The following is a 140,801-nucleotide window of genomic DNA, read 5'->3' on the forward strand; positions in this document are numbered from 1 at the left end:
TGCAGATGCCTCCACTCAGGGGAAGTCCTTCAAGCTGGAAGGAGAAGTCAGCTGGGAAGATCCTGGCTTTGCTGGGAGAGCAAGGCTGGAGACGACAGAGCTGTCATGGAGGGGGCAGCGATGTCTGGGGGAGGCTGCAGAGCAGCCCTGGCTCTGTTATTTCCTTTGACTTTGAGCAGAAAATTACAGAGGAAGCCCTGGGAGGAGAGGAAGGGTAGTTTTAATGGAGGCACAGTTCAGCTCAGCGGGAAGGAGGCACGGCTGGCTGGAAGGGCAGAGTTTATGGAGCGGCGGAGTCAGAGGTGTGGCCCGGCAGTGGCAGCTGAGTGCCGAGGCACGGTCCTCTCCCTGACCTCCCCATGACCATCTGTAATTTAGTCCCTGTCTCAAGAGGGTAACTCATCCATCTGCTGGCACTTGGAGTGCAAACTTACCTTTTTTTTTTTCTTTTTTTTTTTTTAAATCTGTATTGTTAGCTAAAACCTTTTGTAGCACGTATTAGGTTTGACAGAAAGGGGAAGACTCCTTGCTCCACATTATATTAAAAGCTGAATTATTTAATTTCATAGTGAATCAGAAAAGGCAGGGGTAGGAGATTGCTGGTTTGAAAGGTGCTGTCATTGCCAGTACCACTTCAGCAGTAGGGATGTCTGCAATCAGAAGCTTGTGAAGAGTGAAAAATGCTACATTTCTTGGAGGGCTTCTGTAGACTGTAGACTGCCTGGTGGTCTCAAGAGGTTGGAGGACAGCACTGGCTGCCTTCTTTTGGACGCTTAAACTAGTCTTTTTATCTTTGCTGTCTTTAATATGGAACACTTCTCATCTGCCTATCTTGTCCATTGATTCTTTAGCAAAGCCACTGTCAGAGCAAGTTAGCAAACACTAATACTGCTCTTTGGGTTACTTTTCAGCAGGATTACCAGTGAACAAGCTGACATTTGCAGTTTGCTTTGCTTGACAGTAGAACTGCTTTCCATGCAAGGGTGATTTACTGTTACATTTTATTCCTGGGATGTCACGACAGTGTCTCATTGGTTCATTTGGCTTTGGCAGAAGAGAGAGTGCACTTATTTGTGTGGGGAGGAGAGAGAGGCTGCTATAATCTAAACATGAGAGCCTTGATAACTGTCTTTTCATGTACTCAAGAGTTACCTGGATAGGAAAGAATGAGAGATCCAAGAATTGCAGATATTTCTTTGTGATGTGGCACAACAGGCTGGAATGCCATGGAAAGTCTGGCTAGTGCTGGATCCTGTGGTTTGTCTCTTATTCCTCGTTTGCTGAATCCATTCTGCTCTTCATTTTCCCATATCATTATAAATAATTGTGGGGGAGAAATGAAAACTGTTGATGCCTCTGTTTCTCTGTAATCCCCAGTCGTCATTCTGCTCTAATTTAATCCAGTTGTCTCGGCAGCAGGAGGCTGAGGGGAGGCTTGCACACAGCCCTGCTCCCTTTCTCACTCACCCCCAGCCCCACAGAGTGCCTCAGACACCCACCCCCATGGAACAGCATCCAGCTTTTCCTGTCATTTATTCCAAAACTTTCTGTGCAGTTTGATTTACATCAGCCCTGTCAAACAAGATCTCAGTGTGGCGTCCTGGCAGCAGCTCTCTCCCCTGTCCATCACATGCTGACAGAGGTGCTGGGACCTGCAGCCTGGTGGGGGCTGTGTGTCCATCCAGAGGCCCATGGCTGTGGCTACATCTGCAGGACAGATTCCAGCCTTGAGTGTTTTAGTGCCAAATTGCATAAACTCTCTGTCAGAAGGGGCTTAGGCAGAGATCTCTTGCTCCCAGCAAGGTCTCTCTGCTCCTTGTCCTTGGGTTGTTAGAAGTGGAGGTGAAATACATTGGACCATTGGCCCTTGAAAGAGTTCCTTCTTCCATCCATCCTCGCTAGCACTGTGGAAAAAATAAAAATAATAAGGAAAAAAAAATAAAATTGGCTGATGTTCAGCTGTCCTCCTGCAGAAAAATAAACCCTTTTCTTGGAGAAAGCTGGAGGGAGTTGAGGTCTACTATCTTGTACCCTTGTATATCTTGTACTTGTGCACACAGCACATGGCTCTAAACCCTCTGACATGTGTCTTAATGCTATTTGTGAGTGATAAGATTTCTTTTTAGCTGTGTTGATAATACTCATATGAAAATCCCGTCCTAGTCAAAAGCTATTGAAGCTTTCAGAACATCAGCAGAAATATGTTTATTTGCCCTAAGGGGTTAACACGTGGCCCTGTGCCCAGCACCCCATAGTCACAGAGTCATTGTGTTGGGAAAAACCTCCAAGATCACCAAGTCCAACCAGCAACCCGCCAGCAGGACCATGTTTGCTACTGAACCATGCCCTCAAGTGCCATATCTGCACATTTTTTGAGGTGTTCTGAGAGATTCCAAGACTTTGTTCAAATTATCATTTTATTATTTTTCCCCTCGTGCTGTCACACAGTGGGGGGTGTCCCCTTAAAATTCACCTGTGCTCCTGTTCCTGTTGTTGCCATGTGCATGCCCAGCCAAGGGAGTGCTGGGTGACATTCTGCCTCCAAGAGCTGTGAGTTCAGGAAAGGCAAACTCGCTGCCTCTGGCTCTTAGGATGGGCGTTGAGACGGACTGGAGAGGCGCTAACAATAAATGACTTTACGCCCACCTTTACCACTAACTGCTTTTACTCCGCCGGCTTTTAGGCTAAACCCAGCCCGCACCTCCCGCTGTTAGAACCGCAGGGCCGTGTGAGGCTCGCAGCCCCGGGACATTTGTCGGGAAACAAACGCAGCGCTGGGGGCTCGGGGCCCGGCAGCGACCCCCGGTCCCGGGGGAGCGGCGGGGGCCGGGCCGGGGCGGGGCGGCGGCGGCGGCGGCGCCAATGGGAGCGGGCGGGCGGCGCCGGGCGCGGGCGGCGGAGCCTCTGGGCGAACAAAGAGGGAGCGGGAGCGGGCGGAGGGACGGCGAGCGGGCGGGGGGACAGCCGGCCATGCGGGGCCGGCGGCCGCGGTGCGGGTGAGGCGGGCGGCGCTCCATGGCCGGCGGCTCGGGGTGAGGCAGGCGCGGGCATGGCGGGCGTGAGCTACTCGCCGCCCTGGTGGGTGAGCCTGCTGCACCGCCTGCCGCACCTCAGCCTGCGCTGGGAGCTCACCGCCGCCGACTTCCGACCGCACGACGCCGAGTACCAGCAGGTGGGTCTGCCGGGGCCGTGCGGGGTGCGCGCCCCCGGCCGTGCGGGGCGGCGGGAGCGGGGGCTCGGCCCGCCCGAGGGGCGGAGGAGGAGGAGGAGGAGGAGGAGGAGGAGGAGAAGGGGGCGTGCGGCCCCCGCTGGGGCTGCCCGGGTGGGTGGCCGAGGGTGCCGTGTCCCCCCTGCTCCGGGAGCAGGTGCCCCCGCAGGGCCGGGCCAGGCGGGGCTGGGGCAGGAGGTCACCACCCCGAGCTGCCCCCAGCCTGCCCGGAGCGCGAGTTCTTCTTGGCAGAAGCTGAAATTATAGACCGATAAAATCACTGAGGTTGGAAAAGCCCTTCAGGATCAGTGAGCTCAACCTTCGACCCAATGCCACCGTGTGCCCGCTGACCCGCATCGCCAAGCGACCCCTGCAGCGGGGCAGGAGCCAGGGCTGGCCCGGCCGGCTCCCAGCGCTGCCCGGCCGAGGGCACCGTCCCGGCCTGGAGCCCCTGGGCTGCCCGCAGCCGCCGTGGGCTGTGCCAGTCCTGTGCGGGCTCTGCTGACCATCCATCCCCTTTGATTGTGCCAGTCCTGTGCGGGCTCTGCTGACCATCCATCCCCTTTGATTGTGCCAGTCCTGTGCGGGCTCCCCTGACCATCCCCTTTGATGCTGCCAGCCCCGCAGCGAGGCCAGCAGTGCCTTTCCAAACCGGCTGCCTGCCTGCTGGAAAACAGATGACTTAATGCACGAGAGAGAGTGGCGTTAGCATCAAGTGCACAGGAGGATGCTCGCAGAATACTTGTGTGCAGCTTTTTTTTTTTTTTTTTTTTTAATGCTGCTTAGCCTGTATCCTGTGCTTGGTTGGCTGGGCATGTAATTAAAATGATTGTGGAGTGAATCTGTGTGCTCCAACATCTGTGTTCTCTGCTGTCATCTTGGAACAGAGCTGCAGTGACTCTGCTGCCTCGTTTTGCCACGGTCTCTGGTTTTGAAAACACCATTTTGCTTTTCTGAACATACTTGCAGTGTCCTATATACACAGCCTGCTATCATGCACACAGGCATCAAGGCTAAAGCATCTAAGCAGTTCTTGTTTATCCTAGGAGTGGAAGGTCTTAGAAATACTTTAGGAGGCAGTATGTTTTGGCTTTTTGTTCTAAACAGATGAACAGATCTGAGGACTGAAGCTAGAGCAAAACGTGAGAGATGTATTTAAGGAGCCATGGGTAGATACAAAGAAACATCTTTATACCAGCAAATCAAAGGGACTTTTGAGCTAACTTTGTATTTTGAGGCTTCAATTTGTTAATTTGTTTTAGTTCCCTTGGCTTAGCAGAGTTCAAGATGGCCACATGCAGATGTAACGCTGCACGGCAGCTGAACTGTATTTCCATGACCTCAGAGGGTAGCTGCCCTTAAAACAAGGGATATGCAATCCCGGAGATCAGAAGTTAAGAGTTCATTGAAAGATCTTCTTGGGAGTGTGTTATCATGAAATAAGCACTCAGTGACCTTTTGAATAGACAGCAGATGTACCAGTTTTCACTTAAATTGCTTAAAAGCATTCCTACCAATAATCTGGGGTTGTGTTTGTTTGTCAGATAATTTTTCTACAGTAATCATATTCCCACTTAAAGCCTTCTGCTGTTCTCCTCCTGTGTAGCTCCCTCCCCTCCCTTGATGACATTAAGGACTTCTTGCACAGCAGTCGATGGCCTTTTAAGTCTTAACATCAGCTCTCAAGAAAACATTTTATCAAATCCAAACTCCAATGTCTGGATTACTGAGGCGTCTGTCATCAAGAGAATGGTTTGAGCAGCAGCAGCTTTGCTGGTTTTGGTGCTGGTGAGGGGTGGCAAGCAGGCTCCAGCAGCACTGCAGCCTGTGCTATCAGTGCTGTGGTTATATAACCACGCTGCTGTGGCTCTGCAAGTTGGCTCTGGAGTTCGTAGGCACATAGATTAATTCTAATGCAGTGAACCAGGGAAACTTAATCCAGCACTGGGAACTGTAATGATAAATGCTCTCTTGTGCTTTAAATGCTTCTGAAGGCCTTTTGGTTTGAATTCTAGATTTTTTTAAATGGATTTGCACCTCTTGCTCTGTGTGCAGCCTGTGCTGGCATTGTCTTCCCTTTTCCTTAGGAACCTTTAATATTTAGCAGGTGAGATCATATACAAACTCAAAATTAGGAAGTCCATTTTTTAATTTTAACTTTGGCTTATTTTTCTTTGTTGGTCTGACTGGTGCAAATTGTGTATGTTTTTGTTTGCTATTCCATTAGTGATTGATACTCTGATTCTCAAGTATGAGCTGTTAAACTGCACACTGCATTTGATTTCCCCAGGGGCCGAGGAGAGGTCAGTGGGGGGATGCTAGAGGAAGTTTATGGGCACAGGTAAGGGCAGGGTGTCCCTACCTGTGAGGAAGGATTATCTTTGCTAAGCTACATGACTCCAATTCATCTGGGAGCTGGAGTGTTGTCATAAATAGCCATACAGCTGGGCTCAGTGTCCAGTCCCATTCTGACGTGTTTTGAGGAAGGAAGCAATGTACCCTTTCTGATTCTTCACTGCTTCTCTAGAAAAGATTTCCCAACCCGTGACCACAGGAAAGCAGCACTTTCCTTATAAAACTCGTTTCTTTAGTCACCTTTTAGGAAAAAAACCCACCTGTTTGTTGTACTCCTGTTTTGTGAAGGGCTTTGAAATTGTGCATCAGCTGAACATCCCACTCCAGCCAGAAGTGGAATGCAGTGGCTTGGGTTTGCATGTTGTCCTGTCACTTGTTGCAGTGCCACGTGCTGCTGCAGGTGAGGAGGCTGCTGCCTGGAGAGGCTTTGCACCTCTGCCTAGCAGGATTAGTGTAATGCCAAGCTGCTCTTCCCCTGGAGCAGCAGCCCAGCCATTGTGCCCTGAAACCTCTCTGAAGGAGGGCAGATAAGCACATGCTGCCACTCTTTGAAGTCTAGGTCTTTGTTAAGTCTTCTGGGACCCTGGGTGATGGGGGATGTCTAGCAGGATGTGGATGCAATGGCTGCTTCTGCTGTTCTGTCCCAAAGAGTGCCTTGGCCAGGGCAGCAGGGACGCCTGCTGTGTGCTGGGCTGTCTCAAGGCTGCAGCCATTGTGTACCAACCTACTGGGGCTTCCTCCTTTTGTCTGAGAGCATGAGAAATGCTCATGGCAGTGCTGCTGCCAAGGGCTGAGATCAGTGCAGCTGCAGGTTTTGGCTGCATACCTTCTTCACCTGAGTCAGGCTCTAAAACACTCTCTCTCGGTATTACTTTACTCTTTATCTTCTTCCACAGCATATCTTGTTGCATTAGGTTAGACCAGTGTGTGTGAGTGTGGAGGAGCAGAACAGATCCCTCCCCTCTGGACTAGATTGTTTAAAAATGTATGTGTATCCTGATGTCCTTCAGATGCTCTGCTTCTGCCACAACAAGCAGTGCAACCAGTTGTTTTCTTTTTCTGGAACTGAGGTGAATCTCCATGTAGAATGAGCTGGGGTTGTGGTCCTTCTTCTGCAGGGCTTTGGCATGCTGGTGAGTCCTATCAGAGCTGCCTTCATGTGCCACTTGCAGGACTTGCTCCATAGTCCTCCCTACAGAGGATCTTATCAGACCAGTTCTTTTCCTAATCCTCCCATGAATCATTGGGGTTGAAAATATCTTGATATGAACAGCTTTGTTCTGGCTGTATTCTCATCTGAGTCATACTGCAGTGCTCTGCAAAGCCTTTTCATTGTGTAGTGAGTCACAAATTCTAGAGTGAAGGGAATGTAAAAATGGAGCAGAGCTCCTGTTCCTTCTGACAGCATCATGCTAACACCAGTTCAGGTCTCCCTGCCTTTTGCTGCTGATCAAATCATGATGATCTTGCCAGTGCTGTCCACTTACTTTCCAGTTCAGCTGATTGGCCCAGTGAGATGGTCCTGAGACTGCTGCTGTCACTAGTTCAATTTATTTAGCAATGTAAGTGACTGACTTAGCTGCGTGGCATTGAATTCACTTTCTTTCTCAGGGTAGAGTTAGTTAAGAGCCTTGAAGTAGTGTGGAGGTCACGTGCTGGAAAGAAATAGAAAAGCTGAATAGCTTTGTAATACAGCACGACAACAGGTAATGGGATAGCTGCTCCAGTCAGGGTGTCTGTACACTGACAGAAAAGGAGACTATGGCACTTTATCTCTGGAGTCTGACTGTGGGCTCAGAAGTGCCCTGTGAACAGTGAAGGAGAAAAGAAGCTGTAAAAGCCAAACCACGGAGCCCTTTGGAGTTTCTGCTTTTTCTTCATTGCTGGAAACTGACGGTGTTGACACAAACCTGTGTAAACACAAAGGTTATGTGTGAGTCAGGCTAGAATAAAGAAAAATTCTCCAGCATCTTTGAAACTCATCCCTTGCACCACTTCGTGCCTTCTCAGTACAGTCAGAGCTGCAGATGCATGGTTAGTAGGTGTAATGGCAGCTGTTTGTGCTTTGGAAGATGACTGATGATTGATTCACACCAATTAAGATGCAGAGTCGTGCTGAAGGAAGCAGTGACAAGAGCAGGGACATGCTCTAGTCCTTGGCTTTGAGATGCTCTCTTCAGTGTTGTCACCCAGGAGTTTCCTATCATGCCTCTGTCAGTGCTTTCGTGTTGTAATGTTCTTTTTCTCCCTCTGTACGTGTGCTGAGAAGGGATCCAGCAGGGAAAGGTGCTGTGTAAACCCAACACAGTCTCTAATCCAAGGCATGTGTGTTTGAACCCATAGCCAAAGGTTCAGCAAGGAATTAATTCTGTCAGGTACTTTCTGGCTCTGTGAGGCTGTTTCCCCACACATAACAGCTAACGGCGTCTTTGGAAGTGTTTCTTGGCTGGAGAAACATGATGGAGCCCAAACTGCCAAAAAACTTGGATTATAGAGATTGTTTTAGAACTTCCTCTACTGTACTGGCATCTTATTTCAATTTTGAAACCAGGAGTCTTTCTGTAAATTGGAAACATGTGTATTAGTCAAGCTGGATGACGTGTTTGTGTCTAGTTGGCTCAAAGTCAGAGGGTAATGTGCCTTTTTTAAAGGGGTTGGACTGAAGGTTTCTTTCTTTCAAGAACAGATGGACCCCTTCCAAGGTCTGATCAGCTATCCTGCTGTAGCACCAGTTTGCTCATATTTCCAGAAAGGTTAAGTGACCCCTGTTAGTAGAATCCAATGTTTTCTGATGAAATTGAAGTTGTTTTTATTTTTTTAAGAGCTGCTGGTAAATTCCCTCTTCCCTTTGCTCATCAGTGTCGGCTGCATGAGTAACCATGCAGTAATGCCTCCCATCAGCAAACTGGTGCTGTGTCTGACTCTTCTCTCTTTGATCTGGAAGAGCTTTTACTGATGAGCAGCACCACAGTGAATAACCAAAAAGTAGAACCAAGGCTATTTTTGGCTGATTTTTACCAAAGGTAGACATAAAATGTGTTCTGTTGACCATTCATCCAGTCATGCAGCAGCATATGGTGTGCAGAGAGGAAAAAATTCCACCTTTGCCAGCTTTCTGCCTGCAGCCTTGCTTTGTTTTGCTGACCCATGCTGTGCTGCCACGTTTTCAGATGCTCTCCTGAGATCTGGCAGTTTCTGGAAACACTGGCTGTAATTACCCTACTCTAGTCAAAAAAAGCCCAGCTGTTCTAAAGGTGTGGTTTTAGCAGAGTACACAGGGGTAAAAGGTGTCTTGGAGAAATGTGAAACACCTTGTGGTGCATGGAGGAAAGGAGATGCAGGTGAGTGTGCAAAGATGTAAACCATGCTCGCTTCCTCTGGGTGGGATCCCAAAACTATTCATCCTGCACAGAGAAGATGCTGGTGCCAACCTGGTGAGCTTCCCAGCCTCAAGACACATTTATGGAGCATGTGGTGCCCTGAAGGCACCATGCTGGTCTCAGCTGGGAGGGCAGAACCAGAGCTGAAAACGTGTCTGGTTGTGGTGGCCAGCCACTGGCACCCTGGTGCTGCTGCACCTACACAACATTTGTCTTCCTGAGGATGCTCCATTTTTATCCCCATGAGTGTAACACCATCTGACTCCTGGTCTGCAAAACCCGATCTCTAGCTGTCTGGAGAAAGGAGTAAGCAAATTCAGTTCAGTCTTAGTGTGTCTTGCCTCTTTTTGTTCTTTTCCCCTTCACGCCTTCTTGAGCAGAGGGACATCTGTGGTCTCCAGGTTAACAAAGTGCCTTTGTTTAAATGTTGATCCAGTGAAGCAAGCAGTGCTTAAAGCAGATGTTGATGTGGATTTTTAGTGTTCTTTATTTTTTGTTATTAGGAAAAGTGAGAAATTCTCACCCAGAAGAACATATCCCATTAGGCATGGCTCTGGAGATTAAGGGCACCAAGTCAGGTGCTTTCTCTGACTTAATCCCAAGGCTCTGAATGTGGATTAAGGGGCTGTGCCACAAGTCTTCTTGACCTCTTACTTGTACTTTGGGATTATATTTATTTTGGAACCTGTAAACAAAAACCTGTCCATTTAGTACAAGAGAGAGGAAAGTTATGGGCCTGTGTCTCATCAGCTTTCTTGCCCTGTGTCTGCAGAGCAGTCAGAGGAATGAGCACTCTACAACCCCTTGGAATTTCTGTCTTTTTTTCTGTTCTTTCTGTTTCATTTTGTTTGTTTTTTTTTCCTTTCCTTTTTCTTCCAGGACAAGGCTAATTGTACACCATTTCTCCTGCTCCCCTGCCCCCAGCAGCACCCACTGATGGAAGCGTGAAGTCCAGAGCTGATGGTGTTTGTGTTGTAGGGCTGTGCTGTGGCAGAGCTTCCACGGTCACCCTGGTGTGACCCTCCTGTACCTGTGAGGATGGCTGTGCTGAAGGGCCAGTGATGATGGCCAAAGCTTCTCCTGGAGTCATTCTTTCACAGGCTTTGATGTCAGGTGAATTTGCTTGGGTGGCTGCAAGCAAGCAGTGAGTAAGGTGATGCTCACTCTTAATTTTCTTGGGATGGAGGGGAGTCAGCATCTCGTTTGCATTAACCTCTTGGTGACTGTCAGTTCTCTTCTTGTTCCTGTTTTAATTTTCAGTAGTAACTTTTCCACCAGTTATGGTGAGATTTCCCATTCCCCTTGAGTGAGTAGGAGAACTTGGCTTGTTTTCAGCCGAATGTGATTCCCATAGCTGGGGGAAGGGATGTGATGTCTGGGAATATATTTGCTCCAAGATTCAAATGAGACCTGAGAAACTTTGGAATATATCAGGATTACCTACTGCACTGAACCTCAATTCTCACTTTTAAGACATGAATAAGACTCATAATACTCAGGAGGTGATAATAATAACAATAACAACAATAGCAACAACAACAACAACAACAATAATAATAATAATAATACTGTCCAAGGCCAGTAACTTTGCTCCTCTCTTGGCAGAGCTGCACTTTCTGGATATGTCATCCTACCAGTTTTTGTTTTAGCTGATGACAATGATTAACAAGACAGATGAGCTAAAATCAAGGAGGATCAAGTTCATGCAAGGCTTCTAGTCCTGGGGATGCATTCATATGACAGTCTGAAAAAACAAAAAAGTCATCACTGTTAGAAATCCTCTCCTCCACTTCAAGGAGTGACTGATGTGTTGCAGCAGTGAAAAACTGGGAATTGGTTACATTTATTCACAAACCAGAAATTATTTTTGCTGCATGGCAAAGGGGTCTCCAGGTGAATAGTGGCTGTGGGGCAGAGCCATGCTGATGCTATTTTTTTTTTTTGGTATTAAATAAACTAGGAAAGAACAAAACACAAAGCACTTTCATGTTGCAAAAGCTTTCATTTCAAACTTCTTTTTTTTTAGATTTCGGCGTAATGAGCCACTTATAGTATTTGAGTCTGATCTTGTAATTGTGAGCTTTAGGGTTTGGTAAGCTGCAAATGTGCACGTTTTTGCAAAGTAGTCATTTGTGTGCTAAGGCTGCAAGGCTATTCTCTTGCAAGAAAAAAGAAAAGTAGGTTAGCGTGCAATCCATGGCCACAGCAGTTGGTGTAACTCAGTCAGATGCTTTTCTATTCCCTTCTCCAAGCACTGGGGAACATAAGGGTAACATTTGCAATAATGTGTGCTTTCACATGCTTATCAGGTTGCTTGCTTCAGCAGATGTAATGAGTGCCAGCCCTCTTTTTAGTTATTATTTTAACAAATGAGCGGTTTTTGGTCAGTGGTGAGAGCAGCATTGAAACCATCCAGGGAAAGAGCTGACACTCCCCTTCACCTTCACTTAAACTGGAGCTGCACCCTCGGATTTTGATTTCCTCTGTCACCACTAAATGCTTTTTCTGGCTGATATGGCTCAGAATGGTGCCACACGTGCATATGCATGAAAGCCCTTTGTAGTGTGAAATTAGGGATGAAAGATATTGCTAATCAGCCCTAACAATGCAGGACTTATTCCTGGACGAGGGGAAAAGGGAATGTGGGGAATGGATGTTTCACAAATGTGTAACACATTCAGACACGTTGTTATGCCAGTGTTGGTGTCTGTGCACGGACGCCCTTTTCAGGCTGTAAAATGCTGCTGTTCATGCAGGGAATTTAAACAAGCCTTCTATTCAAGGCCGAAATTCAAAATAACGCCAAAATCCAAATGGAGGCACTTCAGTTGCATAATAGTGTCTGTTACAAGGAGGCCTTGGTGCAGGAGATGATGTAATGCTCCTTAAGATACGGCCCGGGCTGGGGACGGGGAGAAAGGGAAGATGGTGTCAGTGGCAGAGCCATTAAAAGTATTGCTAATGGTATCAAAGCTTTCCATAGGGTGTTAATTAGCACACCTGAATAATTCCAAAGGTGGTTGTGTTACAACTGTACATGTGGAAAAAACTGCTCGGTGCTACCTGTTTTCTCTGATCATAATCGCTTTTTCCCTGGGGTGAGCTTTCTTGAAGTTCAACAGTGTGCTCGAGTTCCTGCAGCTGATAAACTGGTAATTTTGACACTTGCTCTGGGAGCTAAGAATGCCTCAGTCTGCCAAAGAGATGCTTTCTGCTCCTTGCTGAAATTGTGATGCTTCTCACAGGGCTGTGCCTGGAGCTGTTACTGTTCCGAGGCCTCCGGCAGCTTGTTACTTTACTTCCTCCTTAACTTTGTGGTTCATCCATATTAATTTTCTTTATTTTAGGAATAATCTATGTTGCATCCTTGCTGCAAGTGCCTCTGGTCCGTTTTTGGGCTGGTGTGGTCAGAGCGGGCACCCAGGATTGCTGCCCTACCTATGGCCTGCCCCATCCCCTTTCTCCCTGCCTTTACAGTATTCACTCCAGGAAATGCTGAGAAAGTCGGGAGTAATGGAATTCATGAAATTCAAGCTGTGCTTCAATGAAAACGTGTTTTCAATTTCTGCCTCCTCGGGAGCCTGGGACTGAGCTGTGATTGTGGGGGCTGGGGCCGGATGAATGGAAGTGCCGGAGTCAGCGCTCTGCGGAGCCTCTCCCGCATCTCGCCGCTCTCCCTCGGCATTCAAAGGCTGCTGAGAGCTTTGTGGCAGCTTCAGGAAGCGTTTTTGTATTCAGCTGTCCAAAAAGCCCAGGCGTTTTCCTGCTGGGTTTGATCTGGCAGTCGGGGTCTGAATGACAGTGACATGTTGGAGAGGAACGTGATGGGGGAAGCATCAGCTGCGGGTGGTTCATCCCCCCTCTCTGCTCTTGATCCTGCTCACCGTGTCCTTTGAGTGTCCTGCAGCCGATTAAGGGTGAGAATTATAATGGTGACTCAAAAGCCTTTGGTAAAACTCATTAATTCATTCCTCCTTTAATTAGACACCCAGCCATGGGCTTATAATTATCAGAGCCCAGGAAGGTTTGCAGCTGTAATAAGCTGTGCTGCATCAATTGCAGAAATCGTGGATTTTTGGCAAATGCAGATGTGGTGAACTCTTCTCAAGTCTGGTTTTTGATGAGGAACATGCAAAGACATAGAAATGAAAGAAGCAGCTGAGTGTGTGCTGTGACTGACCTCTGGCTGAATCTTGCCTTGTGGTGTTGAACTGAGAGGAAAGGGTGAAGTTGTCCTGCTTATAAATATTTTCTTTTTCCTTGGGAGGTGTAATAATGTAACTTTCAAAGAGAGAAAAGAGGAAGGAGAATCAAATGAAAATATTATCTTAATATGGAATATTGTATAAAGCCTTTAGCACCCAGTGGAGTTACACTTTTGGAATCAGTGTAACAAGAACAGCTACAAGCATTGCACACAGCACCCATTTTGCTTTTTGGATGTTAGGGAATAGCCGGGTGTTCTACAGTGAAAAGTACCAGGTACTTTTTTTCAGTCTTCTGGGGGAAGAAAATCAATAGTGAACTTCTATTATTTTGTAATGTCTTCTTGTTTCTGAAATGGGAAGCAAGGTAATTTTCAGAACTAATTTGTGCAGCTCACCCCCAGCAACAGATGATTGGGATCTTCTGAGAGAAGCTTGTGCTGCTTCTGGTACCTTTGAAATGCTCATGGGTTCTTTTGCAGAACAACAACTAGAGGGAAGGCTGAAAGGATTTCAGGGAAGAACTTATTTCTACTCCGTTGCATCTCTGCTTGTAGTTCTGATCCTTGTGAATGCCATGGTAGACCCTGATAATATGATCTCCTTTTGGCATTGGACTGACAGGCTGTCAAGTGCAAGCAATCCAAAAAGGCACAGACCTAGGAAGAGGCTAGGGATGGAGATAGCTGGCAGCCACTGGGCTTAAACAGAGATGATTGAAGAGATGGGTTTCATTTTTTTAATATTTTTTTCCTTGGACTTTTTAACTTGAGTAAGGTTAGAATGAACATTTTGGAACATTTGGAAAAAATGGGAGCTGTTGCACAAGAGTAGAACAGAGGTACTGCTAGGCAATGGCAAGTATTAATGTTCATGTTCCCTCAAGAGGGAAACTGTTTCAATTGGAGTAGGTGGCAGGAAAAAATGGATCAGCTGTGTTTTGGGTCTTTTTCTGTCTGGATTCAGTGGAAAGCACAGATAGTACATCCAGTGAGGATGGAATGATTTGTTTGACACTTCTGTAGCTAAACAGAAGTCTTTACTTCTGATGAGGGTGCTATTTTAAAACCACTGTACAACACTTCTTGTGTGCCTTTTTGTATTACAGTATGTGGCTGTTGTCTTCTGTTTGTCCCTCCCATCCCCTCCCCACACAGCCTGAGTTATTGTTGGTTTATGAGACTGAGTAGTGCCTGGAACTGGGCTTCATCCCTGGCCTCTGAGGTCAACTATGCTGGGTCAAATACACTGGCCTTTCCTTATTTCTGTATATATTTAAAATTCCTACAGGTTGGACAACAAACATTGGATCAACCTGAGCAGACAAATTAACTGGAGCAGCAAATTTACAAGGTTAACAATTGCCTTTCAATCTCATAAGTAAAATTTGGTAAATATCCTGCCGAGGTTCCTGGCTGCTCTTGGAGCCCATGTTCTGGGGCAGGTTTTGTACTCTAGCAGTGAACCTCTTGATCACTGCAGAGGTTCTTTTTTTTTTTTTTTTGAGCTTTTTCAGCCTGACCCGCTGCAAACTAAAAAAAATCTCTTTGAGCACAAGCTCTTCAGCATTTTAAATGCTCCAATATGAAATGGCAAAGTGCAGATGATGAATATGAAATAGGTCAGGTGCTGTTGACAGAATTCTCCGTGTGGACAAGCGGTGCTCTGGGAGCTGCTTCCAAGGTCTTGGAGGAGCTGTGTAAATGATCATGGATGCTGGGAGCGTTCTGCTGAGGTGTAAATAACAAGGTTGGACAGTTTAGGCTGGCTCTGCTGTTTTTATTAGTGCAGCTTGGCTTTCGCCTCGGGTGATGTGGAGGTTATGGGAGAAGGAGGAAGGGACAAGCTGTGAATTTGCCTCCTCTCCCAGCAGAGCATGATGAGAAGGTTTGGGGATCTGGTTACCCTAATCCCCCCTTGGCATGTTAATTCTTCTTGTCTCTCTACTTGTATCTTATGTCTGAAATTCCTACTGAGGCAACTGCTTGCTGGGTCACGTGTGTCTCACTGCAGTGCCCTTTCAACCTTTTTTGTGTGCATTTTGTTGCAGCTATTAGAAATCAGTTGCCTGCTATAGTGTTTCATTGCCGTTAATTTTTTTTTCTCAAGAAAATGTTGCTCTGAGATATGGCTGCTTGTCTTGTTCCTGTCCTAAATACATTTACTGGCTATTTGCTAGATGTGACATCTTCTGCCTGTGGTTGACCCACCTCTTAATGTCCTCTGCAGATCCAAGTTCATTTTTGTGGCTAGATTTGAATCACCTTCTGCTGACTTCTTGGACCACAGCAGTGACAAATACCACTGGTGAAATGCAGTTCTGCAGGTGTAACCTATGGGCTAGACTCTCATCACTAAATTAATTATCAGGTTTGGTTTACATGTGCTGGCTCCAGCAAGGGTGGTCTTGGTTGTGTGATGCAATAAATTAAACACAAGGTTCTTAAGAGAGAACCAATTTCTAGGATAGGCTGTGAATGCTCTTCAGGGTTCAAGTTCAAACCAGGTGTGTCTGTTTTTTCTCTGCCAAAGTGAAATTTGCTGCTTTGTCAGTTGTAGTGAACGTTGAGCTTCCTTTCTAACATCTGTGCCTTCAGCTGGGATTCACCAGCAGTTTAGTTCTTTACTTCCTACTCACAAACACATCATCAGCATTTCTTTGATACTAAAGCTAGTCCAACAAGGCTGTCATCCTTGAGGATGTGATCTACTAGGCTTTTGTCCCAGAGTTGTGTTCAACTAGCCTTTGACATGCTGCTGCCTTCCAACAAGTCACAGGTCATGTCTCCTGGGAAAATAGAGATCCTGAGTGTTTTCTGTGTAGCTGCACTCAGACCTTGGGCAGTGTGTGGTCATGGCCTTGTGTTATGAATGTGGCTCACTGTAAACAGGGCTGAGAGCTCCTGGAAACCGCTGCTGTCCTCAGCTTTATTCTCAGTGAGGATTTTTTTTTCCTGTTAAGAGCAGGACATGTGAAATGGAACCACAGCTCTGCTCTAGTGCTGCAGTAAGGAAATAGTACATAGTGAAAAGTTTGATGTTAACTGCAAGTGATGTATTCTTTTTGTAGTCAAAACATTAGCTATGCTGAGATAAGAATCTTTTTCTTGGTACACCTGTGGCTTGGCCTGTGTGGCTCTTTGTGTTCCAGGACAGTATTTCTGCTGATGTAGATGAAGAGCTGATGGCTGGAGGAAGAGTTCATGTGTGTGTGCACATACCATCAATTGGGGAAATGGTGCTGGCCACCGCATGTGGCCATCAGTGCTGCACTTGGGGGTGCTGGTTCTTGCACAATCCTGGCTGTGAACATCTAAAGCTCCTCCAGTGCTGCTGAGTGGGGTCTCAGTAGGTAGGGAAGCATCCCGTGTGATTCCCAGCTGCTTAAGGAGCAGGGTCTTTAGGCTGTTTATGTTGCACTCCTTGCTAGCCTGCATTTACCATCCAGGCAGCAGCCAGATAACCCCCCAAGCTTGTGCCCCTGGGAAAAAGGCTTCCAAGCGGGGTTGCACATTCCAGGCACGTCCTGGCTCAAGCTGAGTTAGTCATGCGTCTCCCCGAGCGTGTCAGAGCTCAGATCTCTCCTGCTGCTGTTCTCCACATCCATGCTCTGGAAAAGGCAGTCATCAACAAAAGGGCGCTTGGAGTTGTGGAGCCTGGTTACATGATCTTGTCACTTCTTTCACCCTGATCTTCAGAGACAGTGTTTGGAGTGCAGAAGTATTTTCAGGAGCCTGGGAAAGTGGCTGGGACTGTAGGGCACTGTCTCAAATTAAATAGTGGCAGCCAGTGATAGGAAAGTGAAAAATGTCTCATTTTTTAGGAGAAAACCACATGAAAACTTGATGCCATGCTATCCCTCATGATCATATTCTGTGTCTGGAAGCTACTGCTAAAGCTGCTAGTCACTACATGTGGGATTGCACTATCATGTCTTCAAATGTATGCAAAAACCTGTTCATGTGCCTTCCCTTACATGCTTTCCACCTGAGGGCATAATCCAGTGGCAATAGAATCACTTCCATAGCAACCAGCCTGTCATAAACAGGATTATGGCACCTAGACAGGATGGAATACAAAGAATTCAGGAAAGAACTGCCCCCTCCTTACCATGGAGCAAAGCAGGGTAAATGGTGACCTGTGTGTGTCACCCTGGGAACGGGGGAGGAGGAAGGGCACAGGTTCACGTGTGTGCTGTGTCCTTAAACTGGTGTGACAAAGCCTTGAGAAGGTGAATCTGTGTCGTTAGCAGGGCAAGGTAAAGCCTGCAGAGAGCCTGTCACTGATCTCTGGGTGCAAGTGCACCAGGCTGCATTGGCTCAGCTAATGAGATTAAACCCCTGAAGGCACCAGGGACACATTCTAGCCATCCCTTGCCTTCCTTTTTATCACTTCCCAGTCACGGAGACTCTTGTCCTCCAGTCTGTAGAGGGTAAGGTTTGTCTGCATTAAGTACTGCATTTTTTCCCACTAATGCTGTCTGCAGAGTTAAATTAAAATACTTTCTCAATACACATTCAAGCTTGCACTCTCTTTTAGTATAAACTTGAGCTGTTTTATTGTCAGAGATGATGGGAAGAAGCTGCAAAATCAAAAGCTTCTGTCTTTAGCTCCTTCTGCGGAGAAGACAAACAGTGTCACGTAATGTTCTTCTGCAGACCCATAAAGGAAAGAGAACTACTTCACTTGCACACAGTTACTGCCAGTGGTATTGTAGTTGGTTTTATGCTGCATAGATTTAAGTGAGAACAGTTACTGAGTGCTTTGTAGGAGTGTTTGAGCAGCTGCTCTGCTCTACTTTGTTCTGCAGTTTATGCACCACTTGCTTTTGCTCAATAAAAGGCAGCGTGAAAACACGGGAGTTATTGCAGATATTTGGTCTGTGGCTTCAGGGTATCTTATCATGGGGCTGGTCAAAACGTCTTTCTAGTGAATTGCTCTCAGTCTTTGCAGCCTTTGGGTGATGTAACCAATGACTCCATTGCTTCAGTCAGTCAGAAGCACTGCTTGGCTCTCTCCCAGGAGCTTTCACACCTGCTCAAAGGGTGAAGAATTCTGGCCAACTGCTGCCAGCCCTTAAGTGCTGTGAAAAGTCTCTTGTCAAAGATCCAGCTTTCTGTCCAGGTTGGGAATCAAGATAATGCTCCCCACAAATCAAATGGGCTTGGTCAGAGCAGCTCCAGCTCTCTGTTGTTGCCTGAGCTACTTTTTGTAGTGATGGTGTTGTTAGAGAGCTGTTTGTGGAAAGGGAATACAAAATTGCTGAGGAGGACATGACTCTCTTCTTTTTATTGTGTTTTTACTGCTGGTCCTGCAATCAGTGAGGTCTGACAGCCCCACCTGATTAGAGAATCAGCTTCAGTAAGAGATGCTGTGAGTCCTGCACTGGGGCAAGTGGGGTTTTTTGTTCCTGATTAGGATTTTCACCCAAAATATATTCACAAATGAGGCTTTAAATATCTGTCTATAAAGAATAGGAAGAAAAATTTCCTGTAGGGAAGGGAGGATCTCAAGCCTGAGGTATTTCAAGTGCAAGTTGAATGTATGGTGTGGCCTGGCTTAAAAATATGTATAAAACTACTCATGCAGAGTGATACACCTGGTTCCCTTTTGTGGCAACCTTTATGGGAGAGTTCATACATAGCCTGGGGTTTTTCTGCTTTACACACTGGTGAATCCCACTTTGGGATAATGTTCCAAACAGGCAAATTGCAGATCTGCACATGTAACAAGGTATTTGGTGCTTCAGAAAAACTCTTTTTGCAAATGCAAAGTTAGCCATGAGGGTAACTGTAGGTATCAGTGCTGAAGGTTGCTGTAAAGCCAGGGAATGTGGTTCACTGGTCAAGATAAGGTGGCTAAAAGTCCATCCAGCTGCAGCAGTGAACTGAAAGACACTGAAATAAAAGTAAACACAGCAGGCAAATAGCAAATAAGTAACTAAGCACCAGTTCCTGGTGTAGATTTGATGAAAATGTGTTTCAGGAACCACAGCGGCAAGAAAGGGTGATATAATGTATTTCTGCATTTCTTATTCTGGAACCTCTCACTGAGAATGCTGATCTGGCACTAACAGCTGTTTATAAGTAGCCAAATTTAATTTTTAAGTTTGTGTAAGTACCCCCTGCAGGACTCATAAATGCTCTTTGTCTTGTTGTTAGTGGAAGTGGCCAACCTTGGTGATGTTGCAAACATACAAAAGTCATTTTAAGGCACCACAAGGTGAGTGTTGAATGATAGGCCAAAAATCAGAGCAACCACAGGGATGGCTCATAGCAGGGATGACCCATTGCTCAAATATCAGTGGTTGTATGGGAGGCTGGATTAAATAATCCTTCCCAGGAATTTTCTGGCCAGGACTCTCTCCTGACTCCCTGTTGCTTCAAAGAGCTGCAGTAGATGAGTGCAGACCAGTAAGTGGAGGAGGCAGCTGGCTGTTGTCCATTGGATTTCTCCTTCCTTTGCTGGATCCCTCCTCATAATTCCAGTTGGAATGCAGCGGGCTGTGTTTCTAACCTGAGATGTGAGGCTTAAAACAGCTGAGTGAGGAGTCTGTGCTCCTGGGCTTTCATTCTGAAAGGCACTGTAACCCAAAATCTGCCAGTCAGTAGCTGTGAACAGATTAGGGACAGGAAAGGGGCCTGGTTTGTGGCTGCAAGTCCCTCCCAAGGCCAAGTGAGGACCTGGTGAGCAGGAGCACTGGAGCCTGTTCATTCAGATGAATCCTTCCTTGGGGTTTGTCTGGTGAATCCTGCCCTGGTGGCTGTGCTGTGTCAGGGCTCTGACCACAGCAGCTGTTTTGGCTGAAGAAGCTTTTCCCTTGAGGTTTGTTGGGTGGTTGTGCAACACCTTGAGATTGGCCTTGTCAAGGTCTTCTGCTGTAGCACTTCTCTCTTGTTGTGATTCTTCATGGATAGAAAGCATTGGTGGCAGAAATACACAGAAATACACAATAGATGCAGTAATCTCAGCATCCCTAAGTAGGGACAAGAGAAAAAGGAGTTGGTGGGAAGAATAGCTCAGGATTACACTGTGAGGGGGGAGCTATCAGCCAGTTTGGGATGTGAAAGAAAATCTGCTTCCTCTGACTTCTATAGTTTTGGCCTCAGTGAGCAGTGTTGTGGGCTCTCTGAAGGAAGGCTGCAGTCTGTTTAAGGTTTCAAGCTCAAAGGCCAGGACTGCTGGCTGCTGAGGCCGTGTGTTGGTGGGAGGATGTGATGCTTTCAGGATGCTGAGCTGCAGTTGTGAGATGAATTGTCTTTTAGTGGGTGGAGAAGTGGGGGAAGTCTCCATTATCAACAGCAAGTGTCCAAAGTGGCTGAAATTTCCCAGTGAAAAGTTGCAAAGGGTAAGTTTATCGCAAGTAGAGAAATCAAATTGCGGTCAGTGCTTTCTATAAAAGGCACAACTTTTGGTTTTAGCTTGTGGGCCTCACTTTTTTCCTGGATAAAAGTTAGTGTTTAGTGCAGCTCATGGCATTATGTAAGTTGTGCATCTCACAGAGCAGCTGGAGGCATTTCAGGATGAAGGCTTTCCTTGGTGGTCAGGGCGACAGGAGCAGGGGAGCTGCTGCCTGTGCTAACTCTGGTTTGCAGTCCCAAGTAAGGAATCTGCTCAGAAGACAGAAGTCAGCCAGAAACCTTTTATTTGGTTCCTGATTTCTGCTTCTTCATTGAGCACTCCAAGATATTCCAAAAGGGAGGTTCAACACAAAGTCTGCCATGTCCCACACTTCTCCACCCAACTCTTGGTGCTGCAGGCACAGGGACTTTGTGTGACACACCTGTGTCCAAGTGACACATGGCTCAGTGCACAGGGCTGGGCTGCACTTTTTGACAAGCTGTGGGTCTGTGAAGCAGCTAAAGCTTCCACAGGGGATGTGGACTTGGCATTTCTGCCTCTCAAACTGATCCAAGCAGTGTTCTGCTGAGAGGTAGAAGCTTTGCAGTAATTTCTTCCCCAGATGTAGCTGCTGTGCAAACAAATGTTGAAGGACTATTTTCTCACAATGGTCCTCTATCAAGGGTGCTTCAGCCTTCACCAGTTACTGGATTAGCATAACAAGGGTGGTTTGAAGCAATGCTGATAAGAGCGGAGTGTTTCCTGCTAGAGTTATGATCAAGCAACTTATAATTCTGCTGTCTTGCACTTTTTTCAATCCTGGACTTAAAAGGAAAGCTTTGTCTGCCTGAAGTGTCACCACTTCCTCTCCTGCATCTCTGAAGTGCAGAAGGGTTTGGTGCTGTCCAAGTCTGCAGTGCACAGCCTGGGGCTGGTGCTAGAAGAGGTCACACTTCTGGGAACTGTGGAGCATTGCAAAAAAATTTCCTCCCTCGTGCTGTGTTTGGAAAGATTGTTTTTTCTAATAACCCAGATAAACTGCATGTTCTCAAGTCCTGCGTGGTTTGAGTGTTTTGTTGTTGCTGGTGGTTTTTTATTTAGATTCTTTTTGCAACATGCAGGTGCTTAGATATGCTCAAAGAGCCCAGGAGAAAACTTTAGTGTTGTCACTTTCCTTTACAAATTAGATGAGAGTTTTGAAGTTGTTTTTAAAACCCCCAAACAATCAAACCCAAACATCTTTATGTTGTAGAAATCCATGCAAACAAATTGACTTTAGGTTTGTCTGTGTGTACACTGAAACCCCAGGAATTCCCATGGTTGTATGGAGCCCAAACTTTGCTGCAAGGTTTGTGCTTATGATCTGAATCTCTGGAAAATGAGTCTGTTTCTCTACAGAGTTGCAAATCTCTTTTTTAAACATTATAGGGAGGGAGATTCTGACCATTGTCTGTAACTGTGTGCTCAAAGTCTCCTTTACTTTTTAATGACATTAAAGACTTTTTTTTTGTCCTGATTTCCCATGGAATGGCATTGCTGTATCAGTGCTGCAGTGCCAAGACCTGTGTGTAGTGGTGAAACTGCATCCAGCACCCATTTGGAATAAATACATTTATACTGCTTGTTGAACAAGATCAAGAAATGTATAGTACTGTAATTTAACATACACAGCACAATTTAAAATTAGATTTGGGCTGTGAACATGGATGTTTGTCTATGATAGGCACCTCCAGGCAGGACCTCAGCAGAGAAATAGTGCAAAATTGTGGTTTCAACACTGAGTCTTTGTGTAAATGGCACCTAAATCTGAGGTCCTACATGGGCAATTCTGACACTGATGTGACTCTCCCATGCCCAATAAAGTTTCCAGCTTTAGCCCTTTTAATCACACCTGTGTAAAGTGGAAATTTGTGGTTCCTGAGGTCATGGCTCAGGAGAGTGGCTGGAACATTTTGCACTCTGGGGCTGCTCAGTGATAAAATCAGGGGACTGCCCAGGCTGGAAACAGGTTTTCACAGCAGCTCAGAGGTAGCTCTGGTTCCAGTTATAGTGTAACCAGGCCTGGAATGCACAGGAGCAGCCCTGCCAGCCTGGACCAGGGTGTTTGAACAGCTGCCCAGTGAACCAGACTGAACATCTGAACCAGGCATGAAACACTGCATATTTGTGGCTGATGAATTGTTATAACCCTGGCCTGGCATAAACCTGGCATGGAAACAAAGTCCCTGGGCCTTCCTGGTGCTGCAGCACCAAGAGTTGGGTGGAAAAGTGTGGGACATGGCAGGCTTTGTGTTGAACCTCCCTTTTGGAATATCTTGGAGTGCTCAATGAAGAAGCAGAAATCAGGAACCAAATAAAAGGTTTCTGGCTGACTTCTGTCTTCATGGGACCCCATAGGCTTTCCTAGACCATATATTTTTTTATTTTTAACCATCATGGAAAAAAACACACTTCTGGTTTTGGCATGTAGATGAGTTGTTTCCTGCCCTTTATGGCTTCTTTCTGGTTTGGAGTTGGAAACAATGCTGAGAGCAAACAGAACAACCCACTGGACTGCTGGGGAAAGGGTCTGTAATAGCATTTTATTTCTGGTTCATTTGTGACCTGTGGAATTGTAGCTGAGCTGGGAATATTCCTCCTAAAGTGCTAACATCAACCCATCCCTTTTCAGAGCTGATTCTCCCTTTGCTTCCCTCTGCCCTTAAGACCACACTCTCCATCACTTTCACAGTCTGGAGCAGCTCTTGTTGCCACGGGAGCAGGTGATCAATTTTCCCTTTCCAGCAGTGCATTATGTGTGGTGTGATGCTCTCCTTGGTGCTGTGTGTGCCTCTGCTCCTCCCCAAGTGCAGGAGAGCTCTGGATGTGGCAGGGCCTGAGTTGGGGTGCAGTGCCACTCCACAGCTGGACAGGCAGTGGCACAGGTGACACTTCACTGGAGCCCTGGGACTCAGCTGGTGTCTGTGATGTAGCTCCAGTCCCCACCTTCCCTGCAAGCTCCCCTCCTGCAAAGCCCATCTGCATTTTGAAGCCCTCTCCAGAGTTGTCCCTCTTTAGAAGAGTGATGAGAAGTGAGACCCAGGGCTGTGCAGCTCAGTTCAGGCCCATCCATTTGTCAGGGAAATGGTTTTCCAGGGCTGCATTCCCATAGGAAATGTCAGGCCTGATAAATAGGCTCGAGCTTCCTCACTTCTTCATTTTCCCTAGAGTTTAGTTTCTAGGAAGAGATAGTGTTATGTAAAATACAGGAGATGGTCACCAGGGACCAACCTGGATTGGAGACAGGGCAGAAATATTTTAATTTTGAAGCTGGCTGGATAAACAACAACAGTTAAATGAACAACAACAGTTAAATGAACAAACACTTTCTTTTATTTTATAGAGACCTTAAAAAAAAAAGAAAGGAAGGGAAGCAAGATTGATACACTGAAGTGTCTGGGAGGGAACATCCTTTTAGATGTTTGGTGTGTTGGAGATAAAGGCAGCCTCCCTTTAATCAGTGGCCTTTTTTCCTAGTGCTTTTTAATGCAGTGCAGCCAGTGAGTCTGGGTTTCTGAATTTCTTATTTCTGGGCACTGGCTGAAATAGCTCTTCCTGCTGGGATCAAAATGGGAAATGACCTGAGCTACACATGCTGAACAAGAGGAAGAAGGGGAGTGGCTTGCTGGCTGGAAACTTGGTAGTTCTGTTTATCTGTTCAGTAGCTGAGAAATAATTACCTTCCAAGTGTTCAGAGTTTGGCTAGTGGGACCACTCATTGTCTTGTTATCCATGGAAGCATGATGATGGGAAAAAGGGGTGTTCTCCTCTTAAGATTTTAGTTATAATAAAGTTTGTGACTGATATTGTTATGAAAGCATTTTTTTTCATCAACACCACTTTCATAGAGAGAGTTGCCTTGAATCTGCATCAGATGTGTTAGTCTGAATCAGGATTCTTAGTGCTTGGTGAGCAGAAGGAAGGCAGGGAGGTGACAGCCACATGTGGGATATGGCTGCACGTGCTTTAACCTGGTCACACTGGTTTGCAATGTCACACTGTCATGGAAGGTATTTAAGTGTTATCCAGTTTTTCCTGGGCTCCATAGGCAGAATTTAAAGTTGACTTTAGAACCAAGAACCACTTGAGGAATTATTTTCTTACAATATCAACGTGCATTCAAAAGAGTTAAGAGTTTTATTTTCAAGATAATATGTTATGTTCATGCTTCATGAATCTTTTTCTCTGGATTGAATCATTATAAAAAGGCTTCTTCTCTCATTTAAATTTTGTGGGAGTAAATTTTTCCTAGTGCCTGTTTGCTGGGGAGTAGCCAAAGGATCTAAATCTTGGCTATGGCTTGAATTTTGTTTTTTCAGTTGAGGGGAAAAGGAAAAGGGTGTCGCCAGAGGGCAGACCAAAGTGACCAGCATGCCTTGAGTGTGAATGATGAGGTCTTCCTTAATGCTTTGCCCTGGCAGTCTGGGTGCTTTTATGTCTGCTTTGGAATGGTCAGTGTCTCCAGACTAGCAGTAGTTCTCAGGGATGGTGATGTTTTCCAGAGGGACAAACTTCAGTTGAAGAACAATTATAATAATGAAGTTTTGTGAATAGCTGTTCTTTCCTGCACCTGAGAGAGCCACTTTTGTGCCTGGAGAAATCACTGAGGGTTTGAGCAAAAAAGACTGAAGACTGAACCTAGCTTGTCTAGAGATCAAATGCTCCACTAGAGTGAGTATTAAAAATAGTTTGGGGAGCTAAAATGATCTTTGGTGCCTACAGCAATGAACTACATGAAATAATCCTGCTCAAGTCCTGGGACATCAGAGGCTTACTTTGAGCTGACCTCCTGTTAAAGGACTTGAAACGACAGCCCTTGCAATTCAGCTTGTCCAACTTGATTAGATTTTATCTGGAGCTTGATTGAATTTGTGAACAAGATTATGAAAAGCAACATGACTGTCAATGAGGTGAACAGTCTTTGAGGGGAAATTCTCGGGTATCCCAGAGGGTAGTGCTTTTAAGTTCAGTTATGAATATTAGAATTCCTTGATTAAGTTAGTTGCAGGTTTTAATAAGGCTGCTGTGCATCAGTTTGACACAAAGCTTAACACAAAGCTTGTGTGGTGTTTGCTTCCTGAAAGAGAAGGGTCTTCTTCCCATCTCAGCTGCTACCAAACTGGTCTTGGAGACCCTGGGATCTTATTATTTTAGGGAGAAACTTTGATCATCAAGCAGAGCAGCAGAAATAGCCTTGCTTGTTAGTGTGGAGCTGTGTCTGCTGTGCTTCACTGCTCCAGCAGGTCAGCTGGGAGATGGTGACCTCTGGGTAGTTCACCTAAACAACACATCTTGGTATTTGTGTAGTGGATATCAAAGTCAGTCTCCCTTGAGGATATAGGGATTTATAGGATTTTTTTTTTTTTTGTAAAAGGAGGAGAAAATAGAGGGAAACCTGGCTATCTTCCCTCTGTGGATGGGTAAATGACAGGTTTTGGAAGCTGCTGTGCTACCTACTGTTTCATTTTCCTGGCTGCTCTAGCAATGTCTCCAGCCCAGAGACCACAGCAGTGGGGAGTGATTGCTTGAGCCCAGGGAGAGCCACACTGCCCATCACAGGCTCAATTGTCACAACTTCTCATGATGGCTTTCTTGTTTTTCTTCTGTTGCTAAATGTTCAGCTGTGATGTTGGAGAAGAAAAAAAAAGTCTGACACCTTCATATGTAGCAGCAGCTGTTAATGAGGAAAGTAGTGCTTTGTCAAAACTGGAGAGATCTCACTTATTAAAACTATGCTTTTTACCTCTTTTTTTTCTTGTTGAAGTAAAAGTAAGTTGATTCAGAAATAACACTAATTTATAAGCTTGAGAACTGTGCCCATATAAATGATTACAGACCTCTTTGGCTACTGCCAAAGTAATAAAGAAATCTAATATTTAGCTGTCTGCTTGTCAAATGTCTTTACAAGTAGTTTTGCTCAAAGCAACCAACAGTGGGTGTGACAGATTTTCAAATGAATTTGTACCCTTAGTCCCTAAAAACTTTTAAATTGTTTTAGTGCTTAGTAGGGTAGCAGGATCTACTCCTCTCTGACAAGAAAGTCTATGAAGGTGCTGTATTTCTTGGAGCTTTTTCCTGTTTGAGGCAACCATAGCAGCAACGGGTGTGTGTATGTTTGCATGCAGGAAACCCGTGGGTTTTGTCTTTAAGATATTAAATGTGCTCTTTGTTCTATCCCCAGCAGAGCTGGCAGCATGGATTGCTCCAGGGCCTCCTGTTTCAGTGCAGAGTTGGGTGTTCAGGAGCCAAACTCATCTATTTGACTTCATGCTGGTGCTTCTCATCTGCCTCAGTGCTGTTTGATCAGCTGAGGGTAGGCAATTCAGGGCAGGCAGTGACACAAAACTCAGTTGTTGCTGCAGTGGTTTATAAATAGTGGGAGGCAGGTAGGTGTTCCTGGCTGCATAAACAATTGCTGTGAGTGCAGTTGTGTAATGGCAAACAGGGAGAGGTGCTGCTGCTTTCCCCTCCCTGAGTGAACCCTGTGGGACTTCACTGCCTGGGCAGAGGCACTTGATCAATAAATTGTGACTGCTCAGGGGATGAGCTGCTCCTGCACACACTGGGAAATAGGGCAGAGGAGTTCATTCTTTCCTTAGCTCTAAGTGCTCCTGGAAGATAATGACTTGGGGTCTGGATGGAGAGAATTCAAGATATTTTTGTGCTGCAGCCTGCAAATCATTGCATTTGAGTTCTGTGTCTTAGATTCATTTTTGTTTGGATCTGTTGGGGATTTGGTTTAGGTTGTTGTGCAAGAGGGAAGCTGTAAGCAGCTCTCCTGCTCAGGCACTAGAACCAGCTTTGCTCCCCCTCATCCCTAGCAGCCTTCCTGACCTGCTCTGTGGCTGTGCTGGGGTGAGCCCAACAGCTGGATCAGCTGCTTTCCCACCTGACGCCACTTTCTGTGCTCTCTCCTGCTTGCTCTTTGAGAATTCTGATCCTCTGTTGTAAACTTTGGTGAGGTCTGGAAGCCTGGGATTGGAGCCCTTTCGTAGGGAAGCTGAGGCTGGGCAGCTTTCTCTGTAGAGACCACTTCCTCCCTCACTTTCCTGAATTAATGGAGTGAAACACCTACAGAAGCAGCACTTGTGCTGTGTGGTGCTGCCTTTGAGGAGCATTAATCCCTTTTGGGTGTCAGCATTTCTCTGAGCTGTGTCAGGCACAAGCACAGCTGCACATCTTACCCCTTCCCCTCCACCCCCTCCTTATTTCTGCAGTTCTGCCTTCCTGCTTGTCAAGGAAAACCTGAGCTGAGGACCAAGATAAAACATGTGATTATCCCATGTTCTTGGACACAGGCAAGAGTCCTTACTTTGGCATCCCAGAAATCTCCAAATTTTGGGAGAATATAGATCAACAGAAAAATGATTATTGGAAAGCTCCAGATGGTTTATTTTGGATATGTGGAAAAAGGGCACACCCAAGCCTTCCCTCTCAGTGGAAAGGGAGCTGCACTCTGGGAATCATACAGCCAGCATTTTTGCTTTTACCAGGACCTGATGGAGATCAATTAGGGATGCCAGTTCATGAGGACCTAAAGAGAAATAAAAGAGATTTTGTATTGGAAGGTTCCAAAAAGTGGCTGCTGATTTGTTTAACTGAGCTCCTGCCTCCTTTAGCTGCCTCCCTGCCTGACCCCAGACTGGGACAGGGATCAATGCTGGGGTGAGCTGGGCAGGGTGAGCTGGGCAGGCGCTGGGGATGACAGGAGGGGTTGAGCTGGGAGCTCCCATGTGAGCTGGCAGCCTCCAGCTCCAACTCGTTGCTGTGCAGCTCTGGGAGGCAGCAGCCAATGGGATGCAGGAGCATCCCTGCAGTTGGGATCCCAAATACCTCCCCAGGTGCCTTGTTTTCAGTCTGAAGCATGTAACTTCTCTCTTGCTGCTTTTTGCCTTGCCCTGCCTTTCCTCTTCTCTGCCCTCAGCTGCCTCACTGTGTTGTTGTGAGCAATAACATGAATGCTGTTGAGTCTCTGACTCTGATGGTGCTTGCTGTGTTTCTCACAGCCAGTGTGGGGCAAAGCTGTCACCTCTTGGTGCTTGGTGACCCTGTCAGGTGAGATGGGACGTGCAGCTGGAGGCAGACCTGAGCTCTGAAGGGTTGTGCTTTGGCCAGCCCTGTAAGCAAACTGAAAGTAGCCCTAAAACGGGGCCATCAGCCATTTCACATGCATGGACTCTCTTCCAGTTGTGTGGCAGCATAAATGCCATGTAATGCCTCATTCCTTGGGGCCCTGGTGCAGGAGAGGTGCTGGTGAGCTGGAGCATGTGTAGGGAAAGGCCCAGAGATGGTCAGAGGCTGGCCTGGGAAGGGAGGCTGGGACATTTGGGACCCCTTCAGCCTGGAGAGGAGAAGGAGAAAGGACAGATCTGTAAGCAGCCTTTGCATAACTGAAGGAGAAGATGGTTCCAGGCTCTTCTCAGAGGTGCCCAGCAAAAGGACAAGTGACAACAACCTCAAACTGAAATGGGAAACGGAACATGGGTGGTGCCACTCATGAGCAATTTTTATATAGTGCTGGAGCAGCGTGAGGGAAGCTGTGGGAACTAGAGCATTAGAGACACTCAAAACTTGCCCAGGCAGGACTCTGAGCAGCCCCATCCATTAATTTAGCCCTGCTTTAAGCAGCAGGTTGCACTACAGTGACCTCCAGAGGTCTTTTCCAGCCTATTGTTTTCCATTGTTGTATGGAATGTGTGGAATGGAGGTTTGTCTCTGAAATCTCAGCGATATGTTGACACAGTGGAGTGAGTGCTCTAAAGCTGGAGCTTTAAACGTGGACATTTAACATTTATGGGAATTAACCTTTCAGGACTCTGTGGTGCCTATTTTTGAGTTAGTGGGAAAGGAAATGAAATAACCATGAATGCTGCTTTCCCCCTCTCTGTGGGGTGCTGAGTTAAGGCTGAATGGTGCTTTGTTTTGCCAGGTACCCCCTCCTGCCCTGTTAGTGTGATCTCTATTTTAAAAGTATGCTTCACATTCATGTATTGTCCATACAGTGCTTTCAGAAGAGCCAAGGCTGACATTAAAGACACAGTCATTCTTATTTTCTCTTTAATAAGGTCCAGCAGTGTGCAAGTGGGTTACAATCTTAGCTGTAATGAAAAGCTAATCACCAGCCTTCTCCACCCTCTGGGATCCCAGGAGGTTACTGGAACAGCACACTGCCCCAGTTTCTCTTCCCCATGTGTGTGATGATTGCATTTTGCAGTTTTGTCTGGTGTTTTAAGCATGGCTCTTGATAAGCCAGTTTGATAGCTGGCTGCTATGTCTAGGAGCAGCATTTGACAGATGACTTCAGAGGGAGAAAGCAACTTAAGTAGCTTAATAGGATTTAGCTCTGTCTACACTGTCCTGCCAGAGCACGTTATAAACCACTTTAGTGGGATTCCTTCTTTAAATATAGCCATGACATAAGTGCAGGCAGAACCTCTAAGAGAACTCTGGGAACTTTCCTGAAAAATCAATCTCTGTGGTTCAGAAGAATTGCTGAATGAATGAATATCAGTGCAGGAACTCGAGGAATCCCACCAGCACTGATCCCATGAGCAGGATAAAAGGATCTCTTGAAGGCAGGCTGTGTGTGTGTATTAAATTACCTATAAAATGCATTGATTTCTAGTGAATATGATGTGTGTGTCGTGGGAAAGCAAAGCAACTAATGAAAAATCCTATTGGGACACTGTGGGGCGAACACCTCCTCCTTTTAACTGATGTAACCTCTATTACAGGCAAATAGCCCTGTGTCCCATGTATTCCCAAACTTGGGTGTGTAAAGGAAGTAACTTGTTGGGTAAGGAAGTAAAGTTGTGTACACTGTAAAAGTGGAGTGTGTTTGTCTTTAAATAGTTGATATAAACCAAATGCTTTAAATCTTTTTAGGCCAGTGGTCCATGACAGCTTTCAGCTTTGCAGGCAAACCCTAAGAGAGTTAAACAGCTTTGAAACAGTTGAAAGGAGACAGATTCCCCTCTTCCCCCAACCCCGTGGGGAAATGAGGAAACTGCAAGAGGAGCTGCTGAAGCAGAGCCACAGGGTGAGATTGATGCCTCTGTGGATGTGTGTTGGGGCACCAGATTTGCCTTGTAATTGCAAGGGGTTTAATCTATGAGAACATCTGCTGTTGGCTGTGCCCCTGTTCGCTCAGGAATGGCATTCGGGAGGGGAATTTAAAAAGTGTGTGCTCCCCTTTGGTCAGGAGGATGCTGGGGAGCAGAAGCAGAGGGTGAGGCGGTGACCTCTCACCAGAAGCTGCTCTTGAGGGAGAACTTGACTCTGGTTACTGAGAGGAGCATCTGCAGCTCTGCTCTGCTGCTGGGAAGAGCTGCAGAGAAAACTCCCTATTCAGATTGCATTTCCCTCCAGGGCAGCAGCCTGAGGAGGCCCTAATCCCTTCTCACATTTGGCCAGGAGCCTGCAGGAGGCATTTCTGAGCTCCCCAGCCTCCCTTGCACAGCCTGAGGAGAAGTGGTTAATGACACTCCCAGTGCTGTCGGTGGTGCAGAAACACGGGCTCCAGCTGTGACTGTGGTGGGTCTTGGCTAGCTTGGATGGGTTTTTTTAATCTGCTTCCTCTGTTAGTCCCTCTATGGTGTTTTTTTTTCATGGGTTTGAAGGTTCTCAATAGTGAGTATTGGTAGTCTTTGTCCTTGAGGGGTTTTTTGGTTTTTTTGAGAGCTTTTTTTCTTCTTGAAAGAAAGAAAAGGAAAAAAGGCAACTCAACCCCAAAATAAAACTAAAGAAGACTTAAAATTGAAATGTTTCCTGCACATGAAGGAGCCTCTTTCGTGGGAAGGAAAGGTGCAGTTTTAAGTTGAAGGAAGAGATTTCCTCCCTTTCTTTCCCCTGTTTTTTAAAAAACATATTTCTTTTTTTGATCTCTGACTATAGCACTCTTGAAAGAGGCAGTTTGGAGTGAATTTGTGGTGAGAAGCGTGGCACCTGTTTGTCTCTGCAGTTAAAAGGCACGTTTGCATTGTTTGTGCAAGGAGGTCAGTGGGCACACAGTCAATAGATGGGTCAGAGGTCTCTGTTCTCCCTTCCCCAGCTCCCAGAAGCTGTCCCTATGGGATATTGTCCCTTCCCAGCTCTTCACAGGTTCTCCACATGACCCACATACTGCATTGAAGCTGACTTCAAATACAAATTATTTTAAGGAAGATGCCATGTGGGCTGCTGGCTGTAGCACAGTGGGCCATGGCTTTCTGAAGATGTAGGGCAGTGTGCCTTTGATTTTGTTCTTTGTCCCTCCCAGAGGTCACTGCTTGGGGCAGCCACACCAGGCTGGTTGCTAATGCAATCAGGAGTGCTGTTTCTCTCACTGCTTACAGTGCATTATCAGCTGCACTCAGTTTTTGCTGTGTAAACAGCCTTTTGACCTGCTTCATTTGTGTAGACAAATGCCAGTGAAGCTGGACAGGGTAAATAATATGGAAACTCAGTGCTCTGTTGTTTTCCTGGTGGTTATTTTCATGTTGTTCCAAAACTTCTCGCTCCTTATGCTGAGGATTGACTTCAGGTTGCAAACTGAGTACAAACTGGGTGTGGATCTCCCTGTCAGAGACACCTGGGTACACTAAAATGACCCATTGCCATCACTGACACATAAATGCAGAAGCCCAATTATTGCTGCTTACCTTCCTGTCCATTCAGTGCTAATAAAAGCAGTTTATGAAGCCATTTGCAGTGGATTTGTAATCTTGGCTAGAAAGTTCCTCTTTTCCTTCTAATTAATTTTAATTTTTTTTTAAACTCTGGTGCCTTCAAATGCCAAAGTGTGTGCTAGAGCTTCTCACTTAGACATTTTCCTAATAGCTGCAGTTTAGAAAAAGACCTCTTCATTGTGCTAATGGTATGGAACAAGTTGTATACATTAAAAAAAAGGCAACATTAAGTTGCCTTTCAAGTCTAACATTAGAAACAATGTGATGTTAAGAGTTTCCATTCCAATTTGGATTCTCTCTCTGTTATTCTGTATAACTTCTGTGGCTCAGTGCAGCAAATGTTCTGCTTGAGTTTATAGTGTGCAGCTGGAGATGCTCAGCGCCAAAACTCTCAAGACATAAATGGGATTAAAATAGTGCCTGAAGAGAAACCAGCACGTCCAAAATAATGCAAAATAATGGCAGAAGGGAGCAGAACCACATTGGTGGTTCACTCTACAGTGGTCATGCTCATGGAAACACTGCCATTCCTGCTGAGGGCATGGCCTAACCCTGTTGATGGATTGGGCAAAGTTTCCACCACTGGGACAAGGATTTGTTTTCTGTTCCACTTTGGGGTGGCTCTGCTCATTTCCATGCTCTTTCCTCTCCCTCCCCAGTGCCTTGTTTATCTTCTCCCTGATAGAAATGGCAAAATACTGGTGACAGCTTGCAGTGACCTCCCTGCCAGGACATCAGAGCCGAGGATTGGGCTCAGTGTCTTCAAACTCCATAGTGGCTGATCAGTTCAGATTTGGTTGTCTGGTTTAAGAAGAGATGATTAAGAAGATCAAGAAGTTGCTGTGAGCCTAAATACTGCATTTAATCTGAACTGGTGCCATGTCTCCTGGAAAGGACAGGGTTTGAGCTCTGCAGAGGAATGGGAGACTTGTAGCTGATGCCTGTAATTACCTCTAGTGGAAGGCCCAAGTGGAGCCTTGTGGAGAATTCTTAAAATTCACAGGGTCAGGAGGAACACTTGGGTTTGAAACCCAAATCTAATAAGGAACAGCAATAGCTGAAGAACAGCTAACGTGGAGTAAAGCACAAACTCTGTACAGCTGGGGCCTTGGAAGAAAATCCTTGAGGCTGCTGTCTGTGCCAAAGCATGAATGGCCATCATAGATTGAAAAAAAAGCAGTGTCCCAGCACTTGGCTTGATAGAGTGTAAGGACAGGCACTTAGGAGAGATCATGTTTTTCCCCTCTAAATGAAGTGTATTGTCTCTGAGAGTGCACATTGTAGGAGGGGGAAGGGAAAAAAGGATGGAAATTGGATTAAATCACTGGGCTTCAGGCCTAAGCATTTCCTGCTCTTTTTTTTTTCTTTTTCCTTTTTTTTTTTTTTTAAAGACACCAGTGCTGCCTCACTCACGTGCTGGGCTCTGCAACTGTGCCCAGCTCCCTGCCTGCAGGCATTGCCACGTTTTTCCTTCAGGGAGTTCCAGGCCTGCAGGAGCAAAGCTGAGCTCCTGCTGGAGGGCTGGGGCTGGGGAATTCTCTTGGTGTGGGGATTTATACAGCACTTGAGCCCCAGCCAGGTTATACAGGCAGTGCTTGCTTAGCCCTGAGCTGTAGGAGCATTAAATTCATACTTCCTTTATAGCATGGGGTTTCTTTCCATTATCCAGTTTGCTGGAAAATTGCCTTGTGAGGAGCCTGTGGTTTAAGGCATTAATGGGTGATAGAGTTTTCTAAGCAAGGAAGTCAAGTGGCTTCTAAAAGACCTCGAGGAGAGGAGCTGCTGTTGGGTGGGAATGTGTGAGCTAATCTGCTGTGGGAAAGGAATGTCTGGTGGCATTGTGTGGGTCTGCCATGGGTGAGCTGAGTGGTGCAGGATCCCTGCCAAATTCCTCCAGCTACCTTTCTGGTGCCCTTCACCTCAATATCCCAAAAATTATCTGATTCTTGCCTTTTAACAAAATGAACTAATGGCTGTAACTTTGTCTAGCTGGGAGTACTAAGAAGAAATAACCTTCTGAAGCTGAAGACCTGTTCCCATGAGTATTCTTACACGTTTTGCTGGTCTGGGATTTGGGGCAAAGACCTGCAGGAGCACTGATGCATCCATGGTGGTGTGTTTTTTTAGAGTCCTGCAAGGGAATTTGCAGAATCCCCAGAAAGGAAATCCGCCTTTTCAGCGAGAATGCTCATTTGACAAGCTGCCAGTTCTGAGCTAAGCCTCATTTAATAAAGATTTAGTCTGTGGGGACCTGTCAGTGGAAACTGGGTTTGGTGAGAGTGTCTCATTCTTTTCATTGCTGTAGTGCACAGAGGCTTTCAGCCAGCACTGTGGAGAAACTAGGGATAAGAACATCCAATTTTGGGGACCCTCTTACCTCTGGGAACATTTCCTTGCTGTGTAAGATGGAGATTGCTGACTTGGTAACAACTAAGGGAATAAATGCATTGTTATTTGACTTCAGCCCAATAGGACCTCAGTGTTTGCTGCTGATTAGCACAGCTTAGATCTGCCTTCATAGGCAGGGAAAAATATCCAACACAATTGTTGAGCAAATCCTTTCTAGTCCGTGCTTTCCATCTCTCGTGTGTGTGATGTGAGCTGCTCTGACGAATTCCAGCACCTGCCCATGTGTAACCTGTGGCAGCTGAGGTGTGCAGACACACCTGAGCTATGTGTTTATTATTCAGCCACAGCTCTCAAAACCCTTGCAGTGATTCTGTTGAGTTGGTTGCTGCGATGAGCCAAGGATCAGCAAGCTGTGTCTTTTTGGCCTCTGCACTGCTGGCCTCTGTGAATTGGACCAAATATAAAGGCAGAGTTGAAAGTCTTTAATTATGAAATAAGGGGTCACAATGTTAGTATGGAGGAAATGATGATGAATCTTTAATCAACCTAGCCTTGTTCTTAGTTGTTGCTTACACTTGAGAAATTAATCTGAATTAACTGGAGGAATAAATTCAAAACAGATTAGTTAAACCACTTTAAATGCACTAAAGTGAACTAAACTACACTGAATTAAGGCCATTCTAGCTAAACTACATTAAATCCCTGTGTGAACACTCATTTGTAGTTAAAGTGGCTTTAGTTCACAGCTCTAATACCAATTAACTATATAATGCCCATGCCTGTGTAGAGAGCTTTGCAGTGTTGAAAACTGGCCTGCTCATTTAACCAGCTTGGTAAATGGAATTGAGTGATGGAGTTGTGCTAACACAGGTTTCAGCTGCAGATCTGTTTTTATTTCAATGTGCCTGCTGTATTGTCTTAAGGTCTTTAAAAAAAAACAACAACAGAAAACAGAAAAAAAAAAAAGGGCATGACACAATCCTTGGCATTTCCAGAAAGGAAAGCCAATAGCCAAAAAGAGCTAAAGGCAAAGTGTTGGCCTATATTGCTTGTGTGGACTTGCCCTAAATATATCTGTAATCTGCACTCCCTTAGCAGTGTGCTTTCTGTGGGAGATGTCTGTAGAAGGGATGAGACAGTGGAACCTGTTCTGTTTCCATGGAGCTCTTCCCTGTTGCAGAGGGACCCCTCATGGAAGAGAATTCATCTCAGTACCGTGGGAAAAGCCCCTTCAGAGCACATTTCCTGCCCAGCTTTGCTCCTGCAGTGCTGAGAGCAGTAATTGGCCTGGGAAGGGCTGTCCCTGGGAGGAGAGAGGGATGCTCTAGTGCTGACATCAGCAGTGTTTCCACATCCTCCCCCACCTTCCTCTGCCCAGTCTGTGGCTGGCTGTGTTCCCCACCCCTCTGGAGGGGCTGTGGCATGAGGGGCATCCCAAGACACTCAAGTACCTCAACAAACACCTCGTACAGCACTTTTTTAAGTACTGAAAATCAAATCTCTGAACGCACAGCATGTTCAGAACAAGTTGATGAGGAGGTCAGGGTGTTCCTCGTGTTGCCAGCATTCGAAAAAATGTTTAAAAACCAGTTAGCTTGGTAGAACGTAACTGCTTATCATCTGTGAGTACATAAGCTTTTTAGAGAGATGTCCTGGAGTCTGGAAGGAGAAAAAAAAGGCAGTGTAGGAAGTAGTGTAGGCATGACACTATCCCACAGCAGTTTCTTTTCTTGCTAAGATGACTTCCGTCCTTCATGGAATAAATAGAGATGAGTGCTCCTTTGGCAGCAGCCCAGGTTGCTTCATTTGTTCTTCTGGGTGAACGTTTTTCTCTTCCCACACTCCTTTAACCACTTCTCTCTGTTTTATTATCACTATCTCAAGTCACTGCATGGAAATACAGGAAGAATACTAGCTGCAGATTCAATGGAAAGCTTTCTTTTGGCAAAAGCTGACTTTAAGGTAAACCATTCTCAGTCTGGCAGTGATTAAGACAGCTGTGTTCTTGACATCCTCAAAAGCTGTAGCTCTTTTTTTTCTGTGGGCTGAAATTATGAAGTTTTAAGATAAAATGCCTTTAAAATAATTGATGGAAAATCAAAAATGAATCTGCAATGCTTCTCAGGAGCCACCTGAAGGCTTCAGCTTTGCTCTCAAGTTTCTTAAGGAGCTTTGGTAGACTTTCCAACTGGCACTAAAATAGCAATCATCTATTCCATGTGAAGAGCTTCTCACTATTCTGTGCTGCTGTTACTGCAGTTAAGGTTTAAAGAGTGTGGTAATTGGAAGCTGGATAAATTGAGATTGGTTAAACTTGTATCTAATAAACACCTGGATTGTTTTGAGCCCTTGAGTATTCAGAATTAATTTCTTAAACCTATTCTGCTGCCAGGACATTTTGTGCCAAAATAATCTCAATGGCAGAGGCAACATGGTCATGTGAAGAAGTGTCACCAAACCAACACTTCTCTGTAAAGTCAGGTGATGAGCAAACAACATTTAATGCAGTGGTAAACCTTGACATTTAACATGAATGCAACCCAGAGTTTACCTCCTGCACTGTGGTGCCTTGTGACTTTATTTAGGCTTTCCCCCTTTATAAGGAAATAAATACCTCTTGTACATTCCTTTTCTTGTGTTCTTATGTGGATCTCCTTTCTTTGTGACTTCATCTGCTGGATGGGATGAAATATACCTCCCTAAAGTGCAGTTTCAGCAGCTAAAATTAGCCTTGCAGGACCACAGTCCACAGATATATTTGGATAACCAACAGTGTGGATCACCCTTTGGAATTTGCAAGCTGAAAGTGACTGTTTCATATGGGGGATTTTCATCCAGCAGGCAAGGCTGTATCTTGGTTTATTTGATCCCCAGTGACATCAGGCAGGGTCTTGGAGAGCAGGGACTGATCAAACTGAAGGTTGATCTGCATCTAAGTCCTTAGGAATGATACCAACACCATACCCCATGGAAGAGCTGACCAGCCCCTGGGTAGCTTTGTGGAGAATGTTTTTGCTGTGCTTTGTGTTTCCCCTTTCTCTCCATGAGGCTCTAGATGCTTTCTGCCCTTTTTTTGGCTTCCTACTCCCCTGCAGGTGGTAAACACCACAAATCCTGGCAGCCTCACTGGACCTGGGAAGACTGCTAACATTGCAGCACCATCCCTGCCCAACACCGAGGATTTTCAGGTTCTGTGGTGCCTCTCCAAGCCAGGAATGCTCCTGGGGTTACTTCCCTGTGTGCAGCTTTTATTTTGAAAGTGCTTCCTGACACTGTAGCTTCAACTCCTGCCAGTCTGGGGATACCACTTGGATTTACTCTCATTTTCAGGGACTGCTCTGTCTCCACTTCTGCCATTAGTGTCAGTGCAGTGGTAAAATGCTGTTCCTCCAAGTTGTCTCCATTTTCCTGTAAGGGCAGTTCATGCATCATTTGCTAGAAAGGTTCTGATAGCTCAGCAAATGTTCGAAGACAAATTGATGCTCTTTTGTGGCAAAAGGCCCAGTGCATAATTTTACATTTACTTGGGATAATGTGGCCTTGGATAACCGAGTCCCAGATTTACTGGTGCAGGATAGAGTGTCTAAGGGTTTATCCAGCCTCAACCCCCCTTTTTTAAATACTGTCATTTAATCCTGACAAGCAGGCAGAGGAATATCTTTGGTTGTGACCAGGCTTTCACTGCCTGCCAGTTCCTGGGTCCTAAACTGACTCATCAGTCAGAAAGATTAATAACTGCTCTGCTGGATGATTTCACTTGTCATGGCACATATCCATTAATGGAAAACAAATATTCTCTGGAAAATTGAATGCAGATTGTGGTATAGTGGCCAGCCAAGTCCTTTTGGCCAGATGCAAATTTAAAGCATGTATTAAGTGTCCCTTCAAAGCAAGGACTTCAGGTTACTTGCTGGTTGGCAGTCTAATATCCATTTTTCCTTTTTTAAGATTTTTTTTTTAGTATTTCCTTTTATTTCCTTTCAATGGGGGCGGTTCCCCTACATCTGGAGCTGCAGTGTGGATTTTTTGCTGATAGAAGTGTTGCTGGGAGGATGTTTTCAGCTGAGTTTGTCTTCCCAGCACTAATGCCTTTTAGCATGTGCAGGAGGGTTGAGGGTGTGAAGCAAGAAATGCAGGCGAGCGGGGCAGGAAAGCTTTGCCTTGCAGCAGGCTGACATGTTTAAAAAATAAAGAATACCCCTGAGGAGCTTTGGTATGCCAAGTGTGTTAGTTAAATTAGCATGGAGTGCTCGTTTGTGGCAAGGCTTCAGAAGTGGGGGAACTCAGGGCTCGGAGTGCAGCTCCCCTCTCAGAGGCCCCTTTCTGCTCAGCAGCTCCAGCAGAGCTCCCACCATCTGGAGAAAGCATGGGAAAGGGGGATTGGGCTTGTTCCCTTCCACCCACCCCCACTCCTGGCTGGGAGAGGTCCCAGAGCTCACTTTGCGCAGCGGGGCTGAGTTCCTGCTCCTGGATTTGGGAAAGCAGCACCTGGGAGCTCCCCCCAGCCCAGGGAGCTCGGTGGGCTCGGGGAGGGCTTGTAAGGATGGGTTTGTAAAGGATGGGAAGGTTTGTAAAGAATGGAAATGTTTGTAAAGGATGGGAAGGTTTGTAAAGCTGGGAAAGCCAAGAGCAAGGGGCTACTTGGGGTACCAGTGGTGCAGCCCTTGAGTTTAGCTGGTGTGCACCTCATTATGTGTGCCTGATGTTTTTTGGCTGGGAAGGACCTTGTGTGGCTTGTTTGCCAGGATAATCACCCAGCAGGGAGTACCTATGGAGCAGAGCAGGGGGAAAAAGGGAAAGAAAAGCCTACAAAGAGCAAGTTCCTACCAGACCCCGTTAAAACAGTCACCAGTTGTGCAAGTTCTTTACTTTAATCTCAGCATTCTTTGTTGTATTCTTTTTGATCAGAAGGAAGTTATTGTTTCAATCAGGAGGAAGCAAATAAATGTTCTTTAAGGAATTTCTGCATGGGGAGGAAAAGAGATACTGGTTTGAAAACCCAAGCCTTTGTTCTAGGTTAGCTGATACAGATCTATGTCTGAATTCCCAATACTGGGGCAGCAGTAAGTGATTAGGACTCTTTCCAGATATTTAAATAATTTCTAGTAAGTTGGCATTTGTCACCAGTAACAAGGATTTATCAAAAAATCCTTATGGATAAAATTGCATCCTTTTGCTTGATTCATGCAGATGGGAAAATGTGGCTAGATGTGGTGTTGGAATGGATTTATTTTTTAAAATTTGTTTTATTTAACAGAATTTGTTTGCATTTTTGGATTTTAGGCAGGATTTTTCAAATAAAAATAAATTGTAAGGGAGTTAAACACTTACAACTTCCCTTTCCTCCCAGGAACATGACTAGAAATAGGTATAATTCACACTAACTCAACTTGTGACTGCTTCAAGTATGTCTGTAGCATCCAAGTTTGTTGTACCTATATATGTGGATGGTATATGGAGGGGTTTAGCGTTTATTCTAGATGTACCTTGAACAGAAGCATTGCATGGAGATTGATATTTGAAAAAAATTAATCTCATGCATGTATAATAAATTCCACCCCCTTTCAAACCCACTCATGCACTTGGATTTCTAATGAATAAGCCTGCATATTTATTCATGAAGATTAAAAAACTGCACAGATAGAGGCAGCTGGCTGGACTGGTTTTTTTTTTTTATTTTTGTTCTCTAAATCTGCTGACCTGTGATCAGTAGTAAAGAGGAAACCCTCTGATTAACTTAGGCTGTTTGCAGACAGGGACAGACAAAATGGCTCAGCCATTTACTGCTAAGGTACAGAATGTGGTTTCATTGAGTGGGATGGACAGAGAGAAGCAAGTGAGACAAAAAAATCACCTCTTTATATTTTAAAAATGTGCCAAGCACACAAAATGACTTGTTGGCAAGGTATGTCTTGGTAGGTATGTGTCGCCACATTTCTCCTCACAGAGAAAAGCAAGGCAACAGTTCTTCCCAAGAATATTTCTGGGGTTCACATTCTCTGAACCTCAGAGAATGATCAAAACAATTCTTATCATTTGCTGTGCCTGTGTTTGTGCAAAAGTAGAATGCAATATGGAGATTGTTTGCCCAGAGTGATGGTGTTTTGTTTCCTTGGCCTATCAGGCCTAAGTGTGTGTGTGTGTCGGGACTGTTGGGTGAGAGTCACAAGATGAGTGCAGTGTATGCTTGGCAGGTTCAGTTTAGATCTAATGTAACATAGAATAATACAGTATAATACAGCAATTAATTAACCTTCTAATAAGATGGAATCCCCCTCATCATTTCTCCCTGCCATGAGCATCCCTACAAACACTGCAGGGATGTCCCTGGCTGGCCTGGCCTGCGCTGCCATGGCCGGGTGTGACCCCCATGTCTGTCCCTGCAGGCCCTGCTGCTGTTGGGTGGCATTGCCCTGTCCTGCCTGGCTCTGGACCTGCTCTTCCTCCTGTTCTACTCCTTCTGGCTGTGCTGCCGCCACCGCAAGAGCGAGGAGCACCTCAATGCTGACTGCTGCTGCACGGCCTGGTGCGTCATCATCGCCACCCTCGTCTGCAGGTACGGCCATCCCCGTCCTCTGTGGCCTGAACCACGGCCTCACACTCCAAATAATGCCTCAGGGTTTAGCTTTTATTTTTTTCAGGTTCTGTGCTGCTGTAGTTGTGTGGGTCTGGGGTTCGTATTAAGGATGGTGAGCTCTCTGAACAGAGAAGGGAGACAAAGCAATTCCTTCTCCAGCTGGGGACCAAGGACAAATGGTCCAAATCTCAGGCCCAAGAGCACAAACAATGTGGACTGAAGAGAGAAAAACAAGGATGATACTTCATAACCTAAAGCTATAACGGGGGGGCTTGACATCTGGCCTGAAAGCAAAGTTGAGTTAATAGAAGAAATAACAATTGATGATTTTTGAGTGTATCCATAGCAAGGAAGAAGACAAGACTGTCATCATGGAAACAGATTAGAAGAGATAGCTTTGCACCAATGAATATAGTAAGTTATTGTAATATAGTTAATGACTTAAGATCGCACTTTGTTAAGAGTATATAAGCTGGAGAACACGCAGAATAAAAACCTTTTTCTTCTTGGACCCTAATCACGTATGTATATGTCATGTCTGACCTAACAATGACAACCTGTCATTGATTTTGTGACCATTTTGGTTCATCTTGGGTGTAGCCTTAGCTGGGCTCTTATACTGCCCAAAGTGGATCCATTGAGGATATCCTTTTAATAACTCCCTACTTTATTCTTTAACTCCATCTAGCCTGTGTTCTAGTGAAAAAGTTCTGTAAGTTATTATTGTTGTGTCAAAAGGTTGTTAACCTACCTCTATGTTCTAATCATATATAGCCAGAAATTTGAGGCTTGCCTGGGAAAACCTCACAAAAGTGATTAGTTTCTTTGTTCTCTTCTTCTTCTAGTAAATTGCTCAAGCAGGACTTTTTAGCTCCTATCTAACTGGTTATCCTTAAGTTTGAGGTGAAGTCCCTTAGGTCCTATGAAGTGTCTTTTTGCCTAATCAAAAAGAGAAACTTCTGGGCTTTTTTTCCTTTTGGGGAGACAAAGGATAATTTTGTCCCTCCATCAACAAAAAGCACATTCCTACATTCTAGGTCAGCCTTCACAAGGCATCAAAACGCTCTGCCTCTACTTGGTGAATATTGGCAAGAATCCCTCTTTCTTTCATTTGATGTGTGTATGTTTTTAAATGTCTGTAATATATTTCTTTCCTTTCTACAGCTTGCAGAGCTGCCTGGTGGTTTGAGCAATGTGAAAAGGAATAGTTAATGTCCTGCTCTTTGATACTTTTCAAGTGATAAATCAAGGACCCTCCGTCCTTGGGAGCTTATCACTTAAACAGGATGGATACAGCTGAAATATTTATCAGCTCTAAATGCAGATTTTCTCAGAACCTAGTGTCCAGAAAGAATCACTATGTGTGGGAGAGTAGATTAGGAAGAAAGAGTCACAACTGATTCTTTTGGGTTTGGAAAGATTGGTGTTTGTCTGGAGGGAATGTTCAGATTTTGTAGCCTGTGTAGGACACTGCTGCATTTTGTTATCTGCACTTATGTTCCATCTCCAGGGGCTGCTGGTAATGGTGCCAGGGTCAGCAGTGTTTGGTGCTATGAGTGAGCAATAGGAGTTCTTGGAGGTGAGGTGGAAAGAAGGATTGCTGAAAACCAAGGGGAAAAAAATCAGTGATTACTGGAGAGTGGGTGCAGGAGAATTTAAAAGGAAATCATTCCCTAGAAAGTGGATGGTGGGGCATCTGAGAGCAGGGATGTGTTTGCACATATGGAAGGAAGGAGCCTCTGATTTTGTTTTGGCTCGGGCAGAATGAGTCCTCTGGATGTGTGCCCTGTATCAAACACTTCCCAATTTGCTTTTCTTTCCAATTCCAAGCATCATCTCTTCTTGCCCAAGGCTCCTGGAGGTCTCAGCTGCCCCTCTGTGGGTCTGGCAGGTCTGGGAGCAGTCCCCTAGTCAGAGAGGAGGGAGCAGTGAGATGATTGCACTTGGCAGTGCCTCGTGGCTCTGTTTTGGCACTGGCCTGCTGATGGGTGCTGGGGGTGCTGTTGATCCCTGTGCAGGTGAGGGGTTCCCTGAAGGCCAGGCTCAGCTGCTCAGGAGCCAGACTGTGGATTTGTGTGTTTGCTCTCTGGAGGCACTCGCTGCAGAGAACAGCAAAGCCTTGCAGTGTTGGAACAGCCAGAGCAGAGCAGATATTCTGTGGTGAGTTTAGCAGCTGGGGGTGGATGTGCCTGCAGAAGCAGGGGCTGAGGGCTGAGGAGGAGACCTTGTGTACCAGCCAGGATTGCTGCAAGGAGCTCTTCCACGCTTTGCTGCTTGCCAGTAGGTGCCTGGGGTGGAAAGGCAAACCACAGAACAGCTTGTAAAGAAGAAATCTCAGCCTTATTCACCTTTATTTTTGTGATCTTAGGAGCTTCAGCTGCATCCATTCCAATCCACTGAGAGAGCTGTGGTCCTAACCCTTTCTTACAGAAGCTCTGCTGATGCTATTTATAGTTGTGCTGCTGCTACAGGCCCTTGTTAGCCATTGTTATGCAGCAAATGTGACCCAGGCAGCTGCTGCCCTGTGGTAGTTGTGTTTGTTTTTGGTTGTGGAAAGGGTGAGAAGGAGGTATTCTGCACTTCTCCAGAGCATGTGTGAGGTAATTTAACATTGGAAGGGCAGCCTATAAATTCTGGTAAACTTGATGTGACTCTGTCAAATCCACAAGCTGGAAAGCTGCTTAAGCTTCCTCAAAATCTGAGCCACTTGTTCCCATCCTTGGTGTACAATTTATTTCTGCAAGTATCAAATGCAGAACCATAAAACTAAGGTTCATAACACAAGGTTCTATCTGAACATACAGTGATATTGGATGATCATTTTTCTTGACTTTTTAAATTAGTTGCTTAATTTCCTCTCTGAAATCATCTTGCTTGAGAAAGAGCAGGTTGGTACCACCATGGTGAGGAAGGTGCTGCTGCCCTCCTGCAGGGCTGAGGTTGGTTTTCTGCCTCTCTGCAGCAGCTGGATGCCACAGTGCCCCCAAAGCACTGTCTGTGGGTGCTGTGTGCTCAGTCTGTGCCTGGGAATGCAGATACAGCTCCCAACAGTCCCACTCCAGCTGTTGGAATCCACCTGGGACTTCCTGCTAGCACTGATTAAAGATTAGCCCGCTGGGTAGATCCTGCCTATCCCAGCTGTGTGTCACACACACCAGAAGAGCTAGAGCAGCTGTTCTGATGGGGTATGAGGCTGTTCTGACCCTCTGAGGCTGTTCTGACCCTCTGCCTGCCCTGGGAGGCAGTTCTATGCCTCTGGCTGGATGCTGAAGCAGCGAGAGGTTCCAACCAGCAGCAGGTTTGCTCTGTCTGAGCACTTGGAAGGGGATTATTGTCCTCCTAGCTGAGAACTGTTAACTCTGGTGGAGTCCAGCTGTGCCTAGAACATGGTTCTCTGGGTTCCCTCAGTGCCAGGGGGCTGTTTGAGCTGTGGGTGCTGCTGTGTGCTTGGCTGTTTCCTAATCACTCACAGCAGGGAGAATGCTGAGCCAGCATTCTGAGGCAGAACTGGTGAACAGGAGCTTCCAACAAAATGTCTCTGTTGAGTCTTCCCAGTTGCTCTAGCCACAAAGCTGCAGGAATGCTTAGCCTTGATTTTTCCATTAATGCTTCAGTTCTAGTCCCCACCAATTTTGATTGGTTTCTGTGTATGGGGAGTTGTCCTATAAACCATCTCACCCACTGCTTAGGTGACCCTAATTCTCTCAGAAGGGACCTCAGCTCCAAAGGTGGGGAGGAAGCTTTGTGGAGAGGGCATCAGAAAGAAATGGGTGCAAATAAATGGTAAAAACTTGTCTTATCAAGTGCCAGTAATAGCACTTTCCCCTGGTGTGAAAGTGCAAGGTGGTAATTAGGCAGACAAATTAACATTCCTCCTGAGAACCTGCAGTCTAAAAAGGGCTCTTCTTATGAAGTTCCTGTAATTAAAGATGACTTGGTGTAGTTAGATTATTCATTTCTAAGGATGTGATGTGAATGACTAGTGCTCATCTTTGCAGACTGCTGTCTGGGTGCCCAAGGGTCACAGTGTGTGTGTGGGTATTACAGCAGGAGCATCTCACCATAGAAAGCACAGAGATCCTCTCTGTGTCAGATTAATGCTCTGATGTTCATCACATGTAAATGCAGAAAACATTTTTTTGTTTTTTGCAGGTCACATTGCAAGCAAATTCAGAATTACATTTCCTTTATTTTCTGGTTCTTCACCTAGTTGTCCAAAGTGCAGGTGATTCTTGCACACAAACAATGGGACAGCTGCTCTCCAGACTTGAATTTCTGGAGTCTTGCTGAAAAGTGATACAGGAGTGTGTGTACAGCCTGCAGGAGTTTAGATCCCTCTGTGGTATCTGTAGGAAAATCTGTATTTGTAGAAATCCTGGTGTGCATCTCTTCCATCTCACTAGTACCACTCTTTGAAGAGCTTGTGGAGTTCTGTGTCCCCAGTGGGTGTCTGTGGGTGTGATATCACTGGTGGTGATAGCTTTAAGCTCAAAGTGCAATGTTTTCTTGACTTAAATAAGTGGGTTTCTTAAAACTTACCAAAACTGTTGAGTAGCCAAGTGGCTTTTAAAGTTGTGTTGAATAGCAGGAGCAACTTTTTATATGGCCTGTAAGACTGTGATAGATTGATTTTTAAAGGTTTTATTCAAAAATATGAGTGAGAGGGAAAGCAGAGGAGAGGTGGTGGTCGTGAAAGTGACAGGAGACTGGCCAAGGTAGGTTTGGGAGGAGAAATTGAGGATGGGACAGTTTGGACTTGGGAGGAGGAATTGAGGACGGAACAATATGGATTTGGGAGGAGGAATTGAGGATGGGACAGTGTGGATTTGGGACAAGGAATTGAGGATGGGACAGTTTGGATTTGGGAGGGGAGAGGGGTGTGTGCACTCGAATGGGAATGCAACAGAAGCAAGACTGGCAGAAACAGACATGAATTTCCTATGGAAGCATTGAAAATGTGTTGGAGTATCTTCCAGAGGGTGCCAGGGTGGAGAAAAGCTGTGACATTCAGGAATGCTGTCCTTGCATCCAGGCTGTGTGACAGAAATGCCTCCATTGGGTGATGATTTTGTCATCCTGTGCTGGGAGATGGATCTGCTGGATCTTAGACCACTGTGCCTTCCAGGGTTCGTGCAAGAAGCCTTGTGATTTATCATGACCTCAAGGACTTATGCTGCTGGGTTAAGATGAGTTGATCTATTTTTATTTTAAAAGAATGCTCTTAAATAGAAGGAGTCCCTCTGTTTCCCTTTAATCATATAAAAGGTAGTTAAAAACTAGTGTAAATCCTTAAATCTGCTTTAAACAATAGCAACTCATATCAATGTGTGTGGGCAGGGATTTGAAACAACTATTGGATTTAGATGAAGCCAAATGCAAACAAAGCTCAGCAGCAGCAGTTCCCCCCTGGCTGCCCTTCAGCTCTGCCCCCTCCTCGGGCACAGCTGCCCCCAGCCCAGATTTGTGGGATGGGTTCCTTCCCTCTCTACCCTGATAGGAAGGGGAAAAGCCATAAAACTGCCCCTGGGGAAAGGACTGGCTGTGTAAGTGGTCCTTGCCGGCTCAGGGTGGGAATGCAGAGCTGGCTTTTGCAGGGCATGAATGGAATAATTAACACTTCATGTGTGATTTGCACTGAATGTGTGAGTCTCATGTCTAGAGGAGTTCATTATTGGATTGAATGGCTTTTATCCCAATTGTTGTGCTGTGGGGTTTGCTTTCAGCAGCAGTGGCTGTGCCTGGAGGGGCAGGGCAGTGGGAGCTGAGGTTTTTACTGGGCAGGATGGGAAACCTGTGGAAAACTGACAGGGTAGAACTTCCTCCAACAGGGCAACGAGTTTAAAGTCACTTATTTGTATTGCCAGCACTTCATCCTGGTACCTGTGAGTAAACTGGCTGCTCTGTGCAGCATCCCCAAGGATTCTGCTGCTGTTTCAGAGTGCTGTTTCTGAGTCTTTCCCACCAAAACTGTGCTACTGTGCTGGGAATACTGAGAGCCAAGCAGCAGATTTTGGGCACTTACCAAGTCTTTGCTGAAAGAATAGGCTTCTAGTAGCTGTAAACAGGCTGAATAGAAATTGCTCGCTAATTAAAGGGGTCAGATCTGTCTATTCAATGTCTAGAATGTTCTGGAATTTATTTGGTGCCTACGGTAGAAACAACTGTTAAGGTTTTCTGCAGCTCAGGAGGCTGAAAGGGTCTGTGTGAATTTCTTTGCTCTGATAAGACAAGGAGAAATCCAAGCCGTGGTTTTGTCATTTCTGTGATGGGGTGCTGAGTTGCCTTATCCTGGGCATAGCTGTGCATCTATAATCTCTGTGCTTCAGGGGGAGGGAGGAGTGTGTCTTTTTTATCCCTTCCACCCCCGTGCACCCCAGGCATGTGTTATCAAGCTCTGATAATAGCTGCAACCAGAGGAATGCAGAGGGCTTTTCTCTCTTGAGTTATCAGCATAATTTGCATTAGGAAAATGTTTGAGGAATGGTGTTCCTGAAGAAAGAGGCCCATTTCTTTTATTCATGCTAAATATTTAGTCACATAGTTACATAGAAGGAGTCTTGTTGCCTCTCTTTCTGTTTATGAAGGCTGCCTCTTGTCCTTAGAAGACTCCTTGGTTTTTATGGGCCAAGCTCTCTATAATTTATGGAGATTCAATTGCTGGAAAAAGCATGAGGCTAACACAGATTTTCCTGGTGAATCTGCTTCCAGATGATGATCTTCGCTTCTATTTCTTGTCACATACGAGGGGAAATGTGACCAGGTGAACTGCATTGCTCTGCTCACTCTTTTGAAGCAGAACCAAGCCAAGGAGGAATGGATGTGTCTTCCTGCAGGAGAGGAGCAAGAGCAGAAACAGTACACAAAGGTCTTGTGGAGGAACTAAATGTTTCATCCAGAATAAGTTTAGATTTACAACAGGATCAGGATCATCACCACCTCCTTCCTCTGCACTGCCAAAAACACAACCTTGGTGTCTCGACAACCTTCCTAGAAAAGGTCCTGGGTGCTCTCAAGCTAAATATAATATGGGAACAGAAAAACTGTGTCTTGGTAAGGTTTGTTTGACCTGAGTTTAGTTGTGTGATCCCTTCACAAGTTCTTTCCTCCTCTATTATTAGGAAATATGGGCTTGGGCAGAGGAACTGGGAGTTCCTGCAGTGATCTCTTCATAGAAGAGGTATTGCTGACTTGCATGAGATAATCCTCTGGTTGCAACTCATTTACAGGATCTTCCTCCTTTAAGTGAGGCTTAAGCTAATATGGTTTGCTTCATAATTGGGGCAGACTGATATGTGTGGACAATTATAGAAAATCAGCTGATAGGTGGTAATTTGCTAAGCAGCTGGAGTTGAATTGTGTCTGCAAGCTTGAAATTTGCTTGCTTTAAAAATAAATAAGCCTTTTGTCCCAGTAAGTTATTATGCCTCCCTTCCCAGTACTCTAAATCAGTGTGACACAAATGTTTCTAATGGGAAGATAAATCAAGATAATGTTCATAGATATTTCACAGGGTAGAGAAGAGGGCATGGAAAATGTATCTGGAGGAACCACCACCGTGGGCAAGCAAAGGAAGCTCTTTGTGTTGTGCTTTAAAAAAATGTAACAAAATTTCATGTCCACAGAAGGCATCTAGCACAGCAATGGCAGCTCTTGCAGGAGCCACTGGCTGGATTTCTGGTTCTGAGCTCCCAAACAGTATTTTCATTCTTTTACCATAAATAATTATGCTTGTTGTGTTCTGCTCTTGGCCCTGTGGCTGTGCATGCAGAGCTGCTGGCTGTGAATATTCACAGGTGTGAACTGAGCAGCAGCACGACCCCAGCTCCCTGTGGGACGGAGCTCCTTCCCTTTGGTGGGAAGCGACTCTGCAGCCATCAGCCCTGTGTTACCCACTTGCCTCTCAGCTTTACCTCTGCCCTTTGGTGCTTTTCTTCCTCTGCAGTGCTGGAATTGCTGTGGGATTCTACGGGAATGGGGAGACCAGCGACGGCATCCACCGGCTGACGTACTCGCTGCGCCACGCCAACCGCACCGTGGCCGGCGTGCAGGACAGGGTGAGTGAGCACCCCAAAAACGGGCCTGAGGCAAGGACCAGCCTCACTCAGCACCCCTCCTCCTGAATCTGGCTGTGCCTCAGTCTCTTCCTGTTTTCTCTCAGTATCTGGGCTCGGAGATCGTGCTAAAATTTCCATTAGTGGCGGGGTGATTTCTTCCGCTCGTCTAAAAATAACAAAGCGAACGCGGCTTGTGGAGTGAAGTCTTCTCTTTGCTAGGCTTGAAAACAGCTTGTGATCAGCTCTCTCCTCCACACCCAGGAGAGGAGGCAGGCCAAAGCAGACAAATCTTAGTAAAATGTAGCATTTGGGTACCATTTGTTGTTCCTGTGCTGTCTCTAATCTCATGGTATCATACTGCAGCCCTGATGTCAAATGTGTGCGTGTGTTAAGGCTCAGCTGAGGTGCCATCACTGCAAACAATCTCCCTTAGAGATGCTTTTAAGTTGATTTTGAGGGGTAAGCAGTCTGAGCCTCTTAAGACAGAGGGCTGGTAATCTGGAAGCTGTCCATGACTTGCTAGGAAGAATGAATTCCCTTTTACTTCCTTGGCTTCCTGTACTTTAATTATTTTTTGTTAATTTGTTGTAGGTACTGGACACTGCAGTGGCCCTGAACCAAACAGTGGAACCAAACTTGCTCGTCCTGGAGGAGATGTTCAAGAAGCAGACAGACTACCTGCAAATTGTCCAGAAACTGCAAAGTCTCTTGGATAATCTGGTCAGGCAAACAACTGAGATCCCCTTCTGGAAGAATGATGAGCTGTCTCTGGAGGAGCTGGCAATTCAGATTGACCTCTATGACTGGTACAGGTGTGTAGCATGCTGTACTGTAGTGGTTGTAACATCTGCTTTGGCCTGTTTTGCAAAAATTATGTGCATGTTCTGGGTGGCTGAGCTAAAGGCTCTGTTTATTGCTGCAGGTGCTCTTGGCCCACAGAGCTGATTTGTTTCTTACAGCAGGACTGCATTCAGTTTAAATCAAAATGCACAGCTTTTTTTCCTTAAGTGTCTTTATTACCAACTGATGAGAAATTTATTCTCAACATACAAAATCTGTAGTTTGTGTTCTAGCACTGGGGAAAAAAAAACAGCCCTAGGTACAGCTTCTTCTCTGTCCTAATAAGTGCATAAGGAATACATTAAATAGAGTAGAAAATGGCACTAGTTCTGTAAGTTAATTCCACAGCCTAACATTCCTTTTTATTTAACATATTAAATAAGATATTGCATCAGTTGTATTCCAGAAAAGAAAACCTCTATCCCAACATGTGGAATAAATAACTGCAACATTTCCTGACAAATATCTAGGAAGTTCAAGAAGCTGCAATGCCTTTTCCTCCTCTGATGGCCAGTGCATATAACATCACACTAGAAAACACTAGCAGTGACATTTCTCAACAACTGTTTGTGCTGAGCATGTTGTGTAGATTCTTTTACCTGCCTCAACTTCCAATCCCACAAATACCCAGACCTCTCTGAAGATTAATCTTTGGGGGTGGTTTGGGGAAAGAGAAGGTCTCTGTTTTCCCCAGAAGTCACAGCTGCTCCTTGATCTGTGCTTTTTACACCCCAGTTTTCCTTTGCAGACTGTGTTTTTGTTTGCTACAGGTGGCTGGGATACCTGGGCCTGCTCCTGTTCAATGTCCTGATATGTTTGCTGGTGCTCTTTGGGCTCATCAGAAACTCCAGGGCCATTCTTATGGGGTAAGTCTTGATCTGGGGACAGGGCACAAGGAAGGTCAGCTGAAAGCAAGTTCCTTCTAGTGGGAACCTCTCCCTGTTGTCAACTGTTATCAAGGACATCTGAAACTGAACATCTTACATTTCCTCTGAGTAGGGACACATTGTAGAGTGTAGCTGTGTGGAAATAGTTAGGGCTTCACACAAGAGATGTTCACAGGAAGGTTCTTGAGCTGTAAAATCAAAGGTGAGGAGCTCATCCAGGCTGTGTGCTTTCCACTGGTGGCCTTGGGAAGCCTCCATTTGCTGGGAGATAATAATGTGAACACACTTCCTTAAAATGACAGGCTTTAAAAATCTCCCCTTAATTCTCTGCAGTTGGGAAAGCATTTGTTAATTGGTGATAAGCATTGCATGTGCCTACACACCCTGCAGCATTGCCTTCTGTGTCTCTATCTGCTCTTGTTACCTGGGGCTGTCACACCTGAGGAAACATTAAACTGAGAACAAGCCATGGTTTGCACAGTGATGAGGAGTCTTGTTGCCATGGCACTGCAATGTTAATGCATGTCTGTTTCTCAAAAGCACTGAAAATGCCCCATTACAGGAAAAACCTCTTCCTCTCCTTATCTTGTAGCTTGGCATATTTGGCAAAGAGCCTGGTATCATAAACACAGTGACAGTTTGATTACTGACATGGCCAAGGGTTTCTCCTGGTTTGTGGTGGTGCCATTAATAATTGGAATGTGTATCCAGATTTATTATTTACCAGATGATTTCATACCTGGCAGGTTATACAGACAAAAGTCCAAGTGGATGCACAGATGGCAGACCCAGGGCTTAAATTAGAATCTCATTCCCCGTTAGCCAGAAGTTCATATTAAGGCATTCCCTAAAGGGAGCACATGGCATAAAGAAACAAGTGTATCACAGCCAGGCAAGATGGTGAAATGCCAGTTTTAGATCTTTTAGCCAAGCAATCAGTTACTGACCCAGTCATCTTCATTTAAAGTAAAACAACAAATGTGTCTTATTGATTAACATGCTCAGCTGGAGGCACCAAGCTGTGTTGTCCTTATGTCATAAAGCCACAGAGCCTTGCTGATCCATGGCTGATAATTTTTGCATCCATTTGGAAAAGGCATAACAAAGTCTTTAGTGTCTCATTTCAGACTGCAGCACAGATGTCAGTCTGGTGAAACTCCCTTACTTCTGCAAGATGAGGCATAGATCCATTCACAGAATAGAGATTATTTGGAATTAAAATAAGTTAGTAAACTGAGGGATAGTTTGTTTATTTTTTTTTTTCATGGAGACCCATAGGTTTACTTTTTTAAAGCTCTAGTATTCAGTGAGACAAATGTAGCAGAAAAAAGATGTCCCTTCCTCACAGAGGTGGTTGTACTAGGTTTGAATAAAGAATGTCTTGGTTATGAACAGGTTTTTGTATTGTTCAGGGTATGAGTGGGAAGGGATCTACTTATGTTTCAAAGCTTGAGGGAAAAAGCATCCCTAAGAGAGCAAGACAGTGTCTCTTTACTTTGAAGATAGAAAGAGATAAAATGAAACTGCTTATTAGTCTGCAGCCCTGTACCTGAGGGAGTTGAGGAGCATTATAGCCTAAATATCTCTACCACTCATACTGACAGCAAGGGTGAAGAGCTAATGTGCTGGTTGGGAAGTGCAAAAGCCTTTTCCATGAGTGTGTGCTCCTGAATGTCACTGAGAGCACAGCTCTGCCATCCCTGTGCCTTGTGGCTGCTTGGCAGCAGACACATCCCAGGATTTCTGTCAGTAATGAGGTCCAGCTGTCAGAACAGAGCTTCAAATCTGCAGAGATGGACTCACATGGCAGTGGGGGGCACCTGAACTGCAGCTCCAAGCTGTTTGCCTGCAGGTGACTTTCTCTCCTGGAGCTGTGTGGGATGCTTGGTACTGTTCAGGTGCACCAGCCAAGGTGTCCTAACAGGGGCTGTGTTCCTCCTTCCATCTGTAGAGCTTGCACCAAACAACCTCATTTATTGCAGGCACAGGAGAGATTTCTCCAGTTTTGCATCAGTATGGTTTTGTGGGGTTTTCTCTATTTAGCATATATTTCTTTGGGTGTCTTTGGACCTGGAAGATGAATTCTAGAATGGGAAGAATGAAAGTGATGGGACTGTAGTGAACCTCCTGCCAATCTGCCTCCCCTACAGCCCCCTCTGAGGCTTTGTGCCTTTGGTTTCCCTGCTAGAAGCAGGACAATACTTTGCTTCCCTACTTCTCCCTTCCCCTGCAGCTCTAGGACAGGTAATGCAGTAACCAACAGCTGGATATGAACTGCTCTGGGTGCTGCTGTCCATGACATCTAAAATAGGATTGTTTATCTGAGCATACAGTCTGTGGCTGATAATTTCTTGGGTTTGGTAATTGCTTTGGACTCCAAATATTACTTCTTGTGAAAGGAACTGCTTGAAATCAGAGCTGCTACATCTGCCATCTGTCTGTCTCCCACAGGGTGTGCTTGCTTGGGGTGTTTGCCCTGATTGTCAGCTGGGGATCCCTGGGCCTGGAGCTGGCTGTTGCTGTGGTGAGTGGCTGACATCCAAATCCCAGTCACCCTTTGCTGCAGGTTTAGCAGACACCAGATTCATGTTGTGCTGTGCCTGTTTTACAGCATCTCCTGATCTAACTGTCCTAGCAATTTCCATCTGGGAGAAGTGCAGAGCTGCTCCTTCTCCATGGTGTGGTAGCTCAGAGTCCAGCACTGCTGCTGGTGATGAGACCTCAGCATCTGAAAAATCCCTAGAATATAAAATTCCCTGATGTTAACCTGGCCCAACTGCTCTTTGATGCTGATGTGTTTGATATTCCTTTTGTCTTCCATCTATCCAGGGCTCCAGTGACTTCTGTATCAACCCTGATGCTTATGTCTCCAAAGTGGTTGAAGAGAATGCAGTGCTCAGTGCTGGTGAGTGCTGGGACTGGCTCTGGCACGGGGTTCTGCAGCTCCAGCTGTCACACAGGAGCATGGCAGTGACTGAGAATTTTAGGCTGTGTTTGAAAGAGAGCAGCTGGCATACAACAAACAAAATTTTTGGAGCTCTGGGAGAACAGCATTCTGGTCAGAAATATGCATGTATGCATCAGAACCACCTTGAGAACCTTTCTTCTGCCTTCACCTTTAGGTGGAAATAACTGATAAAATGGAATAACAGAAATCCCCAGATTAGTGGATTATTTTGCTTTAAATGCAGCACTCTTGAGGCTTGTTCTCCTTTCTAAGTGGCAGTAGCAGTGTGCAGTTTGAGTTGACATTTTTAAAACTTGCTCTCAGGTCTGTATTCCTGAATCTAGCCATACCTATTTTTACATCTGTTACCAACAGTTTATATATAATTTTTTTCTCTTAATGGTGCCTGTAAATAGTAGCCTCTTTGAAGGGTAAGTGAATGGAAACAGCCACAAAGAAGTCTGAATTTCCTTTTCCATTATAAATGCAGTGTTTTGACTTCTTTGTGTATCCTGTTCCACTTAAAGCATGTGCCTGCACCTCAGTGGCTTCCAGCTGAAGCACTGATGTATTTGGGGCTTGTTGCTCCTAATTTAGACTGAAGTGGTTGGTGAGGTGAGAGGTGCCTCCAGTTTGAACCTCAGAGGGGCAAAGATGGCATTCAGAACCATGGCTTAACAAAAGGGTGATTGGGTGCCTGCCAGCAGAGATACAATAAGTGCTGAAAAGAAAAAGCATTTTTAGGACTGAATTGGCTGCTTAGTTTACAAAGTTAACTTTTTTCCCCCTGTCTCCTCTCCTCCAGTAATTCCTTTATGTAGTTCTGTGTATGGTAAAACACAAATAGGCAATGGCACTGATTTGTAAGAGGAGTGACTTGTGTTTTTTCTGGTTCTTATTTGGTGTAACCAGAGAACTTCTGCTGTGTGTGCAGAAGGTCTGTGCTTAGCCAAACACTGTCTCTCAATGTGCAACTGGTAGGAAATTAGGTATGTAGCTATGGCTGAGGATGCAGGGATTGGAAACAGTAAAAAACATAAATGTCTGGAGGCAGAATGTAGCATAAAAGGATATGTACAGGTTGATCTTACAACCCTACATCTAATTTTTGGAGTGCCTTATTTATTGATTTTATGGGAAGGATAGAGCCAGGCAGCTCTCTTGGCAACAAAGAAATGTAGTGAGGGAAGAGAATGAGAGTTTAGCATAAGATGAAAATCCTCTTTTGGCTGTGAAGGTGACAAGGATGTGGCTTCAGGTGCCTAGCTGCTTTCCTGGCTCTTCAAGGAGGCAAATGGGTCAGTGAGGCCAAGGGGAAATGTGTAATGCTCCTGCCAGCTGTGTGCTGTGATAATTTGGTAACCCAGATTAGCTCTGAGCGTGTTTGGTAACAATCAGATTGACCCTGGGGAACCACAGAAAGGCCCCTTTGTGCTGCTTCTCCATTTCAGCTGTCCTTGTGTGCTGGGCTCCCGTGGATTTCCACTGATCAGGATCAATGCTCCTTGGGAGGCTCACAGGCAGTGCAGGGCTGGCATTCCATCCCTGCTCCTGCATTCCCCAGCAGGGACAGTTGGCTCCCCCAGGGAATACAGGCTCTGCTCCTGCAGCACCACCATGGAACAGTTGTTAAAGCTCCATAAATAACAGTGAATGGCTCTCAGGGAAACGGGGAGGAGCAGGAAGAGCAGGTGCTGCCACAGGCCTGGGTTGGAAGGGTGGCCCCTCCATGGGGGCTGAGTGTGTCAGTGATGCCTCAGGGTTTAGCTTTTATATTTTTCAGGTTCTGTGCTGCTTTAATGAGTGGGTCTGGGCTTCATATTAAGGATGGTGAGCTCTCTGCACAGAGCAGGGAGACAAAACAATTCCTGCTCTAGCTGGGGACCAAGGACAAATGATCCAAATCTCTGACTCAAGAGCACAAACAAAGTGAACTAAAGAGAGAAAAACAAGAAGGATGGGACTTCATTACCTAAAGCTATAATTGGACAATGAACTCCAAGATGCAAATGGACCAGAACTTATAAAAGTGAGAGACCCCGTGAGTGGTCGTGCATTTTGGGACCATTTTGGTTCATCTTGGGTGTAGCCCTGGCTGGGCTCTTGTGCTGCCCAAGGTGGATCCATTGAGGCCTTTTAATAAATCCCTAGTTTGTTCTTTAGCTCTGTCTAGTCTCTGTTCTAGGTCAGCCTTCACAAAGCATCATCAGCTCCTGCTGCCAGGCACCCTGGAGCATTGGTGAGCACCTTTTCCTTTCTCCAGAAGGAAATCTGTCCGATTTCTGAGCCTGCCATTGCACCAGGCAGCTGGCTGGGAGATGATTGAGTCTTCTGTCTTCTTCCCATGTGGGTTTGCACTGCTGTGTCATAGTTATGGAAATAGCTCTTGGTCTCCAGTGTTGAGATCTTCCCGAGCATCTGAGCAGGAAGAAAAATGATGACATGAGGACTGCAGTGTGGCAATTACACTTTAATCCCAATAAAACCTCTTTAAAAGTCTGGGATAAGTGTTAGTAGCCCTTGGCTGCAAATTGTAGCACTGCTTTGTGATGATGTAGGAGATGTGAGGAGCTCCAGGAGATAGGGACAGGCAGCTGGACATCCATGCTGTCCTCTCAGAGGAAGAGGCCCTGTTTGAAAGCCCCTGGTTCTGGTGCTTTGAGCTCTCTGGGTTGCTGTCTCTGCTTTTTGGATGGTGTTGTTCAGCTTTAACAGCAATGTAGACACACTAAAAGAGGTATGGACACACTAAAAGAGGTATGGACACAATAAAAGGAGTATAGACCCACTAAAAGGGAATGTGGATGGCTAGAGGGGCTCAGGTAGGTCATGGAGGGAGAATCCATGGGGAGTTATCACAGATGTAGGAATCTCATTTGCTGTGAGAATCACGTCAGCTGAAGCTGAGAGCCTTGCTGAGGTATCTGCTTCTGGCCAGGGCTGGGTGCTGCCGTCTAATTTTAAGGATATGACAACCAACCAGTAATCCTAAGAAGTTTGGTAGTGCTGGGTCAATTTTTCCCTTTAATCACTACTTTTAGTTGCTGTTGTTACATACAATGTATTCTAAAGTTCTCCATGCTCTGACATTCAGACTGGGACTGAGTCATCAATATTTGCAATGTGGTTTTGCTGCTGGTGGTTGTAGTTTTCACAGAAAAATAACTCAGTTGAATACTGGGCAACTAGTATGTTAATATTCTTGTTTATGTATTAATTGCTGTTTTCAAATCTTAAGTGGAATTAATGGAGCTGAGAATAATCTGATTAAGTGTATTATTGCTGTCATGTTTTTAGCTAGAGAAGAGATGTTCTTCTTTTGCAGATAAAATGTACTGCATTAAAAAAATGATGGGAGGAGAAAAGGGAGGCAAAGAACTTTAATGCAGGGTTTTGGGAGAAGCAAATACTTAAATAATTTTGCAGAAGAGGCTGATGTATGTGCCTAACTCACCCTGTATTCATTAACTGAGATAAAGCCAATGGAATTGAACAGTGCCCATATAATCAACTCCTGCTGCTAGTAAAAGACTTGGTGCAGCCAAGATGTTCATTTTCAAAGCAGGAGGCCATCTTCTAGTCCCATTCTTTTTCACTGATGTTATGTTATTATCAGATGACTTGTTGCATAAAATTAAATAAAAAGGCCCAATCTGTCTAAACAACAGGAAGAGCTTTCTCCAGATTCTCTTCCCAGAAATCTGCTTGGTGAGCAGGCACTCCCTTCATCTGAGGGAGCTGTGAACCTCAGGGGATGGATGGTGGAGCCTTTTAGCTGTGCTCCAGGCTGGGTGCTGAGGCTGAGCTGCTCAGATGAGAGCAGGAAGGGTCCTTGCTGTGCCCACCCTCCTAACTGGCTAACTGGCCTCCCAGTGGTGCAATCTCACAATGGACTGACACCATCAGCACCTCTGTTTCTCTAGAAGAGACCAGGACAAAGCCTCAGCTGGGGCAGTGGGCTCTGCACAGTCATTACCTGAGCCCAGATAACTGGGATCTTTCACTGCAGGACAGAGTTTGCCCAAAGAAGGGCTCTTGAGAGCCCTGCTGAGCTGATGTTGGCATTGAGAAGCTCTTTTCCTACCTGCTGTTGTTGGACTCATGATTAGCAGAAAGCTTTGAGTGGAGGGCAAATGGGAGAGCTGCAAGCTCTTTGCTTTTACCAATATGAGAATAGGATGTATCAGAGAAATTCAATATTGTGCAGACACCTCCCTTTGCTGTCAGACTGGTGCCTTGGGGAAACAAAACTCCTGGTGGAGAACATTACCTGGGCAAGGAGCTCCAGCAAAAAGAGCTCCTTTGACACCCCAGGTGCTGTCTCTGATGACTGAACCCTCAGAGACAGCCTCATCTGGGTGTATGGCTAAAATGAGCTCTGCTAAGAGAATGTTCAATTAGAGATGAAGAAGAGCTGGGAAAAGCTGTTCTAGGTGTGGGGATTTTTTTTTTGGAGCTAGGATCTTTTTTTCTCATTGCTCTCCTGCCTTTTGGCAGGTGCTTAATACCATTTTTGCATTTTGGCTGGGCTTTGAAGTGAGTAGTAGGTCTCCATGGTTGCAGAAGCAGTAAGTTGTCCTAGCAGCTGAAGCTGTCTTTAGAAGGAAGCTCTTCTTTCCTTTCTAGGAAAAACAGATTTTGCAAAAATAAAGCATTTTAGGTAGTTTCTCTTCCTTGCCTTCTGCTCCCACAATGCCTGTGCCCCAGGAGTGAGTCAGGAGGATTGCTGCTAGCTACAGCAGGCATGGGCAGCTGCAGATGTGACCCTGCCTAACCCTTCTGCTATGAACTAGATTGCCTAAAGGCCAGCTTCAAAACTCAGATCAACCTTTAGGAATTTTCCTTGAGAGGAAAACGCACCAGAAAGATAATTATAGAAAGAAATTGCCTGGAGCTGTTAGCAAAGTGCAAAGGATGGATTAGTGTAGCTGCTTTCTGGTCAGAAATAGGAGATTTGGTGATGTACAGGATAGCCTCCACCAGGTTTACAACAGGTGAAGGTGCCTCCTGCTCCTTCCTCTTTTCCTGGTGGCACTGGGGCAGGGGACATGGTCCTCTTAATTTCCAGGCTTTGCAGTACAGCTTCTCTGCCTGTTGTAGCCATAGATTTAAAGCAGCGCAGCCTGGGTTCAGTGCAGGGCAAAGCTGCTCCTGCTGGCTGAGCCATTTTGGGAAGCACGTTTTATGTGGAGTGTCACACTTGTCAGCAGCAAAGCCAGTGCTACCACAGTGAATCCTTGCTGATCCTGCCTTCCAGGGTGAAGCAAGGCAAGCATTTATTTCACTGTACTGCTTTTTTGCTTCACTTGTAACCAGCAATCTTTATCCTGAGCTTACAAGCTGCAAACTATGATATCAGGAGCTCTCATCTCTAATCTGCCCACCAGGGACGATCCAGAAGGCCCTCAAGAAACATTTCTAGAGCTCTGCATTAGCAGTATGTCATACAACTTATTGCACTTAAAAAGGCAATGTAAACTTGATACCACTGTGGGAGCTTAGGAGAAACTTTTTAGTGTTTGTTGGTTTAAAATAAATAGGTGACAAGATCACAGCTCCTCTGGGTCACCATGTGTGATGCTGTGGGTTGCTGTTGCTGTTCTCTCAGTGCAGGTGTGTTTTAATCCATTTTCACACAGCCATTGTGTGTGATTTATGAGCCAGGCAGGAGCAGCCCTTTCCTTGGCTCAGCGCTTGTGGACAGTCACTCCTGTGGTCTGCCCAAAGAGAGGCACAAAGCAGCTCTTGCTGCCCTCCTGTCTGCCCACAATTTGCTAATTGCTGTTTAGAGGCTTGGCTGGGGAGGTGTAAGTTGTCCCAGAGAAGGAGTCAGCGGGAGGGGGATGGAGCAGCTGGCAGGAGCTGCCCCAGAGCAGGCTGATGAATTATAAATAACAGCTGTCAGGTTGCATTGCCAGCACACAGGGGCTGACAGGCTGTGCTGGAGCACTCCTCTCCAGCAGGCTGCCTTACCCAAAGGTGCATGAAATATTGATGACAAGCATGGCAGAGGCAGGATACAGGCAGGGCTGCTTCCTGCACAGCTCTGCTTGCTTCTGGTTGTGCCTTTTACTGATTTCTGAGTTGGGAATCATCAGAATAGCTGTGCAGCCTGGAATATGCATTACTGAAAGGCACAGACAGAAGGTTAAAAAGAACAGAGGAAAAGATGCTGGTGGAGGGGGGAATGCAGAGGGTTCGTGTGTTTTAGGGCTTTTGTAGTGTTTACCATGCCAACATCACCCTTGATTTTGCTAAGCTGGCATGCTCATGTTCATCTGAAGAGGAACTGCGTATGTTTGAGGAATAATCTAAAGGTTTTTTGATGATCAAGTCTTTCAGAGCTTCCTTCCTTGATAACATTATTGAGGATGGCGGGGGAAAGCCTGGCATTTGTAATTTGTGTGTGCTGGCAGGTGATGTAATGTTGTAGAGGGCTCATGAGGGCACCAGGCTGGTTTGAATGAAGAGGAACACAGCTGTGTCTTCAAGCCTGGAAACAGATGATGTTGTTAGCAGAGCACAGTAACAATCTTATCTGGAGTTGGTGTCTCCACTGTACTGTAGCTGAACTTGCCCTAGACTGGTGTCTTGTCTTAGGTTTATGTGATGGATAATGCCAACTTCTGAACAAAGCTTTCCCTGTGTTCCATCTAACTTCAAGTGGAGCTGGGGTGATGTTTCTGGCCTACTTTCTCCTCTTGTGTCTTCCAGAGACTCTCCGCTATTACATGACCTGTAGTGCTGGGTACCCCAACCCCTTCCAGCAGGTGAGTGTAACTCCCCAGCTCCTTCCACCCCTGCCTCTCCTCACCCTGCAGGGTGTAGATGAAGTGCTCTGGTGTCAGCATGCAGCCAGTTACAGGGTGTTTGCTTTAGGGAGTGCTCTGGCTGCTGGTAAAGCTTTGGCAGCTGCTTCCCAGCTGTGCAGGAGGTGGCACTGTGATTTAAGGGGGAGTTTTTTCCAACTTCATCATCACCTGCACAGCTTCAGGTCCAGGACACCCCTTAGAAGGGCCTGTGTGTAATGTGGTGAGAGCCATGGCTTTGTTGGTGGTACCTCTGTTTACAAGCCACTTGTCTAAAGAGCAGCACCACAATTAATGCCAGGGTGGGAAACTCTGTAATTCCTGCTTTGAATCTCTTCTTGAAGATTCTTTTGGGTTAAACACTCCACTCCCAAAATGCAGTTGCTTCTGTGGGTGAAGGAGTGCTTTCCACAGATGCCTCTTACAAACCTTTGAACATCCAAGGGATTTATCCTAAAGTATAAATGTGAGTCATTATTCTTTTGTGTGGGGGCAGAAGAAGAGCACCTGGGCCCTTTCCAGACTTTGCTGTGTGCATCAGAGGCCAGAACGGGCCCACACCACCCACCATTTGGCAGACCAGCTGCTTCCCCATTTATATTTAAGATTTTTTAAAAATCTTGTCTTCCTCTGTTTTAAAGGGTGGGGTAAGAACACTTGGGGCCGTGGTTTGATGCACCTCTGCCCTCTGTTGCATTTCTGGTTGCTCTGTGTACTCCCTGACATGCTATTGCATGTGAAATCCCATGGTGCTTTAAAGGGATGTGAAGGCTGCATCCTAAAACAAACAACTTCCACTGTTAACATTCTGTCTTTTTCATCCATCTGATTTAGTAAAAAAATCCAGCTGTGTTCTGTGGTGAGAACTTGAGTGCTTTGTGTCTTTTCTTTCTCCTTCCCTTCTGTCCTAGAGCCAGCCCCAGCTGTGTGTACATTTTTTTTTTCTGTATGTATTTTGTTCTTTGTTTGTGGGTTTGTGTTTTTTGGATTTTTTTCCTTTTGGCTCTTCCCTTCTCCTCTTCTCTCTGTCTGTACTTCTTCCAGTTTGCTAAAGGTCAAACTTAACCCTGTTGCAGCTGCACTCATGTCAGCTGGGACATCTTTAACCAGTACCATTCATACAGATGATGCTTCAGTATTTGGGAAATAGGATTTCAGTCTTTTCCCAGGAGATCTGTTGGTCCATGTGGCCTGAGCTGCTGAAACACTGCATGTTTTGTGTTGAGCAGAAGCTGTCAGGAAGTCACAAGGCTCTGGTAGAAATGCAGGACGATGTGTCGGAGCTGATGAGGTCAGCGAGCAAAGAGCATCCCACCTCCAAGGTAACTCCTCAGGTTTGCTCTCCCTGTCCCTTGGGCCTTCCCTCAGCTTTGTACAGAGCCCAGGATCAGCTCCTGCTGAGCATTCCCTTGCACTAATCACTGGCCTGTTGTTTGCAGGAGTATCTTACTCGGATCCAGGAGGTTTTGAACTCCACAGAGATCAACTTGCAGCAGCTGACAGCTTTGGTAGACTGTAGGAGTCTGCATCTGGTGAGTTTTGGTAACTGGGCTTGAGCTAAGGAAGAGCAAAGGGAGTGTAGAGCCTGTGTTAGTTTGGAGTTCCAAACCTCTGGTGCAAGTTGACAACAGCTTTTTACTTATTGATAATAGCAGAAAGGGGAATGAGAATTTGGATCAAGCTAGCTTTGAGTTTAAAGATCAACACAGGAAGGTGGATAAGATGCCTTCACACATCTACAAGCTGCAGCCATAGAGGCCTTCAGGTTTTTTGTGTACAGCAAATAACTTGTTGCCTTTGCCATGGAGTGCAGTGCCTTAGAGCAGTGTAGCACAGCCTTGCTGTTCCTCACTGCCCCTCTAAAGGCAGAGACACAGACAGTTCATACTTCTGTTCTTGGGCATGGCACACTGTGAGGGAGTTGAAAAGCTGAATGAAAAATATTATATCTTCAGTTGGGTGGATAAGTTTGCCTTGGCTGTTTATTTTTCCTCCTCTTAAAGTCTTACTGTGGGCGGTTGAAAATATTTCTGTGTCTAAATCCAAGCTGGTCTTTGTGAGGGGAAACAAGGGTTAGATCATTTATGAAAAACACTTGAGTCCCTGAAATTAAAATAGAAATGTGCTCTAGAAAAGGGAGTGTGATGTCTCTAAGTTGTTTCAGAGAGTGTAATCTGGAGAAGGGCTTTTGAGTAAGAGCTCAATGGTAACTCTGCAGTGATCAGGAAACTCTGCTCCTTTCCCTCTGCAGGATTACATCCAGGCTCTGACAGGATTCTGCTATGATGGAGTGGAAGGCCTCATCTACCTGGTTCTCTTCTCCTTTGTCACAGCCCTCATGTTCAGTTCCATTGTCTGCAGCGTCCCACACACTTGGCAGCAGAAGAGGTACAGAGAGGGTTGAGATCCTGTAGCACTGTCGAGCTCTTTCCCAGTGAAGCCTGGCTGCTGGATTTGTGCCCAGGAGCATATGAAGCTCATTCCCACATGATCCCAGGGGTGTGAGGGATGAGGCTTTATAAGCACAGGTCTAACAGAAAAAAAAAAGGTTGTGTTTTGCTCTGGCTGTGGTTGATACTAACATCTGAACCTTATTGCACTGGAATACTCTGTGTGCAGAGCATTCAGTACACTGCAGGACTGTGAGTCAAGTCAGATGAATGATTATAGCTGTAACATAGAGGTAATGCTTGAACTATTGCTCTCTCTGTAAAATTCTTACTGTCTTACATTGTCTTGAGGCATTTGTTCTACTATGGGGAAGAGAACTGGGATAAGAAGCAGTTTACACTTGCCTTTGTAGCTTTGCTCATGCTGAGGTGACTGACTTGCATAGGTAACAGAAAACAGGAACTGTCTTGTTGTCAACAACATGGGCAGGTGAGGCACTTGCAAACTGGAACTGGTATTAATGATGATAACCAGATTAATCAGTAAGTCTTTAGCGAACCTTTGCTTCACTGACTGGCTGCTGCACCACAGGCAGCTGTTAAAATGGCATTGAGTTTTCTACCCTTGCAGAACAGCAAGAGACTGCAGCAAACTCTCTTCTGTGGTCCTGATTTTTGTGGTAAAATAGAAGGCCCTGAACAACAGAGGGAAGCCAGAGCTGACCCAGCTAGAGAAGTGGCTTTAGGAGGTGTCAGAACAGCCCCTGAGACTATGGCTGGGTCCTCAGATTTTTCACAGCTGCAGAGCCCTTACCACAAAGAGCAGGGCAGTCTGCCTGTTGGAAGGAGAAAGGTTTGGTGGCATCTCCTGTGCTGCCTCCCCTGTGAGCTGATGCCCTGCCAGCCCCAGCAGGCTCAGCTGCTGCTGTGAGCTGAAGGGCTCCCTCTTGCATTCCGTGGAGCACCATTTGTGCCCCAGGCTCCCTCTGGGAAGTGGAGGATGTCGTGGTTTATTGCCTGTGAGGGACTGTGCAGGCTGCAATCCCTCGATCTTCAGTGCCACCGTGTGGTGCAGAAGATGTTTGGGAGGTTCTAGTGATGGCCATGCTCTGTAGGACCTTTCACTAGCTTTAAGCACAGATTAAATATATTTCAGACCATGGTGCTCCGCCCCATAATTAGGGAGATAAAACAGCAGTGTGTATTATGTAGGAGGGGCAAGAGAATATTATGGGAAGGCAGAGAGAACCAGCTGGCAAACAGTTCTGCTCTCCATTGATTTAAAATCCTGGCAATTTTGAGAAGATAAAGCCTTTAGACATAAATTTTGCAACTTAGTCTCTGTAAAGACTTCTGTGATTTTGCTAGAAGCTGAAGCAGACCCTTTGCCATCAGAATGGGACTTCAGAGAAGTCTACAGAGGTTTATCCTTAAGAGTTCTTTGGACCTGTCTACAGGGAATGGAAGGACACAGATTGCAGTTTTGAAGGATGTTTCTGTGGGGTGCAGGGCACTACATCCCCACTGCCTCTCCTTTTTGTTGTCTGTGGGGTTTTTTAGTGCTGTACATGATGGGATGTGTATCCATCCTCTGGCTGTACAGCTGGGCAGCTGCAGAGCCGTGCTGAGAAGCCTGCAGGGAGGCTGGAGGGGATCAGGCAGTGTGCACCTCCAGATGGGATTGGTGGGAGGGCTGAGTCACTGTGCTGTGGGCTGTGCTTCACGCTGCCACCCTGAGCCATCCCAAACGGGCACCAGCGTGGAGGATGTGGAAGATGACTGGGAGGTTCCTAGGATTGCCATGGTTTCCTGCAAACCCCACACGTGGGGTCACTGTAAGGTTCTAGGAGGAACTTTTTCTCCTTCTTGCAGAGGCTCAGATGATGATGGGGAAGAAGAATCAGCTGCTCAAGGGAGCAGGCAGACACACGATAATCTGTACAGAGTGCACATGCCCAGCCTGTACAGCTGTGGCAGTAGTTATGGCAGTGAGACCAGCATCCCTGCAGCAGCACACACAGTCAGCAATGCTCCCGTCACGGAGTACATGTGAGTATCCCCAGGGAAGCCTCTCCACAGGCCTTCCTCCTCATCTCTGTTGGCTCCAGTGCTGCACTTCTGACCTAGAGGTAAAAAGCAGTGAAGGATTTTGTTTTTCTGATTGGCGTCTAATGGGAGAAGGGAATAGTGCTGCACTAGGAGGAGTTAGTTAGACAGCATGCTCCAAAATGTGAACAGCTTTGTGCTCCAGGACTCAGGAAAATGTCTAAAGAAAAGAAGTAGGAAGGTATTGTCTGGGCTTCTTATTACACAGTGATTCTGATCACCAGAAGACTTAATTCTTCACACAGAGCAGTCTTGCCAGAAGCCTCCCAAAAGACTGAGAGCCAAGAAAAAACCTGTGGGCTCTCTCTTTCTACAGTATTTGCAGTCACCTCTGACATCTGTTGGAGCTACCTAGTCCAGGTGGGACCTTCAGAGCTTTCTCCAGAAGTGCCTAACCCTGATTACATTTGGACTATCATCAGGGCCCATCTTTTTTTGGGCTGCCACATCATTTTGTTTATCTCCTTAGACGTTGTCCTCATTTTATCTCCATTTCTGCCACTTGGCAGTTCTGATGCTGCAGGGAGGCAGATTTTCACAAGGCCCTATTTTTAAATCACTTGATGTGATTCATTGTGGGCCCTTCTGAGTAAGAATGTAAAAATAGTGCTCAATCTGAGGAAAATTATGATCGTTTTATGCCCTTATCTGAAAAAGGGGATCCATCTGGTCTGTAAGAAAAGCTTTGAAGGAGACTGACCTGACGCAGTAGTTCTGGGGGTGAGGACGCTCTGCCCTGTGTCCCCATCAGAGACCCTCCCCAGAGAAGCATGGCAAGTGCCCCGTTACCATGTGTGTCTTCCTTTCCTAGGAGCCAGAATGCAAATTTCCAGAACCCCCGTTGCGAGAATACCCCGCTCATTGGCCGGGAGTCCCCACCTCCCTCAGTAAGTCTCTCTTTACTGCTCTTCTCTGCTTCAGCAGCTTTGGGGAATACACATTTGCCACTCCTGTGTACTCCCAAGGGAGCTGATTGTGCAGCCAAACACAGGATCTGGCCCATAAATGGCAGCAGCTTGAATAGACAAGCTGTGTCTCACCTGCCATAGAGAATAAAACCCTGCTATGCTGCTTTGGACATTGCACAAGAAAAGACTAAATAAAACTCAGTCAATTAATGCTGGTAATCCTATGGACCCAGTCCTGCCACCACTGAAGTGCATGAGTATCTTGGTGGGTGACTTCAGCAGGATGATTCACTTGCATGCAGTGTACTTGCTATCTGTGCCATTGGTTCCTCAAGTTTTAAAAGAAACTTGTTCAAACTGTAAATTCAGAGTTATTGCTGAACCTCTCTCCTTAATCTGCCCTAAAGAGATGGTAGGATGAAACCTGTATTATTTTTTGTTGAGATTTTTTTTTAAATCTTTCTTTCACAACTGTTTTACTTTCTTTGAAATCTATTTTTGTATTTAATTTCCTATGGAGGAAAAAAAGAAACTTTCATGGAAGGTTTTGGTATTTGGAGTGGCCTGATAGCCATTTCTGTATGCTGGATAAAACATGGGCTTGTCTTCATGGCTGGATAAGAACTAAATGAATCTTGCCCTCCCTCACTGGATCCTGTAAGCCTGATTTACAGCAGAACCTGGAGAACATGCCATCCCAGTGCTCACTAACTTGGTGGTGTGATTACAGAGGATGAGTAGTAAAATGCCTAATGACCAACCAGTCTTCAGGTGTAGGTAAAGAAAACACACTCTGTGGTGCCTGGTTCAAATTGATGGGAAGGGGAGGAAGAGGAGGTTGGCGGATGAAGGAGTAGGAACTGTGGTGGAAATGAGGGCATGCCATTCATGGTTTCGCTTCAAGAGGACCAGTTCATCTTGCTGTAGAGGAAGTGGAAATGTGCAGAGTTGATCCTTGTCTCTGTCCTTGGCCAGACCTCTTCCACCCTTCCCAAAGAGGTTTCCTGCCCCGTGCTCCAGTCGCGAGCTCTGGTCGCGTTATCCGCTCTCAGCACAGTCCCTGACGTGCTGCACTGCTGCTGTCTCCTGGGCCAGAAGGGCACTGTCCCTCTGCTACTGCCAGGGCACATGTTCCTTCCATGTCCTGCTTCCCCTTGCCCTACAGCTCTTCTGCTTCAGAGAAAGCAAATCCCCTTCCACGGGGTTGGAGTGAGGCAAGGAGTTCCCTGGTTCTTCAGTTGCTGTTTGTGTCAATGCCCTGAGTGGGAATCTCAGTCCTGCTGCCTTAGGCTGTGGTTTGGGAGTAGATAAAGGGTTTGTTTTTCTTCAGAGTAACTTGAGTTGGCAGCCATCAGTATGGGCTGTGGGGAAGTGCAGGAGCTGGGGAGGATGAGGGAGCAGCACTGCACCCATAGAAAAGGAGCTTCCCCCAAATGAGGGATGGAACCAGGCTATGGGGTAAATGTGTTTCCTGGAGGGATGTAGTAGACAGGCAGTGGAGAGAAGAAAAATGCTTTCTATTCTCATATTGGCAGGCAACAGGGAAAGGCTTTTCTGGGATTTTTGTATTTGCAGCTCTCCATAGCAGGTGGCTGAGACCGTACTGAGGCAGAAGGAATGGTAACTTTTCATAGCAAATTGTCTGTGGGAGGAGAGAGACAAAAAGGGAATACCAATGCACACATCCCTGCCTCTTTTAGGGAGGGAGGAGAGGGAGATAACTATCCAAGTAGGTTATGTCCAGTGGGCAGACAGAGCTGACCTATTCCATTTAGCTTTCTGTGAACAGATGGTGAAAACTAAGATGTGATGATCCCGCTGCATTGTTTGTCCGTTACTTTTCCTGGCTTTTTGTTCGTTTGTTTGTGTTTTTCCTTCTCTCATTCCTTCTGATTTCTCCTTCTTGCCACAGGGATATCCCCTTAGGGTGGTAGAGCCCACCTTGTCGCTGGCACACACCAGGGTTTCACTTGCTTGCACTGTGTTTTTCATGCACGTTGAGGCTGCACTCTCTTTTTCTCTCTCTTTCTTGCGTCATCACAGTTGTATTTGGCTGCCATGGACAGTAGCAGCCATATGAGCTGGCAGCTTAAGCCCTCGGACAGTGCTCGGACATACTGGTAACAGCGCCCGCAGATGGAACAGGTACTGCAACCAAGGTCCTCCCTGCTCAACCCCCTCTCCACTCCCAACCGCTCCCTTCATCCCTGCACTCTTTATCCCAGGCCAGTGCCTTTTATTTCTTCACATTCCTTCCCTCTGCACCTCCCACCCCATCCCCTCCTGCCAAGGGTGAAAGTGAAAATCCGTTTTTGGCTCTGGTGCAGACTCAAGGAGCGGTATCGACCTTCTGGAGGCTTCTGGTGCACCTTGTGAGGGTTGCAGGTGCCTGTGCCTCACAAAAGCCACCTCACAGCAGCTTCAGCTTGGATCCCACACTTCAGAACAGCTTGAACACCAGGTGCTGAGTGCTGCTCAAATGTAGGAGTAACCTTGCACTTCAAAAGCAACATGGAAGTTTTCTGATCGCAAGAAGCCGTTCTCTAGGAGTAAAGAGAACCAATCTAGCAGCACTTCAGTCAGGAATGGTTGTCTTAATTCAGCTTTTGGCTCTCCTTGAGCCCTGCTGCTGTTCTGCTTGTCCTTAGTAGCCATAACACCCAAAACCATCAATGCCAACCTGCCACAAGCTTGCAGCTCATTTGTAGGATTTTTAATTTTAAACTGTCCTGAAGAGTTACTTAATTGCCTGTCAGATCTGTGGGCAGCTTTTCCTTTTATCCTTACATTTGAGTCAGAAAGGAGCAAATTTTTAAAGAAAATCTTCCTTAAGGGTCCAGATATAATCACTAAGATCTGTTTCGTTCTGTTTCAAAACCTTTTACTGTTTTGTTTGTTCTGTGTGTGTCCAAACCATCCCATCCATGTCCCACAGACTCTGTGAGCAGGGCCCTCCTAGTACCATTTCACTGTCTGCATTCCTCACGGGCTGCAGTTGCTGGTGCTCTCCAAGACAGCCAATGTTTGCTCCCTCATGACAAAGAAAGAGGAGGTGCTCTGCATTTTTGGGGGGTTATTAGGTTGCTTAAATACAGGATGTGGTTAGGACTACCAGACCACTCAGGTGGTGTGAAGGACAGTGCTCCTTCAAGGGAACTACACAGTGCCAGGAACGTGCTGGTTCCAGTGGGAACAGGGAGCCCTTTGCTTTTGGCTGTCATTCTCTTCCCAGAAATACATATCCATAAAGCTGCTGCTGTTCCTTCTTCTCTGCTTCTTCTTCTTCTTCTTCTTCTTGGCACTTCTCTCAGCCTTGCACTGGATTGCTTTCTGTTCTCTTGGTGCTTGGTCTGCATCCCTGCTGCTCCTTGCTCTCTGCCTGCCTGCCTGGCGGGGGGGCTGGATGGGGTGTCTTGATGCCTCTGCCGTGGTGCATGAATGCAAACAACCTTGTCTGAAGCATGGTGCCAGCACCCTTGAAAAGCTCACAGCTTTCTCCAGTCTTAAGTCTTGCTAAGACCGCTCCTGGGCCTCAGCTTGTGGTGGGGTTTTCTGCTTTGCTGTTCCTGTAGGTGGTATTGTAGCAATGTTAGATGGATCTGTTCCATGAAATAAAATACTGGTGAGGGTGGGGAAATTCTAGGGCCTTCATTCTAGACTTGAAATCCCTGGGCTGGAGCATGACCTGGTCCCAGTCTGCACTGTCTCCTGTTTATCTATGGTCCCACCCGAGCTTCATGTGGCTGGCTGAAGGGCTATGGAAAAGGCACTGCATTCTTTCCAGGGCTTGAAAAACAAACAAAACCAACAGAAGCTCTGTTCTTTTGACTTGAAAGACTTAAGTCCCTTTGAATTCAGAACCCACTGGCTAGAATTAGCTGTTTCCCTGCATCTTGTACCTCCCATACATAATAACACCAAACCCTCTGTGTTTACTGTGCTCTAGCTGTTTGAGATCAACCTTTCAGAACTTGAATCCAGAAGCTTTGGTCTTTATTGCATTACCTGAACAGCTCTGGCAGGAAATCAAAGTCAGGGTAGCTCAAGAGGAATTCACGTGGGTTTTAAACCACAAATAGTAAATGGTTTGTACTCAGTCATGGTTTCATATGGTAAGTGATCTTGCAGCATAGCTTAGTTAGCTCTGAAATACTTATGGATTTCACAGGAGTCAGTAGAATTTATGGCCTCTAAAACAAACTTATTATTCCTTAAAATTAGGGTTTTTTTTGCAGCCAATGATTCCTTTGTGCCCAGGCTATGTGTGTTAAGTGCCTAACTAGCATGTGCTGGCAAACCACACCTGTGAAAGTTTATACCCTCAACAAGGCTGAATATGAAGCAGAGACTTCTATTTTCTTTGGAGAAATACAAAAATAACCCTGTGTGCAATCAGCTGTGTTTGTTGGAGCTGGCTGGTAAGTGACTGAGAGGTGCTGTGCTGAATAGCACAGGCACCAGCAGGAATGGGAACAAGAACCCTTTCAGGTGCCCTTCTTGGGGAAGCTGACAGTGAGGTGGAGGTATGGGGTGAAACTTGTCCTCTGTGCTGTTTTGGAAAGGGTAAATGAGGGTGTATAGGCACATGGGTACTTCCAGTGAGCGTGCTGGAAGAATGACTGAATTGTGCATGTTCTTTAACCTTCTATGAAAGCTCCTCTTTAAAGGAAACTAAATGCAACTGTGAACCTGACAGCTGTGGGCCTCAGAGTGGAGTCCAAGCCCTCCTTGGTCTGAATTGTGCTCAGGCTTTCTGTCTTTAGAATCACTTTTTAAAGGAGTTAAAGACATAGTGATTTTTTTAAAAGCAACTAAAGGCTTAATTACTTTAACTCTGGATAATATAGTTTGGTTTCATATCCAAAAGTGCCAAGTATCTGCTGATACATCTTCATCTGCTGGCCTGTCCAGCTGTTGGGACCTGTGTGTTCCACAGCATCTTTCCTCTGCTTCCCAGCAGAGGATGCAGAGAAGGACTTGAGGAAGGACTCAGCATGTGGAGAAGGCGGTGGTACCTGGAGGGTGATGCTGAGGCTGACCCAGAGCACTGTGACAGAGCTGGGCTGTGAGAGGTGCACAGGGCAGTGCTGGCTCTCTGCTGCCAGCTCTCTGTCACACTTCCCATGGTCATTAAAAATACACTTAACAGAAAGAGTAACTGGTTCAGCTGAACTGGCAAGAGGTACAAAGGTGCAAAAATCCCAAGTTAAGGAGAGAACATCAGCCCTAACTCTGACTACCCTGAGTCTTGATTTGTTTCTTGTGGTGGATTTGCAGGTAGGTTTGAATGTAAAATACTCTCTGCTTGACTCTCCAGATCTTGTGTTCCTGGTTACTTTGTGTTAGTGACACTTAAACGACTGTGCGGTCTTTTCTTTTTGGAGGAAGGAGGGAATTCTTTTCAACTTCTCCTGCCATGATAGGTGTACTTTGTACATCTTTGAAATGCAATTCCTCAAGTAGTCCTCTTGATTTTAATGCTTTAAAGAAAGTTTATATTGCATGTTGTGTGCTGAGCCCATATGACTAGTCCAGAAAGATGCACAATAACCTTCCATTATCTGAGATTTTATTTTTTTTTCTAAATACTTCTTACACAACTTTAGCACCGGGGGAAGTTCTCTGTTCATACTCATCTCCTATCACATATCACTATAGAGAATGCAAATGGAAAATGAGCACTCAAATGGGTTTTTCCTTCTAGGGCACTCTTCTTATCATGAGGCTAGGATGGTAATTTCAGCATTGCACTACCTGAAATGTGCCCTACTTACTCTATGACAAAGTTCTTTGATTTCTAAACCTCTCTGAGCCTGTTGGGTTATTCTCCTATGTATTAATAACACCCTAAACTTTATTTCTGAAACTGTAATCACATTTAATAAGCTGTATAGATTATTGCCCTTAAAGTAGCTCAGCTTGCTATTTTCTATCTTTTTGCCCTCTCACTGACAAAAAATACATCTTAGAAAGAACAGATGTACCCCTTGTCTTCTAAATATAGATGCCATTTCTGGGCCAGAGTTTTATATTAAGATCCATGTTCTGAAAAAGTTTTCCAATTATGGAAGACACAAAAAGCTGAGTGTGCAAGTAAGCCACAGGTGTCTTCATCTTGTGCTGCTGGGATCAGCTCTGCCAGAGGAGCAGTTTCTCTCTTCTATTGTGCAGAGGTTCAAGGCAGGTCAGTCTTTGAAGGAAAACTGATAAAATACTGTTAATTCTCTGAAAACCCCCATGGACAGCTGAGCTTTTGAGAGCCTAAAGATGCCTCATAATGTTCTCTCCCAGTGGGCAAGATAAATCATACCTCCTGGTGTGGAACTGCCTTTCAGTTGTCTCTGCCAGCTTAACTGGCTATTTTATGTGGTTTGGTTTAAGAGGTGATAAAAAGTCAGAATGCTGAAGAGCACTCTTGGGAAGTAAGCTGTGGATATTATAGAATTATGCAGGCTCCAGAGGGTATAAAAAGAGGAATGAAATGTCTGTCCTCATTGCTTGGTTGTTAATATTGTGGTAGCAGAACCCAGAAGGTATCAAACCCATTGGCATAAAGAGGCAAAGTTCTGTTCTTACTGCTGGATTTTATTCACGTGTTTTTCAGCTCATTATTCAGAGCTGAATGACACAGGTTACCTCAGTAGCTTCTGGGAGCTGTTCTGGATTGCCTTGCTTAGAATAAAAAAGAGAATGAGAACAGCACCACCACCTCCAAATCAAACTAACCTTCATCTTTGTGACTTGCTCTTCTCACCCCCACGCTGGAGTCTCATCTGCTGCTGCACAGTGCACAGCTTGGATCCCAAACCACAGTGGGCTGTCACCCACCTGATAACTTGCTGATATCATCCTGTTTGATGGCAGCCTGTTTCCAGCCTGATAGGGTGTGTTCTTTCTTGGGCATAAATCATTTATTCCTCACTTTTCTTTCAAGCTGCCCATCCGTGGCACGTGCAGTCTTCTAATGCCCTCATTGCTGTAAAATGCAATGTGAAGATACAGTGAGCACCCATTTTCTTTTCAACCTGCTTTTCTGGCATGGTTGAAAGCAGTAACATCACTAAGAGAGGGTGAAAGTGCGGGGTGGGTTTTTACATCTGCATCATTCCCATTTCCCTCTCTTCTCCCAAGCAACATATGTCATGTTTTGACTTAGTGACTGTTGGATTTCCTTCTCTAGAGCGCTTGGATAAATCACCAGCACCCCTGCAGCAGAGTGGCAGAATGTTACTCAGAGTGAACTATGCAGTGACTTGTGAAACTTTCCTCTTAAACACTGATTCAGCAGCTCCTTGAGATGCTTGCTGTAAATACACACCATGTTATGCTGAGAAGTGGTAGAAATCTGTGGTTCCATCGTGACATTAGTCATTCTGACTTAACTTTCTGTTTGTTTGTTTTGTGTTTTTTGTCTTGTCTTTTCTTTCTCCAGTACACCTCCAGCATGAGAGCCAAATACCTCGCCACCAACCAACCTCGTCCAGATGCTGGCAGTGTGCATTAAAATGAAAAAGCAAAAGCAAAAAGCAAAAAAAAACAAAAAGAAAAACAAAAAACAAAACCCACACGTGCAGTCAGACTAAACAATGTGCCAACTGCTGTGCCCCTGTGCTGTCCTTGTAGAACAATCCTGCTGTTCTGCCCAAAATCTAGTGCAGCTCCTTCTGTTTCTCCAGCCCAGACCACCCTTCCAACCTGGTACCTGGCCACTGAGTGGAAGCTCCTTTTGAATTTAAGCCTTCACCCTGTAGTACAAGAGAGCAAACGTGTGCTGGCCAGCAGCTGACAGCACCTGGGCAGGAACCTGGGCCCCAGCCCATGGGCAGCTCACCAGAGCAGCCTGGCAGGAACAGGGGGTGAATTTCTTCTGCCTCCTTCTTCCCCCTTCTGTTCCAAGAGGGACTTGGTGAAAGATGGTGGTAGATCTTCTTCACTTCTGCAGTGGGACCAGCAGCCTGTCAGACACTGAAGAAGCAGCTCTGGGTGCCTGTGGCTGGTGTGCAACGAGGGAATGCTGGGGAATGCACAGCTCAGCATCTGGTGGGAATCCTCTGGTGAGAGAGGAGGGACTCCTGCCTCAGGGTGTCACTGCATATCCACTGGAATTTGCTCCAGAAGAGCAAACCATTTCACTACCCTGGTTAACTTTTTTTTTTTTTTGGAGTCCATTAAGAAAATGCCTTTTTCTTTCCCTCTATATCTATATGTGAATTCTTGAGGAGGAGCAGGGGGGCCCAGCACCAGTCAGTTTCCCTGTCCACTGCTCTGGAGCTGACTCTCTGCTCCGCCAGGGAAGCCCAGGTATTTGCAGATGGCATTCTGGGTGCTGCCTTTCCCAGGCTGACACAGATCAAACAGGAGCCAGCCACTCACTTGGTGCCAAATTTTTCCAGGGAAAGACTTTTAAGACTTTATGGGAGGTATTTTTGCACTAAAGAGTTTTGGCTCTCTGATGCTAGATCTTATGGGACAGTAGCTAGCAAAAGTAAGAGAAACTGGAAGCACCAATGGATTTATAGCAAATGCAAGCTCTCCACGTGGGAATGACCTGTGAACTCTGCTGGACTTTCTTTTTTTCCTTTTTTATAAACCATAATCTACAGCACAGGGTTGCTGAAATGGCATTGAAGGAGGTTTTTGGAGCCTCATTCCTAACAAACTCACCAGATTGTCAGTGTATCTTCTGTGTTTAGAGTCCAAAACCCTCGACAACATTGTGACTGTCAGAACAGATTTCTATTTTTTTCTATTTTGTTTAGTTTTCAAAGGCACATTGCTAACCACTATCTGACCATACTAATGCACATGTAAGGCATTTTCTAGACGTGAGGCAGAACAAGGCTTGCAAAGGGGCAGCTGGGTGCCTGCAGAGGGCAACATCCTTCACTGGTGCTGTACTTCCCACTGAAGAGCAGTGCTCCAAAGGGCACTGGCAGCTTCCTGCTGGAAGAGGAGACTGCCTCTTGGGAGGTGCTGTCAACTACTGCCCTTTCACTAGGGTAACTATAATGTTCCTTTTTGTCTTTTTACCTCTTAGTAGGGGCATCTTAGCAGAGCTGCTGAGCATTTTATTAAACAACTGGCAGAGGAAATTGAGTGGGAAGCATCTCTCAAACTGGAGTGGAGCCCTTGGCAGAGGCAGTTCATTATCACCTCGGTGATGTTCAGACTGATGTTTGTTTACCCCTCGTTTGCTGCTTGGGGCACAGAATTACCAACCTGCCTTTTCTCAAGTCAGTTGCCTTCTTGCAGTGAGGTGGGAGCTGCTCCTGGCAGGCAGCTAAACAGGCTGCAGGGATCTGCTGGGAAATGGTACCAGCTCTGTGGCACAGCAAGCTTTCAGACTCCTCTTAAGATAGAAACCACTACTAAACTGCAAGGCCAGCTGTTACCATTCGAAGGAGTGTGAGACAGGGAGGAGGCATCACCACACAGACAGGAGGAGAAGGATTTGGAATAAACTTCACACTTCACCATGAATCTCTGGAAGCAGGATATTCTTGCTCAGGACTGAGTATGCCCTTTCAGACATATTGGATGGGCTTCACACTGAAACATTACCTCTGTTTTATCAAATAACAAGGGCAGGGAAACCTGGTCACAGGTGGTATGGAGGGACACTGTGGCTGACGAGCCCCAGGGCTTCCATCCTGTCTTGGAGCCTACCAGGAGCTGTGGGTGTACAGGCTGAGTTAAGGTGATCTTGCAGGGCCCCAAGCACCCAACTGTTCTCTGGGGAACCCCAACCTTTCCCTCACTCTGAAGAAAGCATCAAGAGCCATATATAATCCTTATTAAGGCTGAGTTGTTCTGCCATCATCCCTCCACACAAGGATGTGCTCCGATTGCTACTCACATTATCAATTTTAGGAGAGCTGCCCTGAAATCTGTGGCCCAGTCCTACTGGTGGAAGGCACATGTTTTGGAGGCTGGAGGGTGTGGGGAACCCTGTCAAAACAAGTATTTCTGTGTACCTGCACAGAATGCACCCTGAACCTGCGTGTGGCTGCACTTTGGGCTGGGTCTAAGTTGTCACTGTGGCATTGTCTGTGCCACACAGGAACAGGAGTGAGCCTTTGTTTGCAGCATCCAACAGAGCAGCCACCTTGACCTGCTTCCTTCCAAGGTCTGGCACAGCCACTTCCAACACCCAGAACAACTTCTGACAGTGTTTGGGGCTCGCAGCAAGGCACAGCTGTGGAGATACGTGCTCTGTGACTTCAACATATAACTGGAAAGAATGTTATGGAGATAACATTTTGCTCTCTGGGGGCCAGCACAACGTGACTGCGGTGTGAGCAGTGTACCTGTGTCCAGCCAGCACTTCCTTTACTTGACATGGATATTGCACTTTTGTAAAGCATCCTGGAACTCTGCTGCCCCGCTGCATGCTGTGCAGAGCGCTGGATAGGAAACACAGACAAATGGGTTTCTTTTGGTTTATTATTGTTATTATTACTACTACTTTTTTGGGTTTTTTCCTTTTTTTTTTTTTTTTTTTGTTTTACTGGAACCTTGAGCAACAGTGTGGCATTTCTGCAGGCTGGTCTGAATGGATCTGCTGAAGAACAGATGGCCTTTGCCTATTCTTATGGCTGCGACATAATCAGTCTCATCCATATGGTCACATTCAGTCTGAGGAGGGGACTTTGAAAAGCCAAGATCTCCCAGACTCTGTGCCTCCCTCTAGGGTGAACAGCAGGTGCTATCTGGCAAAGACTCATCTGTTCTGGATGGCATTCATGGTTGAGGGAGTCCAAACTCTTCAAGCTGCAGGAGGTAAAGCTGTAGAGACTTCTCTCTCTTCCATCGTGTCTCTCTGTTTTTAATGTGACAAAACGCCGAGGCCATATCACTTGGTGTGTCCTAGCTGACATTATTGGACATTTCTCGTGTTGCTGGTTGCTAGAAAAAGGGTCCAGAAGTTGGAGGAGCTGAGATTGGCCTCTGGACACCTCGCTGACTGCAGAGTGGACGGCAGCTTGTCCGGTTGAAGGTGACTGCATCGGTGAAGACACTTCATGTTACCTTTTCAGAAGCACAAATGTGGTCATTGGCTTGTCTGGTTGGCTTGGTTTATTTCCACTGCATCATCATGTGTGAATGACACTTTCTTTTGGAACTGAGAACTCTTCCAAGCACACAAACATCTCCACAATGTGAAATGTAAATAGCATGTTGGACTCTTGTGTCCAGTGTTCAAGACTGCATTGTAATTGTAAAGGAAATCAAATCAAGACTTGGCTGTGAATTTCTTGTGCTGTCTTGGGAATTATAACTGTAGTGTTTGTATCCTGTATGTATTATTAAACTGAATTCATTTTGTGTGCTGATAAAAGGGTTCAAGCTAAGATTTTTAGCGTGCATCCATGTACCCAAATGTGAAGGATGGAGTGCTCCCTTCCCCTCCTGTCCTTTTTAAGTTTTCTCCATTTGATAGGTGTTGATTTTCCGTGTACAGTCATCTCAGCCAAGATGCAAGGGATGTTCATTTGAGTGCTTTGAGGGGGACACAGTGCATGGGGTTTTAAGTGATCCTAAGTCAGGATTTCCATAGCAGTTCCCTGAAACTACATGAAAAGTTTGGCCTTTCTGAGAGCTGAAGCATTTCTCAGGGAGCTGCTCAGCCATTGCTCACGAGAGCTGTGGGTGCTGCAGGGTGGTGGGAGGCAGGAGTGGGTGGGTGCCCCCAGAGCAAGGTCCAGGTGGGAGCAAGCCCAGGCTTCACTTCTGGTGCCCCCTTCTCTCCCTCCCAGCAGCCACTGAAATACCATTCTGAGCCCTTTGAAGAAGAGAGAGGTGTCTTGGCTTGTTGGTCCCTGCCACCCACCCCAGTTCCAGAGGAGATGGGGTGGGTGGGTTTCCCTGAGCTCGGGAGAGGAGCTGCCTTTGGAGTTGTTCCTGCCTGGGCTCCAAGGAGCAGCCAGGGTCTCCCCCATCCTAGCAAGTGTCAGTGAACACCTCTGGATGGGAGGGGAAAAGCCCAAAGCCCTCCAGGGAGGTACTGAGGAGCAGATCTCAAGCCTTGAGACAGAGCCAAGGCTTGGTCTGTACCTCCTTTCACCACAGCCTCCCTCCCTTTTCCAGAAATGGTGTGTGTGTGCTTCCCTAGGCAGCCCAGGAGGCCCAGCAGAAGTGTGGGGTGTTCTATAGCAGTTCCTAGATGGCTGACAGGTGGTTTGTGCTGTCGGGGGGTGTGGGATCTCTGCCAAGCCGTGATGGTGAGTGTGCTGCCCAGCTGGGAGGTGAGGGATGGGTTACTGGTGGCCTGGAGCTCCCAGGTGCTCACCCAGCCCCTGTGGCTGCATGAACAAAGTGGAACATAAATTGATGTACAACCAGAAAGTTCAAAATGCTCCTTTCCTAAAGAGGATAACTGTAGCATGAAGCTCTTAGGTGCTCTGCATATTTGATACCACATTGCTCCTCACTATGCAATTCCCAACTCCTTCCTTCCTGTTCCTCCTCTAATCTCACACCAAGACTTCTCCAGTGGCCTCTGCCCAGGAGGCTGCTGAAGTCCCAGAAAAGCCTCATTTCTTCCATTGTCCTCTGCCCTGGGTGCAGCTGCCCAGCTGTCACGTCGTGTGCCTCAGGTCCCTTGGTTAACGGGAGGCCCCATGAGTTTTATTCACATCATTCAGAGGGAAGTTTATTTTCTTGGACACTGTGCACAGAAACCTAATGGTGAACATGTACCTGGCCTTTTTGTAACTTCTCTGTTTTGTTTGTTGTTTTTTTTTTCTTCTTAACCATAATGGTTGTATATCATACCACTTTATATACATATATAATATATAAATATATATAATTTTTTTTTAAAACTTCGGACCTGCTAGTTTCTTTCAAGTGTTCCTGCACTTACCCAAAATGTTTTTAAATTGTGAAGATTAAAGAGGATTGAGCCCATTTTTGTATCTTTACTTTTAATTCTGTAGTTCTCTTGATTGTAACGTAGCTATTTTTTACTGTAACTTTTTGGTTTGCAAATACTAAACAAAAAAACCTAAATGTAATATCTGTGGTTTCTATTCAGCTTGGGTTTCATGTTTTAAAAATAAACGATTTAAAACCACTGTTCCTGGTTATTCATCTGTATTTTGTCCCAGAGGGAACGTGGGCTGGGCTGGTGGCTGCAGTGGGGATGTCCTTGTACCTGGGGGCAGGAGATGTGGAGCAGCCATGGGACACATCAGCCTGGGAGATGTTCTCCTGTGCCCAGTGAGTTTTAACCCCTTGAGGCCCCTCTGCTGCTTCGGTTATTCCCCACTGGAGCAGCAGGAAACACAAGTGGTTCATTTCCACCAGCACAAGTACAAAAAATGTGGAAAAATGTCCTGGGATGGTGCCCCACCAGCTCAGCCCTGTCAAAGGCTTTTCTCTGGGGGAAGATGAAACTCAGCATGGGCTCAGCTTGCTCACTGCTGCCCCAGGGTATTGTGGGTTTCTCTTTAGTTCTGTTTGTGCACTTCTCTGATCACAGGCCCAGCACCACATCACTATCACACAGTGAAATGAAACCTTTACCTTCCTCTAATTTTCCTGATCTGTTTTCTGCCTGATCCTGCCCCCATCCTGTGCTATTCTTGCCCTGACCTCAGCCCCTCCCTTCCTAGGTGTGGGGATAAGCAAGAATTCAACTCTGTCTTTATAAATTTATGTAATTTTTTTTAATGCTGTGAGTATGGCTGAAACCCACACCAGTCCACAAGTCCAGTTCAGAACCACAGAGGGCTCCTTGTTGTGACTTACTCCCTATGCCTGTGAATCCCAACAGACACCAGTTTTCCTCCCTTCACTAATAATTGACAGATGTGTCTCCCCTCTTTTTTTTTTTTATTCCCATCTAAAAGAGGAACCCACCATCTTCATCCCTGACCTGAGATGATTAAATCTGCTCTCTAAAGCTCTAAAACGGCTTGGAGCAGTCAAGGGAATCTCATGGCATGAAGGAAAATAAAGCCTAGATCGGAGTCATCAGTGTAAATATTTTACCAGGTTTATGGGCTCCACCAGGGATGGGAACATGCAAAGGCCACCTTGCTGGTGACCTCTCCCAGTGTTCTCCAGCCACCCGCAGGAGCTGCAGCTTCCCTCACCCTCTGCACTGCTCCCAGTCCCAGCAGGAGCAGGGCTGAGCTCTCTCCTGAGCCACTCAGGGCTTGGAGAAAACAGAGGGAAGGGTGAAGTATGTGTTTGAATAAACCTCACCCTCAGATCAGCCCTCAGTAGTGGTCCCTTAGATCTCAGTCCTGGGAGATAAGGCAGGGAGGGGTGCCCTGGGGAGGTGCTCCCAAACGTGTTTGCTCTGTGCTGGGCTGAGCTGCGCTAACACCAGCGGTGCCTCCAGCAGCTCCCGTGGGATGGAGGATGGAAAACCACCAGGCAGAGCTGGTGGCAGTGGGACACAGCTACTGACTGCATGTCCCCAGCTGCTGTCACCTCCTGGCGTGGGAAAGGCCCCAAAGTGCAGGTCCTGATTTGTGCTGAACGTGGCACTGTGCAGGCAGCACCTGCTGCTGGTGCTGCAGCCTGCTCTGCCCAGCTCCTGCCATCAGGTGCATTTAAGAGCTGGATTTGTGATTCTCCAGGAGGGTCCGGAGGGGTTTTGCACTCTCCACGAGTCCAGGAAGGCAGCAGGCAGCAGAAATTGCAGTTCATCTTCTCTAACCCCTCCTGAAGCACCCTCACTCCTGAGGTGTCGCTATTCTCAGTTCAGTCAAAGAAAGAACAACAACAATTTCTCACAAGCTAAGCCTAAGGATCTTAGAAGAAAAAAAAAATCAAACAATTATTATCTCTCTTTCTATAACCATTTTTTATAGATATAATTTGCTAAAAGTGCTATTCATAGCACACCAAGTGCTATTCATAGCACAGACATCTCTCTTTCTATAACCATTTTTTATGGATATAATTTTCTAAAAGTGCTATTCATAGCACACCAATAGTGTTAGAAGTTTTCACCTTAAGACCAATCAAGTCTTAAGTCCACAACTGTTCCTATAAGAACTGTGGCTTTCTGAATACTACACTTAATAATAAAGAGTCTTTCAAGCCTTCTGCATCATGGAGTGAGATGCCAATCACTCTCCAATCAAAACACCACCTGGTACCACACTAAGCAGTGACCCCGTCTCCCCACCTGTTGTATTAAACACATTTACAACAATACATATATATAACAGTGAGCATTACAATAACAGAGTCCAGCCCCTCCAGGGGCTTTTCCCAATGCATGTCCATCCCCTCCAGGGGCTTTTCCTGAAGCACCCAGCCAGAAGCATCTGCAGCTAATCCAGCAGCGATCCAATATTGCTGCCAGACTGCCACAGAGCCCTGGCATGTCCAAAGCTTCTCCAACCCTCTCCTGGGGTCAATCTTCTTCTGAGATTATTCATCCCCTCCAGGGGAACTCACCATCTTCTCCAGGGACTCTCTTGGTCCTCGCTGCAGCCTTCTCTGGGACTCTCCTGGTCCTCACTGCATCTCTCTCTGCTTCTTGCAGTCTTCCTCTGCAGTCATCTTCTGGGCAGCCTTCTCCTAGCTCTTCTTGCTGTCTTCTGACTCTTTGTCCGGCTCCCACCCTTTTATGCCCCTGGCTCTCAATTACTTACAGGTGTTAACACAGCTGCAACTCATTGGGGAATACTGTGCCCCCTTACCATTCTCCCTACACCCACCCACTCCATGGTGCTTCCAGGAGGTCGTGTTCTCTCCTTGCACTGCAGGACAGAGCTGAGTGTCCACTGGAAAGAAAACCCCGAGCAGGGAGATTCTGATCAGTCTGACCACATGGGGATGCTGGAGCCCTGTGCTTGGCACTTTGTGAGCAGAGGCAGAGAATGCTCCATCCAGGGCTCCTCACCACCCATGTCTCCAGCCCAGCCTGGTTTGTCCAGCACTCCAGCATCTCCCAGTTCATTTAGGAGTGCCCAGGCAGGGACAGAGGGTGGATTCACTGTGGCCATGGTGATGAAGCAGCAGGTCACACTGCTGTGTGCTGGAGAGGGGATGGATGGTGGCAGGAGCAGAGGATTTTCCTTCTGCAGCTCAGCTGGGCCCTCCATTGCTGCTGGGACCGTTTGCCTTGGCTCTGCCTGGAGCAGGGGGTGTTTCTCACCATGGCCTCAGCAAAAATCCCTGCTCAGGGATTTTTGAATCCCTCCCAGCCCGTGGAGGGAAGCGGGAGGAAGCACAGCTCCCTGCTCACTGCGAGGTGTTGCAGATGCTGGTGCTTCCTCTTCCCACCAGGCAAACCTCACGGAACCTGGAGCTTGCACCCTGTAAATCACACCCAGCCATTCCTGAGCTGTTCCAAACACATCAGCTCTGGGGCTGTGCATGGGCTGCTCATCAGGGACCCAGAATGGCCCCAGAACTGCCCAAGGGCTTCCTAAGTCAACAGCCACCCTAAATAAGGGCAGCTCACCAGGCTGGTGAGGACACGGCTGGAGCATCAGCCAGTGCTGGCACTGCTGCAGTGTCACTGCTGCTGCAGGTCCCTGTGCTCAGTGTGGACCAGCACAAACCCAGCACTGCTTCCCTGGTGAAAGCACCATGGATTTGGTGGGGGCTGAAGGGGGACACATCCACTGAGGAGGAGGAGGAAGGAGGGGTTGGGAGTGGGGCTGTTCGGTGATGCTGCAGCTTCGCAGATCTCATCTGGCAGCGCCGTGGGAAGTGTTTCCAGATGCTTTTGAGATGCTCAATTTATCTCCTCCTCCACTCTTGGCTTGCCAAATGGCTACAACATCAGAACTGGCCCCACTGGGCAGCTGAGGCAGACCAGAAACAGCAGTTGCTGGGAGCTCTGGGGCAAGGGGGATTGGTTTTGATAGATTCAAGCCCGGTCTTAAAAGTCAGGAAGGGAAAAATAAACTTTGCAGGGCTTTTGGGTTATTTATTTTAGCCACCTGCATGTTATGCAGGGGTGGGAAATTGTAGAAGGGTGAAAAAAATAAAGGGGCAGTGGTTGAGAGCTGCTGTGCACGTCCCAGTGCTGTCTTGGCCATCCCACAGCCATCACTCTCTGCTGCAGGGCTTTGCAGCCCCTCACTCCAAGGCAGACAGTGCTGGTGGTGGATTAAATCCCTCCAGCTGCACAGAGGTGGTGGGATGCAGATCATGCCCCCACAGGGGTCCCAGCACTCTCCCACCCAGCACTGGGACAGGCAGCTCCCAAAGCTGCAGCTGCATGCACCGCTCAGGCCCCGCCATGCGGATTCTTTTATGTTCATTTCCCACAAATATTCCACTTTTCTGGGCCAAAGCAGCTGGAAGTGGCTCTTGGAGCCAATTCACACAAGTTTTGTTGTCTCCCAACGCTGCCCTCCCACCCCAAGCCTCAAGTACTTCTCGCTGCTGTCGGTACCAGGATGGGTGTTTGTCTGTCGTGGGTGTTTGTCCCAGCGCCCTGCACATGGTCCCTGGTGAAAGTCCCCACAGCCAGGCTGGGAACACAGTGACTCACATGAAGGCTGGGGCTGCAAGTGACCCAAATGCAAATTAAACACACAAAAAAAAAAAAAAAAAGGAAAAGGAGGTTGGAAATGGCAAAAAGGACTAAAGCAGTGTGTCACTCTCTGCCCTCGATGTTGCAACCACCCAGAGATGGGGAAAGCCTTTAGCCAGGCACAGCGCTGCCAACAGCAGCAGTGCCTCCATAGTGGCAGTGTCCCCAGCAAGCCTGGCTTGTCCCCACCCCATCACCACACAGCAGACTCTCCAAAAGGTACAGCTGCCTTATCAGCTGCCTCGAGCAGGCGAGAGTAAACAGGACGTCCCACACCAGCGCCGGGGTGCAGATGAAAGCAGCCTGGCCTGCAGAGGCTGCCAAGTATGCGAGAGCAGCAGGCTTTGCTTTTGTTTTCCTTTTGTTTATTAATGCCTGTATTTATTTACTTTTCAGCCCACGAGTAGGGGAAGGAGGAGGGAGAGGCTGGGAGCCTGGTGGGAGACAAACTGGAGGGCTGGTGAGCTGCCTTCCCCCCCTTCTGAAGGCTCAGTGGGGTATATTTCATGTCATTATTTTATTTTATTTGTAACTTTATTTTTTTTATTTGTATTTGTATTTACTTTACTTTTTAAGCCCCATCTGGGAGTTGCACCATGCCCAGCATCCCCCCAGCCTTTACCCCTGCCAGGGGCTCCTGTTCCTCAGAGGAGCATCCCAACCCCAAGCCACAGCCCCTGGCTGCCCAGAGCCTCGATGGGCACTTCACCCACATCTGCCAGTCCTGTCTGGGGTGCAGGGGAGGGTCAGGCTCGGTGAGGTGACAGCACCACTGCTGGGAAGTGCCCACGCTGCCAAAACCGCAGCCTGTGAGCAATAGGAAAACTCGTGGGGGGCAGATGGGGCTCGGTGTCACAGCTTCCTGTGCCTGACACAGGTCCCTTTGCTGACCCTGCACCAGGAGAGGCCTGAGGGCCACCAGATCCTGCACCCAGCACACCATCCCTGGCTCAGGCAGTGGGGGAAGGCAGCACTGCTGTCCATCCACCCTTCCCTTCCTCCAGGGCCCTTTTTGGGGTGGCCAGGTCAGGGCAGTGCTGGTTCTCTGGGGTGCCACACTCTCAGCCAGAGCCCCACCTCACCAAGGGCTGCAGAGCTTGGGGGACTTTTGATTTTTGTGGCTGTCTGAAGGGTGAGCGGGCTGGGAGGAGGGGGGCTGCTTCAGCACACACCGATTTCCTGCCAGGATCTATTTTTAGCAGGGCCAGCCCCTGATAACCCAGAGATTCAAACGAAACTGTGAAGTAAGTAAGTGTGCCTCGAAAGGGAGAGGAGAGGAGAGGAGAGGAGAGGAGAGGAGAGGAGAGGAGAGGAGAGGAGAGGAGAGGAGAGGAGAGGAGAGGAGAGGAGAGGAGAGGAGAGGAGAGGAGAGGAGAGGAGAGGAGAGGAGAGGAGAGGAGAGGAGAGGAGAGGAGAGGAGAGGAGAGGAGAGGAGAGGAGAGGAGAGGAGAGGAGAGGAGAGGAGAGGAGAGGAGAGGAGAGGAGAGGAGAGGGTGCTGGCTCTGCAGGAAGGCAGGGAGAAGGGGGTGGCACAGGTGGAAGCTGTACCAGTGGCACCAACAGGACTGGTTTGGGGAGTGGGGAGGGGGGCAGATCTCAGGCTATCTCCACAGCCCATGGAAGCTGGGGCTTGTTTCTGGCAGGTGGATGCTCAGTGTTGGCTGAAACTGTGGTGGAGAGGCTGAGGGGAGGGCTGGGGAGGGGGAAGGGGCTCCTCCCCCGCAGCCCCCAAGCTTCCCACGCACACGCCTGCCCGCCGGCTGTTAACAACACCCTGCTAACAACCGGCTCTCACCTCATCCCCACCGCCTCCCTCCCACCCCCGAGCCTGGGAAAAACCAGCCCCGAGGTGCCAAACCCTGTGCGAGCCCTTTTGGGAAGGGGAAGGAGGAGAGGAGCCTGACAGCCTGGGATGCAAATGGCCAGCAGGATCCCGGTACCCGTGGGAAAAAAGGGGATGGAGGAGCAGCCCCTCCTCAGAGCATCCCTGAGAGCTCGGCCAGAGGTGACAACATCTGCGGGGGATCAAGGGCTGTTGGGAGCAGCACATCCATAAAGAGACGCCGGAGCCGGGAGCAGGTGACTGTGGTCAGCAAAAAAAGCCACTTTATTGGTGACCGCTCCCACGGGAACCCCGTGGCAGCGATCGGGTTCAGGTCCCTGAGAACACACTGTCCATGCTGGTTCCCCTCCCCACATCTATTGCTTTAAACACATCCTAGGTACAGAAAGCACAGAGTGACATTCCAGATACTGGAACATATAAATTAAGGTAAGTGATAGTTACAGGACATCGCAAAAAAAAAATTTTTTTTTTTCTTTCTTAAACAGATTATCAAAGGTCGGGGATTTTTCTTTTTCTGATCCACAGAAAATGTATAAAAAGCATTTTAAAATCTACATATTTCTCAATGTGTTTTTTTTCTTAAAAAAAAAGGCACAGTAAAAAAAATACTGGCTCAATAACATATTTACAACACACCCATTATGGGCTATTTTCACTCAGCTTCGAGTTGGAAATGTTCAGCTCTGGCTCAGCCCAGGGCCAGAGAGGGCTGGTCTTGGCAGGCAGGGCAGCTCTCGGATGATGCAGGGTCCCTCTCCCTCCCTGGATAAATCCCTCTCCATCAGGGAGAGCACAGTGGGAGGGTTGGGAGATGCTGGCTGCCTGTGGCAGGTGCCCAGCTGGTCAGGTGCCTCCTGGGCAGCACCCACAGCCAGGGCAAGGCTGGAGGATGCTCTGGCCCCACAGGGAACACCCACACAGCCCCCGGGCAGAGCTCGAGGTGTTCCTTGCAGAGCTGCAGGGCTGCCCGAGCAGCACTGGAGGGAGACCCTGGACAAACACGGTGCCCACCCCACTGTGGCAGCTCTGGAAAATCCCTCCTTCCACGCCCATATTTATAGAAAGTCTTTACACCAGTCTCTAAATAGTTCACCCACCGATGCTGCCAGCAACACTTCACCCATGTGGGGGGAGCTCTGGGAAATGGAGTTAATACCAACAGCAGTTCCCAGCCCACCCCACTGTCTCCCTCCAGTGAGGCTGTGGAGCACCCAGCAGCTTTGCAGGACCCTGGAGGAGCCATTGCCATGGCCAGAGGCTTCCCCTGCCCACCTCAGCCTGCCGAGCCAGGGAGCAGAACTCACAGGGACCCCTCATCCAAACTGGGAGCCAGAGCTTCGCTGCTGAGATTTTGGGACTGGGAGAGAGGATGGGCTGGGTCAGGGGTTATAGGAGCGGGTTGTGGTGGGGGTAGATGCAAAAAAGGGAAGAACACACCAAAAAAACCCTTAACATTGAAAGGAAAAAAACAACCATCAAGGAGAAGCAAGGCCGGGGTGGGGCAGGGCCCCGCGCTGCAGCCGCTGCCCACGCATGGCGTGGGGCCCGCCAGCCGCGGTGCCCGTGGGTAAGTGCTCATTCCCGTCCCTCTCCGCCCTCCCGGCCGGAGCAGGCAGCGAGGCAGGCAGGGCAGGGCTCAAGGGGCCGCACAGCAGCCTTCAGTACACACACACTGTGCAATACCACAGCAACGACGTCCGTCTGTCCGTCCGTCCGGCGGCGAGGCCGGAACGACACACCCGCACGCAGGTCCCACACGCCCGTCGGATACCGGGGAAACTCGGGACGAGGCTGGAGGGCACGTGCACCTCCTAGTACACCATGTTGGTGGGGCACCACGGCGTGTCGGGGTACAGCAGGCAGTGCACGGAGCGGAACCTGAGGGGAGAGGAGCAAAGCTGAGCACGGGACGGTGGCAGCCCCAAGGCAGCCCAGGTTTGGGGGGACAGGGAGCCCCAGCTCACCTGGATGGGTCCTCCTCGACAGAGAAGGCTCCCTTCATGTGGATGGAGTTGCGCTTGTTTTCGAACATGCCATAGCTCAGTGTCACCTGGGGGGCAAGCACAGAGGGGTGAAGTGGCTGACATGGCTGTAAGGATCAAGCAGAGGAAAGGGGAGCTGCAAAATTCAGCCCGTTTCCCAAAGCCTCCAGTGACACTTTGCATCATCCCACAGGGATGGGGCTTTTCCCCTCTGCTGTTTTGGTCACACATCAATCAATATCTTAGCTGTGATGCCCAATTTTTAGGTGACAACTTGGGGTACCTGTTTGTGGATCTCCGACTTGGGCACCTGGTGGAGGTTCTCCAGGTGGGAGTGGAAGAGGTTGCTCCTGATGAGCTTCACGCCCAGCACAGACTCGATGATGTAGCCGATGGTGCAGTCGTCAGGCAGGCGGATCTTCTCTGCAGTGCTCATGAAGTGACCCCCACTGCGGGGAGACAGAGAGGGGCTGCAGAGGAGCAAAGTCCAGGGGATGTGGGCACCCTGTGGGATTCTGGGCTTGGCCAGTGGGTGCCCAGCTCTGATTAAAAGTCACTTTGGGGGAACTGAAGCCTTTCCCAGCTTGTTTCCAAGCTCCCTGCAGACACCCCCAGAAGGCAAATAGAGAAAGGTTGTGGGACATGGTCCAGCACCCATCCCCAAAAATGTCACATCTCTGTGCCCTGGGGACCATGAGGAGTCCCCATGGGAGAGCAACACCAATGCTCTTACCTGGCCCAAGGGCTCATCTTCAGTGCCAGCCCCCGGCTGATACAGAACCCTGCTCCACCCGTGGCAAACCAGAAGTGCACAGGATGCTGCGAGAGAGGGGAACCAACGCAGTGAGACAACAGCTCCTTCTGCACACAGCCCAAATTAAACCAGCCCCAAACTCTCCCCAGGCTCACCATCTTGTTCTCACTGATCCTCTCCGTGGCCTGGATGGGCCGGTCCAGGCTGGGCTTCCCGATGTAGATGTCCTGTGTGTGGGGGTAGCTGGAGAGCAGCTTCACCAGCATCCGCACGTTCACGTAGTTGTCATCGTCCACGTGGCAGAACCACCTGCAGTGACAGCAGTGTCACACCCAGCCGCGGCAGCTGCCCAGTCCCCACGCTGAGGTACCACCCCAAAAACACAAATGGTCTCTGTTTGCACCATTCTGCCCCCCTTTATCCCTGTCCTCCCCCACAGCAGCCGCTTACTTTCTCCCGGACTCGATGAACTTGTCGTACTCCACGGCCATCTTGCAGGACAGCGCCTGGCGGCTGTGGGCAGCTGAGCAGTTGGTGTTGATGACATTTCCTGCAGGGGAAAAAGAGGGGTCAAAGCCCAGCATTGGTGCATCCCACACCTCCCCACACACTCAAACGGTGACATTCACCACACATGTCCCAGGTGTGCCAGGGGAATGGAAACTCATGGGTGATCCCGATGCTCAGTGACCCACATGCTATGGTGCTTTGGGCAAATGGTGAGTTTTTGGGGGAATGTCTTTTTTGTCCATGTGAGAGAAGGGAAGGGATGATTAAGGAATGTGGATGCAGCAGATGCACTGTAGATCAGCCCTATCCATGTTTTAAGCATGATGCCACCCCACATCACCTTGTCCAGGGTGCATCAGCCACCCTGGGGGTGAGGGGATATCAGTGAGCCCTGAACTTCCCCAGGATGTGGTAAAAATCCTGTCCTATTTTTCTTGCCCAGCTCAAAGGCAATCACTTCCCAGCCTGAAAAGGAGTCATTTGCATGGGGAGAATAGACCACGCTGACCCCAGCCCAGAAAATGCTCCCACAAAACCCTGTCAGTGTTGCCATCAACCCCACCTCACCCCAGGGACAAAGTGGTGCAAAGGCACCCTGTTACTGTGACCCCCAGCAGCACCATGCAGGGGATGGGCTGGGCTGACTGGGAAGTAAATCTGGCCCCAGATGGGGTTCCCAGGCAGAGGGTGCTTTAGGCATCATCAGTGAAACAAATTGTGTCATTCTCAACCCACATTCCAGTGGCAAGGGCTTTTTCAGAGTTCCCAGGGCAGGACCCACACCAACCATGCCCCACAGGTGGGAGCTTTTCAGGGGACCTGGCTATGTCACACACACAAAGGGACAAGAGCCACAGACTCACGTGCTTGCTTCTTCAGCTCCTCATCCTCCCCGTCAGTGAAGATGAAGGTCTGAAAGAGAAGACGAGGCACCTCTAAGGAACGAGGGGCTGAGACCATGTGGCTCTGGATGTGACACAGCACCCCTGGGCAGCACCTGGGATCAGCTCCTCCAGGAAGCTGGTGGTGACCTTGTCCAAACCCCAAGTGGCACTGGAGAGCCAGGCAGCCACACAACACCCCCAGCTGCACACCAGGCTGGGTGCTGAGCTCCCCTTGGGAGCAAACCCCGCACAGAGCATCCCCATCCTCTTGCCTTTAGCATGGGGAGCAGCTGGCAGGGAGGCTTTGGGGGCCACAGGGGCTGTCCCCAGCGCCAGGGGAGGCAGGGGCATGCAGGAGAGCAGGTGCAGAGCGCGGCCTGATCTGAGCAGGGATTTCAGAGCTGAGCCGGCGCGCGTGGCGCCGCAGCAGCCGCCCAGGCAGGTGTGTTTGCCCCTGGCGCCGGCTCCAACCGCGTCCCCACCTGTGTCAACAGCACGTGGCTGTCCTTGGCCACTTGCACAATGCCTCCACAGCTCCTCTCTGCTCCCTGTGTCCTGCCCAAGGGGGCTGAGACGGTGCCAGTGAGTGCCAGCTTGCCAGCCTTGAGGAGGGGATGGTTCCCCACTGCCCATCCCAGCACAATCCCATGGTGCCAGGCAGCGCCCGACCGCCTCCCCGGGCCCCTGAGCTGCCTGCCCGGCTGCACTCCTCTATTTACACAGCTAATTCCTGGCATATGTCACCCAGGAAGGAGGACTGGAGGGGCTGCTCTGGGCCTGGGATTTGGGGAAGGACGAGAAGCAGGAGGAGAGAGCAGGGGGTGGGAAAGGCATCGCCATCAATCAGCGGGCAGCAAACAAAGCTGGAGGAGAGAAACCACAACCAGCTGCCAAGCGCTATTAAAAACCAGACGTGCACAAAAGGGCAAAGGAAGAAAGACAAAAGGGCTGGGGGGGGGAAGGCAGGAGGCAGCAGAGGGGGGACGAAGGAGCGCTGGGGATGATGAATTACAAGTGAGCTGGAAATTGGGTGCCACCCCGCAGCCGGCCCCGGGAGCGCACTGGGGTTTTGTGGCTTGTTTGAGGAGCTGGGTACAATAGTGGGGTTGACTTTACTCAGCGAGCAGAGTTAAGCGGGCAGCAGTCATTAGCATACAGCTGCACTGGTTAACCCAGCCCTGTTTGCTCAGGTCCCCAGCCGGGGCTGGTGGGGAGAGCCCGGAGCTGCAGTGAGCCTCAATGGGAGGGGACGGGGCTACAAGTGACCTTTGGGGCTTGAAAAGGGGAAAAGAAAAAGCAGGGGAGAAAGAAATGATGGAGGAGGTGGGAAGGCAAGTTCTCACAAATGCACAGCCTGCCGTGCAGCCTGGCTTGTGGGGAGGGACAGAGGTCAGGAAGACTCTCACCAAAGGGGATGGGGAAGAGCTGGTGAGGAGGGGACAGCTGGGGGACGGGGACCCATCAGCTGCAGGGCCAAGGATGCCTGTGGCTGCTGTGTCTCCATGGACACAGCACTGCTGCGGTGGCACAAGGTCAGGGCTGTGTGTAGAGGAGGAGGTGTCACCCCCAACCAGCTCAGGTACAGCTGCTGGTCCCCATTTCCCCCAGGCGCTCAGGGACTGGTCAGGCAACTGATTGAGGTACAAATTGAAGCAGGGCAGCAGGACAGCATCCAAGGATGCCTGAGACAAGCCCATCACACAGGGGGGTTGGCACTCCAGCCCAGGTTTCAGCCTCGCTGGGGTGGGGCAGGGGACACACAGCCTGTGCACAGGCGAGACAGAAAATGTTTGCTTGATTAGCTCAGAAGCGCCGTCCAGCAACTGCCTTCAGCTGCTCCAAAAATAACCCCACAACTAATCCTGCACTCAGCCTCTATAAATAGAGCACAGAGACAATTGTTTATTGCTCGCCTGCACCGAAACGTTTCATCCTACCCAGGCATCTCCCCTGGGCCCCTCCCCACACACAGCCCTGGGATATTCCTGGGGTGGGTGGACCAGGTGGCACCTCAGGGACTGGGACAGGGGCACACAGCTGCCAGTCACCCCATGTGGGCACCTCCTGGGGCCTCACAGGTCTCCCACATCCCTCCCAACCCCACCATGACATTAAATTAAAACTAAAACTATTAAAGTCTTCATTTTTTAAAAATTTTGTTATTTATTTGTGTTTCTTGGAGGGGAGATGCACCCTGCCTGCATGGCCTTTCATCTGGGGCTGCAGGAGAGAGGAGCAGAGGTGACAGGCAAGCCTGGGAGAGGATAGGCCCGGAAAGGATGAGAACGAGCAAAAAACGTGAATCCACCTTTGGCATCTCCCATGTAGGATGCCAGACATGAGGGCAGAGTGCAGTTTATAGCGGTGCAAGTGGACACTGCAGCCAGCATCCCTGAGCTGCCACCAGCAAACCACCACCTCCAGACCCAGCAGGGCCAGAAAGCACTCCCAGCCCTTACAGCCACCTCTGTCCCACTTGGCCCCTGTGCCAGGCGCAGCACCAAGGGGTGCAAGGACCTCTTAGACCGCCCCCAGTAACTTTTCCTGCAGGGTGCAAGAGAGGAAGGGCCCTTTGCCCCCCCCCCACCAGCCCCTGCAGGAAACCTCATTGTTCTCAGAACTGCAGCTTCAAGAAACACAGGATGCCAAATCCCTCCCGAACAATAGCTGCCAGCGCTCCTCGCAGCCCCGCGGCCGGGACTGAGCGGCACCCGGGATCCCCGTGGCCAGAGCGGGGTCAGCCCCTCCCCAGCTGCCCGCCCGGAGCCAGGCAGCCGCCGCCAGGCCCCGCTGTCCCCTCCTCGCCCTTGGGGAGGGTTTTTTTTTTCTTTTTTGTCCTCCCCTTCATTTCTCCTTTCAGGGTGACTCATTTCCCCTGCGCTGCTGGAGCCCGTGCGTTGCTCATGGCTGGGGCTGCACAAGGTGTCCCTCCAGCCAGGGCCGCCCCGGGGTCATCGTGGGCTCTCTGTGCTGCCTGCCCGAGTGGGTCTGTGACTTCCCAGGGTGACACACTCTCAGCACACCCCGTGCCTGCCACCACCCCACCAGCACCCCCACCAAAAGGGGAACTCGGCCAGGCAGGCGCCCCGTGACCCTGCAGTGCACAAACGCTGACCCTGTGCCACATCTCACTTCCCCACGCTGGGAGAGGATGGAGCACCCCAGCACCCTTTTCACAGCCTCCCCACTTGGGTGCAGAGGAAAGGAGGCAGCAAGAAGTGCTGGTTGGGGGGGCTCAGTCTCCAGCTGGTGAGGGGTTCTGGAGCAGGTCAGGATGCTGCCTGCCAGCTTTGTGTCCCCCACAGCAAATGTTCCTCTTTTCCCTCTGGCCTTAGAGTTTAGGGGGGGAAATCCCCACCCCCTTCACCAAGTTGGCAGCAGTGTGGTGGCGATGTCCCTGCAATGACAGTGTGCCACGATGGCAGCAGCCCCATTCCATGGGGGGCGCTTTCCCCGGACCGGGGGCGGGTCCGTGCTGGCTCCGGATCCCAGGGCTGGGACCTGCAGAGGCAGAGAAGGGGCTTGCAGGGCCGCGGGCCCTTCCTCCCCCTGCTCCCTTCAGCAAGAGGAAGAATCCTCCACTGTAATTTTAAATGCTATAATTTTTAATAACCTCCTCACAAACAATGAGCTCATTGTGTGGCAAGGGTCCCCCACCCTCCCTCCCGCCTGGTGCTCCACGCGCCGCTCACCGGCCCCGGGGCTTTTATGGGCAAGGACAGCAGCATCCTTCGGGACAGGCAACTGAGGGGCTCCCACCCCTTAAACCCACACAGGCTGCCCCGCGGGACAGCAGGGAGGGACCCTCACACCCCATCCGAGTTCATCGGTGCTCAGCAAGCCCTGGCACCCAGCCCAGGGCCGGGGGGAGGCAGCTGCACCGCGGGGCTGGTTTGGGATGAGCAGCCCCCGGTCTCAGCCGCTCTGGTGGGAGTGCGAGTGAGGCTGGCATGCCAGCACACTCCAGCGTGTGGGTGGGGACCGTGGCCAAGGTGCTAGAGGAATTTGGGAGCCGCCATCAGAGGAGCGTGCTCTTTGGAAGGCGAACCCGTTGGCTTTGCCCCGAGAGCAGGAATTTTTCAAAGGCTGCAATTACCGACGGGAGGCAGCCAGCGGATCCCACGCTGCCGGGACGGCGGCCCGGGCTGAGCCCTGGCGGGCTCCGAGGCGTGTGCCGAGCTGCCTGGATGCCTCTGGGTGCCCCAGGGACACCCAGCCACCTCCAGGGCAGCCCCAGGGGCAGCAGAGGTGTCTTTGGGGATTTCTGCAGATCACCCGACTCGGCAAGAAAGCAGTGGATTTAGACTTCCTCCTGTCCAGGGTTTCTGCTTAATGGTCATTTTCCTCCCCCCTCTCTTTCCTTTCAAGTGCAAAGTTTCTCCAGCCCTGCACTCCAGCATCCTAAGGATTCTGAGGCAGCTGGAAACTCTCCCCAAAGCAGAGAGGGGAAAGCCCATAACTCTCCTCCAAAAGCAGCTTGTCCGGCCTGGATTGTGCAACCCAAAGAGGGGATTTAGAATGGAATAGGGATGTGCTCTCCCTGTGCAGAGAGGCAGGAAGGAGAAGGGGGTGCCCTTTGCAGTGTCTTGGAGGTGACAGAGGGCAGGAAACAGGGACTATTGTGGGCAGAACAAAGAACGGCCAAGGAAGGACACAATGGCTGTTCCCCCTATCTGCCAGGGCCCAGGCAGGAGCTACCTGCTGGATTTAACCCCTTCTCAGCATGTCTGCATCCCTCCTGCCTGGCTAATGAACAGCCAGAGGGAGGCTGGGGGTTGAGTGAGAGACAACCAGGAGAAAGAGAAGCAGCACCAGGCAAAGGAGATTCTCAGTCCCTGGGCAGGAACTTCCCCCGTTGGTGAGGCAGCTCACATGCCTGAGCACCGTTAGTGAAACCCAGAGTGAGGGAGGATGAGCAGAGACAGGCCTGACTCAGACCAAGAGAGACGTTTGAGAGAAGGCAGTGCCCTGCTGCCACCAAATCACCCTCCTGGGATGGAAACCAGGGGGCCAGGCGGGGAAGAGATGCAGGAACTGCAGGGAAGCAAGAGAGAAGAGCCCCATAGCACCAATCCCACACTCTGCAGGCAAAAAAAACCCCAACCTGATGCCAAGCTTGGGGAAGCCCAGGGTGCCTCAAAGCTTCCCAGGGACAGCGAGGGAAGGGCAGAGCCGGTCACCCCCAGCAGGGCGGGCTCATCCCCTGTGCCTCACATCCCCACAGCCCTGCTTTGCCCCGCAGGAGTTCGCGCTGCCTCCAGCTCTCTCGGCAGCTCCTTGTGCTCAAGTGCTGTACAAGAGCCGTCACTCAGCGGCTTGGCTTGTCAGGCAGGCACCTCGCCGGGCTGCGGCCCCCCTGGCTTCATGGCCCTCATCTCTAGGCAACCTGACCTGGACACGGCCGGCTCCGGCTCCCTCGTTCCCATGGAAAGTGCCACACAAGAGGCTGCGAAGCCTTTTCTCTGCGCCAGGAGAAAAGGGGCTTTGTTAGCTTGCCCAGGGGGACAGCGTGAGAGCCGAGCCTTGGGGCTCTGGGAATCCAAACGGACAAACGAAGCACAAAAAAAAAAAAGAAAAAAAAAACCCTAGAAGAAAGCCGGAGCTCACAAGAGGGAGAAGAAAAAAAAGAGCAGCCATTCCCAGGATCATCTGTAGGTGCTCAAAGAGCGTTTCACTCCACCACCACTCACCACCCCCTCGCAGTGACAGCAGAGCATAAAAGAGGTTTCCATTAAATAACCGGACCAAGGAGAAGTGGCAGATCCACTGCCAAGCCCAGGAAACATGAGCAAAAAAAAAAACAACAAAAACCCCCACAATTCACAGGGGAAAAAATGTAGCAAGATAATTCTTGGGGTACAGTGAAGGAGCCAAGACCCCACAAGGTCCAGCAGACTTGGGTGAGGGGGGCACAGCCAGCTCAATCCTTCCCCCATGGCCTCCACCCTCAGCCACTCCAGATTTCCAAGGAAAACAGTTTGCAAGCAAGAAACTGAGATCCAGGCCAGGAGGAAACACGTGAAGATAGTAGGAAGAAAAGGTTAGGACCAGACAAAACTTACTTTTGGGAAGCTGTCTAAGGGTAGGAAAAGTGTCTTAAGAGCAAATGGCAAAGCACATTTCCTAAGGAAACAGCTTTTTTTTTTTTCCCCCTTTTGAATTTTGCTTCAGTACTTGAAGGACAGAGCAAGGGACTGCCAGGACTCAGGGCAGGACATCAGTAAGGTCAGGAACCAGACTCGCTGGAGCTGCCCCGGTGTGGGTGAGCCCACAGAGCTCCCAGCAACTCCAGTCCTGCCCAGTCCCTTGCCAGGAGACCTGAGGAGAGCTCCAGCACATCCCAGCAGCACATCTCCCAGCCCTGGGCTCATAAACTGAGTGTCCTTTGAGCAGCACAACTGCAGGGGCCTGACCCAGACTGTGTCACCCACGGGCTGGGCTGCACCTCCACACCGTGCCTCAGTTTCAGCAGCCAAAAGCAGACCAGCTCTGCAATGGGAGGTACGCAGGGGGAAGGACCCCGGAGCAGAGTCTGGGGAGGCTTCTGAGTGTGAGGAGCCAAGGTCGGGCTCTCTCCATCACTCATCCTGCAACACTGCATTTCACACTCCCGAAAACACAGTTGCCTGCAGAACAGCCCAGCCAACCTTGGAACACCACCCAGCTCAGCGATTTGGGGGAAAAGGGAAGGAAGGGCAGGTGGTGTTTGCTGGGTCACGGCACCACCCGGATGGCACAGAACGAAGGGCCAGGACCGCGGCAGGGAAGCGTGGGCTGCAGTCCGTCCCGTGCCGCTCCATCCCGGCCAGCGGAGGGGACCAGCCCCGTCTCCATCCCTTACCATGTCGCGGTTGCGGGAGATCCAGGTGTCGAGCAGCAGCTCCAGCCGCGCCTTGTGAAACTTTTTGGTGGTCTTGACGGCGATGAAGACATCGCGGGGGGAGATGTCCTCGGCCGGCGGCCGCGGGGGGCTCGGCGGGGCCGGGGGCAGCTCCCGCCGCGCTCGGCTCAGCCGCCCGAAGTAATCGGCGAAGCTGCGGAGCCCGGGCGGCCCCTGCGCCGCCGGAGGAGCCGCGGCCGCCGCCGCCCCCAGGCTCTGCAGCGCCCGCTGCGCCCCCGCCGGCCTCCCCCGGGCCAGCCCCGGCCTGCCCGGGGGCTCCACCATGAGCACCAGCAGGCAGGTGAACATGGAGCCCACGAGGGACAGGAGCAGCTTCCTCCCGCAGCTCTTCAGCATCCTTCCTGCCCTCCGCTCCTCGCCTCTGCGCGCCGCCGCCACCGCCGGCCCCCGCCGCGCCGCCGCCTTTAAAGCGCGCCCGCCCCCGCCCGGGGAGGGACGGAGCCGGGGCCGCCCACGCGGGGCGTGGGCACCGCCCGGCCCTGCCCGCGGACCGCCCGCGCCCCTCCGAGCCCCGCGGGCTCCCCGGCAGCCCCTACGCGCGTCCCGGCTCCTCCGGGCCCGTCCTGCCCGCTCCGGCCTCTGCTCTGCGCATCTCCGCGGCCGGGAGCGCACGGCTGGGTGCGGGCAGGGTGCCCGTGCGCCTCCTCCTCCTCCTCCTCCTCCTCCTCTTTCTCCCTTTCCCCTGATACCCAGGGATGGGGGCACTCTGGTCCCCTGTAGCCCCCAGCGCGCTGGGAGCATCGTTCGCTGCCCTGTCGGCAGCAGAGGGTGCGTTCGTTCCCTGTCCCAAGCTGCCCAAAGTCCTGCACCGGGATGTTCTCACAGCCCTGTCCAAGAGGTTTCCAGAAAGCTGACCAGCCTGACCAAACTCCAGGCATTGTCCCATCTGTCTCCCGTGAGGCAAAGCATAATTGAAAACAAACACGCCAACCCACCCCCAAAAAAACCACAGCACTTCTCTCATTTCCACCAAGCTCCATTCTGGTGGCTAAATCTGGGGTCAGGGAGCCAGGAGCGTCAGTTCTCATTCTTTCTTCCGGGAGACCTGGAGAGGCTCCCAGACTTGACCAACCTCATCCTGGGCACAGCACCGTGCTTTGAAGCCCCAAAGTGCCGGGATATCTGAAAATAAATGTCACACAGGCACCAAGTAGCCCCCTCCTCTCGTCCCCAGTGATCACTAATCATGATAATGATCACTTGTTAAATGAGACAACATTTTTTCCAGCCAGACAGTGGGAAAAGTGGTGCCTGAAAGAGAAAACTGGGTTGAAATCGGGTCTTGGATGTGCCACCAACTCGATATTTTCCTGACGCCGAATCCCAGGGCCTCTTTCCCCCCTTACCCTCTGCCTCTGCAAGCAGTGAGCTCTTGGGGTTTTCTTTCCCAGGCAGTGTGCTGCTACAGGGAGGCGGATTTGGGTTTGGGCCTGGGCTGCAATGTAATGCCATAATCAGGGGCTGCTGCATTTTTGGGCAGGGACCTTGTCCAACTTGCATTTTTCCTGCTGTCACGTGTTCCATTCATCTCTGGCACTGGATAAACAATACCATAATACCAGGCAGGATGAAGCAGGGAAACTGCTTCCTCAGGCAAGCCCCAGCATTTGCCTCCTCTTGATTTTAGGCCATGCATTCTCTTGGTCAGCACTTGAACCATGATCCCAGGCTAGAAACATTTGGGGAGACTTTGGGGCTTCGTTTTTCAGGGCATTGGCTACCTCTGGAGACAGACCTGAGCTGCCAAAGAAGCCTCCCATAATAAAATTTAAAAAGGCAGTTAGACCGTACAAACACAGGAACCAAATCCCACACTCCCCACTTCCCGCTATTGCTGCCCAGCCTTCCAGTCTCAATTTGCTTTTTTTTTTTTTTTCTTTTTGGGTGCCCTTTGTCTCCAACCCGATGGCACAACAACCGCGGCTCGAGAGGCAGCTGAAAAGCCCGAGCAGCAAAACCCTGAATGAAGAAAGAGCCCCTTTCTCCGGGAGCCAAAAGGGGAGGAAAGGCACTTTTCCCCCGACCAGCTGCTCTGCCACTCCCGCAGCCCCGGCGCTGGCTGGGGACACGCGCTGTGGCCAGATGTTGGGGTCCCGGCCGGCGAGTGACAATGCGGGCTCTGTGTGCGCCGGGCTCCGAGCGCGCCGGCCCCCGGGGATGCAGGGCTGGAGGAGCCGCTGTGCTTCCACCCGGGGATGCGGGGCTGGAGGAGCCGCTGTGCTTCCACCCGGGGATGCGGGGCTGGAGGAGCCGCTGTGCTTCCACCCGGGGATGCGGGGCTGGAGGAGCCGCTGCGCTGCCACCCGGGGATGCGGGGCTGGAGGAGCCGCTGTGCTGCCACTGCTGCCGGCACCAGGGCTGTCCCAGCCTTCCATCCCTGCCTCACCCCACCCCGGCTCTGCCACTCGGCTCAGCCCCGCTGCCCCCGCGGCGAGGGGAAGTTGTTCTTCCAGCAGTACGGTCCTGCCAGAACAAGATTCCTCCGGGATTGTCCAGCCGCTGGCCGTGTCTCCACAGATTTCCCCTCCAGGCGCCTCGCTTGGTGCTGACACCAAGGCATTAAATCCACTGCTGATTTAATGCCTCCCTCAGCTGCCACGAGGCACCGATTCCCCCGGGGAAATCCTGCTTACGCCGCAGTGGGCACAGGGTGGCACCTGAGGGGCAGGGAGCCAAAAGTGGGCATGGGAAGGATGGTCCCAGGAACGTTTGGTGCCCGGTTCACTGGTATTCAGACGATTTTTTGCTACAAAAAGCTTAAGCCCAACAGGGGTGACTCCAGGACCAGACAAATTCGGGTGGCCCATAAATACAAAGGGGAGGGGAGATGGGTTCTCTCGTAGCTGCTCTGCAGAAGGGATGCCAAGGCTGGACCAGAATGGGAATCTCACTCCCTGTCCTCAAAAAGGATCCCATTTTGGACACAGTCCATAACTCCTCACACTGAGATGTGAGATCAGTCTACAGGGTGCTGCTGTGCTCCCCACATTCCTGACTCCACAGGGATGGTTCCAAGACAGAACATCCTGCTCAAATCCCCCAAATCTCAAGGATACGATTGCTCCCACTTCAGATTAATTTCACTGAAACTCCAGACTAGTTCTCCACTGCGGATAGCTGGATTCAGCCCCGCACTAAACCCATTGCTGGGGCTGCATGTGGGGCATCTCCCTTTCAGCCATACCACGGTATTAGGTCGGTTTAAATTGGTTTAAACTCTCCGCATCGCCCCTGCTCGCAGCCTGACCCCGGCGCTCAATAGGTGGTCCCTAAGAGGCTCCCAAGTTCTCAGGGCTGCTAAAAATGGTTAATAAATCCCCAGTAATAAAGTGTTCAGGTCATCCGAGAGAAATGCCGCGCTCGAGCTGCAAAGCCGCATTGTCTGCCCGCAGTGATTTACGCGCTCCGTCGGACAGGGGTTAAAAGCTCTGTCAGGCGCCGACTTCGCCGCTGTCGCATGGTCGGGGGTATTTAACGGGGTTCGGCCCCGACGTGCGGCTGGGAGGCCACTGCTCCCACTGTGCAGCTCAGGTCTGGGAGGGAGATGTCGGAGGAGGGCGGCCCAGGAGCTGGATCCAGCCCGTGGTCAGCCTCTCACCCCCCGCTTTTTCTTTCTGGGATTTTCTGCGCGCACAAAAGAGATTTTTGCATCAATTACTGGTAGGAAAACGGCAGAGCCCCGCGGCAGAACTCCGCGCTCCCGTTCCGGGCTTGGTTAACTTCCCATTGTCTGATAGGCTCCGCTATTCAGGGCTCAGCTTTTTTTCATCTATAGCGGCTTTTTTTAAACACCTTCGAAACAAAAAACCTTCCTGCCCTTGTAGCAGAGGGTCTGGCAGTGCCTTTGAGGTGGAGCACGCTCGCATCTCCCTGCCCAGCACACAAATCTCCTGCAAGGAGTGCCTGTGGTGCATCTCCTGATGCTGAACTGTCCCCATGCCAATCAACCCCGATGTGCCCCACCAGATCCTGCTGCAAGCCCCCTGCACCTTCCGTGGCCTCAGACCCTACATCGCTTTTCCCCTCCACCTCTGGGGTCTGCTGGTCCCCTCGGCGGGGCGGGAGGACACGATTCGATCCGAGCAGGGCACTGTGAGATCCCACGGGGCCGGGGGCTATACAAATGCAAAGCGTCATTATTTTCCCGGGGCTGAAGCAGAGGCCTGAGAAAGGTTGAGTGAGAGAGGCAGCGAGCAGGGAACAGCGGGGGATTTAGCTCCTGAAAAGGAGCCAGGGAGAAAAGCGGGCGAGGAGTTCCATTGTGCGCTGGGCAGAGGGGGTCACGAGCAAGTTAAACTGGTTAATGTATTGGAGCAGCTTCCTCCGAGCTGCTGGGAGCAAGCAAAGCCCTAAACAAAAGGCCGAGGGAGCATTCTTGCGGGGAAAGTGGGCTCTCTTTAAAAGGATTTGATTTCTTTTCTGTCAGTTGAATGGAATTTGGTGGTGACTCCTCCAGGTCTAAGAATTTGGGGCTTTGGCGGTGGTGGTAGTGGGAAGGGATGGTCCTTGTCTCCCCCCTCACCCCCCTCAACTCCTGCATTTTTCTCCATCTCCAGGCTCGCTGCCTCCAGATTACAGCTCCCGGTGCTGCGGGGGGAGAGGAGGAGCTAGGGGAACACAAGCGGCCCCAGAGATGCTCTGATCCTGAAAGAAAGCGAGGGGCACGGGGCCGTCCCTGCCCAGACTGGTTTCTCATGCTCCCTATTCAGCCCAGGGGAGGGGAGGTAGGTGTGGGGAGAGGGGAGGCTGGTGGGGCATCCACTGCTGATTTAATGCCTCTCCCAGTGCTTCACCACCGAGGCTGATCTCAGGGGAGTTTTGGCAGCGTAAGGTGTGCAAGGGGAGCTTTCCAATCCTTCCCCTGGGGCATGGAATTTTGATGTTAAAATCATGGAATGAAGGTAAAAACATGAGGGAAAGGGAACTGGAACTAGGGTGTAACCCCTCTTTCCCAGAGCCTGTGCATCTCTCTCCTCCCAGCAGCAACTCCTGGGGCAGCTGAGGACTGTTTTCACAGACCTGGCTTTGTCACACCAAAATCCCTGGCCTGGTGGGCAGGAGCACTTCCTCTCCACGGGTCCAGCTGCTGGGCCACGGGGGGGTCACACTGCTCCCAGCCAGGGGTGCTGGGCTGGGGGCAGCAGTCTCTGCCTGCAGGTGCCTCACTTGGTGCTGACCCGGAGAGAAAACCGGGGAGATTTAGAGCTGCCCTAATCTCCCAGCTGGAGATTTGCTGTTGCACCATGCTCAGACTAACTGGCAGCATGGATTTGGGGTGGAAAAAGAAAATAATTAAATAAGCAGTGACTGTGACTGGTAATGCTGCACTGCATGAGATTATCATGGAGCCAGAGCCTTCAGCAGTGCTCAGGCCTCAGTTTCCCAAGAGGTGACATTGGCAAAGACACCATGGTCCCTGTCCCCTGGGCTGGTGCCTGTCTGGGAGATTCTGTACAAGCAGAACAGGAGCACAACAAGCTGAGATCACAGTTTGCTGTAGATGATGGCCAGCCTGTCCCAAGCTCCTTCCAGAGGTGTGGTCAGCAGAGCTTGCAGCTCCTGGCCTTTAATTTCTGGCCTCTCATGCTTCCTGGCCCCAAATTTTCTCATGTTCCTGTTGTGAGCTGTCCCTCTCTGCTTTGCCTTTCTGAAAAGGAGCCAGAAGCTGATGTCAGGGGAAGTGTTTGGTGATTACCCCAAGGAGAAGGCAGGAATCAAATCTCATGCTGGGCTGGACTGGATGGACAAAGGCCCAGTGAGCCCCATGTCCAGCCTCCAGCAACAGAAGAACCATCATATACAGTTTGTTTAGTTTTTTGGGGTTTTTTTTGTATATTTATGAGGAACAGCAACCAAAAGCAGGCTGCTCCCAGAGCCCACCCCAGCCAAACCCCGCACTGTGCTCCCTCCAGACCAGCACCTGCCTTAATAACTCCTTAAATCTCATGGTTTTGCCCATGTCTGATGCAGTAGTTGGTCCCATTCCATGATGGGACTCTGGCCACTCTTTTCCTGGCCACAGCTACCAACAGCTCCAGGTCTCCCAAACCTCCTGGGGAGAAGCAGCCAGGCAGGAGGATCAGGGATGTATTTTAACTCCCTGCTCAGACCTGAGCATCCCAGGGCCTGTGGTAGGTCCCACAGCCTCCTGTGCACACCCTCTGCACCCTACCCAGATCAGATATGTGCGTCACTCTTGCCCTGAAACACTCCTGCAAAAGCTGCTTCAAAATGTCGGTTGCTCACAGGGATTTTGGCTTCTCTCTGGGCCCCCACAGCTTCTTGGCTTCTTCCTTGCCCTTGGGGTACCCCGATTTACTTGCTGAGGGGTTTTTCAAAGGTAGATGAGCGAGTCAGTATTCACCCACCACTTCCCCCAGCTTGCCTTGGTGATTCCGAAAACCCATCCCTTCCAATTTCCCCACTGCACCCCTGGGAAATTTGTTTGCTCCCTTCCCACTGCCGCTGCAAAAGGGATTAAAAGCAACAGTTCATTTTTCATGTGATGCAAGTTGAAATAGGAATTTCACTGCTCTGGCTTCGCTGGTTTCCGGGAGGCAGAGCCGAGAGGGGATGGCATTAGCGCTGTGCAAGGCAGGCAGGAGGAGGAGGAGGAGGAGGAGGGAGGTGGGAGCTGAAAGGGGGAGAGGCGCAGGGGGGACGTGCGGGGGTGAAGATGGGATTAAAACATCCCATTAGAATTTCTGTTTTTGGAAAGCTCACAAAAATGTTGACATGTAGCATGACTAACATAGTGCAAATGTCAGCCCGGCTCTGCGAACGGGGGCCCTGCTCCCCTCCCAACACGCTGGCCCCCTTTTAAGGCAAAAATATACAATGAGCCGGCACAATGGCCGAATTCCAGAGAGCCGCGCTAATTGTTCCTCGCTCACGTAGGGCTAATTGCTTTGCTGAAACCATTCGTGCCTGGCCTGGATCCCACGTGTTTTTACCATTTAATTAGGACAGAAAAGCTGGGGCCAGGAAATGGGGTGAGATAAACACTGGCAGAGATGGAGGATAGGTCGGGTGCCCTAACCTGGAGAGGAGACAATGCTGTGTGAGCTCGGAGAGAGGGTAGGGAGCAGTCCCTGCTCTGCACCAGCCTCAGGTGGGATTAGAGCTGGGCAGGCACTGGGGATGGGAGTGGGAGGCTGTGACAGCTCTGGAGGCTGGTGAGGCCAGCTGTGAGACAGAGGAATGGTGCCAGGCACAAAAGTTTGCAAAAACACCTTTATCCAGCTGCTCAGGGACTGCTCCAAGGCTCTGGCACACACAACACCTGCACAGCTCTTCACCTGGTGCTGGAGTTAGAAAGCCTGTCCATTTGCAGACCATGTGCAAAGCATGAGCAGGACTCAGAGAGGCAAACTATAGATGGCCAGGAAATGCCTTTTGATGGCTGCTTATTGTCTTCCACCTTCTGGGGGAACTGGAAGTTTAACTATAGTCTTCCTCTTTCAGGTATTCCTGTAAATCTTCCTCCTCCGAGGATGCTCCTGGACCACAGCATTGCCTGGTGCTGGGCTCCATTGTGCTCAGGAATTGTGCTCAGGAATGTGCATGTGTTTTTCCCCTTGAATAGCTCCTCTGAGACTGCAGCGACCCAGAAACACTGCAGGGCCCCAGCACCTCCCCTCTGGGGAGAAGGGTTTGTTTAGGGGTGCCACTGTCTCCCCAAGGCACAGCACAGCAGCTCTGCTGCTGCTCAGCCCAGCACTGTGCTGTAAACAGGGTGGGTGTACAGAGCTCAATATAACACTGCCTTCCCATTCTCCCAACACCTTACAGAACTCTGCTTGCTCTACAGCATCCTCTGGGAAGCCTTCATCCAGGCCATGAAGTTTCCCAGGCAGGGAAAGTCATTGAATGTGTATGATCTGGTTCTGAAATACAGCACCTTCTAGGCTGGGCCCTGATGGAGCTGATCTGTAACTTCTGGAGGTGTCTCATCTCCCTGGGAATGCAAACATCTGGGGGTTCCAACCAGCAAGAAGCCACCAGCCTTCCTTGCTCCCCAGTCTGTACCACCCCTCATCCCCTCCAGGAGCTCTTAGGGTCACTGCAATGCAATTTGCACTTGGCAAGTTTAATTGCTCTGTAGCCTCCATCAAGGAGCAGCTCTTGGCCTTATAAGCAGTATTATGAGCAGTGCCCTGGTGGGTCTGGGCACTCAGAACAATCATTTCAGATCAGTGTGAAAAGATTGTCACACAGTTCAAAGCACAAATCTCAAAGTGAACCTGGCTCCAGCCTCCCCTGGAGCCCCAGGAGCTCTGCTGCTGCTGGGCTGTCACTCCCATGTGGCCAGAGGAGCTGAGACATCTGTGGCTGGAGTCATTTTCTTCCAGCTGCCCCAGAGGTGAGGGATGTGCTTGGCCTCTCCCTCACTCCCAACACAAGGCTCTGGTCTTTCAGGTCTCTTGAGAATAATTTTTGCCCAACTGCAGATGAAGGAGGAATTAGTCACACAGAGCTCGACCACGAGGATATAAGGTAACCACTGAAAACAGAAAACACGAACCTCAAAAATTCTCCAGGAAAAAAAATTGTGATTCTCTGTATAAAAAGGGAGATCTTCTCTTTGTGTTTCCATGAAAGCCTGAAGAGCACACCCATACCCCGAGGACAAGGATGTTAACAAACAATGGAATTTACAGCAGCAATTTATTCTGGAGGAAGGCTGCAGGTGAAAAGGACTGATACTTGAACAAGAGAGTGAGAATTCTTCATAGATGCAAATGCAATGATTGTTAGTCAATATTTGCTCTTGCAATATTGGCACACGCAGCAACGGTTTTCCAACACGAATAGGTTTCAGCCCAGCTGCTCCAGGATCATGTTGTTCAGAAGCATTCAGATCCAGTTCTTAAACTTCATTAAAAGTGTGGTTTTTAAAAGCCTTTGGGGAGCTTAGAGTCTTTCATGACAAGTCCTTCTAGCCATTGAAATGCACCAGTGCCTTGGGGTGGCCTCATGGTAGCTAACCAAGAACAGATGATCCCTTTGGGAAGGGAATATTTAAAACCCTAAAACATAGACAAGACAGAACAAATTCATGCGGCAACAAGAGAATTTGGAACATTTCTCCTCAGATCAGCCAGTCACAGAGAAACCTTCAGATGATAATTGAGCCTGGGACTAGCCCTCACCCTTTGCATGTTCCCAGCTCCATCCTTGTGCTGGAATATCACGCTAATACCCAGCGCTGGTCACTCCTGAGGTTTTCAGCAGTTCCTTGGAAGTTATTGCCACATTTGTATGAGCAGTACAAGCCAGTGTCCCTGCCCCAGTCCCTTGTGCCTGTCCCACACACAGAGCCCAGTGAGGAGGTCCCCAGCCAAGGGAGATGGAAAGATGTTCACAGCACCCAAAGAGGCCAAGAGCCTTTCTTCAGAGCTGGTTTTACTTATATAAAAAAGGACAAGGGGTCAAAATATGGGAAATTAATTTTCCTATCTGGAAGGGAAGAAAATAACCAATTTTAGCCCTGCAATCAGTGCTCTGGGAGCAGCTGCCCCAGTTTGTGAGGCACAGCCTGTGTCACTTGTTACCCTGCTGTAACAAGATGAGGCAAGTAGCACAAGCAAGAGATCTGTAGGCTGGGAAATCAAGATGAGGAGGAGAACTGAGCAGTACTTCTGCATACCACTGGGAAAAAGCTTAGGTCAGTGATCATCATCAAAATCTGGGAGCAAAAAATGAGGAAACTCCTTATTCCTGTTCCCCATGGCTCATAAAGTTTTGCATCAGGAAGGGTGGAGGCAACAAGTTTTGTACTCTTGGAAGGAACTACACGTCCTCGACTGCTCCTCTTGTTGTTGCAGAACAGCTCTGTCCCTTGTCCCAAAGTTCCCCTTCATGCCCCATCCCCTGACCATGAAGGACCACATGTAAGGAGGTGGTCAAGGGGGTTTCTTTGGGTTTATTATTATTGAAATGCAATCTCCACCTCAGAATAGCATCCTAGGTGTGGGTTGCCCGCTCAGGTAGACAGAGGACATAATGAAGCTGTTATCCTGTTTTTTACGCTCAGAATGACATGGCTGTTATCCTGGAATGAGCTGGCTGTTGGCTGCTCCTCTGGAACAGGGCTTAGGGAGCGTGCCAAGCCCACGGAGGGGACACAGCCACCTGCCCCATAGGAAGGGGGCCAGCAGCCAGGAGAGGTTTGTGCACACTGCAGGACAGGCACCCAGCAGCAGCAGTGTCCTCCACTACTGACCTGGGCTGGAGTCAAGCTGGCAGCTGAGAGGGAAGAGGAAACCATATTCTATCGTTATCTCTCACCTTGCTTCCCTTTCGTAACAACCCCATCCCTCTGCAAAACAGAAAAACACACCAGAGCTTTCCAGGGGCTCCTGGAGCCTGAGCTCTGAGCCAGGGCCAGCCAGGGCTGGAGCTGCCCTCGGTCAGGGCTGTGCACAGACAAGCTGTCATTTCCCCAGACTGGGTCAAATGCAAAAGAGAAGAGCTCAGGGAACAGCAAGACTTTGTTTCCAGCTCGATCCCAGCCTCTGCAGGGTGGGATGCTGCTGCAGAGGGTTTTCTTCAGGAGGCAGGACCATGCTCCTGCTGGTGCTCTGACCCCGCAGTGTCACCTCACTGCTTTTACCAGGAGTATGCAATAATATAAATGCCCAGGGATATGAATCAGGAATGTGTGGGCAAAGAAAGCTGAGCTCCCAAGATTGTTGCCATCACCCTCTCCCCTTGAGCTGTGTGACCATGTATTTTCAGTTTAAGCTCCTGATATCGCAGTCCCTGGTCTGACACAGTGCCTGTCTGTCAGCTCTGCCCACCCTGATCCCTTCGTGTGGCTCCTACACCGGCTCTCAGGAGCAACAGAGGCCATCTCTCTGGTTTTCACATGAGCTGGTCTCACATTTGTTTTTCTTTCAAACATGAGGCTTTGCAGATATTAAAATATAATCCAGGAAGAGTTTGCTTTGTGAGGGAAGAGTGTGGGATCACGCAGGGGAGAGGGGTCATTGGGGGAGTGCAGGGAGGTGGGGGTGGCAAAGCAATTTTCATTTCCCCTCTGCGTCCCATTGGGATCGAGGTCTTCCCTGCAAACAATAGTGGCCAGTATGGGACAAGTTAGAGACTTTGGGAGACTCCAAGCCCCCCAAGATGGGAATTTCTGTTTGCAGCAGAAATTTTATATATTGCTTATGGAGAGGGGAGAAGAAAAGCCCTTGGCAGGTGGTAAAACCTGGAGAAGATGGCTGGGACCATGGAGAAATGAGTAGAAAGGAGAGAAGAAAACATCCCTCCTAGTACTGAGTTGTTGTTTTGCATTTAAAACAAGCAAACAAATCCAGTTTGTGCTATAGGTAAACAGAGGAACTGGGCAGGCAGGACAGGAAAACGGGGCCTCATCAGAGCCCTGCGCCATGTAGGGGGATAAACAAGAATCCTAGAAATGTGGAGAGAGGCTTGAGGTGATTGCTCAACACGTGAGGAAATATGGAGCAAAAGCCAGCTATCAGGGAGAGGAAGCTGGAAAAGGCAGGCTGATAGGAGCCATGAGGTCAGCACAGCAAAAAATAGAGTGGGAAGGGTTCCCAGGGGCAGTGAGGCCCTGCTGATCCTCCCGCCTTGGATTCACAGGTGACAAGGGATTACTCGCCTGATATTGGGTTAACACTGCTCAGTGCTGGTGAGTTCAACCCATCAAGGGCTCCTTAGCTACATATCCACTCACAGCACCTGCAACTGAGCTTTATTTCCAAGAGACCCCTTCCACGTCGATGCTGCTCCATTGGCAAAGCCTCTCCCAGCTGCCTGAGCTGAGGCTGCCGCCCAAAAATCACCAGGAACGAGCAGCTACATCCACTCAGCCCAGCCATTTTTCTTGAATGAGCACAAAGCTGGGCCTGTCTGGCTGTCAGGGCGAGCGTGGGACACACAGGCTGCCCTCCCAGGCGGGGTTTGGTGTGCAGGCCGAGCGCGTGGTGAGCTCATCGCGCCCGGAGCGTGAGGCACGGTGCAGGGAACGCTGCCAGCTGACCCCAGGCCCTGTGAGCACTGGCAGCACGGTCTGTTTGGGTTCCTCACATGCCAGGGGTCTCAGGGCTTGTTTTGAGTTCAGCTCAGCCCGGCGGTTTTGATGGATTCTGCCTTGCTGCTCCGGTCACAAGCAGTTGGATGTTCACAACAGTCTTGCTCTAAGACAAACAGCATCCATAAATCTCTGGCTGAAGCCAAGAAAATCCTGACTTTCATTGCTCTGTGTTGTCCCCTCAGCCCTTTGAACGCCCAGTGCCCTTGCATGGAAGCCTTAATCGAAGTCCAATCAAAAGGAGCAGAATAAATCTTGTTATCTTGTGAGGTAAGGTCACACTCGCTGTGTGGCCATCTGGGGCTGTCCCCTGGGTTGTCTTCTCCTTGCAGGAAGTCTTCCATCAACTCTTGCAAGGCATGAACCCCTGTGTCCCCCCAAAATGTGGTTTCAGCAGTTGTCCCTGCTGTGTTCAGTGGGTCACTGCTCAAACCAGAGCACTTCTCATTATGCTCCCTCCTACCAATCCACTGCTCCAAGGAGACACACTAGGATGTTCCCAGCCTTCCTCCCAGGACCTCACAAGGGATCTCCCATTAGGATCCTACACACTACTGAGTCACTTCTCCAATTTCATTGAATTATGTCTGTTTTTTTCAGTTACCTACAGAATGAAGGATACCTACAGAATTACACTCCCTTGTGCTTGGACAGATTTGTTTCTGTGGCTCATCTGTCTCTCCTCCTGCTGCTCTGCCTCCTCCCATGTTCCCAGTGATTTGTTAGAAGTTTGCACCAAAGCCTGATAAAAACTGCCTCTAACATCATTGAGTTTGGGTCAGAGCTTGAATTCCTAGAAAAACATCTTTTCCTGCCCCATTTCCCTGGCTGGACCTGCTGCTGGGGTCAGTGTCCCTTGGCTGCTGGGGTCAAGGACAGCCATGCTGACATAAACAGGCTTTTTTAGCTGATTTTCCCTTCCAGCCTCAGGCAGGGAAGAGAATGGGGATGTCCTGTGGCTGCTTGAAGAGGACACACAGTGAATGGTGACTGCATCCATGACAGTGTTTGTTTGCCTTTCCAGCAAGTCTTTGATAAAGCACAGCTCCTGCCTGTGCTGCCCGAGCTCCAGGGACCATGGGAATGCCAGGACAACCATCTCCCCATCTGGGACAGGACACAGGACAGCCAGTGACCAGTCTGCTGGCCCAGCAGCACACTCAGCTGGACACACATCCCCTCCAGGGGACAAAGGGACTCACTGAGAGAGGCAGAATCCATGTGTGGCCTACAGGAAAGAGGGGGCTGAAGAGGACTTGACTTCATCAGCAGCAGGAAGGGAAGATAAGGATGGAAAATCAGATTGTTTCCAGCTCATGTCTGGGCAGTCTGTGGGGAAGAGGCTATGAGATCCATGTGCAGCATGAAGGGTCTGGAAGCTGGGAAGACTTGGGAGATCCTGAAGGAGACCCTCGGGAGCTCCTTTGTCCCCATGAAGGTGGTGTCTCCTGCCATGGTGGCAGCAGCATGAGGAGGGTCTGAGTGTGGCAGAGCGAAGCCAACTCCACCATCACTCACTACACTCCAATCTCTGCTGGATCTCACCATGGCTGCCCTTCTCTGAGCCCAGGAAGGATTACATGGGATTATCCAAGCACCTCACTCCATGTGGAATACTGTGCAGGGTACCTGGAGGGACAGGCATGGATGGCTTTATGTTTCCCCTTCTTCTCAGCTCCCTCCAGCCCTGTCTGCTCATGACGCCACCAGCAAGAAGCCACTGGGCAGAGGCATCTGCTCATCCTCCCTGAGAACAGGGACCCTTTTCTGCTGTCACCCTATAGCCATGACCCAGTTTCACCGAGGCACTTCTCAACCCGCGGCTTTTTCCTTTTTGTCTCTGCTCTCACCATTCCCCTCCCTCCCCTTCACCGCTGGCATCTGATATTTACTCTCAGACCGGGAGGGACAGAGGAGGCTTTTCCTTGCATTGCCCCCACATTGTTCCCTGCTGGTATTTGGGAACAAGTGTGACATTCAGGGGAGCCAGAGCAGACAAAGCCTGCCTGCAGGTAATCACACCGCAGGCGGGCATATCGGGTATCCCTGGACACAGGGCATCCAGGAGATTTTCACTGCATCTTTTTAGGAAGAGCTTTCTCAGCCCCGGTATCTCTCAGATTAGGTTTTGTCCCCAGAGGAGCCTGTTGTGCCTCCATTGTGGCGCAGCTGTGGGAACCCGCGCGGCACCGGAGCGGGGACAATGCCCGAGGGCGCTCCCGACCTGCCCCAGAGGGACTCTGAGCTCTGGTCAGGAGGCTGGGCCGACATCTGCTGCCCGGAGCTTCCTCCTCCGAGCTCGGGTGTCCACAAAAGAGCAGGGATGGATGGATGGATGGATGGATGGATGGATGGATGGATGGATGGATGGATGGATGGATGGATGGATGGATGGATGGATGGATGGATGCCCTGTGCCCTTGGCAAGCATCCCTGAGCCCATGGAGAGGGGGACATGCACACATACACAGGACAAGTACAAAGCTGGGTTGGTGCCTTGGATGTGCAAGGAGGAGGCAACACAAGGGTGACAACACTTGCTCTGTGCTGGAGGAGTAGCAGCAACCTCAAGAACTCAGTGACATGTGCGAAAATGTAGAGGAAAACCCAGGATTGTCTCCATTCCCTCCCATGCATCCTCTGGCATTGCCAGGAAAAGCTGGTCCTGGGTACAAAGCACCTACAGCCCCCAAAAAGATGGGAGATCCCATCTCTGACTCTCTTCTGCACTTAAGAACTTTCAGGGATGCTAAATGTTTCCTAAAGACACAGGGAGGAATATTGGTCCTCAGCCTCTGCTGCAGCACAAGCTCGGACTGCTGGCTGTCCCATCTGACAATATCCAGCCCTATCCAACACAGACAGAGCCTGGCTGCTGCATGACCCTGTCTGTCCTGGGATGGGACATCTAGAGCTCTGACAAGCCCAAGGAGAGTGCAGTGTCTTTTCTCCTCAAAGAAATCAGCACTCTCCCCTCCCCAAGCCATTAAAACGCCTGATTTAGCACAGATACTGACTGCATTTAGGCCACGCAGAGCCACTTCTGGCTCCTCATGCTGAGGAGCTGCATAACCCCAGTGAAGCCTGGCTGATATAAACCAGCCCCTGACTGATCCCTTATCTCCAGCCTTCTCGTGCTGACTGATTGGTTCCTCCTTCTTTCTCAGCCGAGCCTCTGCTCTGGATTCACACAGACTTTTCAACACTTTTAAATTCCTGGCCCAATAAAGCATTAAAGCACTTGAACATGAATGTGACTGTTTACTTGCTTAAACCTAAACATGGGACGTAGTTGGGTCAAGACCTTTCTCTTCCTGCCCAGTCCTGCTCCCCCAGTGTCCGGGCTGCTCTCCTCAGCCTGGTCTGTGGTTTCTCTGCAATGTCACGGAGAATTCGCAGTTTCCCATTTGTGACATGCTGCTTTTGCCCAAGGTGACAAATGACCTTCTCCCACAGTGATAAACCAATTTACTCATCCCAGGCTGCATCTGCTGGTTCATCTTGGTCTGCCCACAGAGCAGAGGCTTTCAGTTCTGCTCAGCATCTGCACCACAGCTGTTTGCCATCGGCTTTCCCGCTGCCTTTCGCATTCGGCCGCTCGCTTCCTATTGCACTTCAGCTTGTTGTGTTTCCTTTTATTACTCTCTGTTCCTAAACCAAGCTGGCTCCTGGCTACCTCTTCTGGGAAGAGCAATCCACTGCCAGGCCATGAGGCAGCCTCCAAGTGGTTGAGCACGTTGAGTTGAGTGGGAAGTCACGAGCATTGCTGACCTGCTGCCATGTCCCTGGATGGGGAGGGACACTCTTAGATGGGTAGAAATGCCCATGAAGCAGCTGGGGAGGTGGCACTGAGCCTGGGGCAGGGCTGGTTGGTGTCCCCAGCGCTGCGTGGGGACAGCTGCCCGCAGCTGCTGAGGCTGTGCCGCGTGCAGGAGCGTGCAGCCATCGGACACGGCCCTGCAGAGGTGTTTGGGAGCAGGTCCAGGCTCATGCACGTCGGGCTGGCTGCCCAGCATCCTCCAAGCAAGGAAAAGATGCCTTAGCAGGGATACAAACACACCATGGGCAGGTCCTTGGATAAAGGAACTTCCCTCCAGCACATCTGGAAAGTTACTCCCATCCTTTAGTAAACAGGCGTCCAGAGGAAGGTCTGTGCTAGTGTTGTCCTCCCTTTGGGACATAGTGGAGCCAAGGTAGGAAAACCCAGCAGGATGGGAGGATATAAACTTAAACTGGAATAACTTACAGCTGTCCTGGAAGCTCAGAGACCCAGAGGGCTGAGGAGAGTGTGGGCAAAGTCAGAGATTTAATCAATTCTGTTTATCCTTGGCAAAGGGCCAGTGGAAGATCCAGTTTCCACAGGAGAGCAGGGATGATGGAGGTTCAGCTGGTGTCCCTGTTGAGTTCAGCTTTTCTTCCACCTCCATACACCCAGAGGAGCAGCAGCACAGGTGGGTCTCTGGGCCAGGCTCAGGAGAAAGCCTGGGAGGAGCCAGAACAGCTGATATTCCTCCTCCTCCTCCTCCTGAACAGAGGAGGTTCCAAAACCCCCAGTGATGGGATATTTTAAAAGAACATTGCATAACATCCAGCATCACTGACCATGGGCTATGGTTTTCAGAGGCTGGTGAGAAGACAAAAGAAACAGTGCCACAGTATGAAGTCATCTCAGGATGGGGAAAGAACCAAGAGAAGGATTGCAGGTCCTCAGACCTGGAACAGAAATTTGGAAGGGGTTGTTCGGAAATCCTATTCCAGCACAAAGGGAAGTGATGAGAAAGTGCTGTAGTCCTTGGACAGCAAAAGGGGGGGAGGGTTTGCTTAAATAACAATAATCATGTCACAGCTGTGAGGACACGGCCCAGAGCTGTTTTGTTAGAGATTGTAAGCCCAGATATGGATAAATCTCGAAGCTGAACTCTCTTCAGAGGGGGATAAGCGAGGAGGTTGTTCTCCAGTGCGGATGGATGTGGAGGCCTGAGTTCCCTCCTGACACCACAGAGAGATGTCACACAGATGGAAGGAAGCAAACCAGAGGCATGATTCACACTTGGTACATAGAACATAATGCTGAGCTTCTGCTCCACCACCTTACTTCAGCCTTGTCCAGCAGCCCCAGGCATGTACTGGAGGGAAATTCCTCTTAGGAAACCAGGAACCTGCTAAGTTCAGCTCTGATTACATCCTTAAACCACCATGCCATAAATCTTTCCTGCAGCATCCTTGGCAAGGCTATTCTCCAGCAAACACCTTGCTCAGCAGCACAGACAATGAATGCAGCAGCTGGTTTGGAGGCTCTAACTCTGCTGTGGGTAGGACATCCCCAAACTCCTGCCTCAGGGCGTGCTCAAGCTTTGAGAGACCAGCACCATGGCCCTCAGGGGGTGACAGAAGATGTGACTTTTCTCCCCAAGCCTCTCCCAGCAGGAGCTGCCAGCCTTTCCCAGCTGAGCCGCCTTGGGCAGTGCGACAAGGCAGACAGAGATGGACATGTGGCTTTGAGCCTGCCAAACCTCCTTCCAGCAAGATAACGTGCCCAGGCAGGCTGACCAAAGCCAGGCTCTCCTCCCCACACTGCTGGCCATGCCCTCAACAGACTGAGAGCCAGGAGGTCCCAGGGCCACTCTGGGTAGAAGTGAGCTGGAGCTGGGCACAGCTAAAGATGAGGGCTCTGCTTTAAGGGCTCAGCACTGAGCTCTGGAGGCTTTTTAGACTGAGAGTTTCAGAACTCTCCCAGGCACCTCTTTCCTGCATCTCTCCCTCCCCCCACCCCGCTCAGCCTCATCTCCTGTGAAATGCCCAAGTGACAAAAGGCTCTTTGGGGCTCGGCGTCAGCCAGCGCCCATCGCCCGCATGGATGGAGGACAGCACCATCTGCTCCGGGGCAAATGAACCGCAGGGCCAGATGCTCTGCTCTGCTCTGCTAAGGGGGCTGTATAAGCCTTGGACCCGGTTCATGGGAACCCCTTCCCTCTCCCCCGCCTCCTCCTCCCACCCGCATTAACCTCTTTACTGCCGCTGATGCCTTTATGGTGACATCTGAGGGAGGAGCAGGAGGTGGGTGAGAAGGCACGGGGGTGACGGGGCAGGATGCTGCGGAGGTGTCCTGGGAGCTTGCCTGACACGCTGGTGTGAAGTTTGCCGTCCTTCCTCCCGCTTTGGGAAGCCGGGCAGGGAGAGCCGCTCCCGGCGGGGGTCCGCAGGCAGCACGGCAGCGGCTGCGGGGATGGGAGGAGGAGGAGGAGGAGGTGGCAGGATTGGCACTCGCTTTGGAAGTGTCCCCGCAGGGGTTTGCTCTCCGCTGCAGCCGATTCCCACGAGCCATCCCAGCCCCATCCCCCAAAGCCTGTCTCAAGGTTTCCATCCTGATACATCCTGATGGTTCCCATACCTGGGGCATCGATCAAGGCAGCTCGTGTTTGCTCCAGGTGCTTCTGCTGGGGTGGAGGGGACACGAGGGACGTGTCAGCCCACAGGTCTGAAGCTGTGGCCCTGTTGCAGCCCATCTTCCTGCCACTGCTGGGAGGGGGTCACTCAGAGCCCCGGGTGCCTGGCCCAGGCCTGGGTCTGCCCTCCTGTCACAGCTGAAGCCCTGCATGCACAGTGGTACTCTCAATTCCATCCCTATGATATATATTTTCCCCAAACACCGTGGTTTTAGGAGAGGGAGGGAGCCAGAAGCCCTGCCTGGTGGTCCCTGCCATTCTGCTAATTGGGAAGAAACCACGTAACCTCTGTATTGCCCATATTGCTCCAGAAACAGACAGGAGACATCAGTCCCACCTGGCAGGGTGTTCCCAGGCAGGACCCCGGTTCTGGGCAGAGCTGGTAAGGTCTGTGAGGACCACAGTATCACAGATCATAGATCACCTACACGCTGCTTTAGCAGGTGAACAACTGCTGCTCCAGAGAGGATCCAGCCCTCCCGCCTGGAGAAGGAGGGTTTCAAGGTATTAACAGGCACAGGGTGATGCCACTTCCACTGAGGTGAAGCATCTCCCTCACCCCTCCCTCCCCCGCATGTTTTCTGCCCCTCTAAATTAATTTCCAGCCACCCAGGCCCCCAAGGGTTAACACTGGTGGGCTGTCTGGGTGGGAGAAATCACAGGTGGGATGCGCTCGCAAGGCACAGCGGCCTGCTGGAAAAGCCCTTGGCTACTGAACCCTGAAAAATCTCCTCCTTTGGAGCGGAGCCTTCCTCGCCCTGGTTCCCACAGGGCTCCTCCGCCGCCCCGCACCTCCGGCAGGGTCACACGCCGCTGCTGCAGCTCGGTGGGAATCCGATTAACAACCGGCCCTGCCATGGGGCCGCGATGGGCGAGAGAAGGGTCCCGAGCTTTCCCACACTCCGTCCCCCCCTGGCCGGCGACGGCGGAGGAAATCGTCCATATCTAAATGTGTCCTGATAGCTGCGCTAATCTCGGGCTGAATGCGCAGCTCGGGGTGGGCTCACCGGCAGCGTTAGCCCAGCACATGGCCCGCATTCAGCTCAACAAAGGGCCCAATTCTTCCCCCGTCCACTCGGTGGGAAAGCGGAGCCGGGGCTGCGGGAAGGGCCCGGGCCGTTGGGATGGAGCAGCTGGCTCCCCTCGGGGACGCGGGGGGACTTCTGACCCGGGCAGGATTTGCTCTTCTCCCCATGTGTTTCCTCGGCGGGCAGAGAGAATGAGCGATGCTGCGCTCGCAGCCCTGAAATTTTGGTGGAGAACAGGAGAAATTGGGTTATTTTAAGCAGCAGAGGGGTGTTTTGGGGTATCACTCCATCTCTGGTTGGCAAGGGTAGGGTTTCTTCTCTTGTTGTCTGTGCCAAAGGAGTACCAAGCGGAAAAAAAGTCGGCAAGTTGTCAAAAAATGTTGTTGCAGCCCAGCCCGAAACATCCCTCCAACCAAATCCACAATGTTTCCTTCCCTTTGCACCTTTTTAACCTTTCTTCTCCTTTTGGCTTGCAGCGCTGTTCAAATAGGAAAACCTGTTTTGAAAAAAAGAAGATTAAAAATACGCACACTTTGTTCGGAAAAAAAACCCCACATTGAAACAAGATGTTTCGACATCTTCCAAATGATCTCTCTCCCTTGTTTTGGCTGAAGCCCTGCATTTGCATTTGTCCTGGATTTGCACATTGTTGGTTCCCCACAAAAGGGCACATTTTTTAGTGAACTCAGTCCTGTTCACCAGAGGCCGCTCAGCTCCTGAGCCAAGCTTCTGCAAGCAGAAATTTTCAAAACTGTGTAATTGGTTGGTCTGGATAAAGGTGAAGATCCTCTTCCCCAAAGAACCTTAAAATATGCCTTTTCACCCCACAAAGTTCTCCTTTTCTGTTCCCCTTTTTCCTTCACTGCCCCTTCTCCTTTTCCTCCATACTTAGTCCAACCCCTCACCTAAACCTCTTGTTTCCTCTAGCTCCCTTTTTTTGGGATACTTTAATGAATAAATACTGCTGCCAGGCTTGGATGCAAATTCTTGGAGCCTCACATACCCCAGAAAACCAAAAAAGCTCATCAGCAAGATGAGTAATCTACCCTGGGGGATCCTCTTGGCCACTGGATACGTTCCAGCTCTAGATATGGGAAAAATTTCCCCCTGGGCAAAGAGGTGCCCCAGCCCTGCCCCTATTCCCGAGCCCTGGGGGTACCTCGGGGCCAGGAGGAGGGAGGGAGATCTCTCAGGGATGCAGAGCTGTGAGCAGCCCTTGCCTAACCAGCCTTCAGCTCACATTAGCAGTGAAATCCCCACCCTTGCTTGGAGCCCTGATGTGTAGATCCCATCACTTCCCCACCCCACCACCAGTGTGACAAATTTCCTCCTCCTTGCCAGGGACCTTGGGGATGCTGGTGGGGGAGAAAAACGCCGTGCTGGAAGCTGGGAAAGCAGCAGCCTTCCTGATTTCCACTGGGAAGGACAGGGAGCAAGGGGAGGCAGCCCTTCCACGCCTGGCAGATCCTTCACAACCCTCTTTCTGGGCCCTGTGGAAATCTGCCTGTTTTAACTTGTCTGTGTGTCTCACTGGGGAGATGGACTGGAAAACACAAGGCGGATCCAAGCAGCTTTCTCCATGGGGAAAACTTCCAGCACATAATAGTCTGGGGCTTGTTTGATGCCTGGTGTAAGATGCAGCTGAATAAAACCACGTAGAAGGAACTTGAATAGCAAAGGGCATCTTGAGAAACAAGCAGCCTTTTCTTCCCTGTCCCGCTGCAGAAGCTGCCCCGGAGCTGCTGTGTGCGCGGGGAGAGGGGCTGGTTCCCATTTAATCTCAGGATGAAGGCTGCCACTATAAATAAAAGCAAATATATAATTCCTCCTATTGCTGCCCAGTTGCTGTGGAGACTGCAGTTTAATTAAGCACAGTGCTGATGCCCTGCATGCCACAGAGCTGCCCGGGAAAATATTACGGATGGCTCCACACATGTCAGCCCCGCGCTTTACTCGCTTCCAGAACTTGCCAAAAGTGCCTGGTGGGCACGTGGTACAACTTGGCAGCATCATTCAAGCTATGCTCATGCTTCCTACAAGATGGACTGGGAAGGCAGCAGCTACCAGAAGTGGATTCCTTGTGATGATGTGCAGGCTGGATGGAAAAACCCATACACACAGGGAATTTCCAGAGAAGAAAGGGGAGAGATCAATACTATTTAGTCTTCCCAGGCGTTTACTTGGAAAACCCACGGAGATAGAGCTGGTGTGATCCCAGTTACTTCTGTTTTGTGGATTGTGGCTTGGCAGGAAGCAGTGGAGTGGGTGCAGGAAGCGGCTGCACGTCTCGCCCGTGCAAGGTTACATCCCTGGGCAGCCTCCAGCTGAGCCCCCAGGAAACCTTTGCAGGGAGCTGGGCTTGGAAGAGGTTTTACCTTCCTCCTGTAGACTTGCTGGAGCATTTCCATCCCACTCAATCTCTGCTTGAGGGCTAAAGCTGCTACTCCCTGCAGTACATCCCCACCAGGGTGCACTGGGGCCAGAGCTGCCTGGGCAGTGGGAGGTTTGCAGAGCCCTCGCTGCACCCCGGGCTTCTCCAGCTCCCCATCTCCGGGGGAGCAGCAGCCCCAGGAGCTGCACAGGCCCTGGGGAGAGACCTGCGTCAGGGAGCTGGCTCAGGCACAGGAAATCCAGCTGTCAAGAAGACTCCAGCGTGCTTGCCCATCCTTGCCCCCGGGCTCCTTTTTCTGGTGCGCGTTTGCGTTTCAGACAGCGCTGATCCTGCCGGCCAGCCCGTACCTGCCAGCAGCTGTCAGACACCGCAGCCAGGAGCAGCCCCAAGGCACGAACCGCCCGCCACCGAGCCCCACCTACATCCAGCCATCCATCCATCCATCCACCTCCGTGATGCAACTCCCGGTGCGCAGCTGCTCCTCTGGCTGCCAGCAGCCCCGCGGCCCCGGCGGGGAGCGGGTCTCCAAAGCAGCAGCAGCTTTGGAACATCCCCAGCTGCTTGCTCAGCCCCAGTCTGGAAAGCGAATCTCAATAAAAAGTCGGCAAAAACCTTTCCCGGGGGAGAAGTCCGGGGTGAAGTCTTGACTTGGTCAGTCAAGAGGAGGAGTGATGACCAATATGAAAGGCACATCCCCGTGCCCTCACGGCTGCTGTCACCATGCGAGCTGTGGAGAGAGGAAAATTCACCCCAGCTTCTGTCAAGAGCCAAGTTTGGGCAGCCATCCCACCTGCAGTCACAGGGACCCTGGTGGGTGTGCACCATGGTAGGAAGCCAAGCTGTGCCCTTGGCTCATGGGATGTCACCACAGGGCTTGGAGGGAACGTGATCCACTGTGCCACCACACTCTGTTGTGGGACAACAGATGCCAGTTCATAAATAAAAGCAGGGCAATTGAGTCCTTATGGGGTCAGATTTATCCAGCCAGGTCCTGGTAAGGGCTGGAGGCAGTGGAGTGGGCTGGTGCAGGACAGCCATGCCATTATCCCAGCATTGGAATCCACATGGGCTACACTGTCAGTACCATTGGCTTTCCCCTGGATCCCTGGAGCAGCATTAGTGCAGGAACAAGCACAGAAGCCCAAAACTCAGCCACAGATGTGGGACACAAACCCAGGTATCAAAGAGACAGAGCTGTGGGATTGCAGAGAAGGATGAGTTGTTTGGCAGCCCCAGAATTTCAGATTGTCTTGACCTAATCCAGAGGAACTCACTTCCCTGGTTCATCAGGAGAGTTTATTTTTTCTACTGGAAAATTTAGACCCTCATTCCCATTCCTGAGCTCCCCAGGGCACTGGAGGAGTCCTTCACTGTTTTTACAGTTTGCATTGCTTCCCCTTGCCCTCTGTTTTCCTTTTCCTCTTCTCCATGACATGAAGCTTAACTAAACCCTGGGGAGGGGAGAGGAGAGGGGGGAACAGATGCTGACTCTGGCTCAGCAGTTCTGTGAGATCCCCAGAGGTACAGGCACAGATTTCAGTGTCCTGCACTCACATGGAGAGCTGGGGGTTTGCCTTTTGGGCCAGCCAGAGCTGAATGAGTAATTCACACCATTCCTTCACCTTTTCGACAGGACTTTCCATTCCTCTCATCTGGGCTCAGATCTGACCACATGTGGCAGCCAGGATGGCTTGGAAGGATGTGATTCTCTGGGATGATTGCACTTCACTTTCTCAGCATGGGAGGTCGATATCAGCAGAATTTCTGCCTTTTCTGCTCTCTCAGGTAAGATATTAGTAAAGCAGGTGATTTTTATTGCTGAAGAAGCCCCCAGGATGCTCCCTGTGAGCTGCAGCCTGGCAGCCAGGGGCCTGCTCCCAGCTTGCCTGGCTGGCACCTCGCAGGGATGCTGATACCACTTTGGCCCATGTGGTGGGAATGGAGCTGAGGATCTCCAAACCACAGGATAGCTTTGAAAAGCTGGTTAGCAGGGGGCTGTCATCAGGACTCTGATCCCTGTGGGACATACAGCACACAGAGCAGCGGGCATCCCTTCAGTCTGGGTTTGGCTGCTGTTTTGGAGCAGGTACTGCACTGCCAAAGCACAGTCAGTGCCTCTTGGCGGCTTGTCAGTTTGGGGACAAGGGTGACAGCTCTCTTGGGAGCAGCCCTGGATTGAGCACCATAAATTGCAGCCAGTGGGAAGAACAAAGGGCCCTCACGGGATGGGGTGTGGGGCAAGAGGCATCGCTCGGGGTCGCCTGAATTTATGGCTCCCTCTGGCTCCTTTGGCAATGGATGCTTTCCACATAGGACTCAAACCAACACCCTTAGAGGGGGAGATAAAAGCCCGGGAGAAAAGAAAGGATCATCTTTTTTCTTCTCTTTCATTTTTTTTTAAATCAGCAGAGGGAGAGGAGGCACCATAGCAACATCAGTCTCCTGGGGCGGCATGCTCAGCTCTGGAGAGCTAAACCACCCCTCTCGGGCTGAACAGCAAGCCCCACTGCGAGGCCATCCCTGTGTCTGACACACCACAGCCCCATCACCAGCATCGCCTGCCTGGCTGGCAGGGAAATCCATCCCCAAGCGTGGATCAGCCGCCTCCTCCTCCGTGCGGAGTCGGAGGCAGCAGGGAGGGATGTGAGGAGGAGGAGGAGGAGGGATGTGATCCTGTTAACAAACTTCGGCTAAACAGGCTGCTCGGGGCTGTGCGGGCAGAGCCTCATTGATATTGAAATCAGGTGCAATCCATCACCGGGAGAACAGGCTCCTTCCACGGGGAGCTGAAAAGAGCCACTCTCAAAGGGAGGGGGGAAAACTTGTCCAGGGGAAGGGCGAACCAAAGCGTGGCAGGTGTGGTATGGAGGGGATGCTGTCCGTGCCAGACAGTGATTCATGGCCGAGCCTGCCGTGCCATTGCCAGGGAGCAGGGACAGAGCTCCCTGAGTGGCAGGAGCACAGCGGGCTTGGGGAGGTGTATTGCTGGGGTCTGCTCCCCCAACTCTGGCATTGCAGAGTGACAACAGCTCTGGTTTGTAGCCCAGGGGGAGAAAGTCCCTGATGGAGCAGTCAGCATGACCAGGGTGGGCAGCTCGTGGGTGTTTGGAAATCAGGCAATTTGAGAAATCAGTTTTTTGGAGATGGCACCAGATGCAGCTATGGGATGTGGCTCCTCAGCCACTCTGACCCCTTTCACCTGAGCTCCCTCCCCAGCGAGTGAAAATACGACTTTGTACTTTCACCCGTGGCCTTTGTGGGTCCCCCTGGGAGCCCACGGGACAGCACAAAGCTACCACGACAGGATGAGCTACATGAGCCTTTCACACCTCATCTCAATCAGCATCCCTGCGGCTCTGCGGCTGCCCGTGAGCCCCAGGGCAACCCCGAGACTCCCCAGGGTATTGCCCAGGCAGGGATCACTGCAAAGGCCCTTGAGCATGGGCTGGTCTCACATCTGTAGATGTAGCTCAACATTAAAAGAAAAACAAAACAAAACGAGAAAAACCCAAACAAAAACACCAAACCGAAGTGAAACTGAGTTTGGTTTCCTGTGTCTCAAGCCAAGTTTCTGCCAAGACTGAGGGCTTTGGTGATGGAGTTGTGTCTTGGGGAGAGGGATGTTAGAGCTGGGTAAATGAGAGGAGAGGGAACCAGGGTTGGGGACCAGCCTCGTGGGCTCCCCAAAACTGCCTCCCCTACTGCTGACAGCCCCAGGACTTGAAGCACGGTCGCTGTCACCCCAAGAGTCTTGTCTTTCAGTGCTGAGGGTCAGCCCTGAGTCATCCCATCACCGTTCAAACTGAACGGTGCCAAATCTGTGCCAAATCAGCATCTCGGTGCTCAGCATCTCAGTGCTCAGCCTCCGGCTCCCCACACCTGGATGCAATCACAGCTCCGGTCAGAGACTGGGAAAACGCCTCAGATCCGCTTCACCAGCAGCTGCTGTTTATTCAGCGGGAATCCTTCCTACCGAGGGAAGATGCAGCGGGGACCAAGCGCTTCCCCCCGCCCCGGGGCACGGTGCGGGATGCGGGGGATGCCCCAGCGGGGCGGTGATGCTCTCGACAGAGCTGTGAAAGGACCGTGGCGGGTTTGGCCTTTCCCAGCGCAGCCCGGGGGCCCGGGGGAAGCCCACAGCCCACATCCCACATCCCACATGTGTGCGCGGGGGAGCCGGGGCAGCGCGGGGCTCCTGCGGGGGCGGCGGAAGCCGCCGCGGGGCTGCAGATCCGTGCGATGCCGCGGAGGCGGGGGGCGTTCTCAAAAATGGCATTCTGCTCTAATTTTCTTTCTCTTCTTCTTCTTCTATTTTTTTACCCTAAAAAAAAGAGAAAATCGCACAAGCTCTGTAGTTAATTAAGCAAAAGACAGAAAGGCTGGGAAGGGCCGGGGTGCAGCTATGAAAGCAATTCTATTCCAAGGGGAGAATGGGTTTGATTCTTGACAGCTTCCCTCTCACGGTGCCATGCTTAGCACTGGCCGTGGCATGAGCCCTGGGGCTGGCAGGGTTGCTCCCTGCCCCTTCGGCTTCCTCTGACAATCATCCCTGAAGATGTGAGAGGGGCTGAGCTCTGTTTCAGCACTGCCCTCGGGTTTGTCACTGCAGCAGAGTGACTTATAGCCTCTGTCCCCTCCTTGGCAGCAGACTTGGGCTTGTTCTGTCCCTGCTTTGAGCTTTAGTTTTGTCTCTGCTTTTGTCTGCTGTATAGAAACCAAGCAGTTCTTTGGCAGAGCAGCTCTGCACACCATTAGTGAGATTTGCAGTACTCCTGCTTTTAACAGTGAATGAAAGGGCACGGGAGACAGGACCCCACCAGGGGAATCTCCTCTTCTAGCCCTGGGGTTAGGGCATTTATCCCAGAATCTGGGCTCTGCCCCACCAGAGCAAGCAGGCATCCCTAGGGGAAGGAGAAATATCCAAGGCTGCATTTTTGCCATTGTGCTCCACTGAATGAAGGGAAGGAGAGCAAAGGGTAAAATTAAACTTGCACCCTGAGTCTGGAGATAAGTTTCCCCTGATTGTTGTCATTGGCCACACTGTTCCTTTTCTCCTTTTCATAACCTACTTGCTGAATGTGATTCCCCAACCTCCACCTGATAATTACAGGTCACAGTGAGCTTTTATGATCCTGAAATTTCCCTGTGACCATGAGCAATTTCTCATTGCCAGTCTCACTTTTCACTCTGCCTTTTGCCAGCAGCACTGCCTGAGCAAGGTCCCTCATCCCCCAGCACTGGGCTGAAAGGCCAGGATGTGTCCCCAGGCACCAATATGGCACTGACAGATGCCCACGTTGTCCTAAATGGCTGAACACTGGTGTGAAAGGAACAAAGCCACCTCCTGAGCCACTTCCATACTATCCTAGGCTGGCTGAGGAGCACAACTGTTATCCTGGATGGGTTATTGCTGCTTTATTCCTTCCCATATTGCTGGATCTGGATTTCACTGGGCTCTGCCTTGACCTATAGAGACGCCATGAGAAAAACGTGGTGAGAGCTGCTGTCTGGGGAAAGCACCAGCCCTGGGGATCAGCAGTGCGATCCAGAAAAGCAGGAGCACGGCCAGGATGAAGCTGCCACCCGAGCAGGGCCAGCCCTTGGGGCCACGTTGGACAAACAAAGGCAGAGCCCGGGGCAGGGGGAGGCTCCAGCGGTGACCGGTGGCGCTGTGACAAGTGACAAAAGTGACAAGTGACAAGTGACCCGGCCCCGCCACTGCCATCTGCTGCTGCTGCACCCTGCGGGACCCCAGGGGACGGGAATGGTGGGACAGGGATGAGGAAGAGGAGGAAGAGGCACGGCTGCTCTGGCAGCTTTGGGAATGGGGCTGGAGCAAGGCCATATGCTGGAGAAGACATCTTCTGGCAGAATAATAATGAAAATAAACCTCACTAGACTTATTTTTAGCCCTGCTGATGATGCTGGGACTATTTAGGGCTGGCTGACACTGTGGTCTGGGGCTCTTTGACAAGCCTCAGTTATCTTGTGTTTTGTTCTTAGATCGTAAAATTTGGTGGGAAAGAGAGAATATTTTCTGTGGGTTGGTCAAGGACCCCATGCCTAGCGTGCCTGGGCCCTTTGGTGTAGCAAATAATAAACAGAATTAAAAATTGACAAGGAATTTACTACTTCTGATGCAAGCTGGTCAGACAGGGAGAAGGAAATCTGCAGGATGACTTTGGTCAGCCTAACAGTGACATAGATGCAGAATGAAGCTGGTAACTCAGCAGACCACAGGGCAGAAGTTTCAAGTCTTTTTCAAATTCACATCAAAAATGTCAATGAAAAAAAGAAAACCTTTGTGGAGGTGATATAAAGCTCAAAGAAGTAAAAGAGGGTCTTGCTTTGGGCACACTGGCAAGGGAGATGGGGCAGCTGGGTTTGAGTGGCAATGGGCACTCCTTAAATCACACATGCTCCCCTGAGTGGGTGGGGGGCTCTGGGATGAGTCCTAGATTTGCTGTGTGGGGTCAGGAGCCAACCTGACACCCAGCAAACCAGCAGCTCTTCCACTTCAATCCTCCCAGAGAAACAACTTCTAGGGAAACTTACACAAACTGCTTTTTTGATGTCTTTAAACCCTCCCTGCAAGACGGTTTGAGGGTAAACACAGGCAGGCCCATAAATTAACTGTAATAGCTGAAGCCCCATTGTGTAGGCAATGGCTCGCAGCAAACAGCAGCTACTCCTGCCCAACAATGTGAGGAAAGTCACCCTGCACATTTTTTATCCTTTGACACAAAGTGCAGCTGCAGAAATACCTCAAAGGGGATTTTACCAAAAGACAATCGTGTCCTTGCAGCTCTGCACATTTGAGAATGAACCCGTGGAGATAACGGGCCCAGGCTCACAGTGATAAACATGTCAAGATAATTAAAATTATGTCTTTCTTCTAATAGAAAGGGCAAGATGCTAATCTGATGTAAGATGCTGTAGCTCTGTATGGTCAGTGGAGTCACTCCTGCTCACCCTACTGGAGACTGAGCCCATGGATTTGGCTGCAATGAAATGAGATCCAGCAACCAGGCTTTGCAAACGCAGCATGGTCAGAGAGGTCACAGTTTGGTGGTGTGTGCCAAATTCTCATCTTTCCCAATCCAAAATAAATCTGGGATTTGTGTGTGTGTGTGCAGAAGTCACTTAGGAGCTAAGCTGAAGGCAGACAAGCAGCCTGTGCAACCCAGGAGCCAGCTTTCAGGGAAGAAAGGTCTGGATGATAAGCAAAGGAATGGAGTGAATTTTCAAAGTGGGGATAAACCCAAATTTGGACAGGAGGTTGCTGCAGAAATCAGGGGCAGCAGGGTCACACACACGTTTGGGGAGGGCTGGGGACAGATTTCACCGGGATGAGAAACAACAAAATCCACAAGGCACGCTGCACCAGGTTCTTGGAGGATTGAGAGAAGTGCTGGAAAAATAGCAGCCTGAAGGAGAAAGCCTGGAGGAGGCTCTGGCAGCAGGAGGGGAGAGCAAGAAGGCAGGATTGCCCTGCAGAGGAGGAGCAGGAGCCTGCACAGGGCCGGTGTCGGGGCTTGTCTGCACAGAGCAGCACAGCAAAGCTGCTATTGTGGAATAAAATATGCTGGAATGTGGACACGCCTATTCCAGAATAAAGCTGCTTTTTCCTAATTTAACTTAATCCACTATTTGTTTTTATTATTTTTATCATCATCAGATGCAGCTAATTTGGAAAAGCTGTTCCAATTAATTTCCCTGCATAGACAAGCAGCTACATGCTGGAAAGCCTTTGTCTGTTCAGTGGCAGCCTGACCAGCAGCTTCTATTCATTCCAAAACCAGATGCTTTCTTCTCCCCTCTGACCATTTTTTCTACTTTGTCTCATCAGACCATGAAGGGAACAGGAGTGGGAATTTCTCCCAGGAGTGTGGAGCCTGGTAGCCCTGTTTATGGGAGGCAGAGCAGGGTAAAAATATTATTTAAAGTGAGGGAATAAAGAACCTCAGGACTGCAAGAGTCCAGGGCAATGGTCGAGGAGGTCATGATGGCTTAATGGATACCATGAGGGACTTGGCATGAGGTAGTGTCTGCCACCATTCTCTTTAAACTATTTAAGCCATGGGTAGTGCACAGAGACATCAGCAGGGGCTGGAGCACAATGGGCTGTCCATGTTGGAGAGATCCAAAACTTGAGTCAGGCCCAGAATTGCAGCTGTTGGCGGCACCAAGTCTGTGCTCAGGTTCCAGCAGTGCTGGACAGTGGGAGCACCCCATGCCAGGGGGGCTGTGGTGGCTGTGCTGCTCCCAGAGATCCAGAGCTGGCTCTTGCAGAGCCCAGATGTTGCAGAGGAAGCTGCTGAAGAATGATCCATCCTTTCCTTTGGCTCGGAGATCAAAGCAGCTCACAGGAGCTCGGGGCTATGAGTAACTCATTAACCAGCACTCAGCCACTGCCTTACTGGTTTTGAAGAGCTCCTTCACCAGCCCTCCTTCAGGTTTCAGCCAGAGCAAGATAACCTGGGGGAAGCCTGCATATAGGGAAAAACCAAGACACAAACCCCTGACCCAAACTGATTTTTCTCCCTCTGATTCTACAGTCTTGTCTCTTTTCCTACCTTTTCTTCTTCCACCCTTTTTCTTGGAGACTCCATCATCTCCTCACTCCATCCCACATGGTCTTGTCCTCTGGTACTTCAGATATTTGGTTCATCCTCCTGCTGACTGGCAAATGTTGGGAGGCCACAGCTACATATTCATCTCCAAAAGCAACCTGAAAACAGCCCAGTCCATCATCCATCCTCTGTGCTCTGGGCAGTGAAGCCCATGCCAGCAGGAAGAGTCAAGCATATCCGTTGCTTGTGTGGCAGGAAGCTTGCAGGAGAGCCACTGGGGGGAAGGATGGAAGCTAGAACCCCAGATGCTGGGTGCACATAAAGAGATGGCAGCAGCTGGAAAGGACAACCAACTTTTCTCCCTTCCACACAATTCCTACATTGTTTGTAGAATCCCTTTCCCTCCCAAAGCTTGACATTGAGAGACAAAATCAATGCCGAAAAATGTTGCTGCAGGACTGTTGTGAGCTATTGCAGCACAAAATCAGGTTCTCATCTGCCTCTCTTTTCCTCTCCCCCCTTGTACCTTCCAGCAGGCTGTGTTTAGGAGAGGGTCAAGGGTGAACTCCCCATGCCCAACCTCTCATGAGTCAAAAACTAAAGTCTTCTGCCCCACCAATGTTTTTGGCCCCTCTTGCCCAGTGCTTGCAGAGCTGTACCTCCCTGCCAGCCAAGCCTGGTGCATTGTAGGGGCAGGCTCACACAAAAACAACAGCTCAGTACACGGGATGTGCTGCCAGCCCCCTCCCTCCTCCCGTGAGGGTTTGTATGGTCCTGATTTCCGCACAGAGACTCTGATCTGCAAGTTTTATTCATGACCATAAAACAGAGATTAGCTCTTATCTCTGGCACGCAGCAATATCAGGCACCAGCCCTTGCTCCAGAGCATTGGCAGCCGAGGACCAGAGCAGCACACGAACAGGAACTTCTTGGAAAAGGAGGAGGAGGTGAACAACATGGGGAAAACCAGTGGTGGGAGGTGAACACGAAGGGTGGGATGATGCCAACCTGCCCTGGGAGCCCTGAGAGGCAGGGGAGGAAGCTGTGATTAGGCAGCAGCATCTGCAATCAAGAGCAGGAAGCGCGAGCGCCGGGAAACGCGATAAACCCCGAGTGCCCCGTGGGGGAGGCTCCAGCCCTTCCGTGCCCCCCTGGCACCCTGCCCAGCCAGCAGCACCCCAGCTCTGAGCACACAGGGAGCTGGTCCTTGATGCAGAACCACTGGAATTGCTCCCCTTGGTTTCCAGTGGCCACTGATTGCCAGGGATCCTACAGAAATCCCCAAGGCTGTTGGTTTGTAACATGGCTGGCCCAGCAGGGACGGGTTCCCTGCATCAGTCCTTGGCTTTTCCTGGCAGTGGGGTAGGGTTGTACCTGGATGGAGGAGCTGTGTAGACAGGCAAAACCCAGGGCTGGTTTGGAGCCTTACTCACAGCAAGACAAACACAGCTCTGCTTACACAAGGGTTTGGATTGATTCAGCACTGGAGTGTGTGGGATCAGGCTTTGGTCATCAGATGGCTGCAGGAGAAAAAGAGCAAGAGATGGAGAGAGGATAGGTGAGGAATTAAAAAAGAAAGACAAAGAAAGCAAACCAAAAGAGAAAGAAAATAAAGGAAGGAAAAAAGGAAGAGAAGAGAAGAGAAGAGAAGAGAAGAGAAGAGAAGAGAAGAGAAGAGAAGAGAAGAGAAGAGAAGAGAAGAGAAGAGAAGAGAAGAGAAGAGAAAAGAAAAGAAAAGAAAAGAAAAGAAAAGAAAAGAAAAGAAAAGAAAAGAAAAGAAAAAAAGAAAAGAAAAGAAAAGAAAAGAAAAGAAAAGAAAAGAAAAGAAAAGAAAAGAAAAGAAAAGAAAAGAAAAGAAAAGAAAAGAAAATCTTCTTTTGAAAGCCCTAAACCTGCCTCTTTATCTCCCTAATCTGTATTTTCCCCCCAGAGCCTCCTTCTGTACAGGATGAAAGCAGATTTCTCCTCTTTATTTTCGTCTTCTGTGTCCTTTAGGAAGGCATTTGCTCGAGACTAATTGAATTTTCTGCCCGTGAAGAGAAGGACACGACACAGAGTGAGTTAAAGTCCGACACCAGGACAGGGCGCAGGAGCCGTGTTAACTGGTGTGGGGAACAGCCCCTCACTTAACAAAAGTGTTTAATTCTGTCCCCTCTTGTTAAGAAGGGGCGGAAGGAGGGGATATTTATTCTGTTCTTTTCTCAAGGTTTTTCCTTTCGGGTCACAAAGTGCCCCCCACGCTCCTGGCCCCCCTCCTCTCGCTGCTTTTGTGGCAGCAGCAGCTGGTGGGTTGCAAAGGGGACAGGCTTTGTCTTTTGACACACTCGAACATTTCTGCACAGAGCTGGGGAAACCTTTCCCTTCCCACCTCTCGCCTTTACGGGCGGGAAGGAGGGAGCGAGGGGCAAGTGGTGGAGGAGTTATGACCGAGGGGATAAGAAGGCACAAAGGGCTGTGGAGCCACTGTGGACGAGGGCTCGGGGCTGGACTGTGAGGGGCTGTGGTGAGCAGATGGTGGTGGGCCATGGGAGGGGGTGTGGGATGGCCCTGAATGCCAGGGAGGCTTGTGCCGAGCAACCTGTTGAAGGGAGAAGGGAAAAAAGCAAAGCGAGAGGCGGCAACTGCACAAAGGAGAGTGCAGTGGCTGCCTCTTCCCAAATCCAACAAAGGAACCTCTTCTGTCCCTTTGCCACCCTCCCAGTCTTGGGCCCCAGTTAATCTTCTGGCCTGACACGTGGAGGATTCGCTTGGTTTGTGTTACAAGTCCATAAACCAGCTCCTGTTTCTGCCACCAGCACCCTTGATTCCTCCACAAAGCTTGTGCAAACCCTGCAGTCCCTCCACGAGGGATGTGCAAACACCTTGGTCTCTCCACACCTCCTCCAGGGATGGGACAATACAGCTGGCCCTCGGGAATGGGTGAGATGCAGCCGTGTTTGACAGCAGGGCTTGAGGAATGTCCTGGAGCAACCCTGCTGGCACTGGCCTGGGACTGGAATGAGATCAGGCTCCTGGTAAGTATGAGCAGGAAACTGGGCCGGACCCCTGATGTGACCCCATAGCAGTCAGTGCAACCTGCCTGTGTCCACCCTGCATTGGAGGGATTTGCAGGCTGGGAGTGGTCCCAGCTCCTTCTCTGTCCTGGGCAAAACTGAAAGTAGGAATATTAAAATGAGTTTAAAGAAGGAAACTGAAATCCATCTCCCGTGAGCTCACTGCTTGATTTGGAGATTGCATCCCTCCACTGCTCTCCCCACGACCAAGAAGCTCATATAAGACTCCAGACCTGTTTCTGGGACAGCAATATATTTTTTTTCTGCAGCAAAACCCAAGCCCTCACAGTTTAATTGCTGTTAGTGGGTGTTCACCTACAGTGCTCCCCAACAACCTGCACAGGGAGATGCACACGTGGACACTGGAGCCTCCCAAATTGCAGCCAGTGCCCTGATTAAAGCTTGTCCAGCTCTCCCTTTTACTGTTGCAAGCTGGCAGCTTCAGTGTGTGGACACTGGGGTGAAACCAGTATGAGGTCAGCGACAGCAGAGGTGTGAATTTTAACTTTTGTGCAGCACCACAGAGACACACAGAGCTTTGGGAAATGCCTGTTTCCACAGGAGCTTTCAGGAGAGCCCTTATGAATGGAAAATAAACAGATACATTCATTATCCAAATTGTCTTATTTTTGTGGTGCCTCTTGAGTAAACCCACTTCTGAGGCTGTCCTAATTGCTTTGCAATAGAGCAGAGATAAATATTTATCAAACAGCTGCATCAGGAAACCACAGTTCAGAGAGCCAGTATCGGGTGATGTGTCTCAGGAAGGATGAGTCTGAGTGGTTTTAGCTTTGCTGACCTGCCAGGCTTCCTCCCTTACACAAGACAGAGCATCACCCAAGCCCAGACCCACATGGCACCACACCAGTCCCTTAGCATCACTTGGAACTGGTCACACAGAGCCTTTGGAGGACTCTTCTCGAAGCTGGAGTGCCCCATTCCATTGACCTGGTGTTTTCTGACACCTTTTCTTCCTTTGACTTCATGGCCTCTCTTGCTTTCTATTAAAAACCCCAGAAACGTGGCCCATATCCCTCTGGGACACCCAGTGCTAAAAGAGGCCCACATGCAAATATTTAGCTGCACTAATATTAGCGCAGAAACATCCGACCAGATGGCAGAGTTTCTAGGTCTCGCTGTGCAAAACTGGCTCTTCAAAATAAAACAGGCTGTGACAGAGCTCTGTGACCACTTGCCAGCTCCTGAAATCCCAGACCACTGTACTGAGGCAGCTGGATACACAGGACAAGGGCTTTCTAGCATCTTGCACATGTGGGACATCCTCTCAGCCAGTGGTGTTTCAACTAAAAAAGAGAGGAAATGATGACGAAAAGCAAATTTTGAAGTTCAGAGTGTTAGAGGAGAAGGTTGGCTTGCATGGGTCTGGAGGAAGGGTGTGCAGGTCTCCTCCTGCTCCAGGCATTCCTGATCCCTCAGCAGAGGGGTGGCATTTTGCATTGACCACAATCAACGTGTGCCATCCACAGCTGGAGAGGGCAACAATCCCTCTGTGATTGTTGGCTGTATTGAGCAGCCTCAAGAGCAAACAAGAGCAGAATTTCCTCTTCTGCACAACTTGTGCCCACCCTTTAAAAAACCTGTCCTCCCAGAAATGCTCTCTCAAGCTGGAAATGCCCAAAGAGATGATCACAATGCCGAGCACGAGCCAGCTGAGTGCCTCTCTGAGCCTCAGAGGGATGACGTTCCCGTTTAATTGGGAGCGGGTGTTTCTCGGCTCGTGCAAAGGGCATGCTATTTTTATAATGGTCTGGTTCCAGATCACAGCCTCCCCATGTTAGGCTCTGCACATACATCTAATGAAAGCCAGGTCCTGCCTAGGAGCCCATACAATGGGCTCAGAGTTGGGAAGAGCACTCTGAAGCCTCTCACCCAGGGGCTTTGCGAGGTTGCCCGCCAGGGTCTGTTTTTTCCATCCTCACTCATGTCAGAGAAGTTAAATATTTACTGAAGCTATTAAATATTTATGCTAAGTTGGTCCTCCCGTGGGGAGGCATCCTATGGCTGACTCCAGGGGGTCTGCAGCCAATTCACTCACGTGTCTGTGCTAAGCTCAGCCCGGCTCCAGAGTGCAGACACACAGCGACTTCATGGGGCTGCCGCACACTCTAGGGAAGGGAAATCCATGGTTTTGGCTACAATAATTCTATTGGTGGCTCTTTGGGTGTCTTCTTTAAAGATAAGCCCCTCATGAAAGTGTGGGTTGCTCTTTGCTCTCCTTCCACCCCATGGTTTGCATTACCAGCTCACCCCTGTTGTGTGGGAAGCAGAGTGAGAGCATCCAGACCCATCTCCAGCTCCCTTCATTCTTCCAGCAGGTCTCCAGCACCTCCAGAGAGCAGGAGGACTCTAGGCAGAGGGTTCCTATTCAACAGCATCCAAGGAGACCCATGGTCAACAGGGTAAGAGCATGAAATGTGGCAGTGCCAAAGCAAAAACCAAATGGGAGAAGCCCCATCCCATCCCTGGGGAGCCAGCGCCAATCCTGGGACAAGCTCCTCACTCCCATCCACCAGAGTGGGTTAATGCTGCTGCAACTCCCTGCTGGAACAGGGCCAGAGGAAAAAGGCTCCACCATTTCCCGGTCAGGCTGGAAAACAGGCCAGCTGTTTTCTCCAGCAGCAGAAGGTTGTTTATTCTGGGCCAGGTTCAACAGCGCGTTGTCCCCCAGCCCCGCTCTCCAGCCCACGGTGGGGCTGAAGCGCACAACCTCCTGGGGGGAGCTGGGCACTCTCCCACCTGGTGTGACCCCTCCCTGGGCGCCACTCTGCCCTTTCTGTCCCCATCCCTTTCCTTTCCAAGCAGGGCTGGGGACGCCCTTTCCTGCCTGGCACCCGGCTGGCCCGACAGTAGACGCGGCGCTGCCAAGCACCACCACGCTGCTTCCCCTGCTCCACAATCCTGGCCAAAGCCCCACCACGTTCTCATCCTCTCTGCTGCACAATCAGCCTGAAAAACGCACCTGGGGAAGAAAGAAAGACTAAAGAAAGGAAAAAGAAAGGAAGAAAGAAGCCAGCCTTTGGCTCAGGCGTGCCAAAGGGAACACGAGCGTGCGCGGGCTTGGCTCACTTCCTCGCCAGCTCTTTTCCCAGCAGAGCCATAAGGGATGGGGAGAGTACAATTGTGAGTGGAGCAGGTCCCAGCGGCTCCACCGGCTCTGGGCTGGGATAGCCAAGGGACATTGAGTGCTCCACAGGGACATATTTCCAAAATAAAGTCATTCTGGTGCTCCTCCAGCCCCGCCAGCCACCCAACGGCTCGCCGCAAAGCATCGCTGCCGCCCCCACGGCCAAAATAAAGCTGTGAGGAGCCCTGACCCTGCAGAGGCCAGGCTGAGTGCTCCCCAGGCAGCCCTTCCTCCTACCACAGCAGTTCTCAGTGTGAAGAGCAGCACGTGGGCTTGGCCGGATGCACACGCGGCCCCCACAGCCTTCCCAGCACAGCCTTCTGCCCTGCCTCCTCTTCCTCCTGTCCTCTCCATCTCCCATTTCTCCCATGAGCATTGCTGCTCTCTTTGCCATCCACACTCCGGTGGTGGGACACAGATGCAGTCTGTGCACCAGCCTGGTTTGCTTGCTGCAGACTGAGCTCGGTTTATCCTGAACACAGGTGGATGTTTGGATCCCAAAATGGATGACATTGTGGAAGGGCAGCTGAGAGGAGCAATTTGAGCCTGTTCCTCAGCTCACAGAGCTGCTGCAGAAAGGGTGCTGTGGCTTTGCTTGCTGCAGGACACTTTTGAGGACACAAGCCACGGGTGTGAGGTACCAGTTGTTCTGGGAGAGGGGCTCCACAGGAACTTGACAGCTGAAAATCAAGGCTGGCAGAGGTTTGAAGTCATCCCAGGAGATGGAGTTATGAAACCCAGATGCAGAGGCTTCAGGGTCCCACTTGTTCACCTCAAACTGCCCAGTGCTCCCCCTGCCCCACAATCAGGTGCCAAACTCCTTCTTCACTTCTCAGCAGCCCCACAACTAATGCCCTCCATGTCCACACACATGCACAAAGAGCAAGCCCTGTCCATCTGCTCTGGATGGTACCCCACTCATTTAACACTAACCTAGAGGTTCTGGAAGTGGATCAGACCCTGAGAACACCATCCACCCCACACAATGGGTCATGTGGTGGATCTTTCCAGAAGGTGACAGCCCCAGCCCTGAACTTTTCATACAACAACCTCTACAATCCAGAGGCCCCACAAGGTTTGCCCACCTCAATCTCCAGCACAGCCTGTAAATGTCACAGCAAGCACACTTAGGTCACCCTGACCGCTGTCCCCAGCCCTTCCTCTTAGTCACCTCTTCCTTACTGTGATAAACTAAAAATCAAATGGGTATTACCACACTGATGGTCATTCTCATAATCCTCTCATTAACATTAAATCAGCACCCCTGCCAATGCACTGGAGGCACCAGCAGGGCTGAGATAAGCAGCAATAACAAAAGGAAATCAGTTCTCCATGGGAAGGGCCCGCTCTGGGTGTCCATGGCCAGGCATTCAGGGCTGTCCCACCACAGAGCCCATCTCCCCAGCACCTCCACACCAGCTCAGCACCCCACAAAGGACCTCAACAAGCTGGGGACCAACAACTGGGGTCATCTGGGTGGGCCTGGGAGCCTGTGCCCATCCATGGTGCAAAGGGGATGTAGGAGAGAGCCCAAAAGCCATTAGAGAAGGTTGGGACTTGGCAAAGCTCCTGATGTCCCTGCTGTAAACACTATTCCATGATGGGGACACAGGGATGACTGTGGGACACGCTCTGCCTGAAAACCTCATCTGAAATAGCTGTGGATGCCTCATCATCATGGCCCATCCCCAGGTGGTGTGAGCAGAGGTTGGCTTGAATCCACCAGCAAAGGTCTCAGTGACATTTTGACTCTCCTTCCTGGAAGGGGCTGTGAGGTGGGGGTCACCCACCTCACTTTTCCCACACCTTCCTGGAAAATGGGCAGGAAAGGAAGAGTTGCATCAGTTAGAGATCATTCCACCAGAGCTCAGGGTCTGGATGGAGCAGTCCTTGGAGCAGACACTGCCAGGAGAGCTTGGGCCCTCCCTGCTCCCTGGAGAGAGGTGCTCAGAGAGGTGGGGCACACCCCCTTGGGAGGGGTTCCTGTTTGGAGGGAAGAAGAAAAGGACACGGACGTGGCAGTCAGGGATGTACCACTGGCCCTGCTAATAGAAACCCTCTGTGTAAACAGGGAGAGGATCCAACAGAGATCAGAGATGGTTTTTCTTTCAAGAAAATTAAACATTTAAAACATTCGAGAACACACGCCCTCACCCCCCGGACAGTAATTAACTTCTTCCTGTGCAGAGCATGGAGCACTTTCCAAAAACAGAGCTAGATGGATTATTTTTCAAAGGAAATGTTGTTGAAAGGATCTTCTGTTATGTCCCAAAGTGGGAAAACAGTCACAGCGGCTGAGGAAGGGCTTGCTCCATGCCTGTGCCATACCGTGGCTGCCTGAGGAGGTGGTGCCACTCCAGATGATGCTGGTCTGGGGGCCACGTGGTGGTTGAGCAGCAGCCACGATGTTTGATGGAAACAAGTCCTTGTTTGGTCATTATGGGACCCTAAAAATCAATAAAAATAAACCAGTCACCAACAGCAGAAAAAGAATCCCAAACTCAACCTCCGAGGGATGCATTTCTTTTCCCAACATGACAGGGCTGGAATCTTGCAGTGTGAGAGGGGAGATAAAATCAGATGCAGATGCAGATATATGCAGTGTTCAAGGGGATTTACATCCCAGGTCCCCAGATGAGCCCATCTTCCTGTGAACTTGGGAAGAGCTCAGCCCTGGTTCTCAGAGCAGTAGCATGAACAGAGGCAGCTGGAGTGTGTGTTAAACAAGCACAGGGTGAGTGACATCCCGGCAATAAAAGGACTCCACGCTAGCCAAGGTGTTTGGTGGGAACAGAATAACTTCCCAGGCTCATCCCACCACTCTCCCCGAGCCTGCAGAGAGGCAGGAGCAGCACAGGGAGGCAGGGCCGGATAGAAATGGCTGAGAGCTGGTTTTGAGAGACAATTGTGCTTTGTAGCAAAGTTTGAGGTTTGGATGTTTGTTTTCAGTGCAGCGTTGGGAGGAAAATAAAACCCAACATTTTTTTGTGACACAGACTTGTGGGGAAACAGCCTTTCTCTGGTTGAAAAGGTCAGGTTTGCTTTCCATATCTCCCTCACATCAAAAATGTCCTGCAATCCCTGGAGCTCGGGAGAAAATTTCCTCTTGCAAAGTTAAGTGAGGGCAGGCCTGTGGGGAGAGCTCATTACATTTTCTACTCCAGATCGAGCCAGTTGGCAGGAATGAGTCTGGGTTTGAGCACCCAGATGCCCTTTGAGGTCTGGAGTAAAGTCACCACAGAGCTGGGCTGCTCAGCAGGACCCGCCTGCCTGGCAGCTCAGGGCATCCCACCCAGGGATGTTGATTCAGGGCCCTGCCCTGGAGCAGGGGGCAGCAGGAGCTGTCATCACCCAGCACTGCCCTTGTGCCTCTCCCTGGGGACAACATCCACAGGAATTTCATGTGGCCCCACAAATGTGCCAATGTGCCTCATTTGGGATGAGAAATTCTGTGCTTGGGGTGAGAAGTCTTCTGGCTCTGCTGCTGTAATTTTTCTTCATCCCTTTTATAATCCTCAAATCATCCCGAAGTTTCCTAATTCCCTTCGGGCATCTCTGCACTCTGACTTCATCCTGCAGTCTTCCCTTGGCTGAGATTTAGCTTTTAGCATCTTCCCTCCAGTAAGGATCCCTCTGCGTCAGCGTTGCGAGGAGTTTTGGCACCGCTGGCCAGAATCTCCCTCCTAATGAGACATCCAGAGCTCAGCCTGGGAGGATGGCGAATGCAGACAAAGAAAATATAATTCAAAGCGACAAGACAAAGGGATCTGTTGGATGGGGACCAGTGCATCTGGAGAAACATCTTTGTTTTAGAGGGAGAAGAGAGCAAAAGCAAGAAAAAGAAAGAAAGGAGGAAGGCGTCGGGAGCAGGATTGTTCCTGGCCTGCAGGTGTGTGAGGGTAGGGAAGGCAGGAGAGCCCTGGGCATTAAAAGTTTTCATTGCAGGCTGGCCACCTTTGGCTGTTCACTGCACACTCCCTCCTGGGGTGTTGTGTTCCCGTGCCCACAGGCAGAGTGCTCTGCCCTTTTCTCTTTTCCCCACCATCTGCTGTGGCAAATTCCCCCGAGCATCTCCCGCCCTGGCGTAGAGTTTCAGCACTGTGTAGAAAACAAGAGGGAGAGAAACCCAAACCCCGTCTGTAACAGCATGAGGAGGGACAGGACCCAGCTGTGCCTGATGCCCATCTCAGTGTCCTCTGGCCTCTGCTTTGGGGGCCACTGGATGATGCTGGGGCAGGGGGAGGATGGGGAATGCAGGGCTGTGCACACACAGTGGGATCCTCTTTCCTTGTATGGCTGGGGCTGCTGGCTGCACAGTCCCCCCCTAACCCCATTGTTTCAAATTACAAAGCTGCCCAATCCCACCGAGCCACCTCAGATCCAAGGCAAGAGGCGGCAGCTGCTTTGAAATCCAGGCTGGAGTGTCTCCAGCAGAGAGTGCTTCCAACAACAGCTGGGCTCCCTCCTGGTGGGGCACAGCACCCCAGCCCTGGGCACCAGGGACCCAGCCCTGGGCACGAGGGAGGGCACTGAGGGCCAGCACTCCTCTCTGACCCTTGCCATGGGGTAAGGGAAAAGGACATTCAGACCTGGAGCAAGGCTCCCACAGCCCCCAGAGTAACCAGCACCCTCCTGTGCCTTGTGTGGTCATTGCCCATTTCTTTTAAGGGCCTGGAGAAGTCCCTGGGTCCTGGCAAGTGATGCACAGAGATGCATTTTGTATCCCCAAGCAATCTGGTCCATTTTCCATGGCACATGCCAGTGGCTATGTCAGATCTCTCCTGCAGAATGTCCAACTCATTGACTCCTGAGAAAACAATCATGGGAAAAGGTCTGCAATCTATGCCAAACTTAGTGTCCTAAATTTGGATTAAACCCTTCTGTGCCCATCAGTGCCTGCAGCACACTCTTCTGGCTCTTGGGCCACTCAGCCCTGAACTTGAGACACTCTGTGGTGATGGGAGCTGGGAGGGTAGAAGGGGGACTGGGCTGGCTGTCCCACAGGCTGATCCAATTCTTCATGCACAGTTAACTCCTGCCTGGATGGTCGGGAAGGAGAGCACAAGGCCATGGCTGGGACAAACTTGGTCATGCTCAGCCACATCCTGCCTTCAAAAGGGTCCAGGGTGCCTGGGCCTCTGTGGACAAGGGCCCTGGGAGATCACATTACTCGGGGCTTTTGTAGCTTTAACAGCTGTGACAGGGGTAGCAAAAACTATTAGGTTGCAGGGCTGTGTGTGTGAGAGGGCCAGGGACCTGCCTCCCCAGCTCAGCCTGGCATTAATCCCCCAAACAGATTAATGATGCTCAGTGCTTTGAAGAGCAGAAAAGGAGATGGGAGACTAATTGGGGAGATCAGCAGGACCAAAGCTGGCACATGCTGTCCCCAAAGCCCCAGACAATGGTTGGGAAATCAGCTTCTCCCCTGGGGAGCTGCATGGGGAGCCCAGGAAGCACAGCGGGACAGAACTGTGTGGGTGAAACCTCCTGTGGGGTGTCCCACTGACCAGGAAGGGGTGTCAGGGACCAGTCCCTGCTCCTCAGGGCAGGCTGAGCTCGCACTGCACCCTCAGCTGTGCCAGGAGCTGGATTCAGCCCTGAGCCCTGGCGCAGCTGGGCCACGAGCAGCCTGGGCAGACGGGGGCTGTCACAGAGCACAGCAGCAATGCCGGCCTGAGCCCGTGAGCTCCTGTCCCTTCCAGCCACCAGCCCCCTCCCCACAGCCCTGAGGGGAGGAAAAGGCCTTGTGGGGGCTCTTGGGCAAAGAGGAGAGGATTTGTCAGCACAAACCAGTGAATCCATGTGGCAGTGCATTGCCCCCACCGTGGGATGTACCTGCCCACACTGGTGGGGCTGCAGGAACAGCCTCATCCCCAAAAGCTGTTTCCCACCCTTCTGGCTGCTCCAGCCTCTTCACCAGGGTGCTGCCTCCCTGTCCATCAGCATCACACCAAGCTGTCACCTTCCTGCAGCTCCTGACAGGGACTGAGCTGATGGTTTCCTCAGGCTGAGATGAAGGAATGTGTTAGGAGGGTGGCAGCAGGGTGCTCTGAGGGCTGCCATGGGTCCTTACTTCACCAATTAGAAACATGCAGCCACCAATAAGTTACCTGCTCTCCCCTTGACACCTGCGTGAGAGAGAACCTTTTCCTCAGCCCAGCTTTGATCAGCCAGCACCCTGCAAACACCTGGTGGGAAAAGGGTCTCTCCCCCTCTCCAAGGATCCAGCGCTTTTATTAGCATTCATCATCTTGGCTGTGATTAATGCTGCAAGGACTGTTGGTATTTCCTCCATGATTCCCAACAGCCCTTTGCAAAGGGCTGGCACCAGGAGAGCGGGCTGAAAGACCTCTTGAGCTAAAAAGCACATGTCTCTGCATCATGTAGTCTGGGGCCAGGTTCCCAAGCTGGGACAGCAGCAGACGTTGGTCTCTGGGTCACAGATGTCCATGAAACATCCTTCTCCCGAGCTGCCCCAGCCCCCCACCCTGCCTGCCTTGCAGCATCCAGTCCTTCCCAGCCCATTCCCTCTTCCCAGAGAGGTAGGAAAGCTCCCAGGACCAATTCACCCCATGTGGGCAGCAGGGAAAGCATTTAAGGCTTGGAGGTGTATCAGGGCCACTGCAAGCAGCAAAGAAAAATAAACAGGCACAGGATCTCCCAGCAAACCAGCAGCCCTGGGAAGAGAAGCCACAAGCCCCCAGTGCTGGGTGGGTTTGTTTGGCTCATCATTTTCTCTTAGCTGACACAGGTAGAGCTGCAGCCTCCATGCTGGATACAGAAACCCATCCAAAAGCTGCACCTCTGCTGTCACACTTCCTAACTCATCTTTCTCCAAACTTACCAGTCACTGGTTGACAGGCTTTGCGCTCCCTCAGCCAAGAAATGCCTCCCAGACAGTTTGGGTCAGGGCTGCCTTTCCTGATTGCTTCCCACTTCTCACCAAGAGGCTCAAACCACCTGCAGAGGTGCTCTGGATGTGAAGAGGCATTTACAACCCAACTGAGGTCTGCAAAAATCTCCTCTTTGCACCAAAATCCCGGTGGGAACCTTGTCCCTTCATCCCACAGTGCCTCAGTTCCCCATCCCTGCTTTGGGAACATTTTTCCCAGGGGAACGGGAAGAACCTTTGTGGACTTTCCCTTCCTCCCCCGATGCTCTGGTGTTTCGTTTTTACCTGACTCCCCTCTGTGTCCCCTGTTTGGATATAACTGTGTCCATTTCCTCCCACTGAGCTGATGAAAGAGCCCCCTGCTCCCCCATCACCCCCTGATGCTCCAGCACAGTCAGCCCCTGTTCTGCAGAACTAGGAATCCGAGTGGCTGCTGATGCTCTCAGGCTCATCTAACGACTTCCAGAGCCTTAATTTAATTTAATTACCATCCCCTTCTTATCTTAGTCATCCTGCCCGTGTTTATAAACAAAACACTGACTCCCTGCCCCACGGCTGCAACCTGAGCGCGGCACCTCCCATCTGCGCAACCCATCGCATTCCTCTCCCGGCCCATCTGCCAGATGTCCGCAAGGAAGCCCGTGCAAGCCGCGACTGGAAAGTCGGCTCGGAGAAGATGCTGCTGCGTTAAGCACTCAGCTTTCATGTTGCCCGGAGCGCCTCCTTTGCTCCGTGCCCGCGGTGAGGAATTTGGG

At 49.7% G+C, this 140,801-nt stretch overlaps 2 protein-coding genes across 5 annotated transcripts; one reads left to right on the plus strand and one right to left on the minus strand.

The window, feature by feature from the left end:
• The first annotated feature begins 2,953 nt into the window (after positions 1 to 2,953).
• TTYH3 (tweety family member 3) lies at positions 2,954 to 79,137 on the plus strand. 4 transcript variants are annotated; one of them, XM_030958469.1, is made up of 15 exons: positions 2,954 to 3,172; positions 40,930 to 41,099; positions 49,063 to 49,174; positions 49,766 to 49,986; positions 50,785 to 50,880; positions 53,353 to 53,425; positions 53,731 to 53,806; positions 60,563 to 60,618; positions 61,887 to 61,979; positions 62,097 to 62,189; positions 62,909 to 63,045; positions 64,920 to 65,096; positions 65,965 to 66,040; positions 68,105 to 68,206; positions 73,494 to 79,137. In XM_030958469.1, the coding sequence occupies exons 1-14, from the start codon at positions 3,050 to 3,052 to the stop codon at positions 68,183 to 68,185; spliced, it is 1,584 nt and encodes a 527-aa protein (XP_030814329.1). In that variant the 5' UTR covers positions 2,954 to 3,049; the 3' UTR covers positions 68,186 to 68,206; positions 73,494 to 79,137. The 4 variants fall into 4 exon arrangements, with proteins under 4 accessions (XP_030814329.1, XP_030814331.1, XP_030814327.1 ...); XM_030958467.1 differs by lacking the exon at positions 2,954 to 3,172 and adding an exon at positions 38,895 to 39,080; XM_030958471.1 differs by lacking the exon at positions 68,105 to 68,206.
• Positions 79,138 to 85,660: 6,523 nt separating this feature from the next.
• Positions 85,661 to 96,850, minus strand: LFNG (LFNG O-fucosylpeptide 3-beta-N-acetylglucosaminyltransferase). The gene is made up of 8 exons (XM_030958266.1): positions 96,394 to 96,850; positions 89,532 to 89,580; positions 88,609 to 88,708; positions 88,314 to 88,467; positions 88,138 to 88,223; positions 87,688 to 87,853; positions 87,387 to 87,472; positions 85,661 to 87,300 (listed from the first exon to the last, which is right to left on the minus strand). The coding sequence occupies exons 1-8, from the start codon at positions 96,787 to 96,789 to the stop codon at positions 87,234 to 87,236; spliced, it is 1,104 nt and encodes a 367-aa protein (XP_030814126.1). The 5' UTR covers positions 96,790 to 96,850; the 3' UTR covers positions 85,661 to 87,233.
• Between the last annotated feature and the right edge of the window lie 43,951 nt (positions 96,851 to 140,801).

The sequence above is a fragment of the Camarhynchus parvulus genome, chromosome 14 (genome assembly GCF_901933205.1).
Source record: "Camarhynchus parvulus chromosome 14, STF_HiC, whole genome shotgun sequence".
Taxonomy (NCBI): Eukaryota; Metazoa; Chordata; class Aves; order Passeriformes; family Thraupidae; genus Camarhynchus; species Camarhynchus parvulus.

Excerpts from the sequence above, each read along its gene's own strand:
- TTYH3 (XM_030958467.1), top strand. The coding sequence starts at position 38,910 with ATGGGAAAGGGGGATTGGGCTTGTTCCCTTCCACCCACCCCCACTCCT. Across the intron at positions 60,619-61,886 it reads ACCCCAACCCCTTCCAGCAG|AAGCTGTCAGGAAGTCACAA; the intron begins GTGAGTGTAACT and ends TGTGTTGAGCAG. Across the intron at positions 62,190-62,908 it reads ACTGTAGGAGTCTGCATCTG|GATTACATCCAGGCTCTGAC; the intron begins GTGAGTTTTGGT and ends TTCCCTCTGCAG.
- LFNG (XM_030958266.1), bottom strand. The coding sequence starts at position 96,789 with ATGCTGAAGAGCTGCGGGAGGAAGCTGCTCCTGTCCCTCGTGGGCTCC. Across the intron at positions 88,709-89,531 it reads GGAGCTGAAGAAGCAAGCAC|GAAATGTCATCAACACCAAC; the intron begins GTGAGTCTGTGG and ends TTTCCCCTGCAG. Across the intron at positions 88,468-88,608 it reads TTCATCGAGTCCGGGAGAAA|GTGGTTCTGCCACGTGGACG; the intron begins GTAAGCGGCTGC and ends CTGTCACTGCAG.